We start from the raw sequence: 108,944 nt of genomic DNA, 5'->3' as shown, positions 1-108,944 counted from the left end.
ATCAGCTGAGAAAACATGGGTAAAATCAGAGTTAAAGGCCAGTGTATAAACTGCTGGCTTTGTTAGCACTGGCTGCACCTATAACCTTATTTCCAGAGCACTTCCCACCAGCATTCATTGTTTCTGGGTTCCAAAGAATGAATCAGTAGAAACTGTAATGTTGTTTTAGAATTTCTCTATGTGCTTCATATCTCTAAGTTTTAAGGAAATATGCAGAGAAGATGCAGTGTAATGAATACTGTCCTGACACAGGCAGCAGCTGCAGACCTAAAAATTATCCTAGAAAAAAAAGACAAGTCAGATTGGTTTCTCTCCCGCTACTGTCAGAAGTCCCACCCCTTCTTAATTTAAATTGTGATTTAAAGTGAGGGAGAAGTGGCATTGACAAGTGCAGTGCTGTTCCAAAATTCAAATCGTTTTTAACAGAGAGCACTTTAAGCAAAAACAGCTGGCGCTGAGGGCGTGGAGTGCTCAGAATGCATGGACTACATTGATTATGGATTAAAAATAAGCGCTGCCAGCGCCCTAATGATAGGGCCAGGTCAGTTTAGTGGTATTAAAATTTGTTTGATGATCTGAATCATTTAAGTGTGACAAAAATGCGAAAATGATCAAGAATCAGGGAGCAGGAAAATACTTTTTTCACTGCTCTATAAGCCGAGTTCACCTGCAGTCTGCATCTTATTTCATTATCATTGCACCTTTTATAAACAATGTTTTTATATTTTGTTTCATATAGACAGTATGAATCATACTGTTAGTCTTATACAATTTCAATTTACTTTTTTGTTTGTTTTGCCGAATAACACCAAGCAAACTGGTGTTATATTGCAAAAGCACTTGGCAATACTAGAGACAAAAAGAAGTTTTAAATTGCTTGTAATGAGAAAAAGTGGCTGCCAGAGCAGTAAGCAAATTTTGCTTGAAGAAATTTCATGAGCACAATTTACTTCAGTTTCTCTTATTAGACCCTAATGTGACAAATTTTCCCCCTGCACTGGCAACCTTTTAAAACTTACTACAGGCAACACTGGAATTATTTTTGGTGGTCATGTGTTGAAATGAGATGTTATCTGGACCGGTCAGATCGATGTGGCCCATATTAAATGTTGTTGTCCACAAATTAGTCAAACACTTGGTAAGAAATAAGTTTTTGCATTGTATGATTAAAGTCCTTCATGTAAAAGGGCACCTGGGAACAGTGTCAGAGCCAAGCCATTGATCATATGCAGAGCCGCCCCTCCCTCAATGGCCCACCTCGCTCCAGAGTCACGACTTGGCTTGGCCCGGTCTTCAAAGGGTGGTGGTGGTGAGAGCGTGAGAGTTGAATGAGAAAATCTTGGCATCTTCACAAATGTTGCACACCATATAGAATATAAGTTAAAATTTTGATTTATTTTTCCTTATGAGAGGTTAGCAAAGTTTTTGCACCTAAAGTATTATGTTTTATGTTATGCTTGTGTTGTGAAATGTTCAGAGACATTGAAAAATGCTGTTCATAAATCAGCCTCTGGTTTTATACCTTTATTTTAGCCAGACACACATCACATTTCCTTGAATGTGTACACAGCACTTTCCATGAATACGACACATTCAATTGTTCTGCTTCACTTGCAGTGCATCATTGAATTTAAACACATTTCTTTAATTTTGCTGTGATAGTTTTTATCAGGTTTTTGGCTTTATTTAAGATTCAGTTCAGTTCATTTCAATTTATTTCTAATTAAGCCATTTCCTGATATGAACTAGTCTTTTATTTTATTTTCATGCTTTTTGGGCTTTTTTTCTTCATATAATTAAATGACAGTGATTCATTTTTCTATTATTTTTTTACTATTACAGTTGTTATTTTAGCTATCAGGGCTTTCTTGACTTACTAATTCAACACCGAGTTCATTCACTCAATTTCTTTTTCCAAGTGGAGAGCAGCAATAACAGATTGTGGACTACGTGAGTCTTAACACGTCTGTTTCTCACTTATGTCTGTTTTGCTTTCTACTTCCTCCTGGTTGGAGTGGGGCTCTTCACTCCTCTTCCTGGTGCAGCCTTGGGAGGAGCGGGGCTTGGAGAGGTGGGGGCAGGGCTGGGAGCAGGCTGGGCCTTGGGCTGAGGCATCTCAATGGGGAGTTTGGGCGGGATGATTGTTTTAGGGGTCAAAGTTGGTTTGGCCTCGGGAATTTTCTCTCCATGGCGATACACGCTAACCTGAAAAGGGGTAAGGGTGAGAAACACAACAATTAATGCAATGTGGTTATTTTCAATATCCTACTCATTTTTATGGTGTCTCCAGAACATTTTTTTAGTTTCAATGAGACACTTTTGCAATATTATAAGAAATACACTGATAAATGGCTTTATTTTTGTACAGCTCAGGGTCTACTGTCTCTCTAATTATAAATAAACATTAATAGAAATAATTCTTATTATATGTTTTTTTCAATATTTAACTGTCCCAAAAATCAAGTTTCACCCTGTTATTTTGTGTTCATTTACCTACTTGACAAAATCCCCTTTAATTCCCATGAATCCTGTTTCAGGACATGACATCACTTTAGGGGAGTTTTGAGGAGAAAAGTTAGGTGAGAACCAACTTTCTGTCTTCCTTTTTATAGAATTTTATGCTGTTATGTCCTACTCTTCTACTTCCACACTGTTAGGCTTAATTGTGACTGAAGTATACATTTTTCAAAAATTACAAAATGTTCAATATCTTTATTAAAATATTGTTTATCTATGTAAAGCTAGCTAACACAACTCTTCTCTTTGACAAAGCATTTGCTAATTTGTTGTAAAAATGTTGGCTCTGTTACATACAGTTGAGCACAAAATTATTAGCCCTCCTCTGAAAATTTCTGTAATACTCCTCAAGTGCTTTTGAACAGAGCAAGGTACTTTAAACACGGCTTTTCCATACATCCTAGTTGTATTTTAGATGCTTACATTGTTTTACTTTACACACAGAAACAAATTTATTTCACAAAAATCAAAAACTACCAGGGTCTTAATTGTTGGCCTCTCCTGATGTTTATAGTCAGTTGTGTCTCTTTTTGCTGGATAACAGCCTGCAGTTGTTTGGTGTAGTTTTCATCAAGTCTCAGACTCATCTTCTGAGGAATCCCAGTCCATTCTTCTTCGGCCAATCTCTAAAGCTCCTCCAGATTTGATGGTCTTCTGGCATGGACCTTGGTCTTCAGTTCCCCCCCACAGATTATAAACAGGATTCAAGTCAAGGCCTTGTGCAGGCTGGTCAATAACGTTCACTTTGGTCTTCTGGAGGTAGTTCTTCACCGGGAGCCGCAGGTGTTTTTGGTTGTCAGAAGACAAAGCAACGACACAGAGTAAGTTTGGCTGCTGACTGATTGAGGTTTTCTTTTGAAATCTTCACATTTCCTTCTGATTCCTTCCTTTGAGATTCCCAGTTCCAGATGTACTGCAGCGTCTCCAGAGCATAATACTCACCTCGCCATGCTGTGGGGACGGTGCTCTTTGGGTTCTACGAGTGTCTTTCTCCAAACATAGTCAACTGAATATTTCATAGGGGGGGGCTGATAATTTTGTCCTCATAAGTACATGTCCTCAACAGGGTGGAAACTTCCTCAGTCTTTTGTGAAATTTTACTTATAATTTGTATGTTTTAGGTGCTTAAGCTCTACCACTCAAGTAGCTGTTGGTTAAACATGTAATTTATAAAATTTAATCTAAAAAACTAGACAAAATGTCTTCTGAAACACCGGCAGTAGGATAGAATGACCTGGTTATGCCTTCAATGCAAATGCTGAAGAGTACTTTTATGCATCATTTTTTTCTTAGGTAAAAAAACGTCCATCATAAGGAATGAATAAAAAAAAACTGAAGTAACCATGGTTGGCTAAACATCCCAATGTCAAATATGAGCTCCATGGCAGCTCTAAGTTACACACAAGTGTCATCACAAACACATCTCACTGTCGAGCCCCCATGAAAGAGAAGATTTGTGCCGCAGATGGTCGGAAACATTTCATGGCTCTGAGTAAATCCAGTAATTTGTGGTACACAGCAGGGACACTCACCACTATATCCACAGACTCCCCTCCGTATTTGTTCTGGACAATCATGGTATATCTGCCAGAATCCTCCATGGAAACACCTTTGATCGTCAGGCTGGCAAACTTGCCCTGGTCCAGGGAGACCACGTACTGAAACATGAAATCAAAAGGTATCAGAAGTGAGGGAAGCAGCCCAGGGATTTTTAGCATGATTTAACATTAAAAAGCCTGTCACTTGAAGAGTTGTTTAAAAAAAAAAAAAGGGATTTATCTTGAACTCAGAGCAGCAGCTTTAAACACCTTAAGCAGAAACTGAGCGCTATGAGATGAGCCTGATGGACATGAGGACTAATGATCTAATCAGCTCTACTGTCTCCTTTACTCGGCTCAGTCCTGTTAGCGCGACCAGAAAATGACCAATAAAGTCATATTCAATCAACACATGTTGAGACCACAGAACGTGATGAGAAAGCCCTAAAGATAAGCACACCTTTGTCTCCCTTCCCAAGAGTATCCTGAATTGTTCCATGTGAGTGGTGTCAGTATTTGCAGTGTTTGAATCCCCCTCTCTTGTACCTGCCCACTCAATGCAAGGTCTGGGCATCAGTAGTTTTATGGAGTGCCACTTGTAGCAGGATAATTACAATCCTATTAAGAAAAGCACTTGATTTTGATTATGAGAATTTAAAAGCTTCCATGAAAATCAAACAGAAACAGGAAGTCATATCCACTAATGATCAACCTTTTCTAATTAACATGTTATTGGGTCTTGGATGCATTTATGCATGTATAACACTATGTGCCATGTTACAAATGTTATATTTTGCATGTTCTCACAGATAAGGGTACTTCAACTACTACTACTACTTCATTAAATCAACATCAGTGTCTATTTTATATATATGGTATAGAGAATCACACTAGGTTACCACATTTTCGAGTAAATTTAAAAATACATTCACATGTAGGTAAACATTTCTGTGCAGTACAGTCTGGGTAGTGATGCCTAAGGCTGGACTGCTCTTCTTTTCACATCTTTTGGATTATATTCATCTCGACCTATGTTACAGAAACTTTTCCCTGATTGTCTTCCCTAAAACTATGGGTTTAAATTTCATAAGGCTGAGATGTCATATGGCGGCATTGTTCTTCTTTCAATTGAGTTTTAGCCTTATAACATTTTCAATTTTCATGCTCTCAATAAATAAAATAAAAGACCAGACAGTTCTCATCAGATATTCACATTAGGTTTGGAAGGCTGCCGTGGACAGCTACTTGGTCATTGACAATGACATTTGGGAGTAACTCATTTGTGTTAATGATTTTGTTTTCTTTTTTCAATTTGACTCATTATTTCTTTCTGCAACTGATTAATCAAAACTAATATATTTCTTGACAACACTAAATGTGGTTATTTTCTGTGTTTCAGAAAAAATAATAGCAGCATTCTTCTAGATGACCTGGGAAAACATGTCTAATAGTGACGAGTCGTGCTTGTACTTTCCCTTCCAGGATGTAGTGTTTTAAAATACAGGGCATTCAGAAACTATTCAAACACCCTTCACTGTTTTCAATTTTATGTTGCAGGCTGATGCTACAGTAAAAAAAATACTTTTTATTATCAAATAGAAGGCCTGACAATGTATATCAGAACAAAAAACAAGCTACAAGGTCAAAGGAACTGCCTGCACCAATCTTGGATTTATGCAGACTCCCCAGTGCAAAACACATGAAACCCTGCTCGAATTGAAGAAAAAAAAAAAAATCCATGTGTTTCACACTTAGGAGAGGCTTCCATCTAGCCACTCTGCCATAAAGCCCAGATTGGTGGAGGGCTGCAGTGATGGTCCTAAAACCTTGTCCCTCCTCCACACAGGATCTCTAGAACTCAGTCACCTCTCTTGCTAAAGACCTTGCCCCCAGATCGCTAAGTTTGGCTGAGTGACCAGCTCTTGGAAGAGTCCTGGTTGTGCCAAACTTCTTCCATTTGGGAATTCAGGAGACTATGGAGAAATCTAATACAGTGTTTTGTGTTATAAGCAGTATCCTTAAATTGTTGCTTCAACAGAATTTTTAATGTTGCACGACTCATTGCATTTTTATTAACGTTTTTACTCCATGTTCCAATTTTTTTGAAAAGATAGCTGTATAATAACTTGATTCAGGTATGCTTCAAGAATACCAGCCACTCTTCTGTCTTCTGTGTTGTGGCATTTTTCCTCTGTTTTTCCTCTTATATCTTCAGTAGCCTCTCTGCTAGCTTTGAGAGGGGAGAAGCACTCCCGCGGTTTGGGAAACACATCACCAAGGACGTCTGTTCTTGTTTTCGACAGATTATTAGCAGGTGAGGGGATGAATAAAAGAGAGGGCAAACCTCAAAACATATTCCACCTGGACCCCAGTTTCTCAGGCTTCAATCTTCAAAGCTGCGACTAGCTGCAGGACGCTGAAGCTCTTGAAAGAGCTGTCACTGACTTGGGAAAGACTGTAGGCTTACATTGGCTGGCAAGTGGGTCAGTGAGTTATGAGAGGAAGATATGTTGCATTACTGGACCGGGAGTATGCTGATAGTACTGACCTCACCTAACGGACAAAGATCTCTCCTGTGAGGAATTGTAGATGGTGATAAAGTCTGAACAAGATCTCAAAGAGGCCTTTAGTTTCTCTTTACCCTGATCATTAGAGTAGTATATATGGAGGCTGCATGGAGACTTCCAGCAGTGCAATCAGTCAGTTTCCAATGAGGAACTTAACTGTGTCATTCGGGATCCACTTAATTAAGTTTGAGTACTAATTAAAACTTAAATGAAGCATACAATAGCTTGTGTATCACCACCGTGATAGTTGCCTCAGTATTTCCTGCTTTTCACAGTCAAATATAACAAAAGTATTTTCCACAGCTTAATATGAGTGTGTGCATTATTTAAAAGGTAAAATCTGTTCTTCTCTGACTTTTATATTAAAACCATTACTGTAGCCATGGCTGTGCATAGCATTTTGACAGAATATACTTCAAGTTGCTCCTTAGGATTCTGCCCATATCCAAAGTATGCAAATTGTTAAAACAGCCGAAGCATTTGGGAATTAACACAACAGAAGCCAGTAGACATGCACAGAGTCTGGAAAGTCTTTAGTATCACAAAACAAGTAAATAAATATACCATGTAGCATCAGGGTCAGATTAATAAGGTCATTAATCATGAGTAGGAAAGGAGAGAGGGGAGAGTTTGGAGAGGAAATAATAAAGGCTTCAGCCGTCACTGTGTAGGAGGAACCAAAACCAGAAGGAACCAGACAAATATGGGATATGGAAATACAAAAATATTGAATTTTGATACAATAATTAGGGATGCAGGATACTATCAGCATGGTATCAGTATGAGAGCAGATACTAGCTTAAAAATATTTATCAGAATCAGCAGATATGACAATTTTGGCTGAAATTTACAACCAATATATCAGTTGTAAATATTTGCTTCTGGTACAACTTTATTTGAAGGGGTATGCATAAGACTGGCATGACCCCTGTCATTCAAATGAAGAAGGCTTTATAAATGTTTATGAATGTTGTCATTTGGCCCACAGCAACTTTTTAAAATACAATGCAATATGGCCCGCATTAAAACACAAGGCACATGATCAGCTGTATTGTCTTCCATGCAGCATGGAGCGTTATCTCATCTTGACCAGAGGCAGAGGCAGATGCAGTGGTAGCTGGGGCTAACTTCTGAAGACAAGGTGACATTGCTGTCTTTGTCCACAGCTTTCTGTCAGCAACGTTAATGTGTGAATGTTTGTGAGATGTTTAAGAGACACAGAAACAGTTATAGTGGTGTAGAGGCTGTGTCAGAGGACGGGGTAGAGATGCGGTGGGGATAAAAGAGCACATCTTCAGCATCAGTCTGAGCAAATCCTGCTCCTTCCATATCATCTATGCAGAAGTGTAGGCATGTTTATAAGCTCTTTAGAGTGCAATTGCTGTGAAATAATTAGAAAAATGTGCTAATTTCTCTCTATCACGGCTTTGTTTATTATTTACTGGCACTGGTTCTCTATTTGATCACCTATCACTGTGCTAATTCCCCTTCTTCATTCACTGCAGCTTTGGGTTGAAAATATGACCTTGTATCTGTGTTTCTTTCATAACCTCATTGCTTTGGTACTATGCAGTAACAATGCACTCTGTATCATCTAAAGTATAAAAAATATTGCAGAGAAATAATGGCACTGTCTTCACAGAAGTTTGTTACCTGATCGTCAGGCTCAACCTCTGATCCGTTCTTCAGCCATGAAACCTGAGGCTTGGGGTCCCCACACACTGTACATGTCAAACTCAGGGTCTACAGGAGAAATGGAGAAAGACTTCTTAGACAAACATTCAAACAGAGACTAAAATCACTGTGCTACTCGAACAGAGAAACTCACCTTCTTCTCCATGATGGTGACCACATCAGGCAGTCCTCCAACCACCTGACCACGGTCTGGAACACAACATTGTTAGTGTCATCAGTCCGTCCTTTTACTCAAAATATTGATGCAGAACTTCTCTAAAGTTAAAGTAAATTATATCACTAAAAAGATTTTGAAACTTTCGGGGTTTTTTTTATTTTTTTTGAAGAGCATTTCCTGCTGTTTGATACAATTAGCATTTTTTGTCACTTAGAAAATGACTAAGGACTATCATCTTCAAAATTGAGTGTAAAAAACCATTATGCTCGGTTGAGTAGCTCTACTTTTTAAAATATCTAATAAATCATCTTCTTATAGGCATTAACATTACTAAAAAAGTATTTCAAAGAAGATATTCAGTGACAAAGCCTGATAAACTCTTTAATATGGAGCTGGAGATGTAGCACACAAGTGTTACATCCAATGTCATTGTGACAAAACATTAAAGCATTTGAACCACTCTGTTTTTACACAATCAAGGAGACATGCTACTTCACTGTGACCCTCAATGAGTCACTAGAGTGGTATTAATACACTGGCTTTATTTTACTCCAGAGCTTCAGAGGATTGGCTCACTGACCAGTAGTCTATGTTGGAAATTTCAAGCAGAATTAGGAACATTTTAACATTTAATTTTGGAGTGTAAACTAGTGCTGGAGTATGCAGGGAAGTTCATAGATGTAATAGTATCTATCTTGCCAGTACTTTGCCGACTTAAGATAGACAGTATAATCTAGTAAATAAAAATATGAGCCTGCAGTGAAAAGATTGGTTTTATTACAGTTGCCAAACTGACCATCATTTTAAAGTCTATCAGAACCAGATCTCATAATGTGGACCACATTTATGTTATAAATAGTATTGTATAGACATAGACTGTACATAACAGGGTGCTTTTAAAAATCAAATCTAAGACTTTGTAAGATCTGAACTGAGAAAAAGTTAATACCACTTTTTGCACGATAAACGGTCAAAAAATAGAAGCACAAGGTTTCTTGGTACACCGGACCAGGACTAAGTTTTCTGATTTAATGAACTGTTTACGAAATGTCAAAAAGTATAAGCACTCAAATTTGATTTCTTGCACATTTAATGCCTCTATTTAATCAATATGCAGTATATTGATATTTATCATAGGTGTGCTGAGCTGATTCAGAAAAATACTTTTTGTCAGGGAAGGCCTGTTAAAAGTAGGATGGGCTGCAGGCTGCAAGGCTTTTTAAGAAGGCAACCTGGTAGCCCAGATGAGAGAGAACTCGACAACAGTACCAAGATTATTAAATCACAGTGAGTCAGACAGAATCAGAGAGGGGTCTGGGGTCCTCCTCCAGGAAATTCTGAACAATTCCCTGAATTATGGAGGTTATTTGTGCAACAATATGTGTGTGAATGATTAAAATCGTATACGGTTGGATAGAAAACAAAGATTGAATAAGAACAGGTCATACTCAAGATGTATAGTTTAAATGACTGTCTCCTCCATTTGATAGATCACCTAGGCCTATTTTGGCTTGTCACACATGACTCAAGCAACAAACAGAGAAGCCCTCTATTCTCAAGACTCTTGTGTATTAGATGCGTGAAATATCAACGAGATGCCACACACTGGCTGCCTGAGAGCTCTCACCTCTTAATGTGCACACAAAAATGAAAATCAAGCTGTGATGCAGCTGTTACGCAGTCACCACACAGCCAGTCTGAAACAGACGCAAGTGTTCTCTCCAAACCAACACAGAAATCTGTTCTGCTGTTGATGTAGCCACCTGTGGGATCCTTATATTTCAGCTGGCTGGTTAAATGTTTGCTTCATTTAGCAGACAGGACGTGGCAACAGTTTTGCAGATGCACTAGCCAGACCCCTTCGGTGCATTTCTTGGCTTCAAATCACATCGCCAGTACAAGGTCTGCACCCGTTGCTGATACTTCGGCTTTACTTTCGTCTAGATTAGATTGCAGTCAGTGCAAACAGATATTTTATCCAGAATTATTGATGAAGATGACACTTCAAGCAGCTGGGGGAATGCTGAATAGCTGGTAATACTGTTGGGTCTCCTTGAAGATCTGGTTGAATTGCTGTAACTGCTTCATGTTTGTTAGCCGGTTATCCTGCAGGCCCAAATTCACTATGGGCATTTGCATATTTCATAACTCAAATGAAGATTATGTCCATTTTTTTTTTATAATTACATGGATATGACTCAAGTGTATAAAAAACAAAGGCTTACTCTTCACTATTATTATGAACCATTAATTAAAAATTTTGTTTCCAATCTCCAACAGATTTATTTAGATGTTTGGCTTGATATGGGAGTTGTTTTTGGGGGAAACTGTAGCTTGACTGTTGAGAGTTTTAAAATGTTTTGAGGTTGTACCAAAGCAACAGAGAAAAACAACAAAGCAGTAAGAACTATAGTTATACTCACTTTTCTCAGCATAGGCCTCAGCTCTGGAGGACACAGAAAAGGAAAGTTATGAATATCTCACATTCAGCCAAAAGGCAGTATTATAATCATAAGTCAAAATATCATAAACAATATAAACAAAAAGTGTAACTTTAAATTATTAAGCACAGTGGACAGTGAATAATAATGAAAAAAAACAGCAAATAATAAGTCCAGTATTTTCAACTGTAACCCTGTATTGTAATGCCAGGTTGGTTTTCTGGTCTGTTTCCACTACCTGGCTCTGCTCACTGACCACACACATAATATTTGTTCCATTTTTGGGTCCATGGCAGTGGTCAGATGGTTTGCCACAAGGCATTCTGGGTTTAGAGCCAAACCACATTACACAGTAGTTCAGTCAGGGACTTAACAGAATCTTTTCTATGGGAAAAAATGGTTTTTCTTTGTAATAACTGGGTGAGGTCTGTTGCAGCAGCATGAGAGGAGCAGAGGTCAGCCACAGGACCAGATGGCAGGGGGAACTCTGCTCTCCTCCTGGCATGTTGATGCTCAATCAAAAAGGGCAACAGGGTGTCACTTGTTCCAATGTGTTTGGAAAATCTTGTGCTTAAATGTCTCTCTTTGAATGTTAATTAGAAGAGGGATTTGGACGGTTTCCACTCTGCATGCAGTGTTTAGTGTTCAGGGTTTCAATTGATTTTTTTTTTTTCTAAATGGATTTGTACAATTCAGTATGTGGAGTTTTCATGGCTGCCCAATTAGCCACAGGATCCGAAAGTATCTGTGCAACCTGACAGCTGCTATTTTTAACACTAATTTCTATTTCAAATGATAATATGTTGGACTTTTTTCAGATAGTGAGCACAAAGGATTCCTGAGTCACTCCTCTTTTATATTCCAAAGTTACAAACTGTGGTAAAGAAGAAACTGCTCTGAAGTTATTTTGACCAGTTAGTAAGATTTTAGCTCTTTTTTCTGAAAGGGTTTATAGTGTTTACAGGTACATTAAATGCAAACATTCTGCAGAGAAAATAAACAAAATATCAAATCAAATGGGTGAGATAGTCAACAGAAAATGTTAGTATTAGTAGGAATAATTATTAGTCAAGGTTTTGACTTTGGGTGGAGGCTAAGAGGATCAGCACAATCCAGTGAAAGCTTGAACTTAATTGTGTCGTGAACATTTGATCCTTCAAACTGTTTTTTAGGAGTGTGTTGGATAAGCTTGCATCATGCAGAATATAAGGTAGGCTGCATGTGAAGAATTTCAAGTTGTTTCTCTGAGCTGGTCTGCAGGCTTTACTTAACTTTTGTCTCTAATCGGGACCTCGTTAACAAAAGATTAAGATGCTGGGATTTAAATATTCTGGTTTATTTCTTGGAAATGATATCAAATCTGGTCATTACGACGAAGTGATAAAGAGTATGCTTTTCAGTAGATGAACAGAAAGTTATCATGGAAAATTATGAAAATTACTCTGAGATATTAAACATTAAACTTGCAATTGCCGAAGCAGTTTAATTGTAGCAAGTTCCACAGAAATTGCACCACATGTCACGACTGAAGAAACAAGATTTTGGTCTTACTTGAGTTTCTGGAACTCCGCATAGGCCTTGTCATAAACTGCAAAATAAAACAAAGAATTTTGTTGTCACTATCATCAGCACCACAACCAGAAAGTACTCTTTCAAACTGAACTTTCTAAGTTTTAAAAGAAGATGCATTTAAAATGTGTCCATGGCTTGTCTGACACGATTAGCCACAGAAAGAACCATCTTTAAAAAATGTATTTATTTTGGTGATATTTATTAGTTCTGGCAGAGCTCCTGAGTTTAAAGAGGAAAAATGCAGCATTGAAACACTGCAACACAGTCCTCGGGGATCCATTGTAACCAGAGTCAACACAAACTGACAGCAGCTGCATTATTTTCTATGAAAAACCAAACTGCAAACCTTTAACGGCAAATGTTACAGACCACAAAAGCATTCGAATGATAAGCCTCTACCACTATAGATAAAAGCCTGATGATACAAGCAGCAAATGGCTTACTGTTCTCTTTATATAAAAAGTAGGAGGGAGTAAATACTGACCATCACCGCTGAGGTCCAGTGAGCGTTTGTGTGAGTTTTCAGGGTCAGTGATCACAATGGAGTATGTTCCTTTATCTTTCTCTGTGGGCTCAATGACCTTCACATTGGAAAAAAAGGTTTACAGTGAAAACAATGAATACAAACTTATCCCCAGTGACTTCAGTCTTTCAGATTGTTCACTTTTTGAAGAGTTTGGTTTTAATTTGTGGTTGAAACACAGCGATAAAAGGAGAATTATAAAGCTCTCTGGTTAAAATAAATACATGAAAGGCAGACACACTGTTTTATAAAGCTAGTCTAAGAAACCTGAAGTCTGTGTTGTTGATTTTAGTGCCCCATATGGACAAAGTGTTATCTTCATCTCCTAGCTTAATTTGTCCCTCACATAAACAAGTAGCATTGTTAAAGTTGATCCTGTTTTCTTCCAGTATTTAAAATCTCCCAATAATCGGCTTTCTTTGCTGTGGAAAATGTAAAATAAAAGGGTTATGCAATGTGCACTAACTGACTCTATCTGAGCAGCATCTTACCCCCAGCAGCGGTTGAAGAAATTTGAATTAATGTATAGATAGAAACACATGGATACAGAGCTTTATTTTTATTTGTTCGTCTGCTTTGTTTGTTGTCCTTGTACAAGTGGTTTACTTTGTTGTATGTCACAAGTTTTGGACATCTGGGGGAAAAAAAAACCTGAAAATGTATAATTATAAATGTGTTAGTCTGTTTGATACTGGGATTTTTTGGATGATAAATAGGAACTGTTGCTAATTTTGTTCTGTTTCTTAACTCTTCATAGGAGCTTTACTTTTAAAGTTGAAAACATTTTTTAAATGTTTCCACTTCTTATTGAACTATTATCTATTTGGTTGTCTTAATGCTTGAAAATATTTTAACTCATTATGAAACAGAAATCAGGATTTAACAAGCAGCTATATAACCTACCACTTTTGATATAAAGGTGGATCTCAAAAATTAGAATATCATGTTAAAGTTTTTTTTTTTTCATTTGATTTGCTTCAAAAAGTTAAGCTCACAAAAATCTAAAACCCACTTTCTCAAAATACTAGAATATTGTGGAAAAGTCCAAGTTGCAAAGGTTTTCTGAGGCTTCATTCTCTCACTCTGGTTCAGCACACACAACTGAAATCATGGGGAAAACTGCTGACTTGACTCTCGTCCAGAAGGCAATCACTGACTCCCTTCACAAGGAGGGTTAGCCACAGAAGGTCACTGCTGAAAGGGCAGTGTTATGGCCACAGCCCTATCCCCTCTCATTGTGTGTAACTGGCCTTTCTTTTGGAGTGTGTTTGGGTGTGTTGCTGACTGTAATCCTTTAGGCTGATTCCTTCCACCTGTGCTGCTGCTACAAGGTGATGCTGATCAATGAGCAGCTCCAGTCAAACCAATCAGCCTATCAGTGGACAACAACAATCAGCTCAACCCTTTTAAAGGCCTGGACTGCCAGAATTTGGCATGCAGCTTTATTTTGTGTTTGAGCTCGCTACTGTGCCTCTTTTGTTAGAATTCTGTTTAATATTTAGAACTTGTTTTGTAATTCTGTTTGTTGAGGCACTCATTTTGATGCACTGGGCTAGGTAATAGTTTAGTTTAGGCACACACTCGCGTGTAGGTTTTGTTATGTAGTTCATTTTTAAAACACTTGTCCAGATTTTGTTTTATTTGGTTATTAGTTGAGCAGCACTCAGCCGTCCTTTAATTTTGCCTCACCTTTGATAAGCACAATTTTACTTTTGTAATAAATAAGTCTTTTACCAACTACAACTGGTTTTATGTTACTTCTCTCTCCCCCAATGAGCTGGGTTGCAACAGGCAGGCTGTTCTCAGAGTGCTGTATCAAAATATTCATGGAAAGTTGACTGGAATGGAAAAGTGTGATAAGAAATTGAGCACAAGTGACAGGGATGAGCTCAGCCTTCAGAGAATTGTCAAACAAAGCAGATTCAAGAACTTAGAGGAACTTCACATGGAGTGGACTGAGGCTGGAATCTGTGGATCAAGAGCCACCACACACAGATGGGTCCAGGAAATGAGCTACAAGTGTTATGTTCTTTATTTCAAGCTACTTCTGAACCAGAAACAACATTACAAATGTCTCACCTGGGCTAAGAAGAAAAGATCTGGACTGATGCTCAGTGGTACAAAGTCCCCTTTTCAGATGAAACGGAATTTTTAATTTCATTGGGGAATCAAGGTCCCAGAGTTTGGAGGAAGATCTGAAAGGCTCAGAACCCAAGGTTTTTTTAAGTCCAGTGATTTTGGTTTCCACAGTCAGTGATGATTTAAGGGTGCCATGTCATCTACTGCTGTTGGTCCACTGTTCTTTATCAAGTTTAGATTCAACACTGTCAGCCATCTACCAGGAGATTTTAGAGCACTTCATGCTTCTATCTGCTGAGAAAATTCATGGACATCCTGATTTCCTTTTCCAGCAGGACTTGGTACCTGTCCACCTTGAAGCCAAAACTACCAGAAACTGCTTTGCTAACCATGATATTACTGTGGTTGATCGGCCAGCCAACTGCCCTGACCTGGACCCCACAGAGTATCTATGGGGTATTGTCAAGAGGAAGATGAGAGACACCAGACTCAACATTACAGATGAGCTGAAGGCTGCTATCAGAGTAACCTGTGCTTCATAACAACCAGCAGTGCCACAGACTGATGGCTCCATGCCCCAGTGCTTTAGTAGAAATTTGTGTAAAAGGAGCTTCAACTAAGTACTGAGTGCATAAATGAGCATAATTTTCCAGAAGATCAACATTTCTGTATTATAAATCCTTTTCTTTTTGGTATTTTGTGATATTCTAATATACTGAGACAGTGTTTTTTTTTATTTCTGTAAGCTGTAACCATCAAGATTAAAACAAAAAGTATTGAAATCCATCAATTTGTATGAGATGAATCTAGAATATGTGGAAGTATCACTCCTCAAATTAAATCACTGAAAAAAAAACTTTTTCATGATATTCTAATTTTTGAAATGCACCTGAATGTAGTTATCTTTAATGTATGAAACTGCTGTAGAGGTGATGGTGTTGAACAAAGAGATAAACCATACACAGCCTTACTGCCTGTAAAAAGGCTGTTTTTTTCACTTGATAATCTTAAGATGAGTAATACATGATTTATTTAGTTTATACATGTTTATACATGTGCACAGCAAAATCTGAAAAACATCAAAGCAACATTTTGTCCATAAGCGTCATCAAAATTGACAAAAACTTAAAGCAGGGGCTTATACATTGTCCTCATATTACCTCTAGAGAGGCACTGTGAAGGCTTCTAAGCAAAACCAGTTGAAAGCAGCGCCTCTGCCTGCTTAGTGTCACACATTTAATCCATATTTGACAACACAATACCTCCATTGTAGCCATAGCGGGGGTTCCACCAATCACAATCTTCTCACTGTGGAGGAGTTTAGCATCACTGAGGAGAAAAGAGCAGAGCAGAGGTTATTGTATGTACTCTGTGTGTGTTTGTAATGTGAGCATGACACTCCAGAGGTGGTAATACTTCATGTTTACAAGCCTGCTTAATGGTACACATAGGGATACCAATTTCTCTCTCTTGCTCTCTCTCTCTCTAACAAATTCAAGCACCAAAGGGACATGGAGAGGTTAAAAATTTAATTTCCATAATTTTTGTTCTTTGAATAATTGAATGACACAAAACTCTCCACTCAACCCTGTCATCGTTCTCTCTTTTCTCTCTTCATTTTCTTTGTCTTTTTTCTTTCTCTCACACTCCACGCCCCCCTCCCTTCACATTTTTTTAATCTCTAGGGTACAACAGAGTGCTTTTAAGTGCAGAAAAAACTCACTTCTTTATAGAAAATGATAGGGATGTGATTTTGTCACAAAGCAGTGCAATTTCACTGCAATAACCAGTATAATGAAAACACTTGCCAAAGGCCATTACAACTTTTATTAGGCAGCTTATTGTTTTTGCCACTACCGGCATTTTAACTCAGGAGAAAAGCTAAATAATGTCTTTGTGGTCAGCATTTTTATCACAAGACTTAAAGAATACTCTTATTACTGCTTAAAAAACACCTCGACCACAAATACTGGAGTTATCGTCACCCTTATTGTGTTCTTCCTCTCCTTGGTTGTTCATAGTAGTAAGTGTGTTAATTCAGAAATAAACATAATTCCTTACCTACGATTCCAGACGATGTTCATCTCTGAGGTGTAGTACTTCATGTGACACTGCAGCTGAATGCCTGTTGCTGTGCAGTGAATCACCAGCTCAGCTGCACTGGCTCCTGGAGGAGGTGATGGAGGGGATAGAGGTATAGGCGGACACATTTGAAATCAGAATCAGATACATATTTTCTATGTGCTCCTGGATAACCCAGCCTCTCTCTGCTGGGTGAGTGGCAGTATGTACTTTCATTTTAGGTTCAGAATCAATCAAAGAAAGTTGTACCTTCTCTCTGTTGTCGATTCAAGTCAATTCATTTAAATTAAAAATTTTCTGCAGCCCACTTTATGTAACTGGAAAATCACTAATAGAGTGAGTGGTACTCATTGGGTTATTCAAATTGTAAACACTTCTCCTATAAAGAAAATGGCATGGACAAAAAAGGAAAAGAGGATATTCAAGATGTGAAGATACCTTTCAAAAACTGATAGAAATATGAACAATATTAATCAGTTAAAACTGCACTGTGTTTTGCAGTATGGGGTGGTTGTGGATTAGTAGGTAGAGTCAGTCATCTCTCAAACAGATGTTTGACAGTTCAGTCCCCACCTCCTACAGTCCCATGTCAATGTGATTCATGGAAAGGTCACTTAACTCCAAATTGCTCCCACTGCTGCTTTGGTGGCATGTGAATGTAAAAAGATATACAGTATGTGGTCTGAGAGCTTGGGCCTGAATATTTGCTCTAGCTCTATTGTGAGATTTTTTGCTTTTAGCCCAACTGATATTTTAATTTTAAGTAGTTATTTTAATTTTAAATGCACTATTTACTATTTAAATATTTACGTCTGTCTCTTAAATACCCTGCAAGAAAACTGATGAGAAACATTATGTTGTTTCTATTCTGTGTATGTAAATACCAAGTGAAATGACAAAGTGAATCTTGAATGAGATTAGTTAATACTGATTGCCATTTTACACAGCAGCCTTTACCATCAATGTGTGTGAATGTGGAGTGAATGGGGAAATGGCTGAAAAACTTTGAGCAGTCATACGACTTAAAAAAGCACAACACAAGCTAAAGTCCACGCAGCATTTACATTTTCCATTTACCACTTTTTATAACCCTTGCGTTGTCTTAACACTGTATGCCCTCTCTGCCCTAGGGGTCAAAACTACCCATTAAACTTCCAAAAGAAAGCAGCTTGATTGAATTTGAGAACAAAAATATATTTAGCATGAAAAAACAGCCTGTCCATCATCATGAATTTTGCAAATATTTATGTTTTCACTCCATTGCAGAAACACATTTAATCTCTAAAGACCACTCGCTCTGTATTCAAACACTTCTGTGCTATTTCCTGTGTGTCTCATCCCACTCTCTAATCCCTATTTCCCAATCTATCCACTGTACTCCTCTTTAAGGGAAGGCATAGAAGCCCCAAAAAATATATAAAAAAGCTGTTTTAATATGCATTGATTCCTGAATGGAGTCCTTATTTACCAACACTGTGAGAGCAGAACGCTGCTAAAGTGAGTAGCATTGAGCTGCTGCAATGCTATGGTAGATATAATGGGGTGCACCTAAAATGACAAAAAGGCACCTGCTTAAAGCAATTTAAGAAAAATTGTGTGTTAATTCTGGACCATAATCATATCCTGATTTACAACTCAACGTTGACAGACTAATTTTTAAACATGCTTTAGAATGTACTATTCCTGTTGTGGCTACTTTTTCAAGAAGATTCAAGTACATTTTGGAAGGCTAATGAATCAGATCTCATGTTCACAGACACCTGGTGGAGCTGGAGCAATTTCCAATATTGATTTCAGTATAAAAATTCTTATTTCAAACCTTTCCTTTCATGCTACCTTTATCCAGCTTTGAGAGCAGACTTGTCCAAATGAAGCACAGTGCAGTCTGTTTGTACTCTGCATTCAATAAAACGCTTCAAACATCACAGGCTTTAATAACTTCTTTTAAACCTGTTATGTCTAAAAAGGGGTTTCACAGTCTACTATGTCTGTGAGGGACTTTGCTCACTGCACATTACAAGTGTACAAGTGTGTCATGCACCTGGTCACATCACCATGGTTTCCCATTATCACAGTAATAAACCCTCGTCTCCTGTGCTGTAACAGTTGCTGCAGAGCTGTCAAGTGACTGTCTCTTAAAATAGGAGTAAGATGCTCTTCCATGCTGTCGCTGTGACGGCGCAGTGGAATTTTAAAGTGATTTCTCCACATGATGGCATGATGGCCAAATGCTTCCAGCGTGACAACTTCTGCCACATGCTGATAAGTGTGTGTGTGTGCATGTGAGGCAGAGGGATTTAAAAACAGAAATATATCAGCCTGGTGATGAATCTAAATCTCTTATCACTGTGGTGTGAATGTCCCATGTTTTAATTTTGGACAATTTGGACTTGGTCCCTTCAGTGGGTAGCAGATGATAGGGGTGATGTTTAGGACTGTTTTAAATGTGGACGTCTGTTGGTGAGATATCGACGTCTGTGTATTCACCTCTGTGCATGTGTGTGGGTGTCTGTGTGTGTATGTGAGGAAGGCAGATACCCACCAGCCAGCTGGCTGATCTTGTTGATGGCATCCTCAAAGACTAGAAGAAGAGAGAGACACATGAAGTCAGGGGAAGAGCCATGAGCATGGTAAGAGGCGATGCTGCCCTCTGGTGGCTGCGCTCAAAGTTCAGTGGTAAAAAGTTCAGATTAAAAAGAAATTTATGTAATTCCTGCTCTGCTGGTTACATAGTTAATGGGGGAATAACTGTTTTTAACAAATTAAACATGGATAAACAAATTAGTTAATATTGCTGTTCATTAGTGGGAACAAATGCATCCTGAAAAGGCAAGAAGATAAGTGGTGCTGTATCTGTGAGCTGTCTTAACCTTTAAAGAATAAAATGTAAAATTTCAAACATCAATATAGCAGATATCAAGTATATCATATGTGATTATATTGCTGAGCAATGACTTTTTAAAAAACAGCAAAGTCAGTCTTCTACTGTTTTTTTTTTTTTTTTGCTTTCAGCTCTGTGTTCACACTGACAGGTCAGTGCTTCCTTTAGCTTGTTTATGCGTCACTAATAGGCTCAGACATGGTTTTCACATGTGTTTTCATTTGAAACCCTATATAACATGGAAGAAAACAGGTGGTCTCATCCCCTGAAGGGTTGCTTGTTTAAGACAGATGGCAGAGTTTTGTCACATCAGTACAACTAAAGGAGAACCAACAAGCAAGCCAATCTGATGATAAGGTTTCCTTTGTTCAGAAAAATAAATACATGCAAAGCAAATCAAATCTGGACTGCACATCAGACTCGAGAGACCTACAAATGGCTGCAGTCAGGTGAACATCAAAACATGAAGGAAGGGATACTTCACATAATCATGAAATGTCTTCTGAAGGGGATAGAGTTTCAATTAGTCTTAGTCTTTAGATTAAAATGTCCTGCAGTTGTAGTCACATCTTAGTCATTTATAACCTTTATGAAGCTTAGCATAAGCGTAAGCAGGAAGACTGTTTTATTTCCATTCGTCCTTTCATTCATTAGAAATCACTCACTCACGTGTCTCCCTTTTCAGGCACCATTTCCTGCTCTAGTCATCAGCTGATATGGGCGACCTCTCACTTAAACTCTGAGCCAATCCCTTTCAGCCATGACCTCTCTCAATCCAATCATCCTGTAGCTTTTAAAATCTGTTTTCTTTCCTCTACAGTCAGTCAGTTGTTTCAGTGCAATCGCTGCAAACCTCGTCCTCCCGAGCCACCTCCATTGCATCTCATTGGTGTCCAGGTTCAGCTCTATCTAGCTATATCCCTTCATCTGCATCTCCAAGCCATCTCACTGGTGTCCAGGTCCAGCTCCTCCAAACATCTCATCAGTGTCTGGGCCATTCCTCTCTTCTCACAGGTCTCTTACTTATATTATCCTTCTCCTTCCATCACCAGTGTCTAGACTTCAAAGGGGTGTTTTCTATCCTGCTGTTGGTCTCACTACCCCTTCAAGTTCATTAACACATCAAGATGGTCTATTCGCCAAAGACGTTTCATGATACCAAACACTGCCAAACATTTCTAAACTTGTAAAATAAATCATTGCTAAACTTGTATAAGTCTCTCCTGATTGAAACAGTTTTAGTCCAGGTTTAGTTCACAAAAAGTCAGAAACCTTTTAGTCTAGTTTTAGTCAATAAAAATAAAAATGTCTCACATTCCTTTATATCTAGATTTAATCTAAGCTAGAAATAGTCTTTCCTTTCTTGTGGAAAACAGACTGTTGATGAACATTTAAGTTCAAAGTCATATTTTTAATTGATGAAATTAACACTTATTCAAGAAAAACCCTGACTTTCCAAACTGAAGAAAATACTTTCATTAAAAAATGTGTGAAATTAATAAGAACTGATTAATATTAAAGCAAATTATCTGAATGGAGAGCAGTCCAATAAACAGCTGGACTTAGTCAGCACACTGAGGAAGGGGAAGGAGAAGGCAGTCAGCTGAGGGCGACAAGAACTGGATTGGAAGCTGTGTATTTTAACTTGAATAAATATCTGATTAAACCTGTTTCAAAGTGGTCCAGTCCAATCCAACTTTATTTGTATAGCACATTTTACCAACACAAAGTCTCCAAAGTGCTGTACAGGATACTGCAACAAGCAGAACAGCATAAAAGCACACACAAAATATACATAAAAGTGGTGATAGAAGATACTTACAAAAATGACATTAATTCTTAGTTCTGCCATAAAACTGAAGTGCAATCTTGAAAAGCTGCAGAGTATCAGCTTAAGACTCACACAAACTCTTCCAGGAAATTTCACATGCTATTTTGTGGAGAAACACATCCTGGAGGTGAAAAGCTGTCACATGGCAAGAGCTATTTTTACTCAGGAGTCAGAAAAACAAGGTTGGGGTTAGAGGGTTTGTTAAAAATTCATTAGTGTATCATGTGCAGCTTATGAATCTGGATCCTGTATTTTTTTCCCTGTCTCCTACTTTTTAATGAGCATCTTTTTCAGATTTTACTTTTCATCAACCAATATATTCTCGCTCAGTTAGACAAGCAGCCAGCCAGAGTCAACGAGCTTCTCCTGTAATAAGCCTTTAAGATGAATTATATAAAAACAAATGTTTACCTTTTCCAGAGATGTCAATTTGGCTCATATCTTTTCCTCTGTCATCACTGATGGTGGCCCTGTAAATGCCTGCGGTCTTCAGTGAAAACTGGAAAAGAAAAAAAGGAAATAAGCATTGTATGGAACAAAAGCAGTAAGAACTTGCTGAATTATAAATCTAAACACAATGTGATTATTTTTTTAACACAGTGTTCTTGTTTTTGGATCCTCCAAGAAATACTAACATTTTTCTAACAAACCAAATCCCTTAAAAATACCTCCTTTCCTTCAGTTAATATAACACTACACTACACTACATCTTGCTGTGCACATGTATGCGTAGATATTAAAGTATTGCATGTGATTTCATGGTATTCAGTGGGGCTGTCTGGGGCTTTTACACAAGCTGTGAGCTTGAATGGATCCACTTAGTTTGACTTTTGCCCAGTGTTGCAGCAATCAACTGTTAAACAGTGTGTTTAAACTCATGACTGGCTTGTTTTAAGTCCATGCCGATTCAAAGAAGCAGGCTGGGGCTTTTTAATAAGGTCAAAGAACAAGCTGCAAACACGGTAGCTCCATAGATCCACCTGCACTTCTGCTACGGCTGATTCAAGCAATGTTAAGATGCTATTTGTAACAAGTCCTAAGCAAAAGTCTGCATTTGTTATTTAGCTCTAGTGCTTTTATTGTGAACACTCTCATCAGGAAATGTGTCATTGTCAGTGGCAGCTTGACGGCAGGAGAGAAATATACCTTAAAATTACAGGTGCAGTTACAAACAAGTGAAGACAAAGAGACTTATAAAATCATTTTTTTAAATCTTGTGCTCATGCAGTATATTATTTGATTACACCATCACAGGATAGTTTCAGGAAGAGAAGGGTGGTTTTAACACTTGAATATGCATTTAAATTCATTATCTCTTTTAACTGTGATATGATACTTTTATTGCAAAGGGCAAAAAATTATACATACTGTATATGATATAAATTTAAGGCCATATTGCCCAGCTCTGCCTCAGATATATGGTGCTGTGCAGAACTATTATGCATGTTTGGGCCAAAACTTGAGGCTGAAATATGGCGCAGATGTGGTGAGTAACTTGCATGAGGGCACCATCCTGTGGGAAGGAGGATTGACGCAACCCAGGTTGTGCTCTGGATGTCCTTGCATTTTACTAAGGACATGGGAAAATAATCTGTTGTAAAAATTCACTAAGTCCACACCTTCAGGGCAGCGTAAGTGGTGGATATGGGGTTTTCACAAGCCCCTGGTTGAGCTGTGGATGTCCCAAGGGCCTGAAAGCCTCTGGCAGTCACTGATGAGCATATTACCAGGGGTGAGAAGGCCCGGGCAAAAGTTCTTAACACCTACATGCCTAAAACTTGTGCACATGGCTGTATTTTAGCTAATACATTGAGGAAACATGCTTTTTGGATTCAGGAGGGAAATGTTGCAAACACATGTATTGTCCAAAACATTAAAAGCAACAGATAAGACATATGTGATTTCATAAGTTTTTGTTTTTTGCATTTCATTTCATCGTATGGCAGTACTGACCAGTGCTGCCACCTATTGCCTATTTTCCTCTCAATGCATTGATCTTGTATTAAGAAGAATTAAACAATTAAAGTGTAGTTACCAGTTTGATTGGGAGTTTGCAGACTCCTGATCCCAGGTCAGGCTTCACATCAGGGATGATTTCTGTGTCTTCTTTGAACCAGTGGAAAGCTGATTCCTTCTTCAAGTTAGCAACCTGTGATGACAAAGTAATCCCCAAGATAATTTAGATGTTTAACATAATTACAATTAATAAGATAGACAGCAGCTTTGGAGTCTTTTGTAACTTATTTAATAAATCATTGAATCCCAACAGTCTGAAATGGACCTGGCCCCAAAAGTGCATTTTTGCAGCACCACTATCAATCAGTCTTTAAAAGTTACTTATCAGCCTGAGTTTAGATGTGTCGCAGCTTATCTTTTCATTGCAACCGGGGCTATATACCAGTTCAAGTGTAACAGATCCATTAAAGATGTTCTGCGGGTAATATCACCTGGAAAAATTGACTTCAGTTCAACCTTAAAGAAACCTGAAATGAATATCATTAATATTGGATTTTCGTCTTGTAATGGGTTTTAAAATGCATGGTATACAGCAAGTCAGTGAAATGTGTAAAGTTAAATTTATGAAGCGGTTTATTAAGACCAGGAGATATCTTAAAGTCTTTACTTTAGGCACTTACTTTCACCTTTTCTGGCAATTTTGAATTTATCTCAAGAGGACAACAATGGTATGCAGTGATAATTACAGAATATAAAAAATAATCATTGTTCTCATACACAGCACAAACACCAAGTACAAGAAGAGCTTTTTTCTTAAGTTATTGATGCTTGAATTCGGTCTATGTGCATTTATAACATCCAAACACTAAATTCACTCCATATGTTTGTTCTGTCTCTACATTAGTCTAAAAAGCTCTTCTCTGAGCCAAGCCAACAAACAGATTGAATAGCTTCAGATTGTCTCCAGGAACATGCACAACACTTTGATTTTAAAATTGCTTTAATTATATACTTCATGCTAACAAAGGGAAGACAAAACCCTGACAGTGTCATTCTGATTATTTTCAATTTGGAACAAATTATCACACAGCATCGCTGCCTCCTGCACACAGCTTCAATAGAACAGCTAATCTTCTACTCAGAAGTCAGCCTCCTATTTGTTTAGAGAGCAAATATTCAATAACTATCGAGCTTTTCCATGTTTACCTTGCAGACTAAAGTGACAGAGCAGTCATCTCCGACCTGAAGTGACAGGAACTCACTGAAGTGGGGGCCTGTTGTAGATTAACAGAGGAGACAGAGGTCAAGGAAGGACATGAGCTCAAAATAAACCACTTAAGAGCTTCAATTGTATAATCTCTGTTACATTGTGCATAATTAAAGTATAATAATGCAAATAACACTGTGATACCTTCATGTGCACCCACAGTAGCTGCTCTTAACATTTCTAAATTTGGATTTTGTCATGTAATCTATATAATGGGATCCCTCTGAGTTTTATTGTTAAGTTTAAGGGATGCTGGTCTCTTTCTCTCATGTAGACTCACTGATTAGATTTAGCTGTCTCTATGGCAACATAGTGGTGTGCTAATCTCAAGCTAAGTGGTGTAAAGTTCATACAAGCTTTAAAGTGGATGCTGTTTTGTTTTTCCTACCCTCCTTGACTCTGATGTACTCTCTCCTCTGGTAGTCAGCCTCAGCCAGCGCTGCCTTGAAAGCTGCATACACAAACACACAAAAATGAATACACATAAACAGAGGATAATAAAAAGATCAAAGAATTGCCAGCAGTCGCTATTGATTCTTTTAGGGGATTAGCAACCTAAAGGTCCATCGTCACCTGTAAGAAATGGATGCTGCAGTTATATATAATTTATAATTTTTGGGATACACTTTATACATTAATAAACTGGTTATATTCTCATAATGTCATCTTTAGTGATGCAGTACACTGCATGGGAAGATTAAGATTAAGATTAAGATTAAGAACACGAAAAGGCTTGTTTCTGGAAAATGTGAAATTTTACCTAAATTAAATCTTGTAAAGCATGTTTTTTAATAGAAAAGTAATATTTTTGCTTGAAGGTATTTACACTCACCGGCCATTTTATTTGTTAATATAAATAAATAATCAGCCAAACACATGGCAGCAACTCAATACATTTAGGCATATAGACAAGAGGACTTGCTGAAGTTCAAACGAAACATGAGAATGGGGAAGAAAGGGGATTTAAGTGACTTTGAACATGGCATGGTTGTTAGTGCCAGATGGCTGGTCTGAGTTTTTCAGAAACTGCTGATCTACTGGGATTTTCACAACCATCTCCAGAGTTTACAGAGAGTGGTCCATAAAGGGAAAATATCCAGTGAGCCGCTGTTGTGTGGATGAAAATGCCTGGTTGATGTAAAAGGTCAGAGGAGAATGGGCAGACTGGTTCAAAATGATAGAAAGACGACAGTAACTCAAATAACCACTTGTTACAACCAAGGTATGCAGAATATCATCTCTGAATGAACAGCTTTTGAACCTTGAAGCACAACAACAGCAGAAGACCACAGTTCAGGTAAGAACAGGAAATTGAGGCTACAAGTCGCATAGGTTCACCACAATTGGATGATAGAAGATTGAAAAAACATTCAACGACATTCAGATTTTCAGAATTTGGTGTAAAGAGCATGAAAGCATGGATCCATTCTGCCTTGTATCAACGGTTCAGGCTGGTGGTGGTGTAACGATGTGGATGATCATTTCTTTCCACACTTTGGGCCCCTTAGTACCAACTGAGCACTGTTTAAACACCACAGCCTACCTGAGTATTGTTGTTGACCATGTCCATCCCTTTATGACCACAGTGTACTCATCTTTTGAGGCTACTTCCAGCAGGACAATGCACCATGTCAAAAAGCTCAAATCATCTCAAACTGGTTTCTTGAACATAACAATGAGTTCATTATACTCCAGTGGCCTCCACAGTCACCAGGTCTCAATCCAGTAGAGCACCTTTGGGATGTGGTGAAATGGGAGATTTGTGTCATAGATGTGCAGCCGACAAATCTGCAGCAACTATGAGATGTTCTGAAGGCAAGAAGGGGTCCAACCTGGTGCTAGCAAGGTGTACCTAATAAAGTGGCCGGTGAGTGTACATCTTGCTTGTTTTGATAAAATGTTCCCACTAATACTCTGCTAGATTTAACCAGTAACAAAGTAAAACAACTGTTTGCAGAAAAGCCAAGATTGTTTCTCCTAATTTCAAGGGTAAGACTGCTAGCAGTAATTCTCAATTCAGCTTGCGTTGTCTTCATTTTCTGTATACGCCGTTTGTCCAGAAAATGACTTGTCTTGCAGTTCTATAAAGTTTAAACATTTTAAATCTGCCATACATGAAGAAATAACCACATATTCATCACAAACTTTTTTAATGTCTATGTTTTTCCCTCTTTATAGTACAAAAAGACTGGAGATAATCAGTGGGTACTGCCTCTTTTATTGGAACACATCTATAATAAGGGTTTTCTTAATCAAAAATAAAATTCAAGTTTCATGATTATTATTATGATACCTAATTTAATTCATCCTTGGAATAACATTTTTTGTCTGCAAGAGATAAAAGCAAAGCCTTAAAAGTAACAAAATTTATCTTTGAATGTGTTTAGATAAATGAAAGAGTAAAGCTTTAAACAAAAAAAATAAAAATTCACTCAAACAACTGGTATAGTAACACTAAATCAAACTATCACAAGACAATAAATAAAAATAGAAACATCAAAAACATTCAGACCAGGACGGGTTAATTTTTGACCCAAAGACAATATAAGGGTTAGGAATCTTATGAAAGGACAAGAGTATAAGTTTGCTTATAGACAGCAGGAATCCCTCTGAGACTGTGCTCTTGTGATCATGTCCTGAATACTAGACTCAGTGTTAATGTAATGACTGACTCTCACATTGGGTTGTACATCATACATTTTAGACCAATTCACTTATTTTTTATGCTGTTGATGAAATATCTCTTTTTTTGCTGATCATTAATCCTGGATTAAGGCAAAAATGATAGCTCTATAAAGAGACTGCAGAGCTAAAGTAAGTCTGACTTAACTAACTCACCTTGGTTAAAGTTTGGCATTACTGTCCGGTTTTCTTTCAGTGGCTAGACTTATTAGATGATTTCAGAACTATGGCGAGGCAAATTTGGCTTACAATTTCTTATTTTTAATTTTTCTTTCTTTACATTTAACTACTTGTACTGACTATTTCTCTTTATTTAAGAAAACCTTGTCTCTTCTAAGTAGGACTATTTACACAGTGTAAGTCTTCTCCCAAATACATACTCTAATTTACAGTATGTATGCACTTCCAGTCTCTATATAGCATATCTCCCAACAGGCTATACTCTTTTAGCTATCCAATGATTAGCACAGATGAAAAAGAAAAGTCAAAATTATCAAATCAATTAAAATAAAAGTACCCTTTTCTCATTCTCGCCTCAATTACTATTGAATTTTAGTGCCACTTATACGTGGGGGTGGATAAGCATCCTATTGTCAATTGCTTACTGCTCTTAGGAGAAACTTTACAGCAATTTCCGGCAGGGTCTGTGCATCACTCGCCCATTTTATAGGGATATTTTGGATAATAATAACACGAATTTCAACCTGGCCTCTCTTACCATCTCCAATCAGAACAAGGGAGCTCTGAGCTTTGCCGCCTCCATCTGTGATCTGGCAGGTAAATGTTCCCTCATTTTCCACAGTGAAATGGTCCATGATGAACTCAATAATACCTGTAGCAACATCATGACCCATCTTGTTTGGCTGCAGAAAAATAGAGGCAATACTGTAAAAAAGCTCAAAAGAAAAGCTTTGTAAAAATGGCAGGGTTTTTTTTACTGTGATTATAGAATTAATATTGCAACATGCAGCTGGCTGAATCATGCACAGTGTAAATCAAGGGCAGATAGACAATTATTCCCACTTAAGACAGAAAATCTTTTTTCTATTTTTCTTTTTGTCCACGCTTTCAACTACAGTGTATCTTACATCAGCCCCAGACAGTTCCTTGTTGTTGGCAAAGAATTTGTAGGTAACTTTGGGAGAAATCTCTTCAGCCTGCAGCCAGAACCTCATTCTGCCTCTTTCCAAAATCTTATAGGCCAGCTCTGATTTCAGCGGTATGACTGGAGGTGAGACGGGAAAAGGAGAGGAGGCAAACGAACAGGAGACATGAATATTGGTTAGGCAGGTGATGCAAAGGCAGGTAAGACCCTTTTTTGGATCAAATAAAAAGAGAAATGTACGTCTAAAAGAAGAAAGAAATCTGGAGGGTTCAAAGCAAGTCAGAACAAAGCAAAATGAGGCGTAAAAGGGAGAAAGCGAGAAACGGAGAGAGTGGGTGAGACAGATTAAAGAGGCAGCAGAGAAAAAGTACAAGAGAGGAGAGATTAAAAGGGACAAAGAGAGAGATTATGAGAGATGGAAAGAGTCAGCCAGAGGTACCTACTTGGGTGTCTGATATCATAGCTCAGTGCTAGCATCTTTGCCAACTCTGAAACAAAAGAGACAACTTATTCATTTCATGCAGCCATGGGAACAAAGACAGCATTAAAATGAATTTAACACCTTAAACATACCTGCCACTCTATCATCTGCTTTGATTTGGTGCATAAAGTACCAGCATTTAGAGCTGCAGAAGTCCCTACAGTAACTTTGTTTCTTAAGAAGAGATATTTCCCTAATACTTAAAGACTGAAGTGAATAGATTATAAATCTTTAAAGCCTAAAACTGGACCCAAAGGTCGGTTCTGAAACTGCATTTTGAGTTAGCTTATTAAATTGACTTAACTTTCCCAAGCACCTGTGATCCACAGGAAATAGATGAAGCTTTGTATCCGGGGAGTTTATTTTTTTTTTTCCGGCTAGGCAGAAAAATCTGCCGGCCAAATGGGAAGCAATCGGTGAAAGGCGCGCTGAATAACGTATTATAGCCTGGTAGCGTAGTGGTGCAATAGCAGGAAAAGTATTGTGTAATTCTATGACAGAAAGCCCTTTGCCGTGTCGACGTGGCTTTAAAACACACACTCACAGAGTGCCCTGAGCTTGGAGAAGTGAAGATGTATTCATCAGATGTGTAGTGAAATTGTTGCCCATATGAAAGTGTGCTTTTTAAGCCATGCTCTCATTACTTACATCATATTTCAGCCTACATACTGCCTAAGGTTTTTTCAGTTGTAACAGTGTGAAAACACAAATCTTAGCAAGTACATTTGTCTGATTTTAGTCAAAATATCCTGTTTTTCTTACTATAAGCTACGTTCACCTGGAAATTCAGAATAATCTTTTTGAAAAATATACAAAGTAGAAAAACAAGGTCCAAATTTCTTGTTCTGAGTAAAACTATGAATATGTGGCAAGTAAATTTTCATTGAGATGTCTTTCATCTCATTTCAAGTCACTTAAAAAGAAAAACTACTCTGCTGTCTATGGTAGCTTTTTTTTTGTTTGTTTGTTTGTTTTGTTTGTTTTGTTTGTTTGTTTGTTTGTTTGTTTGTTTTGCTTTTAACTCTTTAAAACCTTTTGTATCATATTTGATACACAGTTTTATAAAACCTCTGTCTAATTGGCATGATCAATTTACTTGAATACATTTTGTGTACAATCTGATAAATGATAAAAATGCCCTCCAGGGGATTATCAGTTACAAATAAAATAGAATTTTTCCGCTAATATTTGAGGTATCAGGCTTTAAAAAGGTTAACAAGCCTTTCAGGCCTTTTCTATCCTTTTTTTCAATGTTGAAATATTTTTATTATTATTTTTCAGGTAAATGTGGTCTAGAAATGTAAATGCAGGCTAGATAATAAGGATTATCGAGTCACTTTAAATGAATGCTTGTCAGCAGGATTAGATAATCTGTGAGTCCAAGCTGTAAATAACTATAATATCAAAACTTCCATGTTTTAGTTTGGGGATAGATTATTAGAGTATTAAAACTATGTAGATTTTAACAGCCATTGTCGAACTGCACTGTTAATTACCAAAGACAGACAGCTATGTGTAAATCCTACCTTCAGTAGTGATTGTATAGCTGGATGACACTCCTGCTGTGTTGGTGACAGAAACAGAGTATGTCCCAAAGTCCTCTTTATCTGCATTCTTAAAGATCAGCTTGGATCTATGATGCAAGACAAAGGAAAGAAAGAAGGACAAAGGCAGAGATTTGCACATCTTTTTAAGGAATTAAAATATGCATGCATATATTTACTGTGTGTCTCTGTTCTTACGTGCTGCCTTCAGTCTTTATCTCAACTCCTTTAGAGAAATCTGTGATTTCTTTGTAATCCTTCTTCCAGACAAAATTAGAGCCCTTGCTCATTAGGCAGGACTCAAATGACAGAACAATGTCACCTGACTTCTCATCCACACCGCAGGACACCTCCTGAGAACCTTGAACAGACAGACAAACAAGCACAGGTTTGTTTTTTATTTTAAAGGCACAGAAGAGATTCTCAATACTTAAATATATAAGTGTATATTGTTTTCAAACTGTTTTCACTTCCCACCTCCAGCATTCTCAGACTGAATTCATCATCTCAACTCAGTAACGACATGTGTTGACTACGTTGTATCAAATAAAGTTTTTGCAAGTCCCTTTTTTTTTTTAACTGAATCTTGTGAGGAGGGCATGACTTTGATCATCTCCTAGAGTCGATGAGTATTTGCTACCTTCAATAGCCTTGGCAGTCACAGGGTCAGAGGGCATTGAGGCCATGCCCACTCCTGCAGCATTGACTCCACGCACTCTGAGCACATAGCTAGCACCCGCCTCCAGACCTGTAACCTAGGAAACACAACATAAAAAAAAAACAGAGTTAAAAGGTGGAGAGCAGAGTTGTTTACCCTAAACCTCTGCTGGGCAAATTTAAGAGGAAAATTTAATGTGATATTAACTTGGCATCAATCATTTTCATATCAAAGTTCTTGCTTTTTTTGCATCAATCCCACACAATTTTTATTTGTTGATTGACAGTGTCTCACATAGCATCAAGTAATTTATCCTATTCCCATTCTTAATAACAAGACAACTGGTTAACATTTTCAGCTTTTTTGTCAGCTGTAGCTGCAAACCAGTACCAGTTAACATTGGCCACTAGATGGCAGTGTCTCACAGTTCAATGTGTTCTACCACTATATACATTACATTACATTGTATATCATGGTGAATGAAATGACACAAGCAGGAACAGAAAAATTGCATTTGATAACTACAACAATATTAATGCCATAACAGAACCTACTAAACTGCTAAAAAAATAATGATGAAATCCATTTTTGAAAACAGGAAACAAAATTTAAAACTTAGGGCATTTCTTTACAAAAGAAAATTTGTATTTGTGCTGGTACATAAGATTGGTATCCAAACCAAACCTTTGGAACTTCCACCATTCTGAGTTTGAAAAAGAACATAAATGAAGCAAAAATTGTTGCAGTCATTTGTTATGCTCCATTTAACTCCTGCATCAACACTGCATTCTAGTAAGGAAGAAAATTATGTTGGTTAATCTTCAAATATCTTAACCTAAATAACTGCAACCCTATATTGAAAATGTTTTTACCTTGAGGAAGCGATGACTGACAGCTTTCTCATTGGCTGTAGTCCAATCAGAAGAGCCCTTCTTAGCATACTCTACATGATATCCTGTGATTGGTCCAGAGCCAGTGTAGATAGGTTTCTGCCACTCAACCACCAGTGAATTATCTCTCACTTCACAGAAAGTCAGGTCATAGGCAGGGCCTGAAGGACACACAGAAAAACAGGATGACCTTTACATCTGTCTGTGTCAGTATCTCAATGAAAACATTCTTTACTCAACCCTCAGACTTAAGTTTTTGGGTTGTAGATGTATTTTTGTGCAAGGCTCAGTGTTTCTCATAGATGTTGACTGAATAAGTCAGAAGAAAGGATTGACTAACCAGGCTCAGGCATATTCCAGGCGTCACAGGTGAAGTCAGCGGAGTGTTTGGAGGCTGGTCCCAGGCCAGCCAGGTTGGCTGCATACACCTGGAACTGATAGACTGCTCCCCCTGTCAAGCCCTCCACCTGTCCATAAAATGCTATCATTGTTAACAGCAGGCCAGTCATATCTAACTAAACAACTTTCAAGCTTACACAGACTGAATTACTTGTGATGTAAAACTGAATGCTGTAGAGGACGAGCATTTGGCAGATCTAGTTAACTAGACTGGCTTTGGCTTTTTACCTTATACAGTCTTTCTGTGAGTGGTGGGATGTTAATTTCCCTCCACATGGTTGTTCCACTGCGTCTTTTGTCCACATAATACTCCTTAATAGGTGTACCTCCAGAGAGTAGAGGCTTCTTCCAGTTCAGAACCATTGAGTTTCCATCACAGTTCAGCAGTGCGACGTCATAAGGAGCAGATGGAGTGGCTGAAAGAGCAGGGCTGAATTTTAATGCCTACAAGTTCAACAACAGTTCTACAAAACAGACAAAAATGATCACAGTTTGGCACAGAATATTAAGAAGAAGATGGATATCATTTATCAATGAATTAAAACCATTATTGTGCCAATACTGACTGAGGGCGGCTTTAACGCTCAGAGGAGCAGACTCCTGGGATTCATCACTCAGACCAATCTCATTGATAGCCTGAACGCGGAACATGTAGGTTTCTCCTGTAGTCAGACCACTAACCACAAACCTGCAGAAACACATTCAATAAATCAATCATTTTTTACAAAGTGTAAAAGGGACAACAGAAGGGACGCAGAGCAATGTTTTAATTCAATTTCAAACATACTTGGTGTTCTTGTGTGGTTTGTGATTGGCTGAGGTCCAGTCCTTGGAGCCCTTCACACACTGGTCGATGTAATAGCCAATCAGGTTATTGGGTTCTTTTGGAGGAGCCCACTGGATGAGGACAGAGGTGTCTGTTTCTGTGGTTGCAATCACCTGACCAGGAGCAGATGGCACACCTGACGACAGGACAAATGCCAGTTTATGAAAACAAAACAAAAACAATATATAAGAAACACATTGTAGACAAAATAAGAGCTTAGTGTGTATACAATCCATTTTTGTAGCCAATCAATTGATCTGTTTAACAGTAAATAAATTGACAAAAACTGACCTTTGAGCTGCTGAGTCTCAATGACTTCGGTTGGCTCTGATGGCTCACTGGTTCCATAGATATTGGCAGACAAAACTCTGAACTGATACTGTTTGCCCTCTGCCAGGTCAAAGACAGCATAACGGGGAGATCGAATGGGGACCTGAGTGTTAACACGCTGCCATGCACCACTGCCCACCATGCTCTGTAGGGAGAGAGAAGCAGGCTGGCTGTCACTTTACATCCACACATGATAATATGCTGTGTTGAAATTTAAGATAGGACTATTGCTGGTTTGGAAATACTTGTTTCATTGAAGTAAATTCAGATTTTTCTGATCTTGTGTGGTTTATTTGAACATTAAAAATCCCTGCTATTTGAATCACATGAACTAGAATTAATTGTTGTACATTGTTATTTGCATTGTTGTTCACGCTGCCCCAGTCTACCCTGCACTGCACTTTATAATTCCATCATCCTGTTTTTGTGCAATGCATGCGTACATACGCATATGTGTGCATGTATTGAGCTTGTACAGCACTTTGAGTAGTTGTCTGACTACTCAAAGCTGTTTTACATCCCAGGTTACACCTACCCAATAACACCTATTCCCTCCACATTCATGCACTGATGGCCAAAGTTGCTGCAAAGATATTGTCACAGATATTGACCATCAGTGTTTGCTAATCCCATTCATACACATTTACATGTGGCTGATGCTGCAGTGGGAGCATGTTGGGATTGCATGTCCTGTCCAAGAACACATACTCTACCTACTGAGTCACATTAGGAAGTGTATGTATACTCGTTTCTCTGTTTTGTCACCTCTTGATGTAGCATGCTCTTGTTGTCTCGACCCACTCAAGGAGGAAGGAGTGGTCAGAGTCAAATAAATTGTTTTTTACACCAACTATAACTGCTTTAAGCTCCATGTTTTACGTGACTTCTGGTACCTGACTCTTGTCTGCAATGCACACGTGTGGAAAATAGGACTTTATAACATGCACTGTAAATCATGCACTTTAATAAGTGCAGTTTACATTTATCTTGTGATTGCATGTTTGCACACATTGTAAGCATTGTTTTATTGTCTTAAATAATGGAATAAATAAATAAAAACGGCATCAGCTGCCTGGTTAAGAGGATAGTTTCCCTACTGTCAGTGTAAAAGATCGATAAAGACTTTGGATTAGTCTGTATATCCCTGAAGAGAAAGTATTCATTTTTGCACTACTGGCAAGCAAGACCATGTATATGCATTATAGTACATAGTGTAAAGGATTTAGGACTGACTTTGTATTTTCTCTTAATAGGTTAGCCATGAGCCTGTCTTAGATGAGAAGAGCTGCTGGGTATTTCATATTCAAAACATATTTTTCTCAGGTCTGTGGGCTTTTTTTAAAGACTTAAGTCTTGATGTAACCATATGAAGTAATTTTTTTGGTGTACTGTTGTGCTCACTGAGTGCAGTTACCTCTAACTGATAGACAAACTTAATTTTTCAGCAATCAGAGGGTGGTAATATTGGCAAAGACATTGTTAGGTTCTACAGAACCATGTCAACTAACAAGGGACAGGAATTTGCTATGAGTGAGGTTGAATATATTTTAAATATACAAAAGCTGGCACCAAAGTTACATAATGATGGTATATTGCAGAATTCACAATTATTAGTTTAGTGTTTTGGCCACTTGGTAATATGACTGGATAAAGCAGTTGTTGTAGTAGTTGCTGACAGTATGACATCTGTTGTTACCTTTTCCATGTAGTACCACATGGGAGCCTTGCTGGAGTATGCAGGAGCTTTCCAGCTCAAAACCACGTATGTCCTGTCTGTTTCTGAGGCATGTATGGCTGATGGAGTACCTGGAGGCTTTCCTTCAGCTTAACACAAATACAAAATGAAGATGAAGAAGTACACATGCATACCTGATTGTGGAATGAATAATAATGTGTTAGTGTTTGTAAAAACAACTCACCTTCCACATCATCATGGTAAGACACAACTTCAAGTTTTCCTCCCAGTTTTTTGGCTATAAGAAGATAAAAATAAACTCAAGTTAAAAGGAGAGTAGAATTAAAACTATAAAAAATAGTTTTCTATCATTTTTTTCCATTGAATCCATGAAAGACTAGGACAAAATCAGCAGTCACATTTGGTCTGTGAGCACAACAGGGAGGGCAAATTACTTCAAGTTATCACATGATGTAACATAAAGGACAGAATGACATTTCTCCACACTAATCCGGTTAAACCCACCATGAAGCCTCTCAAACTCAGTGGGGTCCAGTGCAGCGATAGGATCAGACATGCGGGAGGGTTTGCTGATGCCTTTTGCGTTGACTGCCCTGACTCTGAAGTAGTAAGAGTGTCCTTCAAACAGACCAGCCACTGGGTATTTACAGATCTTAATGGGATGATCGTTGCATTGGGTCCAGTTTTCAGTTCCAACCTCACATCTAAAAAAAGAGAAAAGGGAGGAAAAAATTTTGAGACAAAAATTTCATGAATGAACACATTTTTGCAGCTGTAGAGAAGACGGATGTCCCAAGAAGGTGTGCTGTTTAAGTTTTTCAACAAATTAGAATTAATGATTTCTTTGCTAAAAATAACAGGGTAATACCTGCATTTGCACTGATAGATAGTTTATCTATGTATGCCATTTTAATGAGTAACCCTTACTTGTCAACAAAGTATCCAAGGATTGGTCCCTCTGTGGTAGTATTTGGGGGCTTCCATGACACAATCACATAGTCTCTGTTGGCATCGTGGATCTTGATGTCCATTGGAGCACCAGGTGCAAGGGGGACTGGGGGAGGACCATCTGCACAGAAATAGACGGCAACATTTGAGTTATCTTAATGTAAAAAATCAGCATAACAGGAGAGTTCTAACAAAACTTTAAATTCTACAAAATGGTCATTGTACATGTCATAAAATGTATTTAATCAACAGGATATCTCTTGTACTGTAGCGTTATCTGGTACACCTCACCTGCGACAGAAACGAATGCACTGTGCTCTGCGGTGCCTCCTTTGGTGACCATACGGAGTGTGTAGAGGCCTTCATCGTCTTTATAGAGGTTAGGGATAGTCAGTGTGGAAATTCCTCTGCCAGTTTCAATCTTCACCCATTTAGAGTCAAACAGACGTGTGTCTGAAAATCAGATAAGAGTCTGAATTCATGGTCTCTTCCTGCATAATTTTCATAACCATCTCTTTTTAATTTGAGTGAATTATACTTTGGGTTTGACTGCATTTAGCAATTCAGTATGAAAGATTAACCCTACAATTTGCTCTCAGACCACACTGCACTTTTGTAGAATGCATACAAAGGTCAGACATACACACCTTTATAAAGCGCTCATGAACTGAGGATGTATAACTAGAGTCAATTCAACTCATTTCACTGTAATTACTTAGAAATCAAAATAATGTCCATATCATAGTCCTATTTTTTCCACTGTTGTACCTTCGGCTAAATGTCACCATGATACCTAGACTGCAAAATATACATTACAAGCAATTATAATCTCATTATTTTGTCATTAAATGTACTTTATAACAATTACCATCTCTGTACCACTGAGCATCAGGCTGCAGGTTGGCCAGGTTGGGGCTCAGAGTCATGGTGGCAGTCAGAGTGGCAGATCCTCCCTCAGAAGAAAACACGGGGCCGAATTTCTCCACAAAAGTTATGTTGATTTTAGTGTAGTGGATCTTGGGAATCATTGCAGCTGAGAGATGAAAGAAAACAAAAGAATGAGTGACAAACTTTGAAAGGGGAGATATCAGCTCATCATTGAACTCATTTGAATGGATTTTAAGTTACGATTCTTACCCTCATAAGGCAGCCATGCATATGGGCAAGACTCCTCCTCCAGCTTGAACCCTACATGTTGGAAAAACAAAGTTAATCATCAGGAAGTTCTAATAGTGATGGGTTACATTTACGGCTGAGAGTTTGGTGAACCAACAGAGACACATTTAGGGATATGAAATGTGGAAAACTGACATCATATTGCTTGTGCAGTCAAACATCCAGTAAACTTAGCAAACATAGCAACATGGAAGCTGTGCATAAAACTCAAAATAACAATCCTATATACTAAAGTTGGTTCATTGAGTAAAATGTAATAAAAAAAAAAGAATGTTATCATTTCCAAAACATTAAAACTTGGAGAGGATTCTTAGACCATGCAGTGATGGCCACTATAGAATCATGTCCATCTTTATTGCAACTCTGTCTGAGGGCCTGAAGATCACATGGCCTTTCAAGATGTATTTATTTATTTTACTATAGGGGACAGTGTGTGTTAATGAACAAGAACATGTAAATGTCAGTCATCAATCCAACATTAAATTCAAAACAATAAGATAGAAACACTCACTCTTGACAATGATGGAGGCCTGGCTGGAGGCCTGTCCATGGAGGTTAACAGCCACTGCAGTGTACTGGGCCGTATCATCAGTTGTGCATCTACAAATACACATTAAAACAGGTTAAATACTGGCTTCATATAGGTGTTTGTTTTTTCCTTGCAAAGATGTCTGTCACCTTTCAGTTCCTGGGTGTTTACATGGCTCATAACTGAATTTTTGAATCATCAACAAGGGAGATGCCTATAAACAGACATACAGTTTACCCACATGAATCCACTGTAACAGGACTAAGTACTAGAAGTAGGAGTTAGTTGTTACAAGGTGTTTCAACGGATACTCTTAATGAGCAAGAATTTGGCTCGTTGCAGGAGCTCACGAGAAGCATTGTAAAGATTGAGTAAACCCTTGTTCTCATTTAATCTTAAACAATTATCAAGGGAATTTGCCAAATAACCCAGTGCATGGATAAATATGTCTGGCAAGGCACTTAACATCTTCTAGACATATTTAATGATGCTTGGAACAGCTTTGGGATTAGGCTTTTTTTGGAAACAAAGCTGTGACAAACTCAAGTCTTCTTTTGGAAAAAATAACTGAGTTATTTTGGGTCAGGATTAGTTATATTTTCAGAACACTGAGATAGAAACGCTTTATTTTATGTTTGGAATTGCTGCTGTAGAAAGGATGTTGTGATTAGGTTGCATGATGAGTGTCTCTTGTGATTTGCATACTTGTTCTCAATTATATTTACAAAAGATTTTTCCGCTTTTGTTGCCTCTACAGCTATTCAAAGGCTGTTTAAAAAGCTATACAATTTGCTCTAGCAAGCAAATTGTTAAAGCTTTTAATCAAGACAATTCTGTCTACAGCCAGGAGGGAAAATTAATCAAGATGCTACAGTTTATTACAGACCAAAATGCCTGCCGCACATTCATGGCTAAAAGACTGAAAACAAGATCTTCATTCACTACATTTACATGCAGTCAGAGAAAATTGATAAATTGTTTGTAAAACTGGAATTCTTAAATGCCTGTAAACATGTTAGTCTGACTGAAAGTGGGCTTAATCAAATATTTCTAAGTTTTACTAACACCCCTATATAAAGCAGTTGGAGATTAATTTTCTCTTGCATGTAGTAAACACCTCATTCAGACCAGAGTGGGCTAGGTGTTTTGTGAATGCTCCACAGACCCCAGGCCTTGACCTTGAAGTTTAACAGCACAAGAACAAAAAACTATGAACATCACCATAAGATAGCGATATGGCCATTGTCTAATTTGTACCAAAAGTAAATTTGTATGTTTTGTTAGAAAGAGGCAGACATTCTCCTGTCAATAAATCACTTAATGCATGTATACTGGGACAATGACAGTGGTCTAGTGAAACTGCCTGATCACCCTATAGCTCGATTTTACTATACATGTAAAACACTGACTGTTTAAGCCTGTCTGTTCTCATATTTCCTGCTGTCTTTCTGCCCCTCTTTGTATCTCTGCCTCATCCTGATGCTCCCCTCCTTGACTTTTCCGAGACCTCATATAACACTTCTTAGTCACATTACATGAAGAATTTCAGCCTGTGCAGACTGTGTGGGCTGATGTCGGCATAAAGACATGACTTTGACTGTATTGATTTGAAGAGACTTGAGTGAGTTGCTGCAGGAAGCTGGGGGGAGAGCAGCAAATGAATTTTGAATCTTAGTAACATTCAGTAAATCCTCAAATGCAGCTATGGTCCAACATTGTGTGTGAATGTGTGTTTAAAGGGGGTGGCGGGGGGTTTACAGGAATGCCATGCGGTAAGGATTTAGGACTAAGACGTTGGGGGGGTTGGGGATTCTACAGTTTCTCTCTCAGTAAGGAGCCTGCCCTAAAAATGCGACAAGCTTCTGGTGATTTGAAATTCAAAAGAGATTTTTCTCTAAAAGCTGTCAGCCTATTTTTAAAACTCTGGTGCTTACCCAAGCCTTCCGGAGAAACTATCTATTCCTGACACTAAAATACAAAGCACTCATTTAAGATGGTAAGAAGATTTCACATAATGTTTCTCTATGAGGAGTAATTGCTGTTGGCTGAACTGTGTGTTTGTAACAGATAGATGGAGCTAAAGGTGACTGAATTCATGAGGAGAGACGACTTTAAGAATCCAGGAGTATCAGGTAGCACTGAGGTCAGCATTCAAACAGCTGAGCTTCCTAAGACTGAAGGCAGAGTGGGATATATTCCCCACCTCCCCTCCTCCATATCTGTAACCACACAGCCAGTCAGCTGACTCTGACGTTGAAGCTTTAGTTGGAATTTATGTGATGATCCTTAAGGGACCGTCAAGAAGTCAGAAGTCTTCCAAGACATGTTTTAAATGTTTGACAACTGAATAATTGTCATTGCTGCTCTGACTTGCTTTTATGATTATTGGTATGGCTTTTTGCTCTTACTTGACAGAACAGCAATAGAGACAAGACATGTAGGAAGAGAGAGTGGTATGTAGCATGCACAAAATAGTGTTGGGAATTTGAGTCGATCCTGCAACTAGTGTGGCGAGGTCTTCAGCTTCTCATAATGAGGCACTGGCTCTACCAACAGAGCTAAACTGGCACCCTGGTACATCGCCTTCTTGAATGGTGCACTGCACTGACCAAAATGTACCTGCAAAAATGTTAATGTCTTGCGTATGTTTTAACAAGTCTCTTGTGAATCACAAAAGTATACCACCAGTGGTCCAGCATAGCAAATTTTGGAGAATTAGAAAGAGAATAACTACAGGAGGAGTGGTATACATTTCTGAAACAGAGGTTGAAATACATTTGTCCCTACTATCACCCTCAAAAGACACAGAAGAAGTTTTACAGATGCTTAGTACTTACTACCTTGTAGCTGACTTCTGCTAAACTGTCAGAATAAAGAGTAGAGGCCTCTACAGGCTTTATTAAATTGACAATATTAAATGAGCATTTTAAATCTGAGGGGGGTTTTGTCTTGTTGTACCTTGGGATTTCCAGAGAGTGGACTCCACCTTTGGCTTCAACCAGATACCTTCCAGAGGATACATCCAGGATCACATCATCTTTATACCTGAAATATGAAGATGACAATTCATCAGTACCAAGACATGACAAGTAGAGCCATGACAGAAAACATTTAGCAGCACTTTTATCCATATTACCCAAAAGATCTGTTACCGTCCTTCTGTCACATCTATTAGACAGACTGATGATAGGCTAGCCTAGCTTTAATAAACAAAAGCAGCATTGACTACTACTAACAAAGGATTTGTGTTTAATCAGTCAGTCTTGTCATATATGGTTCATTTTTATATTATTATAAGAAAAAGAGGTTTTTTGTCCTTACTGACCATTTTACCACGGGTAATGGGAAGCCTTCAACAGTGCAGAAGATTTTGACCGGGGTGTTTTCAAACACAGTGTGAGACCTGAGTCTTGTGAGGAACTTTGGTCCCCTGATCATGGGCTGCTCTCGCACATATTTGTCCAACATCTTCGCCGCAATCTAGAAAGGGAAACAAGAATCAACAACTATACAACATTAAGTTAACTTTCATACTCACACACCTGCCCAGTAGATAACTGTTTTACTCAACCAAACCATTTCACATAGACTTAGGCATAGGTTGTTATCACACATTTTTTTCCCAGTGTTTTCAAGTCTGGAAAGAGAAAGTTGTTCACAGATTCTTACCATCTCCTGGATGTGAACTCTTGTTTTGTGCTCATATCTTTCCTCCTTCGACTCAGAGCTAAAGACAAACAGTGAGTCAGTTCCACTAACAGATTCAGAAACACAACATCTCCCTGCACACAGGCTGAGGACTGTGTTAATTCTTCATGAGTATCAAAACATAAGTAACAAAAGAGATGGTGAATGAATGAAAGAGTTTTAAATTAAAACTGCATTTATTGCAATCCTACAGTAGCTCTATAAGCAAGGCCACCAGTGAGCTCTAAAAGGCAGCGTAGCTTAGCTCTATTGTGGAGATGCACCATTCCAATAGTGATAGCAGATCACAGTCTGATATTGACTTGATTAGTGGATCAGGTATTTTGACAGTAGAATCAGTCCTGTTCAGTCCTATGTCTGTGTCATCATGCATGTACTACGTATGTCAGCAAGCACCTATGGGCATTTTGTTCATCAGAGCTAAAATTTCAGCAGTTTGGAGGTATTACACGCCTGCTATGACAAAAGCTTCCAAAGCTTCTTGTAATCCCTACAAAAACAATATTTGGAGGATTGGCAGTAGCACTGCAAGTTTCCCAGTGAGTAGTGATTTCTGCTAAATTTGAAAGGGTGTTATACCAAGTTTTCAGTGCAACACTATATTTTTTTCTGTTTTTTTTAATTTTGTCATTGAATGATAACCAAGTCGATTTCTGTCTATGGATTAGGGATGTTCCAATACCATTTTTTCTCTCCTGATACGATTCCTACACCAAGGTGTTGGGTATTGCCCAATACCAAGTACCGATCTGATACCAATGTGAACTTTCTAGACTGACTGTGCAGACGATCAAATTATTTTAGAACTATATTTGACTCAGAACACGGCTCAACAAATAGAATCATAATGTACAGCATCTCTGGACCCTAAAGTTTTTTTCCTGCTGATTACTAAGTTTTACTCCTAAATATTAAAATAACAATAATACAGGGGGCTGCATCACATGCTCCCTCTATCTTTCTCCATTATGTTCTAATTTGGCAGTATGACGTGATTACAGAACAGCATGCAACAGGCTGACAAACCCACACAAATAGTAAACAATATGGCGGTTAGCATTCGGGTTAGCGGTAATAAATGATTGTCAACTGATTAAAATGGATAAAGACATTCTGTATCAGGTTTACTGGTGTAGATTTAATCAAAAAAGTCCCCAAAAGTCACACGAGCTCCAGGCTAGCTGAAAACGCTGCTGCAAGGGATTCAAAGGCATCAATAGCGCCAATGGGAGAGCACAACGGCTAGCTTCAAGAGGAACAACAAGTAAGAGGCAGCAATTTGTGGTTCAAAAACGATATAACTTTTGATAAACTGTGTCACTTCTTGTTGTGTACGACAGCGCCGGTCTGGAAGGCATTTTAATGATCACATTCAGAGAAAAACTGTCTCGCAGACACCATTCTTTGCTGCTGCAGTGGGTCCTTTGGTTCTTCTTTGCTGCTCTGAAAATGGTAGCCCCGGTAGCATGCAGTGCTTTCAGGCAGTGAAGAAGAATTGATTTCCAGTTAATAGTGCTAACATTTAGCATGACTAAACAAAGCGAAATAAAAGCTAAACCAAATGGTATCGGATCGGTGCATACACTTGTGTACTCGCCGATAACAATACCTGCATTTTAAGCAGTAATCGACCTGTTTATGATACTGGTATCGGAATCAGAATGACTCTTGTGTGTTACCAATGGTTTATCAAAGTTAGGAAGCATGTTTAAGCCAAGACTTGATTTCTGACAATACCCTAAGGTCAGTTGATGGTATAGGGATCTGAGCCAGATGGTGCATCTCTACTTTTATCTACCAAGCAGTGCACTGAAATCAAAAGTAACAGTAAAGTCAGTCAGTGCCAATTAATCAGTCCTTTGCTGGGACATGGTCTGTTGGGCCCCAACTGCATTTGTGAAAATTGAATAAGTCATACCATGACAAGTTAAAAGTTCATGTCTGTTACTGTGTAAACAAAAACAAATTAAAGGGTGTGAACCAGGTGCCTGGATCTTATTAGTAGGAATGGGAAATTAGACATGGATTGCTTCTGTCCTTGACACAAAGTTACCAACTATGATCAACTGTTACCCCCTCATAAAATCGAAGGAGATCCCAGTTCAAGACAAAAGTCATATCAGACCACATGTGGTTAATAGCAGAGAGTCTCGAGCATCACAGTGCAGTCTTTTTTTTAAGAGAGTGTGTTAAAGGATTTACACTCGTCATAAATGATTAGGACATAACATTTGTGTTCTTTGTCTTCTTTCATTTCAGTGCTATGGCAGACATTTTTCTCAGTGAGAAAGATGCCAGTCATTACAAGAGGGTGCTGGTGAGTACTGGGAAGACTAACCTGTTGATCAGTATCTTAACAGATACATGTTTAACTTGCAAGTTCACAAAAATATCTGCCCAGTTGGAATGTCATTGATGCCACAAACTACTATGTGTGACTGCTTTACACAATGTTTTTTCTTTAGAATAGATAAATTTGCAGATGATCCCCATAAAAATTCCAACCTATGAGATGCTTACTTAGAGTTGCTGTTAGGGCTTTTGCCTAATAGCTTGAGATACAGTAGTCACCAGGTGAGACACAGCCTGCAGTGGGAACCTTTGGGTCTGTGTCTGTTGTCATTGTTCATCCATAAGGCCTACTGGCCTGAAATCATTCCGCCACCAGAAAAATGAGTGTCCTGCAGTTCAGAGAGGCATGGGGACCCTGAGAGCTGGCAGCAACATACAAAGCTGTTGGATTAACACTGCTGTGATGGGAATGAGGTATGAGGTGCAGGAGGGGCACATGTTGCATGTTGAGAAAGGGAAATAAGTCTGACCTCTTTCTCAAAAAGTTTTGGTTGGATGCCAGGTTGGGGTACAACAACCATTTACACAGTGCCTGGGATGTGCTGGTTCAGCCAAAATATCAAATCAATGACATGCTTATTTCAGGGTAATGTTTTTTAATAGGTAGTCCATGACTATGGTTTTTGTCTTGTAGAAGGCTGAACTTAGCATAAAAAGTGAGGACATTTGTGTTTGGTAGATTATGTCTTTCTTGTATCAATGCTTCTTGGCAATAAATCTTATACCGTTGGACAGCCTGTTTATTTCACTTTTAAATAATAATAATAATATCTTGAATTTATATAGCGCCTTTCAAGAAACCCAAGGACACTTTACAGGAACACACAGACATGGACAAACTATGTATAGTGTACTAGTACTATGTACTAAATGGTGCCACATTTGTGAAGGACAAGCATTTGTGGGATGAGCAGCAGTGCTGAGTATATACACAGCCACAACAGCTTGGCACCCCTCCTTATGTTGGTCACCAGCTTGGTCACACTGCTGTGGGATGGCATCCCATTCTTCAACAAACATTGGTCACAAGTCAGCCAATGTGGTTGTGTTGGTCACTCTGGCAAGAACAGCATGTCCAAGCTGTTACCACAGGTGTTCAATAGGAGTGAGGTCAGGACTGCTGGCCGGCCATTTCATTCTCTCTAATTGTGGAGGTAGTGTCATCTTGGAAGATAGAGTTCAGTCCCAGATGGTGAAGAAATGGGATTGCCACTGGTTGCTGAATCTCATCTCGATATCTCTCTGCATTGATGATGACAAGTCTTGTTTTTCCAGTGAGGGAGATGCTGCCCCACACCATCACATTGCCTCCACCAAAAGATGTTACTCTATCGGTGCAGCAATCATCCTTTTCTCAACTTAACCATTTGTCCAACTGCGGTAGGCAAAATCTGGACTCATCACTGAACATAATGTTCCTCCACATGTCCAGGTTCCAGTTCACGTGTTACCGACACCAGTGCAAACAGGCCTGACAGTGAAGGGCAGTCATTGCAGGCCTCCTAGCAGCTCTATGAGAATGAAAATTGGCTGTGTGCAGTCTGTTCTGGGCAGAGAGCTGTCCGCCATATGGTCCTGCAAACCTTGACTGCAGATCTGTAGAGGACAGCCTACAGTTTCTAAGTGCTGACGGGTTAGCACTGGCAGAGAAGGTCTGACATTTTTTCACAGGCGCAACCCACATACTCAGCTCTGCTGCTCATCCCACTAATGCATGTTCCTTACAAATTCAGCACCATTTAACATGGAAATAAATTGGCTTTCCAGTGGTTTAAGATTTATTTACAAGAAGGATTTTACAACAAGGAAATAATCTACCAAATACAAATGTCTTTGCTAAGCTCATAGTTTGCTAAGCTCATATTAGAAATGAAAGGAAATCGACCCCCACTTTAGTGATCTGAATCTACTTTGAGTTGTTTTCAAGTCTGTAGAAAAATCCACTTTATGAGCAAACACTAGTTAACTCTTTGTCAGTGAATTAATCATTGCTGAAGGAATGCTAAACAGTAACTTATCTGGTAATCAGGACAATAAGCTCTTTAGGAGTTCAACAGAACATGTATAAAAAATAAATTTGATTGAACTTCTGTATCAATCATTGAAAAGCACTCATATAACAAAGGTGAGGCTTGTCAGTGCGCTGTTAGCAGCTTATAAGCAAATGATGGTCAGCATCACAAAGAAAGACTTCAAGTGTTAAGTAGAGACATGAAACACAGCAGCCAGAATACCTGGTGGTATCCTCTTAATCACACAAAAACAAACACAAAAACACTTAATACCCAACTGAATAAGAATTGTAGTTTTGTTGCCATGATTTTAAAAGGGTATAGATATGTTTAATTTTAACTAGGTTTAGATGGAAGTTTAAAATCAGGTATCTAAACAATCCTAGTCATTAAATTAAGATTTGTGCATTGGGGAAGTATCTCAAGGTTTCAAAAAGCCCAGATGAGGAGTTTTAGACTGCAGTAAAATAAAATTACAGTAAGTTATAGATGGTCTTGTGGCTGGTTAGTTTGTTTTTATGTGAGCTTAATGTTAAGCTGTTACTATTTTAACCTTGTATTGGATTTTAAACAAAGCTGTTAACTCAAAATTAGGCTTACAGCAGGCCCAAAACAGCAAAGCTTCCTACTGTTAAATCCTGCAGTTAGCTTTCTGTTAAAGCACAGCATATATGTGTGACATATACCTGCTGTATTCTTTAACCACATATTTGCTCTGTTTGTGGTGGAATTCATGGTCGTAAGTCCCACGTAGAAGATGTGACATGGTGACACTGTAGACACACACACACACAGACTAACATGGTAACAGAGTACAGTAGATCTTCACTTACATGTTGGACAATATACACAGTAACAAAATCACACAAATACAAGGGCCTGAAACCGTGAAAAACTGTTCAAGTAGCTTTAAAAAGATGCTGTGTGGTGAAGACCAATACAAAAAAGGAAAGAGAAGGACAATTATTACAAAGACACAATGTCCTATTTGTTTCACTATTAAGAGCCCAGTACTTCACAACAATGAGTTACGTTTGGCACACAATTAAAAAAAAATTGTGTTTACTGCTTCACACTCTGCAAAAAGAAAAGCCCTCCAGGAGTTTAGAGTTGGCAACATAGTCACAAACACACACAGAAGTCAGCTTCAGGAATGACAAGGTGACACACTGTTGATTTAAGACATCAGCAGCATGGACACACGTGTACATATAAATAAACAAGAGGCTAGTGTGTCAACTATTGTTGGTGCAGGAACGTGTATGAACAGTTACTAACAGAACAGGTGAAGCACCAACCATCAATTCAACAACTCTAAATCCAACATGAGAACCTCTACTTTAATAACAAAGGTGGACTTTCAAACACATTTTTAAGTAAAAAAAAAAGCATACAACAGTACATCAGACTTGAAAGGACGATTATATGTGTGAGCCCTTCTTCACAGGGCACTGCTATCAAAAGAAGAAGACAGGGAATCACTATGAATCCCAAATTATGTCTACATTAAACTTTAAACACAGGTTTGATGCAATCTTAACTAATGCTAATGAGCCAAAGAGACATAGTCTAATTCACAAAAACACAAAAATGGCTCAGTGCATCCCCAACTGTGCTGCAGAGCAAACAGCATCGCCGTTCTCCAGTCATAGTGCCATCATTTTAAGCAAAAACTCCCCTTTATATGCTATTCAGTCTCATTGCAAAAATTACATAACTCCCAAACAATGGTAGCAACAACCACATGCAGCTGAAGTGAATAAATTACTGCCTGCTGAAAGTTGGTGGCAATTGCACTAAAGTTCAAAGTACTATGAGTGTTGTTCTTTTTCCTTTCTAGCTGCCCTCGCTTACTCTAATCAGGATAAAAACTTTGTTTTAAGCAGTGAAATGAACATCACCTATTGAGTCGGCCCTTAAAATATAATCTGAACTGCCAAATAGGCACTTTTATGCAACCACTGAATAGGATATGTTTCACATCCATCCTGGTAACCACCCATAGAGTGTGATTGGGAAGGGTAGAACATTTTAAAAATTCTTTGACGGTGATTAAATGAACATTTTGTCTGTCACATTCAGAGCGGCAAAACATATGACAATAGTGGGCATGCACAGCCCCGTTAAGTAAACTACCTTAACATGAGCTCAACAGGCTGCTGCTATCCTTGTTAAATATCAGTACAGCCAGTAGGTGAGTCAAACTCATGTTGAAGCTGGTGGAGAGAAGGGAAAAAACCTCTTTTCTGCCAAAAGTGGTTAGAGTAGTTCTTTTCTTCTTCTTTTAATAAAGCCATGTTTATAGTTCTGATTATACTGCCTCTACAGCTACATCCGAGCTAATCGCTTAAGTGCCAGCAGCCATTGTTTACCATCTTGCGGTACAATCAAACCACACCCAAAGGTACTGCCTTATTCTCCTCAAATGACGCTGAATGGCCCTCTGTTCTCAGACCAGGCACAAACGTTTCAGATAGGAGTTTTGTGAGGTGGATCTGACGGATGACAGAAATCGAATGTGGTCTAAATTAGTGCAAACTGAACAGAGCTGGGAAATGTTTGGGGCATGTTTGTGACTAAATATCATTATCAATTTATTCTTTTCTGAATCAGACCATAAGATGGAAAAGATAACAGGAGGAAATATTGTTATTGGCAGCCTATACTCTGTAGGTTCTCCACCATATTTAAATACAAAATACAGGAGGCTTTCCACAAGCACCAGCCAACTGGCTACTTTTTCCCATTGTTGGCTTAATAAAGTCTGACTAACAAATTGTGACCCACTTTTCCTTCATTTTAGAAGTACTGACCTCCACTAAAGCCACTATGTTCATGAGAAATCTGCTTTGACATCTGTGTCAACTTCACCCCTGAGAGTGTGAGTGTGGGGACACAGGAGCGCTCATGTCCCAGGACCCCTTAACTGGTTACTTACTCCCACTGGCTGACTTCTCTATATCTCTATGGAAAGCCGTGCAGAAGTGCTTCCACCCTTAGATTATAATGTATTTATTTTATGAGTTGGTTGAGCTCCTTTCTTTTGTAAGCAGTGTGCCAAAGATAAACGTGTTCTTCAGTACACAAACCAAAGCAGTGGCATAACTTTGTCTTGCGTCATACACACATAGCAGAGATGAACATAATTGCCTTACATCACCTTGATCCCCAGAGACCAGAAATAAGGTCAGAGGAAACTGTAAACCACAGTAGCTCCTCAACCACATTTAAAGGCTTCTGAGACTTTCTCTATTGGCAGGGATGCTCTCGTTTCCATATCTGTGACATGCTCTCCAAAGCTCCAGAGCACCATAACTATCATCAAAGACATCTTAAACTGGCTCCTGGGTGCATCAAAACCGCCAGTCAAGAAGCTTCCCAGTCAGATAGATGACACCATCATGCAGGACCTCTAACCTCAAAAGCCAATAATGGCAGAACAGTTCCTGGTTGCATCATAGGGTTGTAGGGTAGAAAAACCAATATGGGTTGTGATAGAGCTGCACATCGAATGCAGTAGTGTGTTGATACAAGCAATCACAATAAATAAAGTCTCAAGAGTCTTCATTTATCACAGTAAAATGAGAAAAATATTTGTTGTAAACAAGCAATGCTTTCTGCTTTTCTAACTGCTTTCTCTTGGATGTAGGCCTCAGTGTAAAGCATTCATTCTTTAATGCACACACTTTATTCAGCTCAAGGATCCGTCAGCCAGTCTGTCTAACAATGTCGCAGAAATCTAGCACAAATTCAAATAAGTCTGCCTTTGTCCCTATTTGTGAGTGAAATGTATTCATAGAGCAACTTCTGAAGATGTCAAAATAAATACAAAGAAAATCAAACAGCAACTGACATGGAATCACATACATTTTCCTCAGAAGTAAACTACCCTAAGGCAAGCTGCTGCTGCAGATTCTAGACCTGCAGCCCTGCACCCCAGGGGCTGTCCTCTGTCTCTGTCAGTCCAGCCAACACTGTAACAGCAAAAATGGCTGCCAAATGACACATGAGCCTCTGCATGTGTAATCATAAACCTCTTAAATCCTCAACCATAACCGCTAAAACCTCTGAAATTATTCATCTCGATCATTAACAGTTGCTATTTGGACACAAACCCTTGCTGAAATGCTGTAACAATAATCCCTTGTAATTTCATTACTTTAAATGAAAGATTAAATCAGCACACTATTAAGTAAACACATTAAGACTCCCAGATCAACACAACAGCTATTTGTCTACTAAAGAAACCCTCCCAAGTGTCAAAACCAAATTTGGCTCCCAGTAGGAGCCCCCTTTAAGCCAATTAAGAGTCTCATAAACGTAGTAAGAATTGTCGCAGACAAGGCAATAAGAGCCATAATCATCAAAATAGTATTGATCCATGTATTCCAATTAAATTGCTACACAGTCTTAATTACTTCATCCAATCATATCCACTGTGGTCAGGGTCTTGCCTGTGCCCCAATCTTCTCTCCAATATTCCTTCCCACTCATTCCACTTGGTTTTCAAACAGGAGGAGATTAAAAAAGCAGAGAATACAGTGAAGAAAAGCGAGAAAATGTAATTAAATTTTTTCTTACCCCTTGAGGTTCCCTTGCAGCGACTTCGGTTGTCAGCCTGAATCCACAGGGAGTCAGCCTAAACCAAGAACCAGGCCAACAAAACCACCACCCGTCTCCAACCGACCCCCACCTGCCTCTCCCTGAGGCCTTATAAGGAGAGAGAGCTGCCTATATATAACCAGTATCCTTCAAGACTCAGGGCCACTACAACCAGTCATCGATTTGATTAACAGAGTTTGACCATTATGGTTTTTAAGTAGGAGCCATGTTAGCCCAAAGGCAAGTTTCTGAATCATTTCTCAATAATTTATGCCAAATAAGTCATTAATCAAGTACACTAGTTGAACCAGACAATATAGAAAGCAGCTTATTGCAATGTTAGAGGAGAAATTTGTAGGCAGCCTTTTAAGCTTTACTGAATAGCTAGCAGCATGGCTAGTTCTCCAAACACAGTCACATCCTTTTATTTGTCAGACAGGCCTTCAAATTGTCAAAATGTTCAACACTGATACTTTTTAATGCCATATGTTTTAAAAAAAATTTAATTTTTGTTATTGTAATGATCAATTATTTTCTGAAACTACTAATTATTAAAAAAAAAAACCAATATAACAATTTTGACCACATTTTGGAAGTGAATAAAATAACAATTACCCAATGTTATTTACTTTAGAAATCAACATGTTTTTACCATTGTATTGATCAGGTATTAATATTGTTTTAGTTTTATTAGTATGATATTGAAGTTTAAAATTTTGTTTTCATGATAACCAGAGCAGACTGGTTGTTATATGATAAAACATGTTTTTGACTATAAGTCTAGTTAGAACAGGCATTAAAAAACTCTACAAGTGTAACAGCCAATACTTCATTGGGCTCAACTAATCACTGTTTCATGCACTGAAATCATTTAGGTGCACTTCAGACAGTGCTGCAGTCCTCTCTGTCTCTATAAACCCTCTGAAGCGTCTTCAGGCACTGTGTCGCATGCTGAACTTTGGCCAGGGCCTATTTATAAAACTAGCTACAGTTACAGCTTGACTATTCCTGACACAGTGGAGGGGCTGTGAAACACATCTTACATCTGAGGTGAAATCATAAGATGCGAGAACATGAAGTTACTTTTGAGAAAAGGGAAGGGAGAGGATGGGGGTTTCAAGAGGAGGCTGCATATGATGTGAGAGTGACACAGAAGGAGAGGGGTAAAATGAAGCAACTAAAAGGACAAAGGAAAAATTACTTCCTCCAAGCTGAAATATGTGACTGTCTAAATTAAGTTAAAAACATGTGGTTTATCATGGAATGCCAGAGTCACACATCTCTATTTTGGCACTGACAGTGGACAGAGGATGTGACTGGTGTTCTTTTCATTGCATACTTAAGATCAGTTTTGCAATCTATTGTAGATATGGATAGAAATAGAAGAAATGAAATCCCAGAGTCTGACAAAAAAAAATTAAAAATAGTCTAAAGGACCCTCTGCACTGAAAACTATACCATCTCATGGCATATGAGGAGCAGTTTATTTTAACCCTTCTTCCATACCATAAATTGGCAGATATCTGCTTTTCTTCTCTGCACTATTAAAATCTGTTTGTCTTTGATCCTTGTGTGTGTTTGGTTTTCAAAAACAACCTGACATCTGTCTGTGGTTCGAAGGAGCCCTCTATTGGTCATCTGGTAGTACACTCTGTAACTAAAGCCCAGTGATAATTTTGGTACAATATGCTGGTAGCTTACAGTAAGGCATTGGTAATCCAAGGTTAAAGGGTGATGAGGTGTTAAATTAACTGGGCTGAGTTAGAACCAACACCATAAAAAGTCACATCTGAAAGTTAAAAAAAGGATACTGGTATTTGCATTGTTGTATATATTGTATGTCTTTTATTTTTTTGAAACATTTCAACTTACACTTTCCCTGGAGACACAGGGAAAATTAAATGTTCTCTAATTTTGAGCCTTCTTACTCACCTAATTCGACAAACTGGCTTATAATGAGTCATTATTTAAACAGGGCCCTTGGGCACTTTACATATTGAATAAGTATGACCTGGGAGACTACCTCTGTATTATGAGACTTGGGTGGATGGCCCTTTTTAAAAGAGAATTATCTAAATTAATATTTTGTTTGCTACTGAGTAAACATTAACTAAGAATCCTGCATATTTGGTTGACTGTTCCTTTATTTAGACCTTTAGGGAAAACAAAATTCTGCATGCAACACTTTACTATTATAAACTACTCAGAAAAGGACACAAGGATCATTTGTAGGATTTGCAATGACCATCATCTAAAGAGAAGAATACACTGACTGTCTCTTTAACTGCAGAGTGTGTTCATTCTGGGTTTGGTCAGTCTGTTTCAGTCACATGATTTCTGTTGAGTCTGCAGTGATGGTGGTGAAGGGCCAAAAGTGCAGCAATTGCAAAGATATCAGTGATCAGAGATACAAAGAAGACACAAAGGGTAAATCCTCCAATGTTGTGAGCATATACTGCTGCTAATGCAGTGGTTTCCAACCGTTTCCCACCGAAACCTTGTATCTAAGAAAAGCCGAACCCCCCCCCCCCCCCCCCAAGACCCACATGAATTAAAAAGTGATAGATTGCTGTCAAAAGTCAACAACAATTTTAATTGTTTCATTAAAAAAACCCTAAGAAAATAGGTCTATACATGTTTAATGTTTAATTCGACTACTTTCTTCAAGTCTTGATGCTGACATCGTCTATCAATTGTTCTATTTATGGGGCTATACCTGCTTTCCTATCATGCAGCAAAAATGCTTCATGCACTCACCTATAGCTAGTTTTCATGACTTGTTGCTATCTACACTGAACAGCTAACGCTGTGTAGATTAACCGGGTCTCTTAGGTTTCTTTCTTCTCTTGTTTCTTTCCTCTCCATTAAGTTTATTAAAAAAGACGGAACAACCTCTTGGCAGCCGGGTCCGGTAAATCAGGCCAGCCATCTCAGCACGTGATGACGCATGACGTGTACGGCGTTTCTGATTGGCTGAGCAAAAAGACAAGGAGTGAGGCTGCAGCGGGACACAAACAACAGACTGTTCACGTACTCACTACCCTGAGTCATGTACTAAACAAGTTAGGACGGTGTGATTATTTATAGCGTTACTCTTTGGTTAAACCAACAAAATTCCGTTTCAAAGTGTCCAACACGTGGTAAGACGAATTTAAATATTTAAATTTGACACGAGCTACAAATTACGACCCGTTTTAGGCTATTGCTTTAGGTTGTTCTAGACTCGATAGTTCAGCTAGCTAATGTTTAAACCACTGAACTGTCGATATGATAGTTTTTAGATGGGTAAACTTAGCTACGCCACAGTCTCTACAAATGGAAAGAACAAGAAATTCGCTTACGTTAAGAAAACCTTATAGCTTACCTTGTGACTAGCCATTGCTTTCAAAGTTACTAGTGTATTTAAGTAACTACGGCTAAATGCCTATTAAGTTTTTTGAAAACTATTCCAGTCCTGCTGAATGCGTCTTTGTTGATGTGTTCTTATCATTGTAATATATAAGTATGAAAAACTAAGGGCGTTCTTGGTGACTCTGAAGTTTCTATCATCGTTTGTAGTGACAGCCTAAGTCACATTCAGCTGAAATTCGTCTGCTAACACGGCCACTCCACTCTTGATGTAGAGAAACGAGGGTCTGTGTTAAAACAATGGACTTTAAAGCTCAGTTAACGACTTCAAACGTCGGTCAACGCACTGAATATAAGTTGTTTGATCATGTTTGTTTTGTTGTAAGACGCCATTGATTTCTGTTTGCCTGCCTCACTGTAAATTGCAATGAACTACAGTTAAGGGACTGTGTTTAGAGTAAGTTCACACAATTGGTGCGACATATTGACCAAACTATCCCTGGTAATATGGGTGCAGACACGAGGTTTCAATTGTACCTTGTTGTTTGTCTGTTTGAGGAATTGGAAGCGCTGTTTAAGTTCTTTTTTTTTTTTGCTGATTTACCAACTAGCTTGTCACATGAGGTTTTCATTACAACCTACTTTCCATAGTTAATCACAACCTGACTTTATTCTGTTTGCCATTCACTTTTTGTAATGCATGCTCTTCTTGCTTCACTGACATCTAAATATCACAAGTAATATTAGTAAAAAAAAAAAAAATCAATGTTAATAGAAATGTTGTCTACCAGTCATTTTCCTACACACGCCGATACCATGACTATTTAAGCTCTCTGAACAATTTATAATGTTTCTGCAATGTTGTTTATGAAACCAGAGATTATTATGATGTTTCACAGCAGTTTAATGTCAAATCTGTTGCTTTCTTTTAGGTCAGATATGAGGCTCTGCTCTCCTCTCCTGCTCTGCCTGGCAGCAGCTCTGTCCTCTGCCTATGTGATCACACATCACCACCATCATCATCATGACAGCATGTGGACCAAACTGATCCTGACACACCACTGGCCAAGCACGTTCTGTAGTGTAAGCCTCTTCATGCCTTTTTGTCTTCACTGACATATCTACCCTTTCAAAACTGAAATAAGGCCTGCTAGTGACACACAGTTTGAATTATAAAAGACTTAGCTGCATAAAGATCACAGCACAATTCTTTTTTCAACACTTGCACAGCCAAACATTATCTCTTTAGAGTTATTCCTGCATCAGGAATGATGGATATGACCTCTGGCATTGATGAAAAAGGTTCTGCTTAAGCTTTGTAAAGGTTATCACATGGTTAGATCAGTCTTTGCATTGTCAATGTGACTGTATCTTTAATACTTTAACATTTATCCTCCTATCAAGATTATTTAAAGAAATCCTGGTATCCAAGCTTAAGAGAAAGTTACCATCTAATGATTATCTGATCACTGGCTGAATAATGTACAACAGAGTCAACAAAAAATCCTTACATATCATATGATGTCTAAGTATGAGTCATGAGAAAGGCATTGTGACTGTTAGCACTGTGGCTGGATTAGGCAACGTTTTGCTCTCTCTTTCTCTGAGGGTGCAGTTTTGACTGTTCTGCAAGTCACAACCTCAAGAAAAATACCTTTTCTTGCTTTGTCGCTGGACTTGTTTTGCTAATTTTCTTCTGTCTAAAAATTTGAGAAACACCTTGAGTTACAGTTTCTCAAATGTGGCTCCATATGTAACCAGGCTGTTAACCAGAAGTAAAGGTTTGATTCAGAAATATTGTTGTTTTGCAATAGAAGTCACTATCAGGCTGTTTTGGGATGAGCTTTTGATGAAAGAGATGAACCGTATTTATTGTTTGTTGATCCCAAACTTCTCCTATCCACAAGGACACGTTCTTGATGAGTAAAGGAAGAACTTTTCTGTGTTAGCTGGTTTGCAACATAAATGACAAACTTTACTAGATCTTAAAGCACCAAATGAGTATTTGTGGATATGTACAGGTTTGTGTCCTAAAGGTTTAACAATACTGTTTCATATATTATTTTCAGATGGAACACTGTAAGTCAAACATAAGCTACTGGACGCTTCATGGACTCTGGTACCCATTTTAACTATTGTTCTTATTTATCAGTGTAACAGGATGACAGTTTTTGTTTTAAGTATAAGAAAATTGTAAAATAGGTTATAAAAATGTACTTCAGTGTTTATTTGTTGTTATACAGTGTATCTGGAAAGTATCTACAGAGCTTCACTTTTTCCACATTATGTTACAGCCTTATTCCAAAATGTGTTAATTCCATATTGTATCTCCAAATTCTACACGATACGCAATAATAACAAAGTGAAAAAGTTTGTTTGAAATTTTTGCAAATACATTAAAACTAAAAAAACAAAACAAAACAAAAACAATCCCATGTTAAGTACTTACAGCCTTAACCATGACACTCCAAACTGATCTCAGGTGCATCCTGTTTGCATTGATCATCCTTCAGATGTTTCTACAACTTAATTGGAGTCCACATGTGGTAAATTCAGTTGATCTGACATGATTTGGAAAGGCAAACACCTCTCTATATAATGTCCCATTGTTGACAGTACATGTCAGAGCACAAACCAAGCCATGAGGTCAAAGGAATTGTCTGTAGACCTCTGAGATGGGATTGTATTGAGGCAAAAATCTGGGGCAGGGGTACAGGTAGTCCAAAATGCTGTTGCTCGTCTTTTAACAGGTACACGAAAACATGAACATATCACTCTGATCCGGGCCTCCCTCCACTGGCTTCCTGTTATCTTAGAATTAATTTTAAAATTTTATTGTTTGTTTTTTAACCTTTAAACGGATCAGCACCCCAGTACATCTCTGCCCTTTAAATGTTTATACCCCCTCTCGATCCTTGAGGTCTGCTGATCGGCTTCACCTCGTTGTCTTAAAAACCCGAGGTGATCAAGCCTTCTCTGCGGTGGCTCCCTAATTGTAGAACGAATTGCCACTCGAAATTATAACATCCCTCACCCTACCAACTTTTAAATCGCATCTGAAAAATCATTTTTACTTGTTGGCTTTTAATTCAGCATGAGAGTTGTGTGATCTCTGTCCTTTTATGTCTTTTATTGTCCTAATCCCTGTGTTTTTATGGCTGTTATTTGTTTTATGTTTTTATGTGTTTTTTTTTTTTTCCACTTTAAATCGTTTTAGGTTGTTCTTGCCTGCTTTTATTTCCTTCCTCTTAATGTTTTTACTTCTGCAGTGTTTGTGATCTCTTTGATTTTACTGTGCAGCACTTTGTTAAACTTCAATGTTTTTAAAATGTGCTATATAAATAAAGTGGATAAGATTGAATAACAGAAAAAAAATCTGCAACTTTTAAGGTCCCAGTGAACACAGTGGCCTCCATCATCTGTAATTAGAAGAAGTTTGGAACCACCAGGACTCTTCTTCTTCTTAGAGCTGGCTGCCCGGCCAATCAGAGCAGATATTATTGTTTTTTTGTTTGTTTGTTTTGGTTTTTTTTTAATTACCATTTAACTCTAATGTTGCTGGTGTTATGATACTGTATTAGAGAGGAAAAAGGGAACTGTGCATTTACAATAGCTATATAAACATCAGAGCCCAGTGTGATAGTGCAATATGGACCAAACTCTAACAGTGTTTAAAGGGGACATATTATGCAAAAATAACTTTTTCAGGCTTTTCTAACAGAAATATGTGCCCTGGGCCTGTCCACAATCCCCTCAAGTACCAGAAAAATCCATTCCCTTTCACCCTCTCTTTCTCCACCTTTCAGAAAATGTGTGCTGAAAAAAGCCGTTCTCAGATTATACCCTCATGACCTCACATGGAGAGTAGGCACCCACCCCTAGGTGTGCTTGGCCCTCCCTGCTTGGAAGAAAGTTCCACCCTCATCTACTACTCTTCTTCTCAGATACCAGTTGAGATGGATAGCTCAGTGGGTTATCCTGCTGTCTTTAGCCTGGGAGATTGGTGATTCAAATCCCAGTCAGGTCCTTCACTTTGGATAAAAGTGTCTGTAACATTGTAACACCAGGAGTGCCACATCCATTTCCTGAGAGGGGTGTGGTCAGGGGCGGAGTCAGACCGCTCATTAACATTTAAAGCCACAGACACAAAAACAACTCGTTTTGAGCAGGGCTGAAACAGAAGGGTTTTTAGACATGCAAAAATCCTAGAGTGTTTTTTTCAGCAACAAACTTCACAGGCATGTTTTGAGGCCCTCTGACACCAATTTAAACTTGTCTTAAAAGTACAAAATATGTCCCTTGTAAAATGAATTTCTAATAATGTTAGAAATATTTTCCTATTACTTAGAGTATCAGACAATATACAAGAGGTGTCCAAACTATGGGCTGTGGGCCAACTGTCCCTTGGGGCTCTTTCATTAAACTTTTACTTTACTCCATTTCTTAGTTCAACTGGGAATGCACAATACTTGGGTTTATGCAATAAGGCGATATTTACAAATTCATTTTAACCAATATCAATACTGATATATAAATGTTGCTCAGACCTAACACTTCAGACCTTGAAAAACAGTTTAAGGATGAGCAAAGAAACATACTTCAGTCTCTAGAACACATTTTAAAGTTTAAGTAAATAGGATGAACACAGGAAAACACTTCAGCTGTCTGTTGGTCCTGCCTAAAGTTAAAGAAAATGATGAATACAAACAAAAGGATTAAAGCAACAAATAGCAGCATGAATTGAGCTCCTTTTCTCCTCTGTCTGAAGGTCTGACTTCCAAATCATACAGCTCTAATCATCTTCAAGCACCAACATTTCTATAAAGTTAATCCTGCAGTTTGTTTTTGTTTTGTGTCTGAATGTGGAGATGGACCGTCAGCGTCTCTCCTCTCTGCTGCACCCCAAAATCCTTAACAATTATTGGCTGTTTGCTTTGTTAGACGTTAATTGAGGACTGTAATTTAGGCTGTTTTGGTTTTGGTTTTTAAAGCACATTCACTTACTGAGCATATATTTTGGTTACTTGTTGGTTTTAGAGCTGTAACAAACATTTTTTATCTTGTGCGATAGGTTTTTTGTTCTGTGTTACAAGATTGTCAACCTCTGTAGCACCAGTGCTATGGGCAAAAAAAGTTAACCTACAGCCCTGCTGCAACATAACAAAATAAGGAGAAGTGAAGCTCTGTGAATACGTTTTGATGTACTGTAACTCATTGCTAGGTTTGTGGGTACAAGAGGGCAGTTGAGAGCTCATTTTCTGAACATTTCTTCTCCTAGGCCAGATAAAGGGATCGATTGCAATTCATCATGGCATTTCAACTCCTCTAAAATACAGGTACAACACTGTTCAGTATTTGTAACATGGTTAAAGTTCATATGGGTCAAGTTGTTGCTGTTTTTATTTACTGGTAAGAAACAAACACTTCCTTATACCACTGACAAGTGAAAGGAAAAGTAATATACTAGAAATTATATACTAGTACTTCCTAAGAACACCATCATTAAAATGTCTTTTAAAGTTAAGTTCCAAGTAAACTGTTTTTTCCCATCCTCTTTGGAAAACTTATGGTAATATTTAAAACAAAATCTACTTTTGGACGTGATTTCAGGATTTGCTTCCAGACATGAGAATGAGTTGGCCCGACTTGATCAAACCTACATCTGATGAATTCTGGTACTGCATCTTTCAATCCTTCTGTCTTTTTCTTTGTTTTAATCAAATTTCACCTGGCATATGAATGGCTGCAAGTGCTGTTCCAGGTTTTGTTGAGATGGCAATATGCTGCAATTATCTGTCTGGAATTATGTACTGTGTATTTACAGCTCTATAACTACACCAAGTGCACTAAAAAAATACAGTTTTTGCATTATCAGTTGCCTTTTTTAAAATTACTTGTTTGGAAATGCACTATACACGTAATGTCAGCTGGCCTTCACTACTAGATTATTAAGCTTTCTGCAAAGTTTTACTATAGAAATTGAGGACAGAATTGTTCTTGATTTTTTTTGTTTATCTCATTTGCAGAATCAAGATTTCTATTGTCATGCAGTAGATTCACTAGTGAAGTCTGTACAAGTCTGTTCTTGATTATAAGCCCAACCCTGCCTATCTTTCTGTTCAAACAGGAAGTATGAGTGGCACAAACATGGAACATGTGCAGCCAAAGCAGATTCTCTAAATACTCAACATAAATACTTCAGCAAGGCCCTGGATCTGTATCATAAAGTGGATTTGGACAAGTATGGCTCATGTATAATTTTTTCTTTTAAAACAGTCACTGACTTAACAGTTTAAAGCCTTACAAATAAAAATCTGTGTTTCTGTCATTGTAGAATCCTGAGAAAGTTCAACATCACACCTTCAGAAGATTACTACAAAGTAGGTCCATTAATTTTCAATACTTTAAAGGGATGTTTTGGTATTTTTTATGTGGGTTACATGAGGTACTTGTCATAGCAGTGACATTAGCCTCCAGAGATTTCAGTATGTGTTAGAGCTGTGCGTTGTCATCTGGCTATACAATACATATCGCAATATGGGGGTGCAGATATGGTATACTGTGATTGTTTTTAATTGTATGTGCTACTACTATGTAATATCACATTGATAAATATTGAATATAACACTTAAGAACAGGGCTGAAAAAATTTTCTTCCTTATGCCATTTGACATTTCCTGAAAATTTCATCAAAATCCGTCCATAACTTTTTGAGTTATGTTGCTAACAAACAAACTAGTTAACAAACCCTGCCGATCACATAACCTCCTTGTCGGAGGTAAAAATACTGTCATGCATTATCTAGTATTGTAACTACCTTTGTGCAATCTGAAGATGAGGATTTTCCTTATTTGCTATAATGAATTAAAATGCTTACAGGATTTTTTTTAAAGAAAAGGGAAACAAAGAAGTCAGTAAAGAGTAATCCAATCTTTTATATATCACATTGTATCAGTTTGTATATAGTTACTCAATGTCAAGGTGTTTGTGGAGGGAGACTTTGAGAGAAAAGCTGGTCCTTGTGCCCAGCTTTAAGGACTGCTGGACAATGTTGTGGGGAAGGCATGACCTAACAGGCTACAGTGTTTTCACTGTATTATGGAGGCCATCATTTGCAGTTATTTTAGTGTAGATATATATTTCCAATTTATCTCTGGAAAATTGAAGAATTTCCAGTAAGGTAGGGAACACTGGATGATGAAGAATGATGCATAAATTGTATTTAACTTGTATTTGACACACATTCCAGGTTGAAGAAATATTCCCCCTTCGTGGATTTGAAAATTGCAGTGGACCATATTGCAGTTTAATCTAAATTTTGATTAACTGCCCAGCCTTAGTTGACCCTGTCAAAGCCCAAATGCCCAAACAAGTGATAATGAGATGATGACACGCTGTGGCAGAACAACAGATAGCTGAAAGTTGCCTCGCAGAACAATGCAAAACACAGTCTTTCAGGGTCTTTAGTGCTGTGTAGCCCTAGCATCCTTGCCAGTGCCTCCAGTGCTTCCAGCACATCCTGCCTAAATGGACAATGCACACTGAAATCTCTGGAGGGTAATAACATTCCTACTGCCAAGTAAAACCAACTTAAAAATACTGGTATATCCATTTTTTTGTTTATATAAGCATTTTTGAAATAATGAGGAAAGTGTTTGTAAAAATTCTTAAGAGCAAGGTGATAACTTCTTACTTTTCCCCTCTCAATAATGTGTGTAGTTGTCACAAATCGAGGATGCCATAGAGAAGTTCTACAGCGTCAAACCGAAGATCCAATGTGCCCACAGATCAAGGGTATGAACATCAAATGTCACATTGAAAGAACAAAATAATATTGTTTATTTTTACAATTATTAAGGGTTTGTCCTGTGTCATTTCAACTCTTTTGCAGCTGTTTCACAACTGGGCTTGTTTCAGAAAGCAGGTTTAGTGCAAACCCTGAGTCTGTTAAAACCCTTAAAGTGGAAGAATTTGGGTTTTTTTGTTTCAGTAAGAAAGCCAACACAAACTTGCGAAAGAGGGTCAAATAAAGCCTGTTCTAGAAAGAGAGATAACTTCAGCTTTGATCCAGTTACTATATGTCAGGAGCGGGTTTGCTTCAGTGAAGCCCAAGTTTCTCCCTGTCTGCTCCCTCTTACAGAGCCAGAAACACTGATTCATCTTTTGCATTCTTTTATTCAGTCATTATCACCTGCATCATTAGCAATTTATCTGAATGAAATCTATGATAAGGACATATTTTGTCAAACATGTACCATGCCCTTTTATCAAGGAACCTATAGATAAAATACCACATAACTCTGCACATGTTATATACAGAAAACCTGATGTTAAATCTAACACATTTTAAAACTCTATCGCGTCTTCAATTTTTAGCCTCTTACATTAACAACACAGCTACATATATGTTTTGTGCTGATAGACAAGAATATGACAGAAAAAGAATAGAAAATACAAGTATTAATTTATAATGTGGTATGTTGATTGGAATTCCTGGAGAATTTTGGTATTAGACTATGAGGAATAAACTGATACCATAAGGCAGGGGAATGGACGTAATCATTTTTTACTTAAGCAGCCTAGAAGTAGTCATACCACAATCTAGAGATACCTATTTACACTGCAGTTAAAAGCTAAAAAGTAGAAAAACATACATTAAGGTTTGAAGAAAAGAACAACGTATAACTGCCCATTTCAGGATACTTAAAATATTCTTCAATTCTGATTTTGAAGCATTTTACAGGCTGCAACCTCTTACGCTTACTACAAAAATAATAAAAACGACCAAATCTAAGAACTTATAATCTTGCATGTAAGACTTTTTAAAAGCCTTATTTTAAGCTAAATCAATTTATCAACCTCAAATACTGAATTATGTTTACTTTAATACGTCAAATATGAGTAAAGTAAGACATCGTCACCCAATAATTTTCAGTTGAAAATTTGTTTTTACAGGCCATTTCTTTTTGAGCTGCTTCAAGGTCAGCTTTTCTCCCAGTAGATTCCAAAGTAATGACAATAAATTTAAGCTTCAGTGAGCCTACCATGCCATCAGTTTTTATCTGAAATATAAATGGGCTACATATTAAATTAATCTACACTCAAATTTACACAATGACTCAAGCAGCAATTTCTTTTGTCTTCAGTATTAGTATTCTAGTATTAGTATAGTAGCAGGACCATGTTTTAAAAAACGTAAGATTTAGAGCTGAATCAATTGTATGAGATTAATGTTTAAAAACATGTATAATTAAAGTTGTCCATCTTTTAGTTACAGCCGTCAAAAGGTCATTATTTTGAGGGAAAATGGCTAATTCTTTTCACGAAGACAGTTTATTCTGGATGTCTATTGTTTTCATTTTTAACAAGTTACAGTCATAGAAGAAAATGAAAGTTTGAGTGTCTTTGGAACAGCTATGGTTCTGGTGGAGCATGTTAATAGGCTACTGTGTGCACATTATTTGCACCAAGGCTAGAAATAAGTAACCAATGGGCTAAAATAGATTTGGATTATATCATTTCATGTCACTCTTACACCTAAACACAGACCACACTTACAACTTATCTTATCATTTACATCTTCAGTGTTGTAAATATAGACTAGTCTTGCAATATTAAGACAGCCATCCTGAAATGTATCTTTTTTTATGTGGCTCCAGTACTCCATCATACTGTGCTGCTGCAGTATTACAGAATCGTTATTAGACCCTACAGTCATGTTAATACTCACTGTTTGTCTGCTTGAGGATTTCTAATTTGAAAGAGGTCAACTCTGAGGACCTGTTGTTGTCAACTGTTGCCATGGTGATCTGTTGTATCCCGGCTCCACTACCTCTGGCTTTTTATAGTTGGGGTGTACAGGCTGAACTCAGAGTGAACCTACTCAGTGTTGACTGAACAAACTCAAATCAGCTGCTGTGAAACTAAAACCTCAAGAGTGAGCTCTGAATTGATCTGAGGTCATATCAATCCAGATTTCACGGTGGCACTCCATGCAGAACGTCCATTCTGAACCCCCCTGAACTGAGTCGGTTTGGTTGTTAAATTGTGTTTTTCTGTCTGACAGAGGGATGATGTCCAGGTTTTGGGGCAGATTGAGATCTGTTTCGACCCTGACTTCAACCTGCTCGACTGTGAGAAACATTTCACCAAAGACACAATATCCAAGGGACACAGGAACCATCTCATGGATGTTGAAAGACCGTCTGGGTTCAATGTGTGTCAGCATGATATGCCTGTTTACTACCCCCCTCTCTCAAAAAAGACATAATCATACAAAACAAAATGCTGTACACCACACCCATATTCTTACATCCTTAAATGCACACACATCTTCTTTGTTTACCAATCAGCTGTACTGTACTTTTACTGTACTGTACTTCACACACTAATAATAGTTTTAATCTCTCAGACTTTACAATGAAATTTCAATAATAGAGAGTGTCTTAATAGTCTCAAATAGTTTAATTCTAGCACAGCATTAACTCTTCCTGTAAATTCTGGCCATGAGAGGTGCTTGGATAACAACCACCTTTAATTGCAATGATAGTTTAAGATCCAAGACACCCAAACACTCCTTTACCACCAAGTGCTTTAATGGGATTACAAGCCTTTCCGATCCTTAGTAATGAATCGGTCCGATAGTGCACAGCCTTTTTTTCCACAGCTTAACACGGGGGCATCATGGCAAGTTCAGGTCAGACAGGCAAGCAAACAGGCAGCTTAGTGTGATTGTTTGGCAAATGAGTGAAGACTTGCCGTTTTCATGGGTGGCTCTTACTTAATGCTGAGATTTTGTCAAACTGTGGAGCTCAATTTATGACTCTGCTGGCTATATTTTATTCCACAGTTGTTTGTCTTCACTGTATACCACTTGTTGAGTGGCACCTATTTAAAGCAAAGCTGATAGGAGTTTTAGGAAAACACTTTTTGAGACTACTATAAACATACGTTTTTGAATGTTAATCATTACATAAATTATTTTTTAAAAACTGCCTAGTTTTAAACATCTTTAGGAGCAAGGGGTCAACTCTCAACCACTGCTACTCTGCATTAACATGATTTGCTTTATGGAGGAATTTAATATTCAGATGTTTGCTAAGAACATAATCATTATTCCATCTTGTGCTTAGATTTTTCTCTATGTCTGAAATGCTGAAAGAGAACTTTAAGTCAGTTTGCAGAGCAGGAATCAAATACACTGTAAATTATGTATAGACTTCAAAAAGTAAATGCAGGTTATGGTGTGTGCCAGATGGCAATTCTTTGTTAGTTTTACATTCAAGGAGACATATCACACTCATTAGTCATAGTTTGTTTACAGTTTTTACTGCTCTAGTGCTAAACTGCTTGTTTCTCAAAGATGTAGCAAATGTTTTAACAATATTTAATTCCAACTCAATTTGTACAGTGATTTTTAAATGCATTGCTTCTGTTTGGCTGTCTATTTTGTGCTAAATAAATGAATTCAAATGATCACTGTTATTAAAGCTATACTTGAAAAATTATACAATATGAAATGTCTGTAATGAGTATTTGTACTGTCATTTTTCAATGTCAATAAACATTAAATATATTGTCAGTCTGCCCTCTAGTCATCAATGAGTAACTTAAAATGGGATATTAAACAAAGCAGCTTCCTGTCCATTTTTAATATGACAAAAAAAATTGTGCAGCAATGTTAATTTTGGCAGATATTTTACATTTTGTCTTTGTCTTTAGAATTTAATGCCTTCAAGTTTTATTCACAATTTAGTCATTTCATTTTTAAAAGTTTGGTCTAGTTTTAGCTGTAGAAAACTCAAAGACAGTCCAGTTGTAGTTAAAAAAAAAAGTCCTTAATTTTAGTCTTCACTTTAGGTCATAACTAGTATTTTCTTTGAACTGATTTGATTGTCCATATTGTAAAACTGATAAAGTAAAACTCTTAACAGGTTTAAAAAAAATACCTCAAATGCTCTCTACCCAATGTCTGCTTGTGTTTTACCGACTATACATAGAAAAAAATACGGATTATGAAAGTCCATCAATACAGCAATAACATTTTAGTCTGATGTAAGTCCCTTTGAAAAAAATTAAACTTAAATTTGACGATTTTTATCATCAAGGATCTGTTTTTAACTAGTACTAGTCTTAGTCTGGTTTTCCTCATGGAAAAAGTTAGTTGGCCAGCATTTTTAGTCATAGTTTTTAAAATTAACACAGCAGAGCAGACTATAAATAGAGCTTGTGAGTAAATATGGAGACCATCTGCCATAAAACTGGCATCAGGAAGCTTTTAAGGGGGTTGTTTTTCTCTCTATTCACGGTGTAATAAAGTAGTGTATAGCACTATATCTCTGTCTGTGTGTCCAGTTGTATTAAGTGTGTATAAATATTAATGTTATGATCTCCTTACAGAGCCATAATCCCACCGGGACAAAGACACTAGTCCATAATCCTGAATCTCCTCCCACAACACGGCGCCACAGATTTACTAAATGCATCTGATTACACTTTCAGTGGTCCCAAAATGCCCTGAAACTATGTGCCAACTATATTCTAAATGTGGCCCCAATCCTGCAGAAAGCAGGAAAACATTATGAGCTCTGTTTGGAGTAATGGTCCAAGTTTCAGGATCACAGTTTGAGTTTTTGAGGTGAACTAGGATTGCTGTATGATTAAAAACCTTATTTAGGAGGATATTTAATCCCAGCAAGGATGCAGATGCTTGACACAGGTAGAGCAGGAGTCTGGATCCATGCTCTTTGCCCAACCAAATTTCTAGCCTACCCTTGGTCTCTTATTTCCACATCTCTCTCTCTGGTTATGTAACACTGCAGTTGTGCAAAGCTGCTGATGTGACGGATTCGAGCACCTACACACACACCCGTGCCCAATGATCCTCCAGACCACGCTGTACTCTGTGATCGCTGTCCTTGGTTCTGTCATCATTATATTGAACGCAGCTCTAAAAATTAAAAATCCTACTATGGTACTACCACAGCCCACTGTTTCCTACAGCGCTCCATTGTTATGACTTTGTAATTATCAAAAAATAAATAATTAAATAAATCTGTTTGTGAGTTACTGAATGTCATATGGGAGCAAAAGAGAAGGGACAGAGGACGAGTGAGGCAGATAGAGGTAGCTGGGTTACACCATGTGACCTCGCCAGCTGTTGCTGTACACCATAGGGAGAAAAAGGGAGGGAGGTGAAGAGCAGGAACAGGGGGCAGCGAGAGAGGGAGGGGTCGGGAGCTCGCCGGTACACAATGTGACTGGTGACAATCCCTTGTTCTGCAGAGAGAGAGAGAGAGAGAGAGGGAGAGAGAGGCCGCAGGGGATGAACACACACATGCTCGAGCAGAGATGCGAAGAGGAAGCTCACACACCTCTCCTGATTCAGCGGAACAGATTTATTCGTCACCTCTCTCTGCAGACTCACGCAGCGAGCCTTCTGCATAACAACACAATCCCAACACAACCCAGCGGCACCTGCTCCGTCCGCCAACCTGCCGTCTGTCTGCGTAGATTAACAGCTCTTACAACTCTGACTGCGTGCTCGCTGGCATTCACTGCAGCTGAGAGACGGAGGGGGGGAAAACGTGACAGACTGAAACCCACCAAAAAGGAGACGAGCAGCGAATGTAAATGATGGAGAAGCTAAAAAGCCAGCACCGCAGTGAGGATGGGCCAATGGATAACCCACTGGACAAATAGACAACCACAGAGGAGGGAATAAGGAGCTCTCTTTCTGCATCTCTACCTTAGGACCTCCTGCAGGGAGATGTTCATCATTATGGGATAGATGCACAGGTCTGCTTATTGCCATGGATACCAGCACGCGAAAATTCACAGTGCGAAGATGGTTTTCAATCTATTTGAAGAACAAGGCAGCAAGAAACAAAAACACCACAGGCTTCTGTCAACTAGAGGTGAGTCAAGTTTTAAAGATGCACATACAGAAGCTGAACAAAGTTTTACCAACTACACATTAACATGTTTGTCTGTATGTTAGGGAGTGTGTGAGGGCAAATATTAAGGCTAAAAGAATAAAAGCAGAGGCAGTCTCATGTCAACAGAAGGAGAGGATGTGAGAGGCATGTGTGTCCACATGTGGATGGGTGCGGGAGGAATGTGTGATATTCTGTAGAAGGGTTCAGGAGTCATTGCAGCATCGTTACAGCTGTTGCTCCGCCTGCCTGCCTGTCAAGGATCCAGAAAACAGAAGGGCAGAGAGACAATGTTTTGACTAAGAGAGAGAGAGAGAAGAGCTACATGGAAATGCAGTCAGACAGACAAAAATGCGAACAGGCAAACAAGCAGCCAGCCAGCCAGGCAGGCAGGTTGATGGATAAATGGGTGCAGACAGATTGATTCAGTGGACGGCCGCAGCAGTGGAGGTCTATTTATAGAATAAACAAACCAGCAGGGAGGAGAGAGAGCCAGATTGCTGTTTGCAGTGCATCTACCTGTATGGTTGAGCTAAAAATAGAAACACTCCCCTCACCTCCTTTGGTCTCTGAAATTGTGGCTGAGGATAAACCAACATGTCAGAGGATCTACCTGTTCGTTTGGCTGTTGGTCTTTCTGTCTGGAAAATGCCTGTCTGCTTTTGTTTGTTTACCTTCTCAGCTGTCTGTCATCAGTGATGCTTTGATGTTCCACGTCGGGATATTTTCTTTTTGCTTCCCTCCAATCCATGCAAAGGTTGGTGTTTATGGTCAGCATCCTGGAGTCTGAAACCAGGGCCTTGATTGTTAACACTGTAGTTACCCTGTTAAAAGAATAAAGAGAGACAAAGCTCTTTAAGCAAACTTCAACTATAGTACACACCTCTGAAAACTGATGAAAATTCTCCAGCATATCACGCTTCACGTCACACCAGAGCCAGGGACATGACCGCTATTGAATGCTGTAGAACAACTATACAATAGCTTTGACTCCAGCTGTAATGTTTGAACTGCTCAGTTACCTTAAATATCCTAATGTTGTTCTTTTTTTTAGCCAAATTGCAAACCCAATTCATGTGCTTGGACATTAAAATGTAGCTCTTATATTACCTCTGTTTAAATAATGTTCACCCTTAAAATTGTTAAGCACAATTCTTTACAGAATTTGCATTAAACAATGACTATAATTTGATGCAGTTCCACAAAGAAGAATCTTAGCGTCAAATTACTTTGCAAATTTGAACAAACTTTGATATGAAAATCGAGTAAAAGAAAATGAAATGAGACATTTTGGATAGCAAATCCATTTGACAGAAACTCTTTTGACATCAGTGATTGAGCAATGCAAACGTCATACTGCTGCTCTGCTGCCACATCAGAAAATCATATGGTCTCACGTTTGTTTCCTTTTCTTTTACACTGAGGATTAACATGCACTTCTGTTTGTTTCTATACCTCCTTTGGGATCTAGAATGCACAAAAATCTTAATTTTTCATCTCAGATATAGAAGAATAGGAGGATATGCCACCAGGGGAAGGTCACTTAGAGCCTTTTCTGTTATCTTACTTACACAACCAATCTCTACTTCTGATACAAGAGAAACTGGTCTTCTTTTTCCCTGGCAGTTTTTTATTATGGTTCTAATGAAAGTGAATGTCAAATGCTAAATTTAAGAACTTGAGTGGCACCAAAAGCGTGCATGCTTTTGGTGCTAGTAAACTTTAAGAGGAAAACAAATGCACTGCTTTTATAACACAACAGGGACAGCATAAAAGATGCTGAAACTGCAAGAAACACCTCTGACAGTCTGAAGTCTTTTTTACCCCTTATAACTTATGTTTAAAAAAAAAAAAAGCACAAAGTAGTGTCAGAATTAATCATGAAAACATGTATGAGTATATTGTAATGTTCTTTCAGACTAGCAAGGACCACACCATCAACCAGAATGCAATTTTACAATTATGTATTTATTAGATATTGGAACGATTCTTTTGAGAAAGTCACATGAAACATTTGCCTCAACATGTCAACTTGTCCTTTAGACAGACCAAGATTAACAATAAAATAAATTCAGAGGACTAAGCCTGAAAATTAACCTGATAAATTAGTTTACTGATGGATTATAATATTTTATATTTTTTACTAAGGAAAATACAGTTTAAAACATTTACTTTCAAGATAATTTAGTTTTAAACAATGTCACGTGGTCACTGAAGGTGGATTTTAAGTAAAAAAAAAATGGCACTGAATTTTTTTTACAGAATCACATTTATCTATGGCACGGACCAATGTTAGTCATGCCTCTGGTTGGCAGTTTATCGCTCGAATCACTAAGTGAACTGAATTGACTGAAAATAGACAGCCCACACTACATTACCTCAGCCAATACCTTTCTTGCATTATCAGGGCCTTGAAGAGTTTGTATGTAAGACTGAAAAAAAGATTTTTCTCTTTCTTTGATCAAAATGCATTTTATGCCAACAATATTTCAAGTCAAATGCGAAAAAATGTTACTGTCCCAATCTTTTTTTCCCCTGTAAAAGTGATGTTGTCCTTATACACCTACATTGCACAAGCTCTTCAGTTGTTTCCCTGTATCTGTAAATGATTAAATCATATAAATATGCTTGTCTCTCTCTTCAGGATGACAGTATACTGAAGGAGATCGACATCAGCCACCATGTAAAAGAGGGCTGTGAGAAAGCTGACCCCTCTCAGTTCCAGCTCCTTAAAGTGCTGGGACAAGGCTCCTATGGAAAGGTAAAAGACTAACATTTTAATCATAACAGCGGAGATCTGAGTATTCTATACCTTATCTCATGTAAAATACATTTTTAAAAATATAGAAAAATCTAAAATATGCTTGACAACATTGATGGGAAAGGGATTGTAGAGAGACAGAGGAGTGAGTGTTGACTGTACCACTCAAAAGATTAGCCTTGACACTTAGCCAATGCTGACAGTTAGCTGCAGGCTGTCCTTACTTGCCCAGCTGGCCCAGTAGGTTATCACATGCTTGCTGCTGAAGAGGGGCAGCACTTTCTTATCTGCACACAGTCTTAATAATATCCACCCCACTTAAGATTGTCTTTAAACATGACTGTCTCAGTTTCCCTAGAGTATCTTAACTGTAACACCTTAACAGCCATAAGGAAGTTCACTTGAGGACATTTAACTAGTGCTTTAATTGAAGGCATTGATACTACCAACCAAACGATAAGCCTTAACACCAGACCAAGTGCTGACAGCATCCTATAGGCTGTCCTCATTTGCCCAGCTGACCCAGTGAGTTATCATTACAGTCCTGCAGAGGTACAGAGCATCTTCAACTAAGCTCAGCAACTGTAACATTGATTTACACTTAGACTGTCTATATGTCTAGACTGCACACATTAACTATATGGTCAAAATTAGATGCACACTCACTTGTTTGCATGCCGCTATGATAGTCTCCACTCCTCTGGAAAGTCTTTCCACCAGCATCTGGATCTAGACTGCAGGGATTTGCTGCAATTCAGTCAGAGGACATGAAAGTTTAGCATCAAAGTTGAGTGATTTGGCCTTACTTACAGTTTGGCTGGGTAACGGGTGCACTCCCAGATTTTAGCAACATTATTCTGCAGCACTGTCATCTGAAATATAATGTTTGCTATAGCACTTTTATTAGCTGACCTTTTCTTCTCTAAACTGTTAAAAGCAGACCAAAAATACATGTACATAATACAACAGTAATACATAAAAGCATGTGCATAACATTGCTTTTGGCCCTGCAGTTTGCATGTGTTAACTTTTTACTTTTTTGTTTTGTTTTGTTTTGTTTTGTTTTGTTTTGTTTTGTTTTTTGAGCAGCTAGATGAAGTGATTATTATGAAATTTCTTAAAAGACAATGAAGTGGAGCTCTGCTATATTAGATGTCACAGGAATGATCCCCATAAAGCTATTCTCAGTTCTAAAGTTAAAAAAAGACCAATTTCTGAATCAAGACAGAAATGTGAATTTTAAACTAATCTAATAGTAAGCTGATGATGCCTATTGGTTGCAAAGGTGAAGTCAAATGTAAGAACCTTTATTTTACAATGTGGTCTGCTGAGGGTGACGGCATTGTTTATGCTCTACTAACATTAACATGACCACTAATGTCTGTAAGATGTTGGAGTATCACCAGTGGAAATAGTTCCAACATGGGTTTAAACGTACTGCCTAAAAGGTTTTCCTCAGTAAAATAGGGTTTTTCATGGTGACTGTTTTGAAAGGTAGGGTACATTGGTAGATGAGGAAAAGCAGAGGATTTTACTAGGGATGCACCGATACACTTTTTTTCAGTTCTGAGCCGATTCTGTTAAATATGTACCGATACCGATACTGATTCCGAATTTTTTTTTTTAACAATTATTATTGTTGTTGGTATGATATGTGAGGTTACATGAAGCTGTAGTAAACCACCCAGCTCCTCTTACTAAAAAGCAAAAAAAAAAAAAAATACACAAATGAATTGAATTTAAATGTATTCCAAACAAATTTATTTGAACTACTACTAAACATTGATTTACTAGTCGGTTAAACTAATTACCTAATATTTTTTATGAACAGGTGCTTGAAATCCGTCTATAATGCTCTTTTAAACTGTAACGGACCTCCCGCCACTAGAGACTGCTGTAGCTTCAGTTAATGGCCGCAGCCTTCCTCTCTGACCCTTCACCCGATGTCAACAATCTGTAGCTTGTTGGTGGCTTACAGCTAACGGCAGTTAGCCGCAGTTTTCCAAAGGAGTAAATGGAAATAAAGTGGTATGTGGGCTGTCGAGGGTTAAGCTCACCTATGACTACTCATCCGAAGTGAAAAGAGGCCAAATATCAAAGCACGATATTAATCTGCAAAGAGGAACGAAGGCGCTAGCAGCGCCGCCCCGCCCGTTATCAGGCTAACGTCACAACCACTCTTCTTTGTGTTCTCTCATTTTTAGACTAATTTTGACTATTGCAAATATAGTTTAATCTAATAGGTAATTATACCGCTAAGAACATCCTAACTAATACTAGCTCAGTTACACACAGACTGTCTTGTGTTAGACTGCGGTGCGTTCATTGACTACCGCAAACTGTAGGATGGATTTGGATCGGTCACTTGGATCGGCGCTGTCAGTCAGATATCCGATCTACTAATTACGTCCATATCGGACCGATACCGACATTGGATCGGATCGGTCCCATCCCTAGATTTTACTGGCTGTTTGATGACAGCAGTGCGTTCTCTGTGATAGACTACATCCCTCAGAAATGTATGATGACTTTTTTCGGGATCACTGTTTTGTTTTCTATGAGCAGGGATAGTCTGTTCAAAGACAATAGGGCATGAGATGAATCAGTGTAACAAACACTGCATTAAGAACACTTTTCAATTTCAATAGTAGTCAACAAATAAGTTGTTGATCTCACTGTGGTTACTCTCAATTATGTGAACTCAGTTTTGATACCAATATGTTGCAATCATTCACCTCAGGTAATTCACCCAGATACCTCTATGATGAAAATGCTAATGAAAACTAAGACTAAACTACGTTAGGACACAAGGGCCCCACTGTGTTGTAACATTAACGAAAATTGTTTCTAGTAGTAAGTAAATGACTCTTGAGTCCAGCTCGATTCTGCTGGAATTTAATCTAGAGTTGTTTTGTTATTTAGAGTGGCTGATGAAGCCCTCAAAACACATTTGGCTCTAGTGAGGACTTACTCCATCAACAAAGCATCTATTTCCACTTTTACTAGATAAGTAGTTTAACAAGCTCACAGAAAACCAGTCTGATTAAATTAGTAAAGGCCAATTGAATTGTCAATGTTATCACATGAAACATCTGCAAATGTCAGCACTGAAATGCATTTTCCAAAGCTGCTGAATGGAAATGACTGGCTCTTGCTCTATGTATCTCAGGGGCATCTTCTATGGCTTAATCATTGAACACATGTCAAACTCAAGGCCTGGGGGTCAAAGCCAGTCTGGTACATCATTTAATGTGGCCCGCAAGAGCTTCTAAAGAACATAATTTTTTGTAAGGCAGTACCAAGCTTGAATTGAGATTTAAAATGCCCTATAATCCATTGTGAATGCATTGAGGGACATGTGGTTTGTTTTTGTCAAATGACAGCACTATCACTATCACTTTTTCCATAAACTCATCAGATTAGCAGTTGGAACAAAAACAAATATATATAATATAAATCACAGACAACGTGTACAATCAGAACACATGTGTTGTAACATAGTTCTGCCATTATCAACTGCAGTCAGATGTAATAAATGTTACCTCATAATGTTTTTGTGGTGACACAAAAAGAGCTTTAAAATAACTCCCAATCTGTGAGGATTATGATAAGTTTAACAATGTAAGAGTCCTAGGATTAATGCAATTACAACAGACAAATAGAAGTTGGTATGCCCACATATAGTATTCATGCATTTCCATACATAAATATTTGCATATTATATTTGCATTTTTTCATTTTTAAATAGAGTCAAATAGCTTATTGATTTTTTTTTCTTGTCTTACATTAACAACCAGCCCTTGAAGCATTGTTTGCTAACTTGTATACATAGCTTGATCTATTCAAGCTTAAATGACACTTGACAACCTAGTGTATGTCAAAACTGGACTACATCTCACTGCGAAGCAGCACTAAACAAAGTCCTAGAGGAAAATTTATGCTAACTAACCCCTTCACTCACCTCGGCTTGCTAGCCAACAGACTTCATATGGGGGGGCTACTGCTGCTGCGATGTAGAGTCGTAGTTTAACATTTAAGGCAGCACAGCAGATGTGCATGCTCTAAAAAGAGTGCTGTGGTTTTAAAACTCAATATTCCACATAAAAGTAGCTGCAACACAATATGAAAACACTTACTCAGCATCAAGTACAAGTCCTGCATCCCAAATTGCATAGCATTTATCATTAGCAAAATCTAGTTTAAAAAGTTTTTATTTTTTTGATTAGGCCTAAATATGTATAGCCAATGTCTATGTATTTACTGAAGAATTATGTGCTTAACTGGCTTATCATTATTTTTTCGACTTATTAATTTATGTCAAAATCTAAGTTTTCCTTGTCTAACATTATATGTGGCTTTCCTGCCAAACTAACATAAATAAATAAAGCTTTAACGTTGTCATTAGACAGGAAGAATTAGCAGTAAAAACTTCTTAAAATGATCTGGAAAAACAAACTTTGCAAAGTAAAGCAGTCAGACGTTGAGCGGCATTATTAATTACAAATATGCCTAGAAGCAGTGAAGTAGAATTTAGTAAGTTAAATATAAAAAGATACAGAAAAAATAACAGCAAATTAAATATAGGCACCTCCAATATGCCTACATAATTTCTTCCTGAAATGTAATCACTGTAGTACGCTAAAGCCTATTTGAATGGTCACTCTATTTAGCAATGCCAGAATAGCTTAACTTCAATATATGCTCAGAAGAGTTTTCATTTTTAAGACACACTGATCCATTTTGTCTTTTGAAATGTTTAACCAACACTGTTTTAAATGGCACAAATTATGGTGATGATGTTTGATATGATAATACAGGTGTTTCTGGTGAGGAAGATAAGGGGAGTGGACAGAGGACAGCTGTACGCCATGAAGGTCCTGAAAAAAGCCACACTGAAAGGTAAATTTGAACATCTGAATATGAGAGGCAAGCTACTTTTACTTATTAATACATACCCAGTTGTCTCAATTTCTTTATCAATCATCAGATTTTTTTTCTAACTTTACCAAGAAGAGCTGGGTCATTTGTGTTATTTTAACAGCAAAAGTAGAATAAAACCTTAAAATTGACAAAATACAAAATCTTTTATAAATTGTTGTATACTAGATAAAGTTTTAAAATGAAAACATACTAAAAACTGTAATTATGGTTTAGGGAGGATGATTTCTTTGTGGTCTTTATGCTTCTAATACTAGATTTCAGAATTGATACTTGTCAACACTTTGGTGTATTATGTGTCCAAAAGTGGAATGAATTATTACATCTCAACTTTGGCACACTACGCTTCAGTTGCATCTTTTGCTGAGTTGTAGCTCATTAAAATGAGCCTTAGTCGTGCACAGAGAAGATAAGAAATATGTGATTGTCTTAGATTGCCCTACATTCAGGAGGCTTTGGGCTAAAAGAGGTTAGTTTGTGCTTGAGAGTCAGATAAACAGTTTTTTGCATCAAATGGGATTATTGTAAACGAGGATGTACCGTGAAAAAACAGGATGCGATGCCATGTGGTGATTTAGTGTCTTTGTACAAGCCTCAATCCTCTTAACCTGCACCTCTGGAATTTAAATAGTTATGGTTTCAATCTGTCAAGGCAACAGATGCAGCGAAAACACTGTGTACTGTTTCCACTACACTGACGAGCAGAAGCATGATGGGATGAGCGAAATTCAATTTACATTTTCTAATTAAGTAAATGCTGTTTCATTCTACAGAAAGCCAGCTCATGGTATAAGAGGCTTGTCATAATTCACATGCACACAGGTAGAAATAACTGGTGATTATGCCATTAAACAAATTTCTTTCTTGTATCTTCCTCTCAGTTCGGGATCGTGTGCGGTCAAAGATGGAGAGAGACATTCTGGCGGAAGTAAATCATCCATTTATAGTTAAACTGCACTACGGTAAGTCTGACTGTCTGATAATATTACTTCTGGTGCTTATTTGAAGATCTAGCATACTGTGTTCTAATATAAAAGAAGGATACTATTTTGAGAGAATAGAAGCAGGGTTAAATAACTTCTTGAAGCTCAACATGGCTACGTATCTGTCTTATTCTTTAAAAAAGTTCTCCAAGTAAAGGAAATAATGTGGTTAAATGCAGTATTGACCTTTATACTAGTTCAGGCAAACAGGTCTTATCACCTGACAAACATATTTCCAAAAGGCAGTCTACTGCATGATTCCCAGTCTCTTTCTCTACACACCAAAAACAGCTGATATTTCAGTGTTAAACATTTCAGAGTTGATTTTAAAATGAGTGTTTAGATGTGTGATCACTGTTTGGATTCCTTTGCTCATGTTATGGTGGATTGTTGTTGTTTTGTTATGTTAAACACATTTGCACCATGAGGGAAGTTATCCACTGTGTTAGTGACATCTTTCCTGTGGAAATGGTTAAAATGAAACAGTAATTGACTGTTCCTTGTCAAGTGCAGTACTTTTGACTTTTGTTGTTAATTTCTCTGTCTTATTCCTACAAGAGGATAAATGGCATTGTTACATATGTTAAATATGAGGTGACAAAATAATAAATAACCCTGATTTTATACTTCAACTCAACACCCAAATTAAAAATACTGACACAATGTTGTATTAGAAGTACATTTAATGTGAAAGAAATAACACTATGAGTTTCAGATTAACACTGTGAGAAATATTAACCCTTTCCAAAGTGTGAATTTAACTCAGAACCAATTATATAAACTCAGGGAAGTGTTGAATTTAACACTGATGATTTTGCTGTTCTCGGCCATTGCCAGTTCTGCCTTGAGTTAGGACTGCACTCCTTGCTCTCAATCAAACCACTACTCCAGCGTCCACCTGTGGGCTCTGACAGAGGGTTTAAGATACTCTTCAAATTCTCCATGTAAAATAAATGTGTTAGATCAGTGAGGGTGGTATCTAGATAGCAGTGCACACAAACTACATGTTTTTCTGCTGTGATAAATGCTGTAAGCCATGCAAAGTGGGTTGTTTTACTGAAATACCCTGGCAATATTTAAGTTCCAAAATGCTGCCAATTTATTTTTGAAATTCAGACAGAGCTCTCTCTCGTTTTTGCTCACTGCAGCTCCTGGATTAAAAATGATAAGAAGAATTAAGCTACATGTTTTTGGATCATTAAAAGTTTTAAAAGATATGTAATCAAAGCGTATGAAATGTGGGAAAAATTGTTGAATGTTTATTGATTATGGTACGCTGAAATTTACTTGAACTAGACCTGCAATCATTTGAAATGTAAATAAACATTGTACTTCCATCTTTAAAGTATCTTTTCTCATCCACTCTAGAGAAAACTCAAAGTGACCAACAAAGTTTGTGATCTGGCGCTGGCACTCATATAGCACTTTTCATTTATTTTGGGTAAAAATTGACCCCTCATGTGCAAAAAAGGTCTCACTGCAATAAGCATTTACCATTGTGGGGTAGCAGTGTTCACAAACACTGGCATTTACAGCTGTGCCTAGTTAGTATAAAGCATAGGATGTCAAATTCAGCCTGTCAGAGTGGCTAGTGGGAGTCACTGCAATGTCTGCCACAGCTGAAATCCACCTGCATTTTGCTGTTTGGAGGGTGTTTACGTCAAGCCCTGGAGATATTACAGAGAGCCTATCAGGGAAAGTAACTTAATAAAATGCAAATAGATCAGATTTATTAAAATTAGGAAAAGAGAATACGGCCCTAAAGCATTAAATTCTGCAATTATGCTTATTTTATCTCAAAAATATATCCCACAGAGGCAGCACGATGCACACTGTTGTAATAAGTGTGATGTATCTGACATTTTGTGTTCATGTGTGTAGCCTTTCAGACAGAAGGAAAGCTCTATCTCATCCTAGACTTTCTCAGAGGAGGGGACCTTTTCACCCGTCTGTCTAAGGAGGTATGTTGGCTCCTCATAGACTTTCTTGGCCACAATATCCACTATTTCATGTTCAAAGTTTGCCATAAACATCGGCTGTTAGTTTTGATAACGTTGCAAAAATAAGACTGTCCCGGGAAAAATTAATAGATAACAAAATATTTATCTGAAGCTTTCTCATGATGGAATTTTGTGTAATGCATTACTCAGTAGATAACCATGCCTTATTTGTTCCAGGTTATGTTTACAGAAGAGGATGTGAAGTTTTACCTGGCAGAGTTGGCCTTAGCTCTGGACCATCTACACAGTCTGGGGATCATCTACAGGGACCTCAAACCTGAAAAGTACTATGTCCATGTTTTTGATTACTGTTTAATTAAGGATTTGATCTCTAAATCTGATTTTAATGCTAATTTTCTCAACAGTATTCTTTTGGATGAAGAAGGTCACATCAAGATAACAGGTAAAGACAACTAACCTCGGAAATCAGTTTTCAATTTCCTGTTTATCTATTAATTGTTTATTGTTTGTGGCAAAGAATATGAATATCTAGAACAGAAATACAAACAAGACAATAACAAAAAGTAAAAATGCCAATAGAGAGAATGAAACAGCACTTCTAAGCCAATCAAATGAAATATTAAAATATACGATTCATATTTTCATGTAGAGACTCAAGACTTAGTAACAGCAACAATAAAGGAATCTGTCCATGCTATATCTCATTACAGTGCCGTGAAAAGGTATTTGCCCTCTTTCTGACTCCTGATGTTTTTGTGCAAATATATCACACTGAAATGTTTCAGTTCATCAAACCAATTTTTATATTTCACAAAGACAACCCAAGTAAATACAAAATGCAGTGTTTGAATCATTATTCAATAATTTTAAAGGGGTGAAAAAAAAAAAAAACCTCTCTGGCCCTATGTGAAAAAGTAATTGCCCCCTGAACCTAATAACTTGTTGTGCTGCCCTTGGCAGCAATAACTAAAATCAAGCATTTGTGATAACTGGTGATGAGTCTGGTATCGCTGTGGAGGAATTTTGGCCCACTCTTCTTCGCAGAATTGTTTTAACTCAGCTATATTGGAGGGTTTTCCAGCATGAACTGCCCGTTTGAGGCCACACCACAGCATATCAACTGGATTTAAGTCTAGACTTTGACTTGGCCACTCCAAAAACTTAATTTTGTTTCTTTTGAGCCATTTAGAGGTGGACTTGTTGGTATGTTTTAGGGCTGTTTTCCTGCTGCATAACCCCTTGAGCTTGAGGGCATGAACTGATGGCCAGACGTTCACCTTCAGGATTTTCTGGTAGACAGCAGAATTCATTGTTCCATCAATCACAGCAAGTGGTCCGGGTCCTGAAGCAGCAAAGCAGCCCCAGACCATCACACTGCCACCACCACGTTTGACTGTTGGCATGATGTTCTTTTTATCAAATGCTGTGTTATTTTTACGCCAGATGTAACGAGACTCAAACCTTCCAAAAAGTTCAACTTTTGTCTCGTCATTCCACAGAATATTTCTCCAGAAGCCTTGGGGATCATCAAGATGTTCCTTGGTAAATGTGAGATGAGCCTTTGTGTTCTTTTTTGTCAGCAGTGGTTTTGGCCTTGGAACTCTCCCATGATGCCATTTTTGCCCAGTGTCTTTCTTATGGTAGAGTCATGAATACTCACCTTAACTGAGGCCAGTGAGGCCTCCAGGTCTTTGGATGTGGTTCTGGGTTCTTTTGTGACTTCCTGGATGAGTCTTCGTTGCACTCTTGGAGTCATTTTGGTTAGGCGACCACTCCTGGGAAGGTTCACCACTGTTCCCTTTTTTTCTCCATTTGTGGATAATGCCTCTGACCGTGGTTCACTGGAGTCCCAAAGCTTTGGAAATGGCTTTGTAACCTTTTCCAGACTGATAGATTTCAATCACTTTGTTTCTCATTTGTTCTTGAATTTCTTTGGATCGTGGCATGATGTGTTCTTTTTGAGATCTTGTAGCCTACTTCACTTTGTCTGACAGCTTCTATTTAGGTCGTTTCTTAATTCAGCAAATCTGGTGGTAATCAGGCCTGGGTGTGGCCAGTGAAACTGAACTCAGCTTTCCAAGAACTGTGGTTAATCACAGTTAACTCATGATTTCACAAGGGGGCAATTAGTTTTTCACACAGGGCCAGATAGGTTTGAATTTTTTCCCCCTTTAAAAAAATTGAATAATAATTCAAACACTGCATTTTCTATTTACTTGGGCTGTCTTTGTGAATTATAGAAATTGGTTTGATGATCTGAAACATTTAAGTGTCATAAATATGCAAAAACATCAGGAATCAGAAAGGGGGCATATACTTTTTCACGGCACTGTATGTATGTTCAATATATTTTCACAAACAGTAATTTTATCAAAGAAACAAATTAGGCAGATGTACATCTGTTGAAATACTAAGCCAAAACCTGTTGAAAATGACTCCCAAGATGTTTTTTGTAACATGGTGGTGATTTCAAAAGGGGTTTTCTAAGGGAAAAATATGCAGTGCCATGAAGAAATATTTGCCCCCTTCCTGATTTTTTAAAATTTTTTGTGCAAATATGTCACACTAAAATGTTTCCGATCATCAAACGAATTTTAAAGTTAGACAAAGATAAATGGAGTAGTTACAAACATAAGTCTGGACTTTGACTAAGTCACTTCAAAACCTTCATTTTTTTTAGAAGCCATTCAGAGGTGGACTAGTTGGTGTGTTTCTAATCATTGTGCTGCAAACTGATAGCCGATAAGTCTCCTTCAGGATTTTCAGGTAATGAGCAGAATGTGTGATTCCATTGAACATGGCAAGTTGTCCAAGTTGACAAGCAGCAAAGCAGCACAAGACTTTCACATTACCACCACCATGGTTGACTGATATGACATGCATTGCTAGTTTTACACCAAATGAGACAGGATTATTGGCAAATGTGAGATGATCCTTTTTGTTCTGTTTGGTCAGCAGTGGTTTTGGCCTTGGCCATGCCATTTTTGCCAAGTCTCTTTCTGACTGTGGAATCATGAACACTAGCCTTAACTGAGGCCAGTGAGGTCTGCAGGTCTTTAGATGTTGTTCTGGGTTCTTTTGTGACCTCCTGGATGAGTCTTCAGTTTGCTCATTGAGTAATTTCGGTAGGCTGGCCACTACTAGGAAGGTTCACCACTGTACCGGGTTTTCTCCATTTGTGGGTAATGGCTTTCACCATGGTTCACTGGAGACTCAAAGCCTTGGAAATGGCTTTGTAACCCTTTCCAGACTGATAGATGTCAATGATTTTGTTTCTCATTTGTTCTTGCATTTCTTTACATTGTGCCATGTTGCTTTTTGGTATGTTTTGGCCTACTTCATTCTATCAGACAGGTTCTATTTAAGGGATTTTGGATCCACCAGGTCTGGCAATAATCAGACCTGGGTGTGGCCAGTGAATTTGAGCTCAGCTTTAAAAAAATGTGGTCAATTACTTACTATCAAAAAGGGCCAAGTAGGTTTGGATGTCTTTTCCCTTAATTGAATTATCATTCAAAAACAGCATTTTGTATTTACTTGGGTTATCTTTGTGTAATATCAAAATCTGTTTAATGATCTGAAACATTTAAATGTGACGAATATGAAAAAATAAGAAATCAGGAAGGAAGCAAATACTTTCCAGCACTTTATAGGTTTGAAGTCATTCTCTCTGTTTACGTTTTCTTTCTTCTCCTGCATTACAGACTTTGGGTTGAGTAAGGAGGCCATTGACCATGATAAAAGAGCATATTCCTTCTGTGGAACTATCGAATATATGGCTCCAGAGGTCGTGAACAGGAGAGGACACACGCAAAGTGCTGACTGGTGGTCATTCGGAGTACTTATGGTGAGAATTATCTGCAGTTAAAAATCTTTTTTCAACATAAATTAAATGAATCTTATGAGCCAAAGACTCAGCTCTTAGATAATGAGTTAGTGTACTTGTTTTTAATTTCCCTTTCTTCTGGCTGTAAAGCTGCTTAATTACCATATCTGGCTGATTAGGTTCCATCACTTCCAGTAATTGGGCATCTGTTGGATTTTGCTTGTTTTGTATGGCCAATGGCTTATCTAATACTAAAAAGGAGGTTAACATTCACTGATGGCTGGCAGCTACACCAGGGTACCAGAGAAAGGTATCAGCACTGTCTGACCTTGGCTAATAATAGAAAGTATTAAAACAAACAAACAGCTCAGCTTTTCATAATACTCTCTCTGAACTCTGGACAGACTGGGAAATGTAAGACAGTTATGTAAGGAGCTATTATTCAATAAATTATCGCAATATTTAAATCCAAAACTAATTATGTTGTCTCTTATCACAAGACTTGGTCAGACTGATTACTGGTCGACACATAGTTGATAACTGAAGTTTATGATTTGTGGTCAGTTTGTACAATCTATCATTGGATCAAAATTAAATAATTATGAACTTCTACAAGACCTTCTTTATCTCTCTGAGTATAATTTATATGGAAATTAAAAATGCACTGTTAATGAGTAGGAGTGTTTGTTTGGCAGAGACTGTTGTAGCAACATTCATTTTTATGCCTCGGTTGTTTTCATCCATCTGTCCATCTCTGTCCATCTTTGTCTGCCAGGCCATCAGGCCTCATGTTTATTCTTGCTCACAAGATCTCTATAAATTATATTACCACAGAAACCACCCCGGCCTTTCTTCTTGACCCACCGCTGTGCTTCCACTGCTTGGCAGTTGTAGAACTCATGGAGGCATAAAACCACCAGGCAGTTGTTTTAGTTATTAATCTTTCTCTGCAATTGTTTTGAGAAGCACTGACCAGATTAATATCACATTATTGTTATTACCAGTCTTAACACAGTGTTTACTGCTGTAATTTTTTATTTATACTCATTTATTTAATAAAAGTATTGATAAATTGGGGCCATAAGCAACATTTTTGTTACATATATATAGGCTGAATGCACCGCAAATGGTCATATTTTAGCAGAGGTATTTGTTTCATTGTGTTAAACATTTCCCATCACTCTTAACATAAACCACTTTCACCCGACAAGTTCAGGTAAAAATCTTATTTGAGATTTTCAGGGGACGAAACAGTCCAGCAAGCAAAGTTAACGTGTTAAGTTATTTGAAATAAGATGTATCTTATTTCAAGAATCCTACATGTAGATTTTTCTTTCTGCACTGACAGCTATTTTAACAATTCACCTTTATATTTTCTAGGTATATTTTTGAATGAAATGGACTTGTCAGCTGAATGTGGCTTACAGTGCCTTAAAAAATACAAAACAAACTTTAAAATGTCAAAGTGAAAACAGATTTCTACAAAGTAATGTCAATTAAATAAACTATGATTGCATAAATATCCACCCCCTTTAAAGCAACTGAACTAATTCATCAGAGGTCCAGCCAACAGGTGCTAGTAGTCTCACAATTAGTGAACTATGGGTCACCTGATGCAGTGAATGTGTGATTGTAGTATAAAGACACCTGTGTCTGGAATGTCCAGTCACTGGTTCATCAGTATTGCTGGCTACCATTACACCATGAAGACAAAAGAAAATTCCAAGCTACTCAGAAAAGGTTATTGAAAGGTATAAGTCAGAGGATGGATGCAAAAAAAAAAAATCCAAGGCACTGAAAGTCCCTTGGAGTTCAATTCAATCTGCCATCAAAAAAATGAAGAATATGGCATGTGTGTAAATCTGCCTAGATCAGGCCGTCCTCACAAACTGAGTGCAAGAAGGAGACTAGTGAGAGAGGCCACCAAGACACCTCTGACTCTGAAGGAGCTACAAGCTTCAGCAACTGACTCCATGGTCAAGTGGAAGAAAGTTATTTGGTCAGATGAGACCAAAATGATGCTTTTTGGCCATCAGACAAGACGCTATGTTTGGCAGACACCAAACACTGCACATCATCCCTTCTGTGAAGCAAAGTGGTGGCAGCATCATGCTGTGGGGATGCTTCACGACAGCCGGCCCTGGAAGGCTTATAAAGGTAGAGGGTAAACTGAATGCAGCAAAATGTAGAAAAATTCTTGAGGAGATCTTACTCAGTCTACAAGAGAGCTATGTCTTGGGGGAAGATTTATTTTCCAGCAAGACAATGACCCGTAGCATATAGCGAAAGCTACACAAAAATGGTTTAAAGACAACAAGCTGGATGTTCTGAGTGGCTGAGTCAATTTGTGGCTTGACTTGAAAAGGGCTGTTCCACCCGATCCCTGTGCAACCTGACAGAGCTTGAGCAGTTTTGCAAAGAAGATAGAGTAAAATTTCCATGTGCAGATGTGAAAGCCTGATTGAGACCTCTCAGTACAGACTCAGTGATGTGATTGCAGCCAGAGGTGTATCTACTAAATACTGACTTTAAGGGGGTTAATATTTATGCAGTCACTTTTTTTTTCATTGCCATTACTTTGTAGAAAAATGTTTTCATTTTGACATCAAATAGATTTTTAATGTAATTTCTTTTAGCCCAAAAAAACAAATTACATTTACCATGATGGACTTATAAAATCAGTTAAAGGTTAAAAAAAAAAAAAATCCAGGGGGGGAATACTTTAATAGGCACTGTACACTTAATAAGACCTGTCTTTTCATGGTTTAGCTTGTGCTTTCAAAGATGATAATCATCACATCAAATTTGGCCTTGTTCAAGCAGGGGAGATTACACACTTACCCACATGAATGAAAGCACATCTATGTAACCTTCAACTGATCATCTGCCATTTGCTCTGATTGTTGCTATCTCTGTTTTTGTCCAGTTTGAGATGTTGACAGGATCGTTACCGTTCCAAGGAAAAGATCGGAAAGAAACAATGGCGCTTATTTTAAAGTAAGGCTTGCTCATACTGTCTTTTTAACTGTAATTCTTTAATTCTTGTGTTTACAATAAGCTTAAGTTGTCTAGGTATTTACAAAATGAATGCCTAGACAAACGATATGATAATGGTCATATTTTTTCTCGTGTTACTGTTGTTTTATTAGTGTCTTAGTCCTTAGTTTGGTTGATCTAACTTTTAGTTTGCCCTAGGTTGAGCATAATTGAATTTTTGTTTGTACTTATATTTTCAAAGTCTTTCATTTACACCCCTTAAGGATTTGTGTTTCCACTAATTTACTAAAGTAAATCTTGAGCAGAAAAAGAGTGGTAAGGAAGTCAAACCAGTCTAATAGTGAAAATATTTAAATATGTGTCGGTGTGAAAACCCGTTCCTTGTCTTGTCTTTGCAGAGCTAAGCTGGGGATGCCTCAGTTCCTCAGTCCTGAAGTGCAGAGCTTATTAAGAGCGCTCTTCAAGAGGAACCCTGCTAATCGACTTGGTAATTTACATATGAACCTGAGGGGATGTGAATTATGAGGGACACCAGGCACTTCATTTAAACAGACCATGTCAGCTAATACTATTAAAACTCACCCTGATGTGAAGAAATAAATATTCTAAAACTCAGGTCTGTTCAGTGAGCAGAGCTTATGAAAATTTTACTGGTAATGTGTTAAGCCTTGTGCTAGAGCATGGATGTCACAGCTTACACAGTTTCTCCATATATTATCCCAGTAATGTAGAACAATACCATTTATATCTGCAATGTACAGGCAGTTAGAGCATATGGAAGTCCATTAAGAATTTGGCAGTGCTCATAATAAAAGGCCGGCTCTCTCAATTTGTCTCAATCTGTGTGACTGATAGGAGCCGGACCAGATGGAGTGGAAGAGATAAAGAGACATCGCTTCTTCGCATCCATAGACTGGAATGTAAGGACAATTTATACACTGAGGAATGCGAAATGTGCATCATTGGGAAGGACACCCACTTCTTCCTCAATTGCTGCACCATTTTCCAGCCATGTCACTTTAAGTTTTACTTAAAGATTCTCCTTTTATAGTATTTGTCTGAGCTAAAATTGAAAACACTTCTGAAAACATTCCTTGGACAGTGGCTGAATCATTCTTACAACCTTCCAGCTAACAATCATGAGTCATTAAACATCCTGAGCATGAGAATTTTCTTAGCTGTAAAATCCTTTCCCTGCCACCATTCTTGCCCAACTTTATTGTAATTAATCCTCTTATCTGTAATAGCCTTTCTCATAAAGTTTGCCCATGCACATATGTTCTGGTTACACACATTACCTGTGCTATCATGATCTGACCTTGACATCCATGCTGTCAGCGTGAGCTGCATAAATGGGATCATTCATTCAAAAGCAAACACTCCAGCCTCAAGCTTTCATTTTAAGAAGTCTGTCACACATCACTGAATCTCTCTCTGAAACTGTACTTGATTCTGGCAAACTCAAGAGCTATCCTTGCAGCTTTCCCTGTATACATTTCAGTATGGAAGAAACCCAGTTTCACAGTTTATGGACTGGGCACAGAAAGAAACAACACATGTAGGAAAAAGGCAACATTTCAGTCAGGAACACTCTTGCCACACAGTTAACCATTTATTACAAAATGGATTTACAGTTTTATTTGTTGGAGGAGGTTCTGCTCAAAAGATGCTTCCTGGGTTGATCAAGCAGCATGCTTTGACTTTCCAGGGAGCTCAAAGCTAGACACCCCCATATGGATGGATACATTAATGACAACTGAATACAATAAATTAGTTCATAAACTATAAACACATAGTAGCATAAATCTGAATGTGAGCGTGCAACAAGCTTTATGCTATAAAGGAGGAGGCTGGGGGGGTAAGCTTTGCCAGCAGTTGAGAGAAAGAGCTGTGATTGGCTGTGAGAGCTGGGGGTGATAACTGTGATCAGCTGCTCATCATTTGATCAGAGCTGGATATGTGGCTTCCATGTCCTGCATGAATTATCACTGAGCTTCATTATGGTGCAGTTGGGCATTTTTTTTTCTTTGTTAAAAACATGTTCATACATACATTTTGTAATTTTTACTGCAACATATATTCATAACAGTGGAGATTATATTCTGTAGTATAATGTTTTGAAATTAACAAAGAGCTAATGCACAGTAGGGCAATTGAGACACTAAGATTTATTGGAATAACAGCATTCCATGGATTGTGGCAATGTAAAAATAAGGAAATCAGCATTTTAAAAGTTCAGTTTTTATGGGAAATCTCTGCAAAATTCTTTATGATTAAGTGGTTTTCAGTTATAACAGTAAGTTGCACTTTTGCACTCTTTGGTTTGTAGCAGAAGAAGTCTTGTGACATTTTTTTATCCACTGTTGTGGGTAGCAACCCTGGAATTTTAATTCTCACGAAAAAATCCACTTTGTTTTTCATGACCACTGATCAATCGGTCAGCCTTTATTTGTATAGCACCAATTCATAACCAAAGTTTTTTCAAGACACTTCACAAAGAGGGCAGGTCTAGACCGGAGTCTTAGTTAAATTATTTGTAAAGAACGACCCAACATTAATCCACCATGAGCTAACTAAACTCAAACAAAGTTTTAATACCAATGAAAAACTTTCCTTTATTAATTAGAAACCTCAAGCAGAACCAGACTCAGTCAAATACCAAAGCTGTGTTTGGGCTGTAAAGGTATAGAGGGGAGAGCAGAGAGAGACAAGAGGAGGATGCAGAAAGAGACAAGAGAAAGATTCAGGGAGGAGGTACAGAAAGAAAAACAACAATGAATAAGATACATTTATGACCCTTAAATTTATCTTTCAGTGCTTTCATTGTCTTGAGCATGGCTATAATGTCAAGGATGAAAGTAACAACATGTGAAGAATTATAGCATAGAAGACCAGTTTCCAATGCTAATATTTGAATGTTCAATAATAATCTTGACATCTTATCATTGATTCTCACTTGTATATCTCACAGGTTTACCTACTCATATCATTTGGTGTTAAATGGCTCTATTCAGCAAGATAGCTGCTTTGCCTCTTCTGGCCATCTTGATGACTATTTCTCAGTGAACTCTGAATCTTTTATCAAATGCTCATGATCTTTGAAAGGTTTCTGTCATAAGCCTGGTCGGAAACAGACTGAAAACCTGTAACCTCACTTTCTCAGCAGCCATAATTTTAAAAGTGCTACACAAATAAAGTTATCAAAATAATAATAATAATAATAATATTAATATTAATAATAATACCCTACTGATTAAAAAATACAAAATCCAAATCAATTAGCAAAAAATTGTATATTTTTAACACCAAAAAGTCCATAAATAAATTCACATTAACCACTGAATTTGAGTGTCTCTTGTCAATGTTTCTAATAAAACCCAACCCTTCCTGTACACAACAGAAAATGATAGCTACTGCAAGGGTGACCCCTGCAGGCCATGCCCTCAAATATATTTAGGTGAAGAAAGAAAGGTTACTTTAAGTTGTGGTATACAGTACAGTTTAATTTAACATACAATGAGTATTTTCTTTGTCTCTAAGGGATAAATGTATTTTCTGCACATTAAAGATATTCATACTATTTATAATAATCTCATTATAAGCTCTATTTTTGCCCTTAAAGTGATCTGAAGATTTATTTATGTCATTATTCATGTTTTTACTGAAATACTTCGATCCCCACAATTTTTTAGGAAGCTGAATATCCTGTAAAAAGTATTGGACAAAATCTGAGCAACACCACCTATTTCGTGAATGAAATAGTCTCTTGAAGCTAGTCCATGTTGGTCACCAAACACTATTTCAAATTAACTCAGTTTGCCTGGTAACAGAGAAAGAGATGGGACTGAAGCAGGCTTTAAGTCTCTTGAAAACAGCTACAGCGCTCTGGTTTGCAGCCATATCAGCCATCCCCCTAAACTTGTGCAACTCTGATCCTGTGAACTATTCAAATCAAACTGTTTTTGTGAACAGGGCTTAAATCATGCATAATTCAGTTGTTAAAATTGGCATTTTAAATGGGCTGTGAGGTGTGTGTGATTTCTAGTGCTTCTGCAGCCAATGTCAAGTGGGCACTTGAGGAACTGCAAGGTTTTTTTCTGTTTGTTTTTTCAGATGTTGCTGCTAGGGTGTCAGATGTGACACGATGGTGTGTGTCAGTTTGTGGTTTGTGCAGTTGTTACTGAGAAATGCTCATATCGACCTCTGATGTTGTTTTCTGCAGAAGTTGTACAAGAAGGAAATAAGGCCGCCTTTCAAACCCACAGTTGGACGACCTGAAGACACTTTCCATTTTGATCCTGAGTTCACCTCCAGAACGCCCACAGGTAGCTAACATATATAAAAAAATGCTAACACATATAAACACATGGATTTTTAAAGGTGTATTAAACAACATAAATCCATTTACAGTGGATATATGTAGTGGTTGTTGGCTGATGATGCCTTTAAACTGAAATGTAAGTACATACTTGTATTTATCTATTTGTCTTTGTCCATCCAGATTCTCCTGGCATCCCTCCCAGTGCAAACACACACCAGCTGTTTCGAGGTTTCAGTTTTGTTGCACAAAATCAGCATCCTGAGTCTAGTGTTGCTACGGTTGCAACTAATCGTCAGGAGTTAAACAATATCAACCCCATTGCACAGGTACACAAACATGTCTTTAAGCAAACTGCTCATTTCCTTACTTCACAGCTAATACAGTGATTTACTTTGGAGGTATCAGAAAAGAAATGAACTTTTATTTTACATGTTAACTAACATTTTTGACATTTCTTACATTATCCATATATCTAACTTGTGAAATAAAAGAAAGGAGGGTTTATCTGTGTTCCCTTCAGCATCTCCGTGGTGATTTGGCCTTCAACGATGTTTATGAACTCAAGGAGGAAGTGGGACAGACAGCGACCACCGTCTGCAGAAGATGTCTGCACAGAATTACAGCAGTGGAGTATTCAGTGAAGGTAGGGGACACAAAAAACTTCACAAGAACAACAATAATATCAGAGAGTTATACTTAGATCCTATTTTCACAGATTTATGATCCTCAATGACCATTTAAAACAAGAATTTTTGTAATTGGCTATTATTGTTAAGCCTGCAGCTTTGAAACCAGCTCTATTAGCAACAGTGTAACCCTTTGGGACAAGTCCTGTCAGTGCCCACTGGCAGTGTTTGTTTAGTTAGTGATTCAGATTGATATTCTACGTGTCTGACAGCTTCACGGAAAAGATATCAGCTTAATTAGATCTTATACTGGTGCATTTCAAAAATTTGAATAACAACTAAAAGTTAGGAAGAAAGTTAAAACTCCAGATACTCTAGATTCATCTTGCACAGAGTGAAACATTTCAAGATTCTTATTTTAATGATTACTGCTTACAGCTCACAAAAATTAAGAAATCCCACTACCCTAAAACATTAGAATATTTTGGAGAAGTCCACTTTGCAAAGGTTTCCTGAGCCTTTATTCTCTCACTCTGCTTCAGTGCACACAACCACAATTATGGGAAAGACTGCTGACTTGACAAATGACTAGAAGACAATCGCTGTCATCTTCTTCAACAGGGTGGCCATAGAAGGTCAATCCAAGATTATTCATGGAGAGTTTATCATGAACCATACACACACAGGTCCAGTAAATGGACTGCAAGTGTTGTGTTCGTAGTGTCAGGTCACTCCTGAACCACAGACATCATCAGCATCTCACCTGGGCTAAGGAGAAAAAGGACTGGACTGATGCTCAGTGGTCCAAAGTCTAATTTAAATAAAAGTCAATTTGGCATTTCATTTGTACATGAAGGTCCCAGAGCCTGAAGGAAGATCAGAGAGGCACAAAATCCAAAGTGACTAAAGTCCAGTGTTTTTAGTTTCCACAGTCAGCAATGATTTGGGGTGCCATGTAATCTGCTGGCCCTGGTCCACCAGAATCAGTGCTGTCAGCCATCTACCAGGAGCACTTCATGCTTCGATCTACTGAGAAGCTTTATGGAGATACTGGGTTCCTCTTTCTTGCAGGACTTGGCAGCTGCCCACATTGAAACAGAAAATACCAGAAACTGGTTTACTGACCATGGTATTAGTGTATTTGATTGGCCAGCCAACTGGCCTGACCTAAACCTCACAGAGAATGTCTGGGGAAATGTCAAGAGGAAAATTAGAGACACCAGACTCAACAATACATAATAAATGTGTAAATGCTGCTTTTAGAGCAACCCAGGTTTCATAACACCTCAGCAGTGCCACAGACTGATTGGCTCCACACCAAGTTGCATAAATGCAGTAACTTGTGTAAAAGGAGCTCCAACCAAGTACTGAGGGCATAAATGAGCATAATTTTCAAGAGGGCTACATTTCAGTATAATACATTTTTTGTTTGGTGTTTTGTGATATTCTAATATTTTGAGATAGTGGATTTTTTAATTTTTTGTGAGCTGTAACCATCAAAATTAAAACAAAAAAGTCTTGAAATATTTCACTTTGTATAAGATGAATCTAGAGTATATGGAGGTTTCACTTTTTGAATTAAATTACAGCAAAAGAAAAAATATATTTTTCATGATATTTTCATGACAGTCATTTTACCTGCAGAACAAGGGAGTCGCTGATCATACACTGCCCCAACTGATACATTTTTTCCTGGTAAATTATGAAAACATTGTGTTAGATCACCATTAAAAACACTGAAGTCAAATAATAAAAACTAAAAGATCACATTTTTTATCAGACCAGCAACTTCAGAATTAGACTTAAATTCAATGGAGATAGATTTGAAGTTGTTGGGTTTTCTTTAGATAACGATCTATCTTTGAATACAAAAACACAATAAAAGCCTTTTCTGTTTTTGTCACAACAAACCAAGCATTTACAAATGTGAAAAATCCATCAGAATAAAAAAATAAAGCAATGTTAAGTAATTTAATATGGCTATAAAAATGAGTGAGGCACTCAGGGGAAAAGGCTGAACACATGAATCAGCCTTTATGTTTTCTTTTCACTACGTCATTGTGTGTCTGTATACTAGATATAAAGATTTAGACGTTAAAATCCTTTTTGTGTTTTCTGTGTCAGATTATTGAGAGAGCAAGGAAAGATCCATCAGAAGAGATCGAGATTCTGTTGAGATATGGACAGCATACTAATATCATCACCATAAAGGATGTGAGTATATTATTAAAATGACCAGCAGAACTCTGTTATCATTTTCTGAATCGTTTGATCTAATGAGACAGGGGTGTTTGTGCTTCTACCAATAGGTGTTTGACGATGGCCAGTTAGTCTACCTGGTTCAGGATTTACTGAGAGGAGACGAGCTGCTGGACAGGGCTCTGACTGTGCCAAACTTCACAGAGAGAGATGCATCAGACATCATCTGCACACTGACCAAGACTGTGGAGTATTTACACTCACAGGGGGTAAGACAGATGGAAAAAATTGTCCTTTTTAGGACCCTTGAGTCTCACCAAACTCTATCCTATCCTATCTCCAGTTTTAAGAATGAAACCAATGAAGAAGCACTGAAAACTGGCTGAAAAAGCAAAGGAATCCAAGTTAGGTCCCATATTAACATTCACATTTTAAAGCAGCACTAACAAGTTTAAAGGGATATTTTGGTATTTTTGTTCTTGGCGATAGCAGTACCATTAGCCTCCAGTGATTTCAGTGAGCGTTGAAACAGGATGAACTTGGGGAAGCTAACATAGCACCAAAGAGGGGTATAGCTGCTCCGTGTTATTTAGCAAATTTTAGGCAAAAAACTGCCAAAAACCTATGTTGGCTCAATTGTATATTGAACATTTTGAGGCATTCTGTTGTTCAGCCAAAAAGCCTCTGTGTTTGCCACTATTTTGCAATGTGAGCTTCAGCCACCGGCTACGTGCTTTTCCACCTCAATGTATCCGAGTAGCTGTTTGCTTCTTCAGAGGAAACAACACCAAATTAAGCTCAAACTGGTTATTTCAGCTCAGTTTTCCACTTCAACAGCTGACACAGTGCTTTCATGAAGTAAACCTATCATACCGACCTTAGCTTGTCTAATTTTCAGCCATGAGAAGAATGGAACCACAGCCATAAGCTTACCTGGATGACAAACTTTCATTCAGCTCTTCTGGTCGAGGCGGGTTTCTCTAATTTATCTCTGGAAACTTGAAGGTCACCAGCTTTCAGTAAGAAAGGAACTCTTGATGGAGAGTGATGCAGGCTGCAGGCGTCCATCAGCCGCTATCCCTGATCAAAAATGTCCTGAAGAGGTGTTGTGAAGTCCCACTCAGGACAACAGTAGCTCTCGTGGGCATAAACTCACAGTTTCCACACCTACACCACCAGGTAGTGTTGTAGTCAAGACTAGACAATCCTAGACCAAAGTGCTGTTAGATCAAGACAAGACCAAGACTTTTGGAGGACGAGACAATGTTGAGACCAAGACTAAGACAAGCCATATTTATATATATATATATATATATATATATATATATATATATATATCTCACAAGGTTAAAAGGTGAACAAGCACTCTCTTTCATTTTAGTTTGCTTTTAAATAAATCTAACAGCAAAAAAGGTGTCTGCAACTTTGTTTTAAAATACCATAGTGTAAATTCTAGCAAATTTGTTCAACTTACTCCTTTTTAAAAATAAATCCTCATATGTATTAAAAAATGTTTTATCTGCTATCAGTGCAAAGATTAGAAAAACAATATTTTGCATGTTCACACTTAAGATGCTCCAAAATCAGTTCATAAACATAAAAATACAGTTTTTACTATTTAGAATCCCAAATTAATTCATTTAGTTAATCCCCCTCTCCACCAAGTTACTGCTTTTCTTTAGAGTACTTTGTTAACTTCTCATCGACTTCTCACAAGAACTCAAATGATGCATTACAATAAACAGTTTCATGCAGTCAGAGAGGTTGGCAGGGAATAAATATTGCCCATAACCTGACATTTTTTCATCATTAATGAGAAGTGTTCATAAGACCTACATCGTTTATTGCAACGTCTTTGTTTCTTTAGTTTCAACAGACACCAAGAGCATGTTGCACAAATTTGCAGCTGTAAATACATGAATTGAAGCTAGTTGTTGTTTTAGCTAGGGCTACGAAAATACCCCATTAGTTGTGGTCTTGGCTTGATGGAAAATCCCAAGTCTGGCCAGTCCAAGACCAAGACAAGACAGAGTAAAGATGCTCTCAATTCCAAGACAACACTAACATATCAAAATGTGATCTTGTCTTGAGATTAAGACTGTTCTCACGTATTACAACTCTACCACCAGGTAAGCTATAACCAATCCCCACCTACGTTTCCCTCTCTTTGTTGTCACTGAGCCTCAATCTGTATAAGTTTCTCTGTATACTCTGGCTAATAAAAGTATCCCCCTTGGATCCACAGTAAATGGCATGTTAGCATCACTCGAGTTAAAATCAATCAATTTAGTGTTGTTTTAGCCGAGTTACTTGTTGTTTCTTCTGACAAAACCTGCAGACCCAAACAGCTGTTCAAATAGGTGGAGGAGCACATAACCAGTAACTGAAGCTCGCATTGCAAAGTAGTGCCAAACACAGAGACTTTCTGGCTTCAAAAATGTTCTCGATAGCATACAATTCAGCCCACATTATTTTTTGGCCCATTTTTACTTAAAACTTGCTAAAATAACACAGAACAGCTACAACCATCTGCTGTGCTGTATAGCCTAGCTTCCCCAAGCATGTTCTACCCAACTTAAGAATACAGTACATGATGTCACAGAAGCTATGTCCATGTTTACTACAGTCTGTGATTTTAAATGAGACAGCTGCAAAGCTGTCCAGCAGTCTTGATAAGGTCTACGCTGTACTGTGAATGCTAATATTATTAAATGAAAGTCTGTTGGTTCATGTGCATAATCTTTCTGCTTTCTAGGTTGTGCATCGAGACCTGAAGCCGAGTAACATTCGTTATTCTGATGACAGTGGACTCCCAGAAAGCATCAGGATATGTGATTTTGGTTTTGCCAAACAGCTCAGGGCAGAGAACGGTTTACTGATGATCCCCTGTTACACAGCTACGTTCATGGCTCCTGAGGTAATCATAATGACAAGTCCCTAACAGCGCACCACAACCTATGCCATGACTTTAAACAAGTGTGTAATTACAGCAAGAAACCCCATCATGTACTTTGTTTAAATGACTGCTCTGTGTGTGCAGGTCCTGAGGAAGCAGGGTTATGATGCAGCCTGTGACATCTGGAGCCTGGGCATCCTGCTCTACACAATGATAGCTGGGTCAGTTTGAAAGAGCCTTTGGAACAGTCGACAGAAACGGTTTCAGTGTGGTTCAGCCTGCTTGAATCTGTATCTAAAGCTCCCCCTGCTGCTGCAAACAGGACATGTTTTATATACACTTTCTACAGAAACAACATTAATATAGAATGCATTTTACCCTGTTGACCTGCAGGAAGTTTTATTGTCTCTTGATTCAATAACATCAGTGATTTTATTTCATACCTAAATTCTAATGAGCTTCCTTTTGTCAGTATCCTCCATTAAATTCCCCTGTGTACATTTTTATTCTTACATTTCAGTTTCAGTCCATTTGCCAGCAGTCCTGAGGACACAGCAGAGGAAATTCTGGCTAAAATCGGCAGTGGGAAATTCATCATCTCAGGAGGGAACTGGGACCTGGTATCAGATGCTGCCAAGGTCCATTTAAATTTTTTTGTGTAGTCAAGAGGGTAGATGTGCATAAAATAGCTGCATTAATGACAAAAGTATTCCATCTAGTAGCACTGAAAGTACTCTTGTATGACTGCATATGTTTTTAGGACATCGTGGTCAAAATGCTCCATGTGGACCCTCACCAGCGCCTCACCGCCCCCCAGGTATTAATAGTCTAAATTGGGATTTAATGTGCTTTGGCAGGCTTTAAGTTGCCTTTAGGTTCTATGCATTTTTACTTACAGATTAACAATTTGCAGTCTCAGTCATATAAACAATGCAATGTCTTTTCTCATTTGGGGTATGCATTTTTTGAAGGACCCAGTGATAATTGTCTGATTATTAAGTCTAAGCTGAAAAGGAGGAAGATTCCCTGTTTACATCACCAACTGTCATCACCCTTCAATTCGTCTAGCAACTTCAGCAGCTGAACTGAAACGGCTAACACAACCACTGTTACTTAACGTTTTATTTTAAATGTAATTTGAAATTTCAAGGCTGATTTTGTTATTAAACATTAGTATTGGCAGCTATTTGACTGATTCCAAGGGTAACCAACATGTTATCAGGCTTCTTGAGATTCATCCAGCTCATTTAAATTGAAGTGCAATAAATCTCAGGATATGTTGATCCACTAAGGATGCATTGGATGGATCCCTCATTGGCTGGAGAAAGGAGGACGCATTTGAAGGAGACTCTGAAGTTCAAAATTTGCAAATTCAAAATGGGACAAGCTTTTTAATGCATCACTGTAACATGTCTGCCTTTTTAAAAGTACCCTCTGAAGGATGTGCCCCCTTAATTGGGATATAGGCATGACCGTACTTATTTATATAGAAACAGTGAACAAAAATCATTTAATTCAATGCACTTGACAGTATTTTCCTTTCCCATACACCTTAACGGCTGGATAGCATCCTGTCTACAGTGCATTTAAGCCTTCTGTAATGCAGACTGTTTTTTCTGTTTATTGTCATGCAGGTTCTTCGTCATCCCTGGATTGTGGAGAAAGACAAGCTCTCTGACACAGCTCTTACCCGACAAGATGCTCTTACAGTTAAGGTCAGATATGTGTAGATAGAGTATATTTCATTACTTACAATCCTGTTTTTTGTTTTTTTTTTTGGGGGGGGGGCATATTTGTGGCACTTAAATGTTTCAGATCATCAAGCAATTTTTAATATTAGACAAAGATAACCTGAGAAAATATAAACTATAGTTTTTAAATGATGATTTCATTTATTAAGAGAAAAAGCCCTATATGTGAAAAGTAATAGCCCCCTCTTATCTAATCATTAAATAACTGTGATCGAGCACATTTTTGGGAAAGTTCAGTTCAATTTCACTAGCCACACCCAGACCTGATTACTGCCAGACCTGTTGAATCAAGAAATCACTTTAATAGAACCTGCCTGACAAGTGAAGTAGGCTAAAAGATCTCAATAACAATACCTTATGCTACCACAAATACATTTTAAGAACAGATGAGAAACAAAGTCATTGACATCTATCAGTCTGAAAAGGGTTACAAAGCCATTTCTAAGGCTTTGGGATGCCAGCAAACCACAGTAAGATCCATTTTCCACAAATGGAGATAACTTGAAACTGTGGTTCACTCCCTCTCAGGAGTGGCTGGCCTACCGAAATTACTCAATGAGCAAAATGACGACTCATCCAGGTCACTAAAGATCCCAGAACAACATCCAAAGACCTGCAGGCCTCACTTGAATCAGTTAAGGTCAGAGTTCATGACTAAACCATGACAAAGAGACTGGGCAAAAATGGCAATTATGGAAGCTTTCCAAAGCCAAAACACTGCTGACAAACTGAACACAAGAGCCTGTTTCACATGTCAAAAAAACATCCTGATGATCCCCTAAGACTTTTAATCCCTTGAACTGACAAGACAAAGGTTGAAGGTTTTAGAAGGTATGCATCCTTCCTGTTACATCTGGTGTGAAACTAACACAGAACTTCATAAAAATATCATACCAGCAGTCAAACATGGTAGTAGTAGTGTGATGGTCTGAGATTGCTCTGTTTTGCTGTAACTGGTGGGACCATGAATTCTGCTCTCTACCAGAAAATCCTGAAGGAGAATATCCAGCCATTAGTTTGTGACCTAAAGCACAGGCACAATAGAGTTATGCAACAGGACAATGATCCAAAACGCACCAGCAAGTCCCCCTCTGCATGGCTTGAAAACAAAAACAAAAACAAAAAAACTAAATAAAGGTTTGGATTGGTCTATTCAAAGTCCAGACATAAACTTATTGAGATGCTGTGGCATGAACTGAAACAGGCAGTTCATGTTTGAAATCCTCCAATGTTGGTGAGTTAAAACAATTCTGCAAATAAGAGTGGGCCAAAATTCTTCCACAGTGATGTGAAAGACTCATTGCCAGTTATCACAAACATTTTCTTGCAGTTGTTGCTGTCAAGGGTGGCACAATCAGTTATTAAGTTTAGGGAGAAATTACTTTACATAGGGCAATGTATGTTTAGGTGGCTTTTCCCCCTTAATAAATGAAATCATCATTTAAAAACTGCATTTTGTATTTACTTGGGTAATCATTGTCTAATATAAAAAATGTTTGATTATCTGAAGCATTTACGTGTGACAAATATGCAAAAAAAAAGAAATCAGGATGGGAGCAAATACTTTTCACTGTATATGCTCAATTATAAGAGAACTAAAAGTATAACAATAATATTGGAAAAATAAATTTACTTTGAAACAACACATAAGATCACAGAAACCTATAATATGTTCCATCTCTGCCCATCTGGTGGTGCTGTCCACCATTAATTTAGCTGCTCCATAATAAGTTGATATAATGTATTCTCCTTTTGTTCCACCAGGGGGCACTGTCTGCCACATACTCAGCTCTGAAGCGCTGTTCTCCTGCTCCAGTCCTGGAGCCGGTTCAGTCATCCAGCCTGGCTCAGCGCAGAGGGATGAGGAAAGTGGGAAGTCCCAAAGTCGAATTAGACACAAAAGAGAAGGAGCAGCCTCACGTATCCAAATAAATCTCAAAAATATGAAACAGTCACAACAAAATGTAAGACTTAAAAAATCTTTTTGCACAAGCACAAATCTTGTTTCAAAGTAACTGGTCGCACATGTACAATGTACATGTAAAAATAATCTTACATAATGTGATGAATTGTATCAAACAGTCACAATTTCTGAGGAACTCGACCTTTATGAGCCTGATATTAAATATTGTTAACCCTAAATTTAAAGGGTTTAATTTTAATCTACAAAGGCCTTGATCACTGGATGTCCATCAGTTTTCTGTGAGCGTTACAAACACTTCATTGAAAAAAAAAAAAGACAAGAAAAAAAAGCTTAATATAAATGAACCATCTGGCTATATTTCAAGCCCACTCCCGAGAGGACATTTATCATAGTTTCCGGAACTCAACTTCAAATCAACAAGGACATTTGGACTTGGATGTTTATATTCAAGAAAAGCTGAAAAACTATTCCAGTAGACCAAATTTTAGCAGATTTGATCTTTATTTGTAAGTCCAGCAGCTTGAAGTAGGATTTAAGGTCCCATAATGTTACAAAAAGTAAGGTTTAATGCCACAAACAAAATTCTGAGCCTGGTAGGATGACTTTCATACAAAGCACATATATTCACCAGAAAGTCATAGAATGTCATAAAATAGCACCGTCGTCCACCTTCATTACTTTCAGCATTTTATACCATCAGACATATGCTAAAATGACGTGTATGTAAATGGGTCGCTGCTATTTAGATGATGATGCTTCCTCTCGTCAGCCTCTGAATTTGACAGAGTTATGTATGTTCAAATGTAAATATCCCACCAAAGGAACTTAAACCTAATGTTAATAATGCCTTTTAAGTCTTACTGTTAATAATATGGTTAATGATTTTGTTGTATGTATTGCTGTCTTCCATTAATACAGCCTTTGACTCTTACAAAGATTATTGTTAAATGTGTTACTCATAACTGTGATCGCAGTGAAATATGTTAGACTATTTCTTGTTTTTCCATGACGTATTCAAAATGTTACTGGATTCAGTTTACCAATTTGTATAAGGAGCTCATTTTTTGTGTGTGCTTTGTCTAGTCGCTGCAGTTAAGCTCCTGTTTGTTGTACATGTTCAAGAACCACTGTGAAGGAGTGTTGTACATACAGTATTGATGCTGCCCTGGATGTCTCTAAAATGATATACAATCACAGATACGAGGTAAAACTGAACATAGTGATTTGTAGATAAGAGTAGCACACTTGTGTTGTACAGTTTCCCAGTAGAATTGTAGATTATGATGCTCTACTATTAAAACTCTCTGTAACCAGATAGCACTGTAGAAGAGTTACAGTAAGCCTGTACATGTTTTCCCGTATCCCATGTGATGCATTGCACAAGAGAAGCAGGGATAGATGCATATAACGTTGTAGATATTCTGTAGTATATGTTGGTAGTAGCGCTGTAAATATTGTTAAGTAATTTAGATTGTACATACTGTCGTGCTGAACCACCATTACAAAGAGATTAGATTGTTTATAAATGGTGTTGCACAACTTTAGGTAAGCAGTGAGACTGTACATATTGTGTTTGCAGATGATATATTGAGATTGTACATACTATATTGTGTTGTGTATCCATTGCTCAGAGTGTAAATACTGTCTATAACTGGCCAATCAATAAAGTTATTGGCTAGAATGCCAAAGTTTTACAAATAAAGTCAAAGAAGTGAAGCAGTAATCTGAGAGTGAGGAGCTTTTATTTTGAAAATGCATTCTGTTGTAGAAGGCACATTTATTTCAATAGCTTCCTCATCAGTTATAAGCAGTGATGTAATGATATCTTACAATTCAAATAAAAAATACAAATAATGATGATTAAAATTGATTTGACATAAATATTATGTATGTTGCAATACTCTTTTAAACCAGCCGAGGGCAGTATCTGCTTTGCCTTCTTATGCTCAATGTCATTTGTGAGGCAGTAGCACTTATCTGTCACATATTGTCAGAAAAGATGAACATTCTTATAACACTAACTATGGAATATCACATTAAGAAATATTGCATTCATAACAAAAAAAAGGAAAATTAACATACAGCATTCAGTTTTGTACAGTGAAATAAAATATTCTTTTTAATGTGAATTTATTTTAATCATGTACTCATAAATATTAGGGAAAAAAGTGATTAAATCATATTGTGAGGCCAGTATTAAGATCGATATCATATCATGAGTGAAAACTTTCAGAAAACTCTTACAGGTACATCATAGTAAACAGGTGATTACCACAGCAGAAATTTGATTTGTGTCTCAAGAAAGCACAAATAACAAGACAACAAGAACAACGACTCTGCTCAATTGTCAGATGTCATACATCAACAAGGAGACATGCTGAAATGGAATTGGAGGAAAAGTCAGATGAGCAATGTAAAGAAGAAGGCTGCTTAAGACAACCTGCATATAAGTACAGTACAGCCCTAAAAGGACATTGGCAGAATCGTTTCTGGTGCACACAAGATAGTTTTCCTCTCAGGAATTTTCCTTGTGTCCACCAGAAACAATCTCATGAGCACGCAATTTTTTCTGGTGATCACGAGAAAGGTTTGCATGCACACATGAGACTTTTTATTTTCAGCCCATGTCCCTTAAAGGGTTTCATACAATAATACCACGATTGGGTATGAAAAAGCACTCCTCATAGGCTCACTTGTTCACAATCAACTATGACACCAAGTCCTCCAATTTGTGTACGACTGTCTCAGGAAATATTAAATGAGTAACATTCATTAATGTGCAATTTCAAGGAATTTAGAGAATTCACCACCTGCAGTCCATAATATCATCAAAAGACTCAGAGAATCTGGATAAATCTCTGCATGTAAGGGAGGAGGCTAAAAAACAACACACAAAATATGACAACAGCAACCCTGAGCAAGAATGGGAAAGAGCTCAGCTTTCAACAGTTTTTCCCAGATGCTCACAGTGATGATTAAAGAAAATGTGATGAACTACTGTGGTAATCGTGCTCTTGTCCTTACTTTTTTGGTCATAGGCACCAATTCAGATTGTGTATATCTAAAAAAAAAAAAAAATAAATATATTTTATTAGTTTGATTTGATCTCATTATACATATACATTATAAAATCTTGTCAGATCCTGGATGTTAGCTGCAAGGAAAGTGTAAGGATTATGAACTGCTTAGCCCATTTGGGACAGGGAGGACTGGAGCCAGTCCCAGGTGGGCGAGAGGTAAGGAAAGTAGGGTACACCTGCACATCCTGTGTTAAAATAAATTAAAAGATGGTGGCATAATAATAAAATGGAGCAGAGATTTGCATGATTTGACTTTGATTTGTGTAAAATGTAAGAAAGTTTCGGTGAGTTCGGTTCCAAGATTATGTGAAGGCAAGTTCTTACCAAAGCCACTAGATGGCAACCAATCACAGCCCTCTATCCCCTCACCCACTCTCTCTCTCTCCATTTCTTACTAGAAGTTGTCCCTTTAGAGCTAAAATGCCTATAAAAAAGAAAAGTAGAGAAGCTTTAATTTATATCAACCACCAGGCTCACACTCTGGTCCATAAAAGCTTTTAGCAGGCGCTGAGCTGATGTGTCAGGTGGGTGTGGCCGGCTCATCAGCCCTGACATTTAAGTGCAGTAGTGCTCCGAGCAAAAGGGAAGGTAGGATATGAGTAGATACAGATGACAAGGCCCCCTGTGAAGATGATTGCAGTGGAGTGACAAGAGGAGACCAAACAACAGACAGAGGAAGGAGAAGGTGTCGGGAGGGGAGACATGAAAGGCAAAAGACAGAAAAGGAGCTTTGACAAACAATAACTCAACCCAACAATTACTGCTCTGTCTGAATTTAGATTAGCTTTCATATAGGGAGGACTTTAAAAATGAAGTTTCTTCATCCTGTAACAACTTTGTATAAGAAAACAGATTGGCCATTTCAGTGCAATCTGTAACAACATATCATCTGATCTTTATCCTTGAAGGTATACCAAATATAAGTTAAAAGCTCCTGTGAGGCAGCAAGGAGGTCCCTGGTTTTCTTCCCAAACAGGGCCTTTCTGTGCAGAGTTTGCATGTTCTCCCAGTGTATGCGTGGGTTTTCTCCAGGTACTCCGGCTTCCTCCCACCACCAAAAACATGCTCATTAGGTTAATCAGTGACTCTAAAATTGGCCGTAGGTGTGAATGCGAGTGTGCCTGATTGTCCGTCTCTATAAGTCAGCCCTGTGATTGACTGCCGACCAGTCCAGGGTGTACCCCGCCTCTCGCCCAATGACAGTTGGGAGAGGATCCAGTCCACCCGCGACCCCCAACAGGATAAGCAGTATAGAAAATGGATGGATGGAAGCTCCTGTGAGGAACTTTGGCATTATGTCACTTTTTGCAACCTTTGTGAATAAAATGTGATTATTTTGTCTTTGCTTATCTCCTTCTTTGCATGTAAAAGAAGTATTAATGTGTTTAATCTCCTTGGATTATACTTACCATGGGAGATAGGTATATCTCTTAAAACAGTCTATCTAGTCACCTATGGACTTCGCTTTTTTTTTTAACGGACAATATTATTTATTTGTCTCATTGGCGCTTTAAATAGTGAATCATACTTTACATTTTACACACAATAACCTGTCAGCTGATGTTCCTGTTGGAGTCGAAGGTGTCCTCTAAGTGGTGGTGGGTGTTTAAGTCTTGATAATGAAAAACACCAGTAGGTCAAATGTAGAAATCCCAATGTCTAGATTTTCCAGTAATTAACTGATGTAAAGTCCTAATATGATAAAAGTGTCTACAACTTACATGCTTTAACTCCACATTGACAGAACACTTACAGAGAGAGACAGTCATGCTACTCTGGGTATAAAAATAGAGTATGCAGAGAGTATAAAATTGTAGAAAGTTCGGTCCAAAGTAAGTCTTACTAATGTTTCCCACTAGAGGTGATATTAAGTTGGCCCACCCAGGTAAACTGACACCTGCCCAAGTAAAGTGAAGGGTACATACACCAGCATTTGAGCCGACTTTGCTCTGCACCTCAGCTTCTGTATGCTTCCCCCTCTGACGAGGATTTGTAAGCACATGTTAAGCTAATTTCTCCAGTATGGGCCTGAGTTTTGGCGTGGGATTGTGGGTACCATGCACAAAATATTTAATTATTTGCTGTCACATTGCAGGAAAATCCTGCATAAAGTCAGGAACACTCTTGTCATACATTTTATAATTTCATTGCAAAATGGATCTACAGTTTTACTTGGTGGAGAAGGCTCTGCTCAAAAGATGCTCCCTGGGTTAGTCAAGCAGCATGCTTTGATGGCCAGATTAATGACAATATGTACTGAATACAATAAAATTACTTCAAAAGCGATTAATCCATAGTAGTATGAATTTGAAAATGAGGGTTCAATAAGCTTTATGCTATAAAGGAGGAGGCTGGGGTGGAGGAGGTTAAGTTTTGCCAGCAGCAGCATGGTGCATCAGCATTAATGCATGCAGGGATTAGTGAGGAGGATGTCATATTTAAATGGGCCACTGTGTTGAGAAAAACAGCTGTGGTCCGGTTTTTAACCTTTATGTCCCGAGCCCTCACAAGTATCTTTAGAGCACTAAAATATCTTTGTTTTGGACAGTCCCTGTCCTGATTTTGACCAACTGAAATACCAAACAAGGCCCCATCCTCTCAACACAGATCTGCCTGTATCCCAGTCATCGTTGTTGTTTAGGCCGTCACTCTTTTAACCAAAAGAAAAACATCACAAATGAACACAAGTCTTAAGTCTGGTACATGTGTAAATCTTGATGTATGTCTCCTGCTTAGCCAGCCTACTGCGGCATTTCTTGCTAGCATGACTGTTCTGTCCCACACAGTAATGTTGATGTAATGTATGTTCTTGTTTATAATGTAATTGCGCCATCCTGTGGTGGTCAGGAGCATTGTTTTCCGCTCTCAGGTATTTTTACCTGTACTTCCTGTCACAACTGGAAGTAGTGGGATTTGGCTGCTTGAGCAATGTCTGTAAGTATATGTTTACAATACGTGTGTTAGCTTACCTGCTATTTTGTTTAACTTTATGTAAAGTTAGCATACAGCTAATGCTAACATCCTAATATGCTAGCACCACATAGCTAAAAGGCTAGTGTTGTGTTGACTTAAATTTACACATGCCTTAGTTTATGTTTGTAATAAATATTCTTGAATCAGTGTTTGTATTTTTTCAGTTTCACAGAAGAACATAAGGATACACCCTAAGTGGCCTAAACTTCATAAAAAGTCATCAGTCTTGTTGTGGAGTGCTTTGGGGACTGTTAAGCTCAGTTCAATTCAATTCAAAACACTTAATTTGTTCCCAAACGGCCATTAAAAGGCCCTTCAGGGCCTTTTAGCTGGTTTGGATAGTTGGCACTGGAAGAGGCTGTCATGCTGAAAGGGAAGTCAGGGCTTTCCAGATGGCTTCAGGAGAGTTGCACTATCCTTTGAAAGTTTCAAATAATGAATATGCTCCATTACAAGAGTCCGTTTGCTGTCGCCTGAAGCCAACTTACAAACTCATTTTAAAATGAGCAAATACAGACAGTGGTTTGACTGGAGTCAGCACTGTTTCAACCTGCGTCAGTGAGGTGTTATCATGGGAGACATGGTTTATTTATCTGCCTGGCACTTTCCATGGTGTTGAAAAATGCACTGATGAAAAATTCAGTGGTACCATGAGCTCATATATGTAAGTTTGTGGTAAATAAAGGTGACCCTGTTGACCCCTTGCAGTCGCTTGATGACCATGGGTCCACTAAGTAGACGGCAGCCCTCCCAGTCCTTTGCATTTAATAGCTAATTATGTTGTAGGTGTATTTGAGAGACATAGTAACAAAAAGAAGCATAACATAATTAGCTTACACAACACAATGTCTGTTTCTGATTAGACATGATGATTTAAAACTGTGCAATAATTATTACTTGACTCCTGAAATCAGAAAATCTAGAATATTATCTGTGATTCAGTTTTTTCCTTAAAGTCTGAAAACTTTTATTATATATCTAAAATCTCAAAAATTTCCTTAATTCACATTAGGGATAGGAATTGATAAGATTTTATTGATATTGATGCCATTATCAATTCTTCTTAACGGTTTAATTCTTTATCGATTCTGTTGTCAATTCCCTCTGGTGGATTTTCTTTCTGGAAAAGACTATACAGGTCTTCACTGTTAACAACTCCAATTTAACTGAGTCTCTGTCTCTCTGAACACTGAATAAGATGTATGCCAACCTTAAGTGACAGTCAATGACAAGCACACTTCAATTACTGAATATAACTAAAAATGTTAAACATCAAGTGTCTGGGGGAAGAACATGCTAAAATGTACAGATTTTGGGGGGAAATTTCTCAGTTAATCAAAAATGAAAAATTACTCATTTAATTTAAAAGATAATACCCTAAAATATAAAACTAGTCTTTGGATCTTAGATCTCTGGATGTAGACAAATAAATTGAAATCTTGTAAAAAATTAAAGATGCATGCCTTGTTTGAAATCACTGTTCAACAGATGCTGCATGTTCTGCTGTTTGCATGATTTTATTGAGAAATGAAGAAACACTTTCGACCACTTAAGCCTGTTTTTCTGACTGTCCGCCATGTTTACTTTCTCGGCTTCTCTGTTCTTGCTCACCTCTGGCAGGACCATGATCTTCAAGGTTTGTGGAAGTAAGGCATTGATCAGGGAATCATTAATCACTGAACCATCTGGAACCAGTTCTCAACTGGAACTGTTTCTCGAGTCCCATCCTGAATTCACCTTCAGGGAAAAAAAAAAGGCAGGATTGTGATGCTTGTTAATTTAACAGCAAAGTGATCAGGTTCACTTGAAAGCAGAGCCATCTAATGGAAGACCATTTTAAATGTACTTTTTTTTTTTTTTTTTTTTTAAAGAAATAAATGCCTTCTTAATATAATCTAGTGCAGTGCTTCCCAAAGTGTGTGCTGGAGCCCCTGGTGGGCCACAGAGGGACTGCAGATGGGCTGGGAGAGTTCATTCACAATAGCTTAAAACCATTAAAACTATATTTAAAATTCAATCCATTTTAAATCATGTTTTATCATAAATTACATGTTATTATTTTAAGTCTCAGAGGTAAAACAACACATCCTGAAGTTTAAACTCATGTCACCTTTTTATTATTTATTTTGTCCTACATATGGTACTGGTGTAACAGTTTAATTAGTATTGGCTTAACTGGTGACACTCCATTAAACATTGTACTATGCTGCTTGCTTGAAATTCTCTGTTTATGAAATCAAAATATGAGTGTAAATCTTGAGTTTCATGTCAAGGTTGTGCTGATCTAGTAAGTTATAATGACACAGAATCAAATAGGCTTCAACATCAGGAGAGATAAAGCTGGATATAATCACACAGTGAGAGCATGTTATACTGATTTGGCTTTTTAGTGTAAAACAAAAACATTCCTCTGCTGTCACTAAACAGAGCTCTGAAGACAAGCGACATACACTCTCTGACAGGCCAGAGATCCCACCACCTATGGCACTGGTGCACTCACACACACATACACACACACACACACACACACACATCCTCGGACACCCTGTGGCACTACAGCCAGACCTGCCACTCGGACGTTCAGCGAATCAGACGGACAAATCTGTAACAGACGGCTCCTGACAAAGAGATTATCACCGTGACAGGAGATGCGTGTGCAGCTGTGGGTGGTGGAGTTTACAGCAGAGGAGGTGGGGGTCGGCTAGTCACTGAACTCTTCGTACGGTCACACATTTTCCTCTGACCACACGGGTGTCTGGAGTCAAAGTAACTTCAGCCTGAACATGAGAAGAATGTGTCAATATAGGCCGCTGTCTGAGTCTGAGAGAGAAAAAATAGTTTTTTTTATTCAGAGCCAGGTCAACGGGTGAAAAACATGCAGTACACAGACACATGCAGAAATTCTGAATAAAACATTCTTATGAAGTGTTACCTGGCTTGCAAAGAGTCTGAAGAGAATCGACATAAAACATGCAGAGCTCCTTGTCTGATTGGTACTTGAATGATGCAAAGGGATTCTTCTTTAAGTTAAGAGTTTACATCTTAAATCTTTAAATCCTTTACATATAGCCTGAGAACAAGATTTCAACATAGAGGTACCAAATGAAAAGTTAAAATAATTTGATGAGTTTGAGTTTTTTTTACTTGCCTTGGTTCTTATTTTATATTTCTGGGCTTTTTACAATGTTTGCAGGGATGCACGATACTGTTTTTTTTTCTCAGCTATCAATATGCTAATATTTCCAAAGTCTACAAGAACATAACTTTAACAATTTAAATAGTTTATTTTAAGGAACACCAAGTGTCTCCTGAACTAGAATTGGTTCCTGTTAGGCCTTTTCCACAGGAGGAGAAAACGCTGTATTTCTTTTTCGTTTTAATA

At 37.9% G+C, this 108,944-nt stretch overlaps 3 protein-coding genes across 4 annotated transcripts; 2 read left to right on the top strand and 1 right to left on the bottom strand.

Annotated features, from left to right (window-relative positions):
• Positions 1-1,509: 1,509 nt before the first annotated feature.
• myom2b (myomesin 2b) lies at positions 1,510-51,148 on the bottom strand. The gene is made up of 39 exons (XM_041783633.1): positions 51,024-51,148; positions 47,129-47,215; positions 42,040-42,097; positions 41,696-41,850; positions 41,329-41,415; positions 38,353-38,441; positions 37,803-37,853; positions 37,534-37,698; positions 36,957-37,118; positions 36,645-36,786; positions 36,222-36,421; positions 35,941-35,994; positions 35,718-35,845; positions 33,983-34,166; positions 33,653-33,827; positions 33,432-33,553; positions 33,094-33,281; positions 32,807-32,933; positions 32,449-32,627; positions 31,559-31,673; positions 31,117-31,279; positions 30,901-31,007; positions 29,337-29,381; positions 28,877-29,013; positions 28,507-28,651; positions 25,495-25,557; positions 25,046-25,113; positions 23,919-24,032; positions 22,295-22,382; positions 19,714-19,752; positions 17,151-17,256; positions 16,352-16,418; positions 12,972-13,068; positions 12,467-12,503; positions 10,898-10,920; positions 8,451-8,506; positions 8,276-8,365; positions 4,050-4,175; positions 1,510-2,205 (listed from the first exon to the last, which is right to left on the bottom strand). Exons 2-39 carry the CDS (start codon positions 47,206-47,208, stop codon positions 1,996-1,998), a joined length of 4,242 nt encoding a protein of 1,413 aa, XP_041639567.1. The 5' UTR covers positions 47,209-47,215; positions 51,024-51,148; the 3' UTR covers positions 1,510-1,995.
• On the top strand, positions 43,214-65,968 carry rnaset2 (ribonuclease T2). 2 transcript variants are annotated; one of them, XM_041783645.1, is made up of 10 exons: positions 43,214-43,342; positions 44,338-44,395; positions 55,325-55,475; positions 56,462-56,511; positions 59,671-59,728; positions 60,003-60,067; positions 60,520-60,633; positions 60,727-60,772; positions 62,112-62,186; positions 64,459-65,968. In XM_041783645.1, coding segments are annotated over exons 1-10 (822 nt in total). In that variant the 5' UTR covers positions 43,214-43,341; the 3' UTR covers positions 64,663-65,968. The 2 variants fall into 2 exon arrangements, with proteins under 2 accessions (XP_041639579.1, XP_041639591.1); XM_041783657.1 differs by lacking the exons at positions 43,214-43,342; positions 44,338-44,395 and adding an exon at positions 54,054-54,184.
• A 1,782-nt stretch (positions 65,969-67,750) lies between these two features.
• LOC121509771 (ribosomal protein S6 kinase alpha-2-like) lies at positions 67,751-101,188 on the top strand. Its single transcript, XM_041787436.1, has 22 exons — positions 67,751-68,308; positions 70,971-71,087; positions 75,905-75,986; positions 76,907-76,987; positions 78,890-78,969; positions 79,186-79,292; positions 79,374-79,411; positions 82,674-82,816; positions 85,722-85,792; positions 86,191-86,279; positions 86,648-86,712; positions 90,015-90,117; positions 90,294-90,439; positions 90,634-90,756; positions 92,864-92,953; positions 93,049-93,207; positions 95,694-95,855; positions 95,979-96,055; positions 96,355-96,472; positions 96,595-96,651; positions 97,469-97,549; positions 99,350-101,188. The coding sequence occupies exons 1-22, from the start codon at positions 68,204-68,206 to the stop codon at positions 99,515-99,517; spliced, it is 2,262 nt and encodes a 753-aa protein (XP_041643370.1). The 5' UTR covers positions 67,751-68,203; the 3' UTR covers positions 99,518-101,188.
• The last annotated feature ends 7,756 nt before the right edge of the window (positions 101,189-108,944 follow it).

The sequence above is a fragment of the Cheilinus undulatus genome, linkage group 1 (assembly GCF_018320785.1).
Source record: "Cheilinus undulatus linkage group 1, ASM1832078v1, whole genome shotgun sequence".
NCBI lineage: Eukaryota > Metazoa > Chordata > Actinopteri > Labriformes > Labridae > Cheilinus > Cheilinus undulatus.
Note: the sequence above shows the minus strand (reverse complement) of the source record. Positions and strands in the feature narration are given on the sequence as shown.

Excerpts from the sequence above, each read along its gene's own strand:
- myom2b (XM_041783633.1), bottom strand. The coding sequence starts at position 47,208 with ATGTCACATCTTCTACGTGGGACTTACGACCATGAATTCCACCACAAA. Across the intron at positions 36,787-36,956 it reads TGCATTCGTTTCTGTCGCAG|ATGGTCCTCCCCCAGTCCCC; the intron begins GTGAGGTGTACC and ends ATTTCTGTGCAG. Across the intron at positions 29,014-29,336 it reads CTATGATATCAGACACCCAA|TCATACCGCTGAAATCAGAG; the intron begins GTAGGTACCTCT and ends TCTCACCTCCAG.
- rnaset2 (XM_041783645.1), top strand. Across the intron at positions 60,634-60,726 it reads CATAAAGTGGATTTGGACAA|AATCCTGAGAAAGTTCAACA; the intron begins GTATGGCTCATG and ends CTGTCATTGTAG. Across the intron at positions 60,773-62,111 it reads CTTCAGAAGATTACTACAAA|TTGTCACAAATCGAGGATGC; the intron begins GTAGGTCCATTA and ends TAATGTGTGTAG.
- LOC121509771 (XM_041787436.1), top strand. The coding sequence starts at position 68,204 with ATGGATACCAGCACGCGAAAATTCACAGTGCGAAGATGGTTTTCAATC. Across the intron at positions 68,309-70,970 it reads CAGGCTTCTGTCAACTAGAG|GATGACAGTATACTGAAGGA; the intron begins GTGAGTCAAGTT and ends CTCTCTCTTCAG. Across the intron at positions 90,757-92,863 it reads CAGTGGAGTATTCAGTGAAG|ATTATTGAGAGAGCAAGGAA; the intron begins GTAGGGGACACA and ends TTTCTGTGTCAG.